General features: G+C 35.4%; 7 protein-coding genes across 16 annotated transcripts in view; 5 read left to right on the forward strand and 2 right to left on the reverse strand.

Annotated features, from left to right (window-relative positions):
* Positions 1–27,237: 27,237 nt before the first annotated feature.
* LOC132123230 (lymphocyte antigen 6D-like) lies at positions 27,238–28,697 on the forward strand. The gene is made up of 3 exons (XM_059533803.1): positions 27,238–27,354; positions 27,746–27,841; positions 28,375–28,697. Exons 1-3 carry the CDS (start codon positions 27,282–27,284, stop codon positions 28,455–28,457), a joined length of 252 nt encoding a protein of 83 aa, XP_059389786.1. The 5' UTR covers positions 27,238–27,281; the 3' UTR covers positions 28,458–28,697.
* A 2,637-nt stretch (positions 28,698–31,334) lies between these two features.
* LOC132123568 (SAM domain-containing protein SAMSN-1-like) lies at positions 31,335–43,000 on the forward strand. 4 transcript variants are annotated; one of them, XM_059534277.1, is made up of 15 exons: positions 31,335–31,373; positions 33,975–34,118; positions 34,470–34,516; positions 34,681–34,718; positions 35,049–35,132; positions 36,864–36,955; positions 37,051–37,153; positions 37,324–37,646; positions 39,614–39,694; positions 39,921–40,049; positions 40,610–40,715; positions 40,797–40,954; positions 41,085–41,303; positions 41,941–42,091; positions 42,608–43,000. In XM_059534277.1, the coding sequence occupies exons 1-15, from the start codon at positions 31,350–31,352 to the stop codon at positions 42,709–42,711; spliced, it is 1,803 nt and encodes a 600-aa protein (XP_059390260.1). In that variant the 5' UTR covers positions 31,335–31,349; the 3' UTR covers positions 42,712–43,000. The 4 variants fall into 4 exon arrangements, with proteins under 4 accessions (XP_059390260.1, XP_059390261.1, XP_059390262.1 ...); XM_059534278.1 differs by having other exon boundaries at positions 40,803–40,954; XM_059534279.1 differs by lacking the exons at positions 31,335–31,373; positions 34,681–34,718.
* A 1,026-nt stretch (positions 43,001–44,026) lies between these two features.
* On the forward strand, positions 44,027–49,109 carry LOC132123577 (heat shock 70 kDa protein 13-like). Its single transcript, XM_059534309.1, has 5 exons — positions 44,027–44,156; positions 44,659–44,999; positions 45,080–45,293; positions 45,733–45,900; positions 47,392–49,109. The coding sequence occupies exons 1-5, from the start codon at positions 44,132–44,134 to the stop codon at positions 47,958–47,960; spliced, it is 1,317 nt and encodes a 438-aa protein (XP_059390292.1). The 5' UTR covers positions 44,027–44,131; the 3' UTR covers positions 47,961–49,109.
* Positions 49,110–49,759: 650 nt separating this feature from the next.
* LOC132123569 (glycerophosphodiester phosphodiesterase domain-containing protein 5-like) lies at positions 49,760–94,198 on the reverse strand. Of its 6 annotated transcripts, XR_009426538.1 has the most exons (18): positions 93,881–94,198; positions 79,127–79,301; positions 65,918–66,021; positions 63,633–63,726; positions 63,365–63,424; positions 62,990–63,088; positions 62,182–62,275; positions 60,942–61,087; positions 59,433–59,515; positions 57,944–58,094; positions 56,997–57,218; positions 55,878–56,035; positions 55,524–55,671; positions 55,041–55,123; positions 53,112–53,126; positions 51,677–51,789; positions 50,558–50,787; positions 49,760–50,337 (listed from the first exon to the last, which is right to left on the reverse strand). XR_009426538.1 is itself a non-coding variant. In XM_059534281.1 (17 exons), exons 2-17 carry the CDS (start codon positions 79,241–79,243, stop codon positions 50,270–50,272), a joined length of 1,755 nt encoding a protein of 584 aa, XP_059390264.1. In that variant the 5' UTR covers positions 79,244–79,301; positions 93,881–94,197; the 3' UTR covers positions 49,760–50,269. The 6 variants fall into 6 exon arrangements, 4 of the variants coding, with proteins under 4 accessions (XP_059390264.1, XP_059390266.1, XP_059390265.1 ...); XR_009426539.1 differs by lacking the exon at positions 53,112–53,126; XM_059534281.1 differs by lacking the exon at positions 50,558–50,787 and having other exon boundaries at positions 93,881–94,197.
* Positions 94,199–97,105: 2,907 nt separating this feature from the next.
* On the forward strand, positions 97,106–101,206 carry LOC132123570 (serpin H1-like). 2 transcript variants are annotated; one of them, XM_059534286.1, is made up of 6 exons: positions 97,106–97,194; positions 97,934–97,981; positions 98,448–99,061; positions 99,805–99,903; positions 99,993–100,225; positions 100,319–101,206. In XM_059534286.1, the coding sequence occupies exons 3-6, from the start codon at positions 98,479–98,481 to the stop codon at positions 100,619–100,621; spliced, it is 1,218 nt and encodes a 405-aa protein (XP_059390269.1). In that variant the 5' UTR covers positions 97,106–97,194; positions 97,934–97,981; positions 98,448–98,478; the 3' UTR covers positions 100,622–101,206. The 2 variants fall into 2 exon arrangements, with proteins under 2 accessions (XP_059390269.1, XP_059390270.1); XM_059534287.1 differs by lacking the exon at positions 97,934–97,981.
* A 1,074-nt stretch (positions 101,207–102,280) lies between these two features.
* On the reverse strand, positions 102,281–112,355 carry LOC132123571 (retinal guanylyl cyclase 2-like). Its single transcript, XM_059534288.1, has 19 exons — positions 111,826–112,355; positions 110,434–111,227; positions 109,442–109,743; positions 109,000–109,354; positions 108,176–108,260; positions 107,987–108,083; positions 107,760–107,888; positions 107,578–107,658; positions 107,310–107,486; positions 107,021–107,177; positions 106,757–106,906; positions 106,456–106,604; positions 105,498–105,661; positions 105,189–105,381; positions 104,935–105,109; positions 104,685–104,783; positions 104,493–104,587; positions 104,137–104,222; positions 102,281–103,580 (listed from the first exon to the last, which is right to left on the reverse strand). Exons 2-19 carry the CDS (start codon positions 111,176–111,178, stop codon positions 103,496–103,498), a joined length of 3,324 nt encoding a protein of 1,107 aa, XP_059390271.1. The 5' UTR covers positions 111,179–111,227; positions 111,826–112,355; the 3' UTR covers positions 102,281–103,495.
* A 2,679-nt stretch (positions 112,356–115,034) lies between these two features.
* The window catches only part of LOC132123580 (tsukushi), an 11,196-nt gene continuing 6,015 nt past the window's right edge, over positions 115,035–120,215 (forward strand). The window contains exon 1 of the mRNA XM_059534314.1: positions 115,035–115,292. Within this exon, the coding sequence (XP_059390297.1) occupies positions 115,290–115,292 (3 nt within the window). The 5' untranslated portion in view covers positions 115,035–115,289. The remainder of the gene's footprint in view (positions 115,293–120,215) is intronic.

The following is a 120,215-nucleotide window of genomic DNA, read 5'->3' on the forward strand; positions in this document are numbered from 1 at the left end:
CGGACTTCCAAATGCTAACAGACGCCACCCTTAAAGCCACAGCCATCTATCTATCTATCTATCTATCTATCTATCTATCTATCTATCTATCTATCTATCTATCTATCTATCTATCTATCTATCTATCTATCTATCTATCTATCTATCTATCTATCTATCTATCTATCTATCTATCTATCTATCGCAAATATCAGAAAATGCTTCTGATAATTAGATAATGCTTTTTATGATAATTAGATTAGATTAGATTAGATTAGATTTCATTGTCATTATGCAGAGTACAAGTACAGAGCTAATGAAATGCAGTTAGCATCTAACCAGAAGTGCAATAATATAGTGTTTTATATACATAAAAGTGCAGAGTATTTGAAGCTATGATATACAGAATGTACAGTGGAGTTGCTATACTATACAGTATTGAGCAGAGTATATAAATATAAATAGGAATGCAATTCAGGGATTGTATGTACATTATGAACAGAGCAATGTGAGAACAGTGATAATAAATACAGATGGTTAAGTGTGCAAAAGTATTGTTAAACAATGTATTCTATTCAAAATAACAGTAGTGCAATGATATTTTATAGAAATAGTTTACTGTGCTTTGTACAGTAAAAACTTTAGACAGTTTACAGTAATAGCTAGAGCAGTGTGCAGTCTGTGCAAAATATGAGTAGTGCAAATACATGTATGTAAAAGTACTGTACTGTGACCAGTGCAGGTTAGATAATGATTTTTACAGTAATTAATTTCTACATAGATATTATAAAATCATTATTAATTATAATAAATATAATCTAAAATCTGATTTTGTGTGCCATTGCAAAAAAATAATGTGACAAACATTAGCCTAAACTTTAAAAAACAGTGTTTTATGTCACAGCCTGCTTAGTTCAGCCTTTCTATGACTTGAGAAGACACAGCTTTTTCACCAAGTTCACACTTCTTGGGACCCCATATGACCAGTCAACAGTTCTGGCTGGAGTAAACATGCCCTGCTGGGATTACAGATGGGCTGTATCCTGATGGCACATAATATAAGCCATCAAGTTTTTCACGGTTTTTCTCTTGCATACAAAGAGATGTTAACTTCCCAGCTGCCCCTCCTTACTACAATAGATTCCCTCTCCCTCCCAAGACAGTCACATGTTTCACTGCTGTGTGACAAGCCGTGAGAAAAAAACCTTTTGCTCATGTGTGATATTTACACAGTTTAATTTTTTTTTGACTAGATGGTTAAAGATATGTTTAATGTGAAATGTTCAAGGACTATCCAAACAAAGTCAAATTCATACAGTGTTTTTTACAATGCACATTGTTTCAAAGTACCTTTATAGAAAATCTTGATGTTAATGCTTAGCAGATTAGAGTTGGGTGATAATATAGTTTATATTTTGTGACACTACGAGCAATCAAGCAGTTGAGATTTACTATATAGTATATATCGCCAATTATATGTATACTTATATATCCAAGTTTATATAAATAGCTCGACGGTAAAATAGTTTAGATTTTGCAATGATACAAGCAATCAAGCACTTGAGTTTTGCTATGCAATATACGCATATATTTTGTAATGAAAAATGTACATAGTACATTATTGTAGATAATGTACTAATGTACCCAGAATTTGCAGCAATGTCATGTTATTTAAAGAAAAAGAATTGGTTGTACTTCTGATGTGTATATTTATAGAATACTCTACCCACACTCAGATGCCAAAAACCCCTTTAATCACAGCAAAGTCAAGCAAGTATGCTTCCTTAAAAGTATAAATGTGAGTTTAAATAACACATCCATTTCCTCTGTGTGATTCTAGAAACAGCTAGCGGCTCAAACTTTGGTCCCAGACCAGAGAGCAGAGGCAAAAACAAAGAGACTTTGGCCTCAGTGTGTGACTGCCACAAAGGGAAACATTCGGTCTACCAGGAGACAATGACCTTTGATTACACTGATTTCCCTTGAACCTTCAATGACCAGGAAGAGCAAATGCTCCCTGGGCAGGCAGGTGCAAACAAGGATATGGAGCGAGAAGTGCAAACTGCCATCTCCCCTTTGGACTCAAATACAAAGGTTGCTGGTCTTGCCAAAGAGGCCACCATTGAGAGGAAAATTACTGTTTAACGCAATATTGACACAGTCACTGAAAATAGGCATTGTGAAGTTAGAACGAGATAAACACTGACTACATATGCAGCTGCATAAAAATATAAATATGATTGTAGTAGCTGACAAAAATAACCATTTAACATTAACAACTTGTGTTACTTGATGCTCAGCACAATACCACGCTGTAAGTCTACAGTAGGATTGTGCTGAACTGCTGATGATGAGGTCTTGTCACTTTATCTTCATATGATAATGTAAATTTCCTCAAGCAATATGTTTAAACTTCTTGACACATAACTGTTAAAACAATTTATTTGAAGCTGTCAAAAAGTAATTCAGCAGCCTGTTAGTGTCTGTCACAGATGTTTTGCCATACTAAGCTTTTTAATTAAAGGGGTCATATGATGCTGCTAAAAAGAAGATTATTTGGTGTAATGAAATGTGTTTATGCGGTTTAAGGTTCAAAAACACATTATTTTCCACATACTGTACATCATTGTTTCTCCTCTATGCCCCGCCTTCTGAAACGCGTAGATTTTTACAAGGCTAATCGGTCTACAGCAGCTACATATGATGACCCCGGCTGGACTTCATGGTGAAAGCATATCCGGCGGTCCACAGTGCAAAGCTGATGGCAAAGTTGATGTATTTCCTCAGTGACCAGCACAGATCAGCTCCAGGCATGACAAAGCGGATATCGTCCTCTTTTGGAAGCAAAAAGACAGCAACAACAACAACAACCAAACACACAGCGTCTATACGACATGGCAGCGGCGGCAACAACAATACTACAATGAAAATAAAAGGTACGCCTTCTTTCTTTGCATTAACACCTGGGCAGCGTTATGCAAATCTTCCCACATAGTGATGTAGAGATGTTGGGGGCGTGTTAAAACGAGCCATTTTGAGGGGTGTAGACGAGTCGAGAATATCTCTTTAGATATGAGACTTTAGTCTTTGCAACTTTACAGAACTCCAAAGAGAATTTTAAAAAAATTAAATCACATCATATGACCCTTTTAACTATAACTGGGTCAAATGAAGGCTAAAGTTTTGATGGTGCATAGAGGAAACCCAGGCTAATTGTCACAATGTCAGCAACTATAAATATTTAAGTAAAAAGTACAATTACACAAATGTTTGTTTTCTCTAGCAGTGGTTTTTAATATTGGTCTCGGACACTTAAATTTGCCTTCCTGTAGCTCAAAAGCACAGCACTAGCAACACTAACATCATGGGTTTGGTTCCCCAGGAAATGCAAGAACTGATAAAATTAATGCTATGGATGCTTCTGCCAAATATGTCAATGTCTTAATAAATTTTTGTGAATTCAGTCCTTCAAACAAAAATTCCAATTTGATCATATTTTAGCATTAGCTCTTAGGAAAAAATGAAGACAATACAACCATTTATACAATTATAGCTAGAATAATGATTTCATATTTGTACTTGTTACATTTTATGTTTTTGCTGTTTCAATAATAATTTTGTGCTTCATAATTATTTTACCGTTTACATGATTGCTGAAAAGTCTTTGATTAAGGGCAGTTTCCATTTTGATAACTTACCCCATGTATTGGTACAACATGCCCTGCTATTGAACAAGATGTTTTTATGTTCAATAACTTTATTGTACTCAAGACTTTAAGGTTTGTGCCTATATTATATTTATTTTTAAAATGAAACCTACCTTGGGAAATATTCAGTGTAGTAAAAAGTGTGATAACTCTCCACCATATCTTCTTGTTCACTTTTAAAGTGATAGTGTGTTGCATTTCAACTAATTTGGCAGAGCATTCAGATTGCTCAGAGGGGTTAATTACTTGTTTTGGCCTGTGGTCGGCGTCCATATATACTGGAACATTTCCTGTCTATTAAAGTGTCAATTATTTGTTTTATTTACAGAAGGTCAATATCCTTACTAGATGGATAATGGGTCATAATACTTAGACAGAGCCTTTTAGCTGGTTTTGCCATCTTTTGATGTGTTGGCCAGGGGAAATGTTGTGGCTTTTGGGCGCATGCTTGTTTGAGGTGAGACTCTGTGTGGATTTAGGCCTTGTATCATAATGTAACCGTCGTTATTTCCCTGAACAATGCAGATCAATAACTGCTGTTTATGCATGCGGCCCACATATACTCCACTATATTTTAGAGAAAGTAAGGTTGCTATTATGGATGCTTAAGATCTGGCATGGTTTCAGCGTCCAACGAAGAAGCAGTGAAAATAAAAGGCAAACGTCCTAGCAAAAGGTCTCAGTGGATAGGGAACCACTATTATGTTGTTTGTTCCTTGCACAAAAGAGAACTTATCAAATAAAATCTCAAATAAAACATTTAAAATTCATAACAGAGAACTATAATCAGATGTTTAAAAGACATCACAGATGCTAGCTAGATGCGGCAGAGATTAGCGGCATTCATGGCTGGCGATGTGGTCAGTCAAAGATCTAAGGTATGTCAAGAGAGAAAGTGAGAGGGAAGTGGAGGAGAAAGAGATTGAGAAAAAAGGAAATAACCCCATGAGTGTATTATGTGCAGGGTTGTGATACACTGTGGCTTTCTGCGGTTGTGTGGCAGAATGGAGAGCGGGGGCAGAAGACTTGGCATTTTACTGAGGAAAGGCCTCACTGTGTGCACATTGTGCAGCCATGTGTGGCATCACCACAGTTCACATTTTACCCATGTACAGTCTCACAATTTTTCCCAAAGGGACTTCCAATTCTCATTGGCCTTGTTCCCTTTTTATCCGAATGCTTAAGCATGGAAAATCACTGACCTAGCTTTGGGGATTCTAAAGGGTTACGGATGTAAGAGCTGTGCATTACCTGCTACATAGTTTATCCAATGCACTGAATAGTCAAACTACAGTATGAAATCCGAAATGCATTTTTTAAAATGTTGATGTTGAATATATTAATCGGTGTTGCATTCCACATTTAAAAGATGCTTTGTCTCCTCCTAGCAATAAAAGGCCATTTGAGTAAAAATCTCCCTTGAATCTTGGTGACACAATTGGTTAATATTTCTCCTTTATCCCGAGGGAGGCATGTGATAATCCTACATTTGAATGGGGTAACCCTATCAAAAGCTGGACTTTTCCAAGACAAATTGCTTAAGTTAATCTCTACATGAGCATACCTCTTATCAATGAGCTGAGATCCCACATTTATTTTGCCTTAGGCAACTGTCTCCTCCATGTGAAGGATCTCACATTATAATTTTCAGGTCACGTTGAATGGGGCAAGTATCTCATGTCTCATTGTGCGCTCCTTCCATTTAGGATACATGCTAAAGGAAAGCCGGGTTGAATAGGACTGCAGGGTAAGGAGCTCAGAGCCAGGGCTGCTAAGCCATCAGATGCAGGGTCATCTTAGCCCTTTGTGTGATTTAACGTTGGGTAAATGTCACCGGTGAACATCACTACCAGCCTTTCTAGAGTCAGTTCTCATAACTGTGTTAAAGGGTTTTTGTGGCATTGGATGTTTTCAGCTTAAATGTCTGATGAGTATTACACTCTAAGCATTTAATTATCGGTTAATACATAATATATTGGTAAATATGATCAGATTACTTAAATGATGCACTCACAACATTATTATTGTGGCAGAAAAAGAAAACATTTAATATTTTGTTTATTTTATTTCCACAGTTGACAGCAATTGATTTTGGTAGTATGGTTTCTTTGAGTCCTCCTGGGAAGTTCATATTTTTCAGATTTGGGAAGTTACAATATCAGATGCATTCAAGTCACTTTGGTCGAAGCAAGATGGCGATGTACCTTTACCCTACAACTACAAAATGATGAATGAAGGATTGTGAATCAGGTGTGTTTTTGCTTTATGCTTTTATTCAAATAGGTGCTGTAAATCGAATTGTCATATGTGCATGATAATAATTAGCATAATTGTTTCATTCTATCATATTTTGTATATTCACCTTAGCTAGTTTTATTGTAAATTAAGAAACAACATTTTTACTCACTGACAAGCCTTCAAATCGGACACTCAGATCAAAGAAATAATGCATTCAATTCATGTAGGAAAGATCATATTTTACACGTTGAACGCACATGGATGCTAACTCATAGTAATAATTACAAGTGGGAAATTTTTCCCTAAGTTTCCTATTTGCGGACATGTCAGTGATAAAACATGTTGTATGCAGTGGATGCAGAGTCTGTACTGATGGTAAATTTGTTGAAATTAATGATTTAAAAAAAAATTCACAATGAAACTATCTCAGCTGCATGTACAAAATATGATAGTATTGTACAATTAAGATAGAATATGTAATAACTCAATGAACAGCACCTTCATAAATTGAATAAAAACAGAATAAGAAAAATCACAGATACAGATTTTTTTGTATATTTTTTTGCAGATTTTGTTTATATAGGCCTCTTAATTGTATTCATTAAATTTACAAATTAAGTTGACAGGTCTGCAGTTAATATTTGATATGCCCCAAAACCTGAAAATCAGTGAAAATCTGTAATCTTACTAGTCAACAATATGAAATGCAAATGACTTAGGCTTTATGTCCAAGAGATTACTACCACAGTTGGGTAATTTTTTTTGTTATTATTTTTTAATGAGTTTCTTTTTCTGGCATGTCCTATATTCTTTCAAAAACACGTCAGAATTGTCCGTCTACGAGATGCTCGCGCAGATGGGGAGCTGAGAAGCAGGTCAGGCGCTGATCCACATGTGTCGTGGTGGATGTGTGCTGATGGGAAGTGGAGCCCCGCCAAAGTGCTGCGGCGATGTGTCAGACCTGCTCGCTCTTTTGTGGCGTGCCATTCATTCTCCTCGCATGCTTTGTTTTCCCATCTTGTTGACCTACTTTGCGCTCTTGGAATAATCCTCCTGGCTCGTTCCACGGGTGGTTGGGGTGGAGCATTTGCTATGCCTGTCCCCCATTAGAATATCAGATAGCAGGAGAAGGTCTCCCAAAAAAAAAGAGAGAAAAAAAACAGGAAAATCCTCAAGGACTGTCTGGAATTGGAGCACAAGGCTGTTACGTGCATTGTCTCAAGGGCCTGGGCTTGAACTCATTTACCAGAGCCTTGGCCTGTAATCGCAAAGACTATTATGAGTAAATGCATTTTTCTTTTGAGTAAGGCTATCTATTCTTAGAAGAAAGACTTCAAGTTGGTCCCCAGTGTCAGAGGGTTCAATGAAATATAACCCTTTTTGAAGCTGGGTTGGTTTTATTTGCCTGTCAGACTCACTTAGAGCTCTTTTGTAGATTGTGAAGTCATTGTAATCTTATGCTAGTTTGACTAATGCCTACTCAAGTAACGTAATGTTCATTATGTTTAAGATGCAAAGCATTTTTTTTTACTGAAATGCAAGCTTAGTGTGTTTCTTATGTAAAACTTCCTGACAGATCAGAGCGACTTCTTGATGTACATTAGAAGTTTCATCGTTTTGATTTTTATGATCCCTCTCAGATTGCCAGAGTCCCTGGTTAATAAACTGAATATTGCCCAGGCCCTTCCCACTCCAAAGCAACCAGCACAATTACAGAAAGGATCTTTAATTAGGGCAAAGAGAAGAATTATCCAACCGTGGCCAATGCAGTCGTCTCCTACATCATTTTCTCTTTCAGTGAGCCAAAAATCAAAGGAGGGAGAGGACCAACAGAGAGGATGGGGAGGGCACCTTGGTGGAATTTACCCAGCAATGTTTTTTTGCTTCCTCACACAGTTCTCTAGGACTTTACCCTCTGTCCTTTACCACAGATATATATATATATATATATATATATATATATATTTTTTTTTTTAGATATATGTAAATATATTACACAAGAAAAACAATACCTGAAACTAATGGGTTGCACTTGAATGGTATATTTGAACAAAACTGCCTTCATTCTTACATCTCACATCTCGCTGGGTTTTCAGTGCTTTGCATAATGTTTTTAAGACAAATATACACAGAAGGCCAGAGTGGGCCACGTTTTGGGGGATGGGAGTGGGTGGTCAAGCTGCTTATCAGCTCTTGCTACCAGGGAGAAAATGCAAGCAGGGTCAGTGCAGTTCACAGCAAGCTATTGACATGCTGTTGCCCTGATTACTCATTACCAAACAGCGGGAGGTAGTCTGGGGCACAGAGTTCTCCCGTGCCCTGGCATACGGGACAGGCCCCACCATTCATAACTAAAATCCCATTACTCTCTATTACAGGTCCAAAGGTTAACAGCCAGTGACCCCTTTCCCACTGCTTGCTTGCACGACTCTGCAGTGATACTGACACCGCTTACAAAGAATCATGGTGCTAAATATTTGTCTGTCTGTAATTCTCAGTGTTAAGAGCAACACTACTGATTACTCAGAGTAAGAGGAATATGTTTTGTAGAGAATAGGGTGTTTGTGACTTGTGTGCTCATGGACAACCTAGGAAATTTTGCCAGTGCATAGGTGTGAACGAAAATGGTCTTGAGTGAAATGGACCAGCTTCATAAAGTTGCTTTATGAGCTGGAAATAATGGAAGTAGATATCTTGACTCCAGCTGATTCCAATTATGAAACTATAAGATTGGATTAGAAATCCTGAAAACAACAATGTTGAAATTGGGTGTTTCTTCAGGTATTGGCCTGTGGCTGTTTAGAAAAGAAATTCGCTTGCAGCACATTTTTCACACTCTCACTAGAGAGTTCATTTATTTTGACTTCTACAATATAAAATTGATAATTCTGTGATTTTTTTCCCCAAAATTCTTCTAGACCAACACATTTTCACACCACTTCTCTAATGCTTTTTTGTGTTTGATAACATTTTGTGATGGAAATTACATTTTAATAATTTGTAATAAAATGTCTGGCTCTTTAATCTTTAAATCCAGACAATTTTCCAGACAATCCAGTTTTTTTTTGTTTTTTGTTTTTTTAAGTTAAATGATTTTTAAATAATTAAAAATATATTTATTAATTATACAAAAAATAAGTTTAATTCCCAATGTAGAAAATCACAAAATCAAGTCACTTATAAAAATACTATAGATGATCAAACATCCATTAACAAATTACATTTCTATACTTATGTACAATAAATGAAAGTCAACTATGTTTTATAATTTAGCTATGATTTTTGTTGCACCCGGTTATTTGCCCACATCCCCACTGCTTTGCCTTTCACAGATAAATTAAATGATGCCATTTGGGTCGGATGTTCAGTTATGTCTATTTAAGGGTATCTCTGAATTTGTTTGTGATACTAAATAAAACACAGATGATCAAACCACGATGGTAAACTAAGGAGGCTGACCTTGTCCTGCCTCTGTAACACAACCCGTAGAATGATCTGCAGGTCAGCAACCTTCCCTTGCCCTCCTTTATCAGACCACTCTCTCTCCCTCTCACACCCTTTTCTCCGGCTTCACTTCCACACTTCTCTCTCTCGCTCTCTTTGTCTTACTCGCCGCACATGGGGGTTTCTTTCTTCTTATCTGTGTCAATGCAAAATGTAGACGGGTCAGCTATTATACTCATGCAGCGGCTATTTTAAAGCTGTCATCACTTTCCTCACTATTACCAAATAATGCAACATTATATTGTCAGTAGAGGTCATGTAGTATTATGTTCCGTCTCTGCTCCCGCATTGATCAATACACAGCAGAAGCATGTACAAACTTCTAACTGCTAACTGCTATATAACTGAGTAAAACTGCTAGTATGCCTTGGTGTGTGGTGAATGACACGCATTTCCAGGTGACGGAATGATTGTGACGCAGAGCGATGTGGAAAGCGCTCAGTTATTGCTGAAAAACAAGACAGTGTCAGCAGCTTCTTGATGTCTTCCATTCAATGAGTAATTACTGCAAATCTCAAAGTCGTGTGCCAGAGACCCTGAAGACGCCTCATCCATTTTGACGCTCATCTTTGCAATTTAAACTACCGGTGATCTCTCAAAAGGGCCTCCACAATTGCAGCACATTTGCACGTCATGATTTTCACTTGTCCTTGTCCGCCGAGCTCCTTATCTACAACGCCCTTCGTTATTATTCTCTGAAAATAACTTTGTGTTCAAAGTGAAAGAAGCCTAGTGAAAACGGGCTCACTTTTATAATTATCTTCACAAGTCAGCAGCATTTTCAGAGTATTTAGAGATTCACACACCTGCTGTACATGTAAGCTAGTACGAAATGAATTCAAGGCTCCATGATATCAACATTGAGGCTTGTGGCTTTTACGTTTATGCATTAAGAGCCGCAACCTTGGCCATGCTTTACTAGCTAAACTCAGAAACAGGCCTTTCATGTTAGTGAGCTAGCATTGAGGTCATTTTTATGCTTAAGTGCTAAATGCTCTGTTGACAAAATTTTGGGAAAAATACAAATTGAAAATGCAGTTTTATCTTCAGATCAACAGTATTGTCCAATAAAACACTCTCTTGATCTAGGTTTATTATAATGAATTAAAACTAAAACCTAAAAAAAATTATTTCATGCTACAACGTTGCTTATTTACTAAAATAACAAAGTAAAACTGAAATAAAAATGAACACAGTAATAAAAACGATATACGCATACTAATAAATCTAACATACTAAAAAAACTAATAAAAATGCTAAAAATTAACAGCAGAATTACTAAAATGTTAACAAAATTTTAAATTAATGCAAAATGAAAAAATACAAATATTAATAAAAAAAAAATTTAAATATATTTTTTTAATACATTTGATTAACTTTGTTCAAGTAAATTTTAATTTTAACATTTAAAAACAGCACCAAACCATTAGATATTTCGACCCAAACCTGTTTGCTCTCATCAAGCAATTTAACAGGGTCTAATGTCAAATCACTGAATCCCTCTGAACTGTGAGTGCCAAAAAAAACCTGTGACCTGAACTGTGATGTTTGTTTTAAAGTTTTTATGAAGCATTAAAGTTCAAAGGTCAGATGAAATGTCCATTCCATCCTCTAGGGGTTTCAAACATTAGTCGAACATTAGTAGTGTTTGAAATAGAATTTATGTGAAATCCTCAGTAAACATCATCCTTCAGTGAATCAAACCATAATCCATGTTGCTTTAGCATTTACTGGACACCATTTGCCCAGGCATGCACTCTTGGCTCGTATCTCTCTGTCAATCACAGATGGCATTTACTGGCTTAAACAGGGACTGAAGCAATTTTGTGCCACCACCGACATTCATCTGCCAAAGACAAATTGGTGCATTGAAAGTCATTTAATAGATAGGCTTATGTGAAATAAACAGAAAAGAGGGAGCACTTCTGGTGTTTGACAGCACTCAGAAATTAACATTTGCTTGGTTTATGACGTGTTGTCTCATTAAATATTCCTTATTAACATAGAGCAGTAAATATCTAGCCTTATTGCTGTACTGCAAAATAATAAGACACCCTAAGCCTAATAATGCAATGAAAAAACACATACACAATAGGTCTAAATGGTGATGTAGTGAAGAACCGTACCAGAGTCAGGTCACTGGAGACTTGAGGACTGACCAAACGATAGATAAAAACAAAGGTTTCAGTGGTCAAGCTCGTTATCCGTGGCCACTCTGTTAGAGCCCTTATTTCCAACAAGACAGAAGATTGGAAAACCAAATACAACAGTATTGATTTTGCAATTGATAGTTGCATGCCTGCTATTGATCATGATGAAGCATCTGCCATTTGCAGAGGTGTGCATTTTCCATTGGCAGCGGGTTTGCAATTAAGACCCGATTAGCATTCCAAGCCCATGTGTGATTTGTTGTAATGGGTGTTCATTAACTTGCTACTTTGCTTTTGGAGGTCAGAAGACAGATCCCAGAATCCCAAGGGCTGTAGCCTTTTGCACCTATTTTGTGACAATTTGGTTGCACAGAATAGTTAACTGTTATTTTGGGTAGTATGCAATCACAAAACACATCCATAAGCATCAGCAAGTCTGTTTTTAGTTGCAAATAAGAGAGAAATATGAAGTATGAAAAGCATAAAAGAATTATGAGAAATATTATTATATTTAAAAAGTTAGTATTATGGTTTAATATAGTAGCTATCAACATTTTCTGACCCAGAGACCCCCTTCAAGACTCCACCAACCCAGAGACCCCCTATTACAAAAATACCAAATTTTCTTGGAAACACTGTATATTAGCTTTAATAACATTAACAAACATTATTATATTATGTTAAACTAGTGTTGACCTAGTTTCTTCATAAACAACCTTTAATTTGGCATATCCTGGGTTTATTGCACAGCAGAAAGAAATCTGCATGTATTTAATGTTGGTATACTCTGTATAGAAGCAATCAAATCAACCAAAGACCCCCTTCAAGACTCCACCAACCCAGAGACCTCCTATTACGAAAATACCACATTTTCTTGGAAACATTGTATATTAGCTTTAATAACATTAACAAACATTATTATGCTAAACTATTGTTGACCTAGTTTCTTCATTAACAACCTTTAATTTGGCATATCCTGGGTTTATTGCACAGCAGAAAGAAATATGCATGTATTTAATGTTGGTATACTCTGTATAGAAGCAATCAAATCAACCAAAGATTATATAAAAGGTTGTTCAATATCTATTTTATAATACATATTTTCCATATCACTGTGTATATATGTACACTGTAAGATAATTGACTAGTAATTTATAAGTAAAAAAAACACACTATAAAAGTTGTCCAATTTATCACAGCTGATCCTGATCCTGAACCTGCTGGGCTCCTTTATTAAGTTCTTAATTAGAGTATTTGTGTAGCGTTTTCTGTACTGTAAACATGTCTGTGTCTGAATTACAGGACTTACAAACTCAAGGCCAGCTTTATCTCTACCCCCACTTCCATCTCTTGCTGCAAAATCAATGGAGTGATGTAGGAATCTGAAGGGAGGACATGGGGACAGGCTTAAGCAGTCTGCTTGTCTGAGTTCCATTTCATGCATCAGTGGCCACAAGCTCAAACACCATGATCAGCCTTTGCTGTTCAACACCGCACTCCCTCACACTAGTATGAACAGTATGCATATGCGCACACACATAGCCATGCAGACACAAGACACATTCAGAGGGCAACACAACATGTTATTGGATGCCACATTGATCTACTGAATATGAAGTCTCACTGCACCAGCGCTTCTGTGGAAACATTGCAGCATTCTTCTCTGAAAGAATAATTCAGCTTCTGAGAGTTTATACTCCGATAGCTATTTGACAGAACAGGACACAGATATGCACTTATACACTTATATAGTTGACAACTGGTGAGCTGAGACTCAAAAAGAGGTGTGGGTCTGACAGCAGGGGGAAAATAATGATAAATACAATTAGTAAAATGCAACTAATCATATTAATCTAGCAATGTGTTAATGTTTTCACATTAGACTCAAACTTACTGACTTCTCAGTTCTCACACAGGGTACAACAGCTTCCTCAATTTTTTTTTTAATTTTTTTTTTTTTACAATTTTTTTTTTTTGGGGTGGGATTTTTTTTCTAACTTTTTACACTTGTGGTGTTCCTGTTGAAAAATTATCAGCCTACAAAAAATTTGCTTATTAATGTCTTGTTATGCAACAATGAGTCAGTTTCAAAATTAAATAGAAATTCTGTACTAATTTGAAAAAATTATTAAAAGGCCAGTCAATGTAAAATCTAGGTTCTGAAGCAAAACTAGTCGAGAGCCTCTAATGGCTGAAGGTTATAGGATTGGATCAAAGTAACTCATCTTTATTGTACCCTTGAGTGAAGTGTTTAACATGTTTCACTGTCTAAATGTACTGCTAATTTAATAGATGGATAAAATAGCCATAAACACAATGGCAGCCAATTTAATCATCTAAATCAGTGAACAAAAAAAAAAATATTGTATGATATATCTGATTCTTTTTCTGATGGTGCACATCCAAATATAAGCTACCGTGTCCTCTAGGTTCCAGCTTAATTGTGTTTTGAAAGGACATGCATCCGAAGACTTTTCTCTTTACTGTGGCCATAACAAATCAAGGAACTCTGGCTGCTGACCTGTAGGTGTATTATAAAAAAGCCAGCTGCCTATAGCTGAAGCTAATTCATCATGGCATGGTCAATGAGAACCACACTGCTATGGCCTGCAGGGAAACTTCCATTAGTTTGCTGTCCACTGCACAACGTGTCTTATTCAGGATGTAGGACCGACTGACGAGAATCATTGGTAAGTTGCTTTGGATAAAAGCATCTGCTAAATGACTAAATGTAAATATAAATGTAGATAAAGGTAAATAAATCTACTCATCACTGACTTTATCAAAGCAAAATCTACCTAAGCTGAAAGTCAACTTTTGGTGGTGGCTAAACAAACTGTGGCAGAAAACATGTATCTTCTAAGAGCTCCAAAAACTGATGTCCTGCACAGTGACCTATAAATCTAATATTTATTGTGTAATAACTAATCTGTAATGTTTTTGAAATTCATATTAAACCACAAAATAGCATTTAGCTGATTATATGTACAGTGGGGAGTACAGTAATGTATATTTTAAGAATATGCCGGTACTGATGATAAAGTTTTAATTGAATTGCAAAATAAATAAATAAATAAATTCAAATTGATTTAAGTGTGTGTGTATGTCCCTGTCAAGTGTTTATCTGGTGAGTACATCAAGATGAGAGAACCTGGGACCCTTGAGTAAATGTCAGGTCCAAATTGTAAAATCAGACAAATGTGTACAAAGAGGACCAAGCTGCCTCAGAACAAATATCTTGAAGGGACACACCCACTGATAAGGCCTTGGAGGCCATCATGTTTCTATTCGCGAGTAAGCAGATCGTCTTAAGCATGATGAGCTTGTCAGAGATATCTACAATGTTTTCAATAGGAGCATTGCACAAAGCCTCCAGAACCACCACCAGGTCCTATGAAGGCACCTTGGTGTGCTGTACGATGACAGCCGCCGCTGTGCCTCAGCCTTGGCCAGAGCTGAATCGCAAACCTGGTCGCTTTCATCAAAACCAGCAAGGCAGGAGGAAAGCACACAAAGCGGGAGAAGCTCACAATCATGACAGTCAGCCCCCTCTGCTCCCAAACAGATGACGCACAATTAATTTGTATCCCCACCCGAGATATAGCGTGGGCAGGGAGGAACACACAACTTGAAATGTCCACTTGCCACTGATTTAGCCGTTGATATTGGCATTTTTACTTAATTTTCTTTTTCGACTGAGTGCTTGTAACACACACACACACACACACACACACACACACATATACATTCTCTATTGGACTGATTTCATGCATGCTTCAGTATGTGGTCTCACCGGGGAATTCCCGAAAAAGTTTCAATGCAGCTTGAGTTCCTGAAGGGGGAATGTAATATTGTGAAATACAGGTGCATCTAAAAAAAATATGAATATCATGGAAAAGTTCTTTATCTTTTGTAAATTAAATTAAAAAAGCAAACCTTCTTATATTCTAGATTAATTGCACACAAACTGAAATATTTCAAGAGTTTTTTGTTTTAATTGTGATGGTTATGACTTACAGCTTAGGAAAATTAAAAATGCAGTATCTAAAAAAAAATATATTTTCTCAAAGATCAATCAAAAAAAATCTTTACAAAACAGAAATGTTCAAGATCTCCAAAGCAGGTTTAATTATGCACTCAATTCTTGGTGCACTCAATACTTCTTTAGCACAAATTACTGCTTCAATGCCGCGTGGCATGGAGGCGATCAGCCTGTGGCACTGCTGAGGTGTTATTGAACCCCAGGTTGCTTTGATAGTGGCCTTCAGCTCATCTGTATTGTTTGTCAGATGTTACTTATCTTCCTCTTCACAATACCCCATCGATTCTCAGTGAGGTTTAGGTCAGGTGAGTTGGCTGGCCAGTCAATCACAGTAATATCATGGTCATCAAACCACTTGGACCACAGGTGATAAAGTCCTGCTGCAAAATGAAATCAGCATCTCCATAAAGCTGGTCAGCAGATGGAAGCATAATGTGCTCGAAAATCTCCTAGTAGATGGCTGCATTGACTTTGGACTTGATAAAACACAATGGACCAACACCAGCAGACGTAATGGCTCCCCAAATCATCACTGATTTCACACTGGACTTTGGATTCTGTGCCTCTCCAGTCTTCCTCCAGATTCAATACCTTGATTTCCAAATGAAATGCTAAATTTACTTTCATCTGAAAAGAGGACTTTGGACCACTGAGCAACAGTCCAGTTCTTTTTCTCCTTACGCCAGGTGAAATGCTTCTGACATTTTTTTTCTGTTTCAGAAGTGGCTTGGTAGCTCTTTTCCTGAGGATGTCTGAGCGTGGTGACTCTTGATGCGCTGACCCCGGCTTCAGTCCAATCCTTGTGAAGCTCTCCCAAGTTCTTGAATCAGCTTTTCCTGACTGTCCTCCCAAGGCTTTGGTCATCAATGTTGCTTGCACACCTTTTCCTACCACATGTTTTCCTTCAAGTCAACTTTCTATTAATGTATTTTGATACAGCACTCTGTGAACAGCCAGCCCTTCCAGCAATGACCTTCTGTGGCTTACCCTCCTTGTGGAGGGTGTCAATGATCGTCTTCTGAACCATTGCCAAGTCAGTAGCCTTTTCCATATTTGTGGTTGCATGTTCTTAATTAGCCCAAGCCTCAAAATTAATCAAACTAATCAAGTTCAAAATTGAAAATTCTATTTACTGAATATTTCTAGATACTGAAGTCGTAACCATCAGAATTAAAACAAAACAAAAAAAACCTTGAAATATTTAATTTGTGTGCAGCAGTGAATCTAAAATATAAGAAAGTTTGCTTTTTTTTATTAAATTACAAAAAATAAAGACCTTTTCCATGATATTCAATTTTTTGAGATGCATCTGTTTCATTAAAATGTAAAATAACTGTTTTCTATATTAATAAATTTTAAGATGTAATTTAATCCTGTGATGACAAAGCTCAAAATATAATATTTCACATAATATACCATTATATAAGTATATGAAAAATAAACGGGCAGTATTTTTACCAAAACTTTGCATTTGTTTTTCAATGGAAGAAAAGTCAACCTAGGGGTTAGTAAATTATAACAGAATTAAAATTTTGGGGTGTATTGTCCCTTTACCTCCAAGAGCTCCTCAATTTGCAAGAAATAATTATCCCTTTAACACAAGGAATGATATGGTAGAGAAGTATTTGGGGAAATCAAATTCCTTTTCAACAGGCCCCTGTTAGCCGTTAGCCAGCAATAGTACCCTTTATCTAATATATGCCAAGAATTATTAGGTTATTGCAGCACTGCCTGTTGTTGCTCAGTAATTAGGCTAGTCTCTTATGGATTCACTCCAGGTCACAATGACCTTGAGGAAGAGGGGAAAAAATTGCCCATTATTGACATCTAAACTGAGGATAGCAGGTCAATTTCCACAGCCGACAGGTGCACCCTGATCACGTAGCATGCGTTCCAGCAGCAGCGATGCAGAAACCGTTGGAAGCTGAGGACACAGAGATGAAAAAGAATGTATGATGAAGTGTACCAAGGTCCTCAAGGAGACAATGAAGGCTCTGTCCCTCCTATGCCTCCTCCTGCATCTCTAGTCCGTGCTCTTGGCCTTACTTTTGAGGTAACTTAAAAAAACATAAGTAAACCGAAGTTGCAGATGCACTTTTTGTTTTGGTCATGGATTAAAAAGCTTTTCTTTCCTGTTCATTTTTCACAAGGTGAATAAAGGAATAGCAAAATTAAGCTGAATTTCAACTGATTAAACTAGTGTTTTGCCAACCTCATGCCTTTGCTCCACAGAATATGCTTAGCTATTTGCTTTTTCTATAAAAATATTTGTATATAATATAAATTATATTATAATATGATTTGTAATGTCTTTATAACATTGATTATATTTTAAAGAAAAATCCCAGTACACACCATTTTTATATACACTGCAAACTCACATTTACAACTCAGGTAAAATATGATATATTTTGTACTTTGTCATTGCAACTTTTCATTTTAAGCAGTGCTTTCCCTGGAAAACATTATAAATGATACTTTAAAGGGTCACCTTGTAAATTGTGTCTGTATAATTTTCTACCAAGACAGCCCTGTCTGCCAAGTGATCCACACTTTTAAACTAATTTTTGTAGTGATAAATATGAGAATCCTGTATTTTAATATGCTGATAACAGATTTTGTTCATCCGTACTGTTATGCAATGTACAAGCCGTTAAAGATCTTCTGTCATTCACATTCTGCCAACATGGCTAGTTACAGTGTGGTAATTGGTCATATTGGATCCTTAATCAAAAAGCTCATTGTTTCTGCTGCCTGAAAAGGAACGATTACAGTTCTATGTGCTGAGATGAAATGAAACAATTAAATGTAATGGAAGCCAAAAAAATCTTTAAAGAAAAAATTCTAGTTGTATGCAACACCCATAATGGCACTAATATGTGTCACATACAAATAATCCACACATTTATCTTATTCTTATTTATAATTGCTTAGTATTTGTTATATGTAAAAGGAAATCTATTTGTAATTAAAATGTACATGCATTACACAAACATTATCATACTCCGTCATGATGACACATTTATGAGTTGCTTGAGACAGGTTTATCAGTGTGCATGTATTTTTCGGCAGTTTAGTCTCATTTAGGAAAGAATCCCAATATATGTATATATAATTTCCCTGACAAAAAGTCATTTAGTCAAAAAGTCAAAACGTTCCAGTTAACATAAATTTTATTTTTATGTATGGCTTTTGATGAGATGCACTGAGGCATAAAATGGATAGGTGTTAAAAGCAGATAAAAATCAATAAGAGGTCACCCACAAGGGTCATCCAGTCATCAGTAGGAAACAGGAGAGGTCATGAAAGGTCAGACTGATAAACACCTTCATTGACGGGTGTGAGCAACCAGCAGGGCAGGAAATAAAGAGCTCCACCCCTCAGGGGTCAGCAGAAGTTAAAGGTCCCAGTGTGGACACTGTTGTATGACGCAGGAGAGTGCAGGCTGCTCAGAGATAGCACAGATGAGTAGGCAGTATTGATGCAATAAAAGTTGTGAATCACCTCCTTCAAGGCAGGACAGGCTGAGCTGTTAGTATAATGTGGAGTCAAATGTCTATGGAAGGACTACGCCATTTCACAGCTTCAAAAATCTGCATCATTAATACATGAATGAATATATAAATATGCATACATGAATGAAATTAATAATTAATTCACTTGAATAAATTCAGCGCCTTTCATTTTTCTAATATTGATGCTGCAGGTGCCAAAATCTAGAATGAATTAATCAATAGTGCAAGTAATTTACATGAGGATGGAGGGGATTTTAGTGTTTTTTCATCTAGCAGGGGATCAACATTGATGGCCTGTGGACGCCCCATAGCAGCTGAAATTGCATGAGGAATCTAATTAGAAGTGTGACTGACCAATCTAAATGAAAAATGACAAGCCTGACTATGTCTATGCTTTTGACAAGCCCAATCCAGGACAAAAGTGATCAGGCTGGGCATGAGAGAGTGATTTTCATTAATTTATAGCAATAATAGCAATTCAAACATGTGTGCAATTGTGTATAAATGAGAAAGTTTGGATTAAATTCTATTATTAGATATTGTACATTTACATATTTAGCAGGCACTTTTATCCAAAGCAACTAACAGTGCATTCAGGTTATAATTTTTTTTTACCAGTATATGTGTTCCCTGGGAATTGAACCCATAACCTTTTGCGCTGTAAACACAATGGTCTACCACTGAACCACAGGAACACATAGTAGCTGGATTAAGATTGGGCTAGTTTAGTTTAGGCTCGTCTACAGCAGCCAGTCAGTCTCTGCTGGTGGATACTACACAATTTATTTAGAAAAAGCATCTTTCTCCATTGATGGCCATTTAATGTTATATATAAAATAAGAAATGTTTCTTGGGCACCAAATCAGCATATTAGAATGATTTCTGATACTGACACTGAAGACTTGAGTAATGGCTCCTGAAAAGTCAGCTCTGCAATCACTGGAATAAATAAAATTTTGAAACATATTAAAAAAGAAAACATTGTGTAATAATATTGGGCAATTTTACTGTTTTTGCTGTATTTTTTGATCAAATAAATGCAACCATGGTAAGCATAAGAGACTTCTTTCAAAAACATCAAGACATTTTTTGACCCCAAACTTCATAATGGCAGTAAAAAATAAATTATTATTATCATATTCAGCCTTACATTGTTGCCTTTCATGTCACATCTCAGTATCCTCACTAGTTGGGTTTGTTGGGACGGTGCGCTCTTTTTCTTGCTCCATTCTAAGAATCTGCCATTGAGATTAATGAGAATGCTAATGGATAGCTTTCTCCAGGTGTTATAGACCTCCTTGGTCTGAAACATAATGAGAAAGCCATGACTACACTCCCTTTCATGCAAACACTCATAAAAAAAAAAATCAGTGTCGTATTTACTCAGTGTTCTTAGTCTAACTGACCCTGAGATGTATTTAGGGACCATGACTTGCTCTCCCGAGAACAAACACACAGTCTATATATTAGACATTCACAGGGAGGTCTCTGTTCCAAGAAGACCTTAAATAAACTGGCACATAGTGACCAAGAGGATGCAGCTGGACCATCTATCTGACTCCAGGCACTTGAGCTGAATAGACAGAGAAGGGAAAAGGGGGAGAATAAGAGTGAATTAGTGAAAGAGAAAGAAAGAAAGATGGATGAAGGCAGAAAGGAGTGTTAGACTCAAGAGCACAATCTGTGCACCTGGATAAAGCTCCCCCACATTACTCAGCTCTTATCCGGCCCGGTCCGGATACGCTCATCAAAGACCCCTCCTGTCTGAACACCCCTCCCATCTTGTGCAACTTTCCTTTCAGTTAATAACTCCTCTTCCTGCTCTTTGAATTATTTTTTACAGCATCACGTTCAAGCTTTAAATACTTCCTGGGACTCCGAGAGGTCTTGGAACGGTTTTAAGAGCCTTTTACAGAGGACATTGTATCATGCTTAAAGTAACTTTAGTAACACAGTAACACAGCCATCATTTTAAAGTTAGAAAAGATTTTTAAGAAAGCCTGAGATATCTGAGACCCTGATTACACTGATATTAACAGTTTTGTAAATTGTTTTGTGTATATCTCCACCTTGCATACATTTTTTCTGTCACAATTGTTGATTTAACTATTCTGAAGAAGAAAAAACAAGCGCCTATTTGTCTCTGTTTGTCTCCCAGCATGCTGCTGGGGCAGGCTGCTCTATAAAAGGCAGCTTTAACACAGAGACAGAGAGGCCAATGGCCTCGCATAGCTCTGAGGGACTGGAGTACAGAAGGTCATCTACAGCATGGCTGATGAGGCACTGTCTGTAACCCAACTCACTGAGGGAACAAAAGGCCACAGAGGTCACGACCCCTCACAGTCTCTCAGCCGAGTGCAAAGATAAGAGTTCAGAGAGACAAAGAAAGGGATGTGGATATAGTGAGTCATTAGCAGCTATCCAGAACGGCAAGTGTCATATACCTAAAAAAAAAAAATTCAGTGAATATCAGAAAAAGAAAACTATTATAAAATATTCAAAAGTCAAGGCCACTAGTGAAAATGCTTTTTTGCATTGGCAAGTTTCTATTGGCCACATTTTGCATTAGCAAGTATTTGGTTTGTCCCATTTTTGCATCAGATTTAAGAACTTTCAAAGATCATTTTGTGCTTTTGTGCCAAGAACCTCTGACTGAATAATAATAATAATAATAATAATAGCATTTACAAAACACTTTTTCTATTTAAAATATAGAAACAAAAATGAAAGATTTATTTTTAAAGATGTATATAACAATATAAACAATAGAATATAATTTAATAGTTTTTATGTAATATAATATAAATTATTAATATACATTACATTATTAAATTTGACAAAGATGGATTACAATATTAGAATTATTTATTATATTTATTCAATAACTTATATAATAATGCATGTATACTTATATTTATTTTTATATTATTTCTTGCTATAAATCATTATGTCTAGATTTTACGTTTATGTTTAGATTTACATTATGTAAATGTTACAGTTATTATTGGTGTTATTGCTATTACTATCATTGTAAATTATATAATAACACATACTTTATATTTAATGTATTAAATTATATTTGTTATTTATATTATAAATATTTAATTATACATTTAAAAGTAACATTTAAAAAAATATTTAAAAATAATAATACATATTATTCTTACTTTTTACATAATATGTTAATTATTTATTTTACATCATCATTTTTTTGATCTTTTTAGTCAACATTATTTCAAAATCCAGCTGATATAATAATTTCAGTAGTGAAATTTAATGTAAATTAAAGTTATAATCATTGTTGTTGTTTTTTAACTATACCACAAGGCAATATTTCAACAGATGAGCACCTGATGGGTCTTAAAGAGCTAATCTGCACTTATTTCCCCATTCTTTATGTATTGTACCTCCCACAATCACAGTAATACCTCTCTCCTAATCGCTGTATAGCACAAGGCCCTCTAGAAGACTTAGACTCCATCACTTAATCCTGTGTCCTGTTTGATTCTGCAAAACACTCATTGCAAGGCTACTGTACATGAACAGAGTGGAATATGGTTTCACACCCGGCTGGTTATTTTATTAGGTATACTGAAGGTTTATGTGATAAAGCGCCGGCCAGGTCTCACTGTAGTAAGCTCTGTTCCAATTCAGAGACAAGGACAAGAGGAACACATGTACTGTATGGGACAAGCTGAGAGTTTAGAGTAGTTCCACTCACCGTCCTGAGAGGCTAAAGCACAGCTCCCACGGCCTTAAGTTTATAGGAAGTTCTTGTTCTTCTGAAACAGAGCCACTTATAACAAACAAAAAAGGATTTTGAAATAAACTCTGTGTTCTTTTTCAGAGAGGTTCTGTTTTAGCTTGAGGAAATACAGGAATCTTAACCATCTTCCTTCCTCAAACTTGTCTGGTGCTATATTATTGATTTCTGTAAATGCTATGCAACTTTCTACTGCATTTATCTAAGTCGTCCCTCACATATAGCATTATTGACATACATACTGCCATTTTCTGGCTCTAAATAAATGTTTGTGGGTTTAGCTTTGGTTGGTAATCTATTAACCACATCCATTCCTGCATTTGGCCCAAGCTTGTCTGCAGTGTGACATGAGGTGCTGTGGGCAGGCCGATTAGAAAACTGCTTCATTACCCTTTGTCACATCAGCTCAGATTTATGGCGCCTAATGGAGGACACTCTGTTTTGGCAATTTACTGAGGGAGATGGGAAATATGCAGCATTTTGCTATCCAGTCAATTTGAAGGAAGAGAGAATTACTTTTTTTTTAAAAACCTGCAAGAAAAAACGGCTTGCCCTGTCAGACTGTTTTAGTTTGCAAATAGTGTCATTTATTTCAGAGATGTACTGGCAAAGCAATGTGTTGAGTTGTTCAAATAAGAAATGCAGATTATTTTGGCCAACTGCATTCTGAAGAGATTTTAGTCATTCAGCTGTGAAACTCAAACAAAACAAGTGAAGCACTCACACAACCGATTGGCTCAAGGGCAGCACCTGCTGGCTGTCAACGGAACTGCAGTCAGTAGTGAGGTTTGCTAATTTACGCTGTTTGTTTCTATGTGCTTTTAAGTAGGCTATGGATGTTTTTAACAGACTATGACGACAAGTTGCCACAGTTATTAACATCGTTAATCTAGAAAAGGTTTTTTTTTTAGTTTTTTTTTTTTTATTTTAATGTACATTTATAACACTGTGCTTTGTGTTTTCTTACCTTGGCATGCATGGGAATGTGAAAAGAGTCCATAATAGTATCGTTTTTTAAATATTTATTCATTATTATTAAGTAGCCTATTATTACTATTCTCAAGTATTCTAATAAACTGCAATCTGTTATTTTGTAAAAAAAAAAAATGTAGATTAAAATTAGTCAGATAAAAATGTCACTTGTTTGTATCATGACTGACTGTTCTGTTCCAGATGTCTTCCTTTGGACGTCATTGGGAGTTACAAGGAATTATGAATTATGAAACGTCACTGCAAAGTAGCAGGTTCACCTTCAGAAGGTCACATAATCAACACTTAGTTCAAAACCATAAAATACTCAACTTTATTTGTTTCAACTCAGCTGTCAGAACATACAGCCTGTGCTTGAAGCTGATGTGCTACAAAGAAGTTTTTAAAATGTGATATTCTAAAGTTCAGAGAGTTCCAAAGCTCATATGAACTGGCAACCCTAAATCACAATTCATGAGCACTGTCACCTATATCCTTAAAGGCTATGTGAATCCCAAAATATTTGACTGAAATGATTAATTACACAGGAATCAATTGCTTACTAAATGGAACTTTTAGCAATTCATTTAATGCATCGGAAAATTACATTAGAAGCCCAAGATTTCATTTTGTTGAGTGGTATCCTAAAGAACTGTGAGCTTTCCAATAAATTGCTTTTATTATTATAAAAAATGAAATAATGTATTGATAGATGTATGCTAAGGTTAAGTGATTTATGAATAAATAGATGGATGAATGGATGACTAAAGAGAGAGAGACCGATGGGTGGATGTTTAGGTTAAGGAATGTTTGGGTTTGTATATCATTGCTCTTTTGTTGATTTCGATTGCTTCCATTGTCCTCATTTGTAAGTCGCTTTGGATAAAAGCGTATGCCTAAATGACTAAATGTAATGTAATGTAAGGAATGCTAATGTTCTTCTTCCAACACCTTAATTATCTTAAGTATTATTAATCAATTTAAATTAAAGGTGTCATATGATGCTGCTAAAAAAAAAAACATTATTCGGTGTTATGAAATGTTTATGCGGTTTAAGGTAAAAAAAAAAAACACATTATTTTCCACATACTGTACATTATTGTTTCTCGTCTATGCCCCCCCTTCGCATCGATTTTTACAAGACATGTCAGTCTGAAAAGCGAGGTGTGTTCTCATTGGCCAGCTATCCAGGGTGTCTTGATTGGCCAAATATCTCAAGCGTGTGACGGAAATGTTACTCCCCTTACCAAATTGTGATGCCCTGTCTGGCCGGAGCAACGAGACATAAACATAAAACCCTAATAACGCAATACAAACATGATTTCTAGTCATGTCCTCCTTTGGAAGACGAAACAAAGTCACTCACTGCGGCCTTGAGTGAGCGGAGGCCAGCTTGAGAACAGCGCGGCTGGCGGATTCTACGAAGGCAACCACATGTGACAACCCCGGTACTGGACTCTGCTTCATCCATGGTGAAAGCCGATCCGGTGATCCACAGTGCAAAGTTGATGTTTTTCCTCAGTGACCAGCACCGATCAGCTCGAGGCATGAAGAAGCAGATAGCATCCTCATTGGAAGGCCAAACAAAGTAGTTTCTTTTTCAAAACCAAACACACAGCATCTATACGACATGGCAGCTGCGGCAACAACAATAAAAGGTACGCCTTCTTTCTTTGCATGAACATCTGGGCAGCGTTATGCAAATCTTCCCAGATAGTGATGTAGAGATGTGGGGGCGTGTTAAAACGAGCTGTTTTAGGGGGGTGTGGATGAGTCTTAACTTTTATAAAGAATATCTCTTTGGATTTGAGACTTTAGTCTTTGCAACTTTACATATCTTAAGAGCTTGTAACACTCCAAAGAGAAAGGACAAATTGAAATCGCATCATATGACCCCTTTAATTCATTATATTAATTATGAAATGCTAGGTTTGTATATTAAACTGAAATATTTTCAAACAACATTCATGATTTATTAAAAATCTGTTTTGTCTTAAGTATACTGCATGAAATCTGTATCTTATTCTACATGCATTGCTGTCCAAATTAAAGTATTAACTGTATATGAAATTAAACATTTAATTAATCTGTAGACAACATACATTTTAATTAAATATCAATATAAGTATATTAATAATATATTATACAGTTACTAATAATATATGTTCCAGTGTTGTTATTATTTATCTTTTTCTTTATGAAGTATTTTTGCTGACAGTATTTTTGCTGTATTTTTACTTCAGATCTTTGTTGCCCCCTGCAGTCTGTGCTTGTTAAACCGTTTGTGTTTAGATCTACATGCTACAGCGTTTGTCAAAAACAACAAAACTAACAAAGAAAAACAAAACAAACAACAACAACAAAAAAACCCTATTCCTCTCCGTATATCTTCTGACTTCTGATTTTTCTAACAAAGCTGTTAATTTGTCATCCACATTAATGACAATTTCATGTAAAGCTGTGATAAACTTTACTTGTCTGATATTGTATTCTCAAGAGGAAAATATCCATCATATTTTGACAATTTAACCTTAGCCTTGAGAGCTGAACATTGGCAATTGCCTCCAGTCCCCAAATATCTCTCCTCAAAGCAGTAAAGTCCCAAACTTCTATAGAAATGCCAGAGTCTAAAAACAATCAAATACTAATCTTTATATAGATTACCCATGAGGCCTGTCCATGCCCCATGAGATGCAAGCTATTAAAGATCATTTTGCCAGCTGGCCTGTGATTTAAACTTTGAGATGAGATTTGCATTTTTAATAAGAGGTAAGAGGCCATGAGAGGTTATGAAATAACTGAGTGATTTAGTATAGAATGAGAAGTGGTCCAAGTACAGGTCCCAGTGGAACACCAGAGGATTGTTGTTGTGCAGATTAATTGGATGTTTTCTATCGTACCTGACAGGCTTAGTAATGCAGGAGGAATATGAATTTAAGAGCTCTGCACTTTAGATGCTTATCTCACAGAATAGTGTGGTTTATAGTTTCAATTATTAAAGAACTACGTTATAGAATAGAAGTACAAACCTTGTGATATTTGGGAAATGTGTACTTTAATGGTTTCTTATAAAGAATGTAATGCATTGTGGTAGAATCTGCTACTGCTGGAAAATAGATAATCATCTCAATCTTAAAAAAAAAAAAAAAAAACAGTGAATTTATCAGAATTAGAGAAATCTGAAACTATGGGTAAATAAGTTAAAAGATTAAGAAAAGACATTGCTAAGCTAAGGACAGACAATAAGATAACCAGAGAATTACTGAAAAAATAAAATTACTTCCTTGTCCAGGGGCTAAGCTGACATATCTGGTTACATGAAACCTGTCATACAGCATTACTGTTATGCTTTAGGAAGAATGTATTTGTTGTAAAAGGTGTTACCGAGGTATATAAAGAAACGTGTTCCTCTGCATGGCCAGACCAGCTTCCATCATGAAGACGCTAGTGTGTGCTCTTATTGTGGTGCTTCTCTGCAGTGCCTCAGGTAAGATAAAAAAAAAAAATTCTCTCTCTCTCTCTAGCTTTTATCTTGTTATTGAAAATATCTATTTAAATAAACAGTGATCTAAGGGATAGAGCTAACTGAATCATACAAATTCACAAATTAATCACTGTAATGCAATTTGTGAAATGATTCAACTGATTCATTTTAAAGAATAGACTCAAACAAATGGTTTGTTCATGAATTACACATTGCTATCATGATTTCATCACTTTAAAACAATGAGGAATTAATATTTTTTTATGAAATGTAGTGGAGTAAATTGTCAATAATATGCTTTGGAATGTAGTTAAAAGTTTTCCAAACTGCTCTGATAGAGTGCAGATACTTTTGCCATTGCTATATTTCTGTCTAATATTTCTTTTCCCATTAGTGCACTCGCTGACCTGCTACACCTGTGTGGACGGGGACTGCAAGACCCCAACCGAATGTCCAGCCTCAAGCAATTTCTGCAAAACTGTTTCAACAGGTAAGCAATCAATATTAAAATAATTAATTTACTCAATTTTCAAGTCATTAACATTCAATGTGATTTTACCATCTTTGATATACTACCTTTTTTTAATATTTTGAAATAGATTTTTATTTTTATTTTTAATTTGTTACATTTTTTTGTAATTGTTTGTGTTTTTGTCATTTTTATTATTATATTTGATTATGTTTAGTTTTTAGTAAGTTTTAGTTTTTATTATATTTAGTTGTAGTTATTTTAATGCTTAATACTTAACGAAAAAAAATAAAAAATGTTGCCTTGTCAACTAGCTTAAATAAGTTTTTTTTTTATATTTTATTTCTTTTTAGTTGAAGTTTATTTTATTTCAAGTAATAAAAAATTGTATGGTTTCATTTTTAGTTTTTGTTAATGATAATAACCTTAGTTACATCTTCATATTTATCACCCCTCTGAAGGTGAAGGAAAATGTTGTTTCTTCATTAGAGATCTGTTTTCTACAAGTTTAGGTAGGATATTGAGCTGTTTTCTTGTTATGCTCTAAACCGTAGCCACTGTGTTCAGCCGGACATGTGAGGAGTTCTGTGTTCCAGGAGTGAACATCTACTGCTGCACTTCTGATCTGTGTGACTGATCTCTCGACGTCACCAGTCCTGCTGATCGACTGTCCTTGAGTCAGTCACTCATGTTCATTGTAATAGTGTAATAGGAGAAATATCACTCGGTTACTCTAGGTATATAATTTTTCTAATGCCTTTTTTCGATCTGATTCAACATGGTTTGCTTTGCATAGCACTACTTAAAGGAATGTCTAATAATCGTGGTTTCTGTCTCAGCTCTGCATGATTTATGAACTGAATAAAATCTGCTCTGTGTATGTGTGTGTTCAGTATCAAAGGAATGTAGGTCATTCGAGGGATGTTATGATGCCATACGTGTATGGATTAACTGCTGCTTTTAACAGATGAGAAGCCAAACATGCAGTCCAGGCATTAATATCTTTCATGAAATGCAAAAAAAAAAAAAAAAAACTAAATAAATAAAAAATGCATTTCAATTGTTGATTAAAGGTGATTTAAAACATAATTACTTGCTTTTTTAACTCCTTTAGAGTTGAAGCTCTGTACACTTTATCAACAATTCACAAGTCTTAGTCAATAAGTTTATCGTTCAGTCTAGAAATTATGAAAAAAGTAACTTTACATTTTGCACAGCTAACTGTTGGCTCATTATAATAAGCATAATAATACTAATTATTATTATAATTTTTGAACTGAACATTGCAATCTTCCATATAAATGCATATATACACAATATTTAAAAAATACCTTACGTGTACACAAACAGTTTGGACTCCTTCTAGTAATCTGAATTTTAATAACAAGGAAATATGGGTCAGGCATGAATTAATCATCCTGTCTTTATATCGGTTTCCATGACTGCAGGGTTTGTTATTAAAGAGATTGAGGATTTTCTTCCTTAAAAATAACCAGATGGGAACCCGCGCACCTTCTTTCACACAGCAACTGGGACAGCAATTTATCTTGTCATGTTCTCTAATGAACAGCAAATGATTAAGAGCTAGAGGCCTCAGCGTGTGAAACTGACATGGCATTTTTGTCAATTTACAAGTTCCAAGAAATAAGCAAGTGAATAAGCCGTCATTTCTGAGAATCCGAGCTCTTTCGCTGATTAAGGAAGTGTGAGATTTCAAAGATTTGTAAAGAAAGAGAAAGAAAAGATAGGAACAGGACACATACTGTAACAGTGATGGATTGAACTTTAACTGAACTTAAGCTGTAGAAAAAGGCTTTGTCAACTTGGAATGGCCAGGATCAAAGTGATTTCCAGTTTACAACCCATTTTAGTTTTTAAATTGTTAAAATGATACCTAAATACCTATTTTGCAATAAATGTTATCAAAACAGGAAAGTTAATTTCTCGGAATAACACCCCCAATGGATTGCACTTGAATTTTGTGCATTAAGAAATTCAATAGGGTTCATTGTGATTTTTTGGTTGACTTTAAAATGGAATCTTCTACTTGAATTACCTTAAAATATGCATTTGTAAATATGCTAATTTACGAGAGCACGTTGATAATTTGAGTGCATTAGTCATGCTACTGCCAGACCAGCCATCACCTCAAACTGCTCTTTTTACTGCAAAATAAAGGAAACAAAAAGATTGCATAATTGGGTAAACCCAAATCAAATGTCTGATGACCTCCACATTCATCTGCTTGCACAGTCAGAGAGAAACCATGAACACTTTGATTTCATATTGACCCATTTTCTGCACCAGTTTAGATGTTCTTTAACCAGATTCTCCTGTCCTGAGGTCTGAAATGCTATATTTTGCACCACAATCTCCTTGACCTATTTTATTCCAGATGTAAGTGACTTAAGGACTGTTGACAAGACATCACATGCACTTTGGCTAAGAAACACTCACTGTGCTAGAAGGTAGTGTCATATGCCAAGGCAGCACATCCTCAGCTGGGCAGATTTCCTCTAGCTGAGAATGGAAGCAAAAAACTTTACACAAGTGAATAAAGTTCTTATTAGAAAATGTCAATCCACATTCCTCAAAGTTATAGAATGTAAAAAGTGAACTGCACTTAAGGGGAAATTTCTGTGTGACCTGAGCTTCACAATTCTAATGATGGTGTAACCTTTTGTATAGAGGATGATTCGGTCATATTAAATATAATTTTTGAGCTAAAGTTAGTTCGGTTGGTTCCACATGAAATGTACATTTTTAGGTTACCCAATGTGTTTTACAGTGCAGTCAAGCTTTTTGAAGGTACTTAAATGATGAATTCTCCTAAGGGCTGTGCTTTAATGCCACCTTCATTTCCTTTTCCCTGTGGATGGGGTCAGAACATGGTGCTTGGTTAATAATATATTACTCACTACCATATTTATGTATATTTCTATGTCACCAGCATGAAATGAGTTACTTGTATAGAGGCTGCAGGTGTTCACTTCCTATATAACTTGTTTGTTTTCAGAATGAAAGTTATTTTTTAGAGAAAATATGGCTAAATAAAATACTTTTCAAAAATATTATATACTAAAACTATTATAAAAGAAAAAAGACACACACACACACACACACACACACTCAAAAGTGTATTTTTACTTTAGCTTAAGTTGTCTGGAGTATGTAAGTGCAGCATCCAAAAAATAATGTTATTAATTTTTTTTTTTTTTTTTTGTGAACTTTTACATGCCTATGTACCATATTTTTATTTTACACCGATGACTGGCGTTTACAGTAAATTACACAAATAGCTGTTGTACAACTTTGTCATAGTGCAAACGAGCTCAGCAGTAGATTGAGGGGCTGTCTGGAGTGGTAATGGTCCTCCACATCTATTGGATTAGAGGAAGGATGCCATTCAGTATTAATCTGTGGAGCATAGGCAGCCTGGAACACTAAGCACTCTGATCTCTGTCCGCCTCTGACTCGTCCTATTGTTCATCCTGTGCTGTGGGCACTGGAAAGAAACCATTCTTTCCAAATGAATCTCTTCTGCTTCTCTCTGGTAAGATGTGATTCACATTTTCTGCTCTGTGGTTTATAGTTTGTAGAACGTGACCTGCTGGAGGATGTGAAAGCAACATGTGATAGTGCATGAAGATCAGGAACCATGCTTTAGCTGCTCAAGGAGGGTCTTTTGCTTTCTGTTAGTTAAGAAGCCATGTCAATATGTTTATTATGGCTTACTTTTGTAGCCCTTGCATTAAAGATATATATTCTTTTATCTTAGCGTCACAATATTTAAACAGGTCATGAACTAAGAAATCTATATTTCCTTAATCTTTTGACATAAAAGAGGTCATTGTACTATAAAAACGCAACACTATAAGTTTTAGAACTCAAAACTGTCTTGTTTGTCTGAAAATATCTTATATTGAAGACAGTCTGCCGAAAAGACAGATTGTGGAATGTGCCACTTTATGACATAATAGTGTGGCTAAGCACTGCCACCGCAGAAGAAGATCAATGCCTGCTACTACATCACTGCCTGTTTAGCCCCGCCTACTGATTCACGCATGTAGTAACAAAGACCAGAGAATACCCTTAAAGGGATTTTTTTGTAGTAGGTAAATAACGAGAGAGAGGAACTCATGTCTACACAGAAATCAAATGATAAAGTTCCAGACCACATCAGTAAGAACTTGGTCCTTTGTTCACTTCATTTTACCATGGATTTGTTTACAAATAAGGCACAGTTTGATGCAGGATTTTCAGAAAGATTTAAACTAAACACGATGCAGTGCTACTGTATATTGGATCCCAAAGTGTGAGTAAATACAATGTTCTGGCATGAAACTCTAGATGGCGCAGTCCGATAGGTCTAACGCCATCTGACCTAATGACATAATTTTCACATTGCACAAATGATTGGTTCTCTCCTGTATCGGTAGCCAATGAGCTCGCTACTCAGCATTCAAATATATGACTAGGGCTTACCGTAGCAGTTGCAGCTGGCATCAGAAACCCTCCACCTTCCCCAGCTCCACCTGTATAGATCTGCTATGAGGTGATTCATGTATGCTATATGGGGGTTATTTCATGTATGTTATATTTGCAGTACAAATTTTTCTTACATTCTCACAGCAGCATGTTGTGGATGTATTGGCAGTAGCAAGTCTCGGTACTTGCTCTGCCACAGCAGCAGCGTAGCAGATCTAGTCTGCCAAGACTAAACACATTAACATTGTCATGTACATTACCGTGCCAATCCCTCCAAGAGTTGTCATGACAGAACTTAACCTAAATCACAGCAACGTCCATCTACTGTATATAGGATGTACAGCAGGCTTTCAAACATACACAATTGTAAGCCAATCATAGCAGTGGGCATTTACTTCAGAGTCTACAATACGCTTATTCAAACAGAGCGTTCCGATGAGGGGGGTCAAAACAGGACAGAAAATAGCCTATTATTTCTAAATTATGATGTTTTTTAATGTACAAATGTTGATAACATTCTAAGTGGACCTTAGAAAATGGTATAAAATAATAAAAAAGGTAAATCATTATCCCTTTAAATGATGTTTTGCTGTTTTGTGCAAATTTTTAATTAATGGTGGTCTCGCTTCACTGAATTGACTCTGGTCTGATCTTCTGTAAGCAAACTATTGCTTCTGGTTATTTGCACTCAAATGCACTATAAACACTGTAATAAATCAGGGTCTTAAACGGGTATCCACTAGAGGATCGGTGGTTGTACTGCATTAATCTCAAAATAATTTCTGTTAAAAAAAATAATTTGCTTTAGATAAATATACAATATAAACTAAGTTTCAACCAAAGCTAAAGCTTAAATTCAGCTAAATGTTTTACTGTAACATCCATGATAAATATGATAGTAAAATTAAAATGCACTTGCGTATGACTGTATATAAACAATGATAATTTTAATGTGAACAAAATGAACATTATTTACTTATAATACTTACATTAGTTTAATACTATATGTTGTGTATAATATAGGCCAGGTTTAAAATGCAACAATTTTATCCAAGGCATTTTATAACCAGGGTTATTTTTGATTTGAGATGCCATTTCAGTTTGTATTCATATTTTGAATGTTTTCATTTTTATATTTTCTGTTTTAATTTTAATGTTAAAGTTTTAATCATTTTGTTGCTTTTTTTTTAAAAAAAATTATAATTATTAATTATAAAAAAATTATAAATTATTAATAATTTTAATTTTAATTTTAATTTTAATTTTAATTTTTTTTTAAATTTAAGTTAAGTACATTAAGATAAACTAAATAATAATGAGAAATGTCGCCTTGACAGCTATCTGAAACTAAATAAGTTTAAGTGATCTTATATTTTCTGCTTTCATTTTCATTTTAAAGTTGTAGAATTTTTTGTTTGTTTGTTTGTTTTTTATTAGTTTTTATAAGATTAAGTGCTTTTAGTTTTTTTATTTACAGTTTATTTTATTTCTAACATAAATCCTTTTATGTATTTAGTTTTAGTTAACTATAATTACCCTGTTTATAACAATTTCTGACTCTCTATCCACCAAGGGATTGAAGACCCTTATAATAAAATATGATTTTTAGTGTGTTATACTCTTTATGAGCAGCACAGGTTGTGACCGACAAGATGTTGTTTTGTAGGAGGGCTCTATGGACAGCCTGTATGAGGCCGTGCAGGAATCCTGTGAGGCTCAGGTGTACACCATCCCGAACAGGTCCTGCAGCCCAGCTGTTCTCTCAGATCACGCCACCAAATGGAGAAGCACGGGGCGTTCCATCTCCATGGTAACTATAGGAATTACTGCTTGAATGTTGAATGCATATACTGCACTGTCATGGGAAAAGTATCGGCCATCTGGACACACATTATAACACTGCTGTGGACATGATGAGCTTCTATTAAATGAATGGTGCTGCTAATAGATTGTGCTGCAACCATATGGAAATATATTAAGGTCTATTTGAGGCCTGTCTATGACACAGAAACCTGAAATGAAAGGCTTGCGAAATCTTGAGAACATGCCAGGCATGCATATAATTTCACATTCATATTTCAAATAATTATATAGGATAATGTATGACTTTGCATGTTAATATTTCTAGATAAAAACTGCCTCATACTGTATTTATATACAGGAAATTTCACAAACCAACTCAGACAACACTAGAAAAAAGAAACAAAGGTGAGTTCAGTCTTTGTTTTTAGAGAGCAAAGAGAAAAAAGTTGAACTTCCAGTCTAAGCAAAAGTGAAAGAGCTCTTTAGGCTTTCATACTGATGGATAATACAACATGACTCTCTGTGAATATGTGTACTTTCTTTAAATGTCTTCTTGCATCTTCTTTCAGTTCACTACCAAAATCTGTTTCTGAAAATGAAGCTTTAGGTATGTGATATTTTGAGAGATATTTTAAACATTTTCCTAAACTTCTTCCTTCTGCATCACATGACTAAGCTACAAGGGTACACCTTTGTTATGCTTTAATGCACATAAAGCAACTTGCTTGACTGACAGTCAACCATCAAATGGATAATGAAAAAGAAAGGTTCATAAAGTGTTTATCAGATCAGTATGAACATGAATGAAAGGACAAACCAGATTTTCTACATTTTCTTGCCTTCAAACGGGATTTCACAGAGTGAAAAAGTAAAATCATGGAACATTAGTGGACCTTAAATGAACAAAGAGCTAATGGTTTTGATTTCCCTCCTGCAGATAATACTGTCTGCACTAATTCTCTCTGGCCCATTGCCAAAATGGAGGAAGATTTAGTCCTTCTGGGGAACAATCAGAATGAAGGTAAAACACTTGCTAGTCCTGTGTGGTATTAATTAAGAAACAGCAGGGTTTTAATAGTAAATAGGGCACTAGACTTCAGCCTCTTAGAACTGTGGAGGACTTTCACTGACAATGTAATGGGGTAGCTGACGTGGACTTTTTAAATCAACTTTTGAGATTTAAGATTAAAATGTATAGGGGAGAAGTGAATATTTTAGGTCTTATAATTGGCCACTATTTTTTTTCACGCCAATTTTAAACATCCGTTTACCTTTTAAATGGCCCTGTGGTGTGATACCGATATCAAGTTTTAAAAGCACAGATATTCCATGTAATCTCTCAGTTCTTATTATTTTAGCTTTGTAAATGTTGCATAATATTTATAAAAGAATTGGTTTTGGATAGCGTATAGCATGTCACACCACAGGACCTAGACATAACTACTCATTTGTTATTTACATTCTAACAAAGTCATCTGGTTTTATTTGTAATGTAAGAATCTAATTAATGTTAAATGTAGTTTATTTTGGTGCTTTTTGTAAAGAATATTCAAATGATATTCAAATATTTACATTTAGCTGACGCTTTTATCCAAAGCGACTTACAATTGCTTTATAATATAATATGTACATTTACATTACATTTATTCATTTAGCAGACGCTTTTATCCAAAGCGACTTACAAATGAGGACAGTGGAAGCAATCAAAAACAACAAAAAGAGCAATGATATATAAGTGCTATAACAAGTCTCAGTTAGGTTAACACAGTACACGTAGCATGGGATTTTAAATAATATAATAAATAAAAAGAAAACAGATAGAATAAAAAAAGAATAGAGCAAGCTGTTAAGAGATCTTTACACATACACACACACATACAATTGCATAATAAATGAAAAGAAAATAGAATACAAAAAGATTAGAAAGGTAGTTAGATTTTTTTTTTAAGAATAGAATTAGAATAGTGAGTGCTAAAGTTAGAGGTTCAATGAGTTGGGCAGGTCATTCCACCAGGAGGGAACATTTAATTTAAAAGTCCGTAAAAGTGACTTTGTGCTTCTTTGGGATGGCACAATCAAGCGACGTTCACTTGCAGAACGCAAGCTTCTAGAGGGCACATAAGTCTGAAGTAACAAATTTAGGTAAATGGGTGCAGAGCCAGTGGTGGTTTTTTAGGCAAACATTAATGCCTTGAATTTTATGCGAGCAAAAAAAAAAATATGTCAAAGTTCACACACCTCTGGAGCAACTAGGGGTTAAGTTTCTTGCTCAGGGACACATTGGTGTCTCACAGTGGAATATTTTAATCACTGTTATTTTTAATAGATAATGGAAAGATTAAACGCTTACTCTAATCTGAATTTCAAATGGTGGTGCACATTCATTACCATTCAGGTAATAATGTTGCTGAACCTGTCTGTATAGATGTACCACATTTCCTTGACTAAGGAGAGTAAAATCATCTGCCACACGGTCTTTCCCCTCATCAAAAAACGTGAAGCAGCAAAACAGGAAATGAGGTGCAAAACCACATAAGTTTTCTCATACGGAATGTTCTATTCTGAGCTCCGCTTTGGTTTACGCTTTTTGTTTTTCTTACCAGAGATTCTGAAATGTCTTGTTTTATGTGCTGAAGTCTTGTGTTAATACAATAAAAAACTTAAATAAAAAAGCAAATGTTTTATATAGTGAAAATGTAGCTTTTTTGTGCTAAGGTTGCTAATAATTTGATTAAATGTGCTTAAATTTCAGATATGGTGAGAGATATAAGAAGGGCTGAAAGCCAGACAATGGCAGACAGAAAGATCATTTCAAGAGACATACAGCAAGAGATTCCTGTCCAGGTCGTAAAATATGCCATTTGTGTCTAGCAATAGAGTTATGTTGGTTTATTTAAAAGTAAAATTTAATGACATTTAATTATTTTGTCTGTTTACAGCCTGAAACAGTAATTGCAGAAATGACACATCTAAGAGGGACAAGGATGAAAAAAGTAGGGAGGAAAAGCAGTAAAAGAGGAACTCCAACACAAGAGACAACAGGTATATAAACCTATTAAACTTGATGCAAAAAGTCACTTTTTTATTATTATTATTATTATTATTAAAAGTTGTGTGTGAACATCATTGACAGATGATTCTAATATGAATTTTTTTGTTTTGTTTTGTTTTGTTTTGTTTTGTGTTGTTTTGTTTTTCTGCATCTTTCAAAGCCCACATCAGTGGTGCCAAAGGAATGATGTGTGACACTGGGCCACAGTCAGATAATCGAGAGAATGCTATGGGGTCAAGGGTCACAGAGACAGCACAAGCCAGACATCGCTGGAGTAACCCCAATGAAACAGCCTTAAACTGGATACCAGCCTACAACAACTGTCTACCTCTCTGCAATGAATATCAAGAGCACATCTGTGACTGCGCTACATCCAGAATCCAAGGTCAAGGAGATAAAATCAATGTTCAACACACAAAGAAAGATTCCTTGCCTAAAGGAGTGTTGTGTTCCAGCACCAGTGTAGATTTCTGTGCCTCCAATGTAAGTCATTTTTTATATATACTATCACTCAAAATTTGGGGTCAGCGTTTTCGGTCGTTACTCAGTCTTCAGTGTCACATGAGTCTTCAGAAATCATTCTATGCTGATTTGGTGCTCAGGAAACCCTAATTATTTCACATTATTGTGTGCAAAGTGCTTGTAAAAATGAAATTTCTATATATAGTAAATACACAAACTATCCAAGCTTCGTAATTCATGCGCTATAAACTCAAGATGTTAACCTCCTATCAAGCACTGAATGCATGTTATTATATAAGACTCTTGAAGATCATCCTGTCATGCCAACCAGTGATATTTTCTCACGCTTCAGGATGATGACCTCTAGTGTTTTCTGAAGGTATATAAAGACAATGTAAATTGATCATCTTTTCCTGTTTCCTGGTTTCTCGTATGTATCATCTTCTAGCACTGAGTATGGGTGAACAACTACACCGTATCACTCTCAGATAAAGTGAAGCTCTTATAAAAAGGTTAGGAAGTGCTGTTTGTTTTCAATGGCTTGTAGTGCTTGAAGAAATAGATTATAATGCTGTAATCCTGGATTTGGATTTTGTTATGGCCGACTGCTCACAGCTGGATTAGGCTGCAACTGTCTGTAAGGTTTCCCCGAACACTATTGGTCAGTTCATGCCTCTTACAGCAATCCCGCATTTTTAAGTAAGTCTTTCTTCAATGAAATCAGAAGTGTTTAATTTTTGTGCCTCTAGCGATGCAAAACATAATTGCAAAAATTATGATCATTTCCCTTTAAAGTTAAGATTTTAATTCTTTACATATAAAGAGCCAATGACCAATAAGCTTTCATATGCAAATACATAAGATAGATTTCAAATAAAACTCGTTGTTGTGCAGTTTTGCAAAAAATTCCTAACTGAGTGTTGTGAAAGTAAACAGGAAGTGTTTCAAAAGCATGGGTCCACTTCCTTGCGTGCAGTGGAGTTACTTCCCCTATACAAAGACCAGATTTTGCAATTTGGGCAGAAGCCAAAGGAATTTTGATTCATTTATATTTATAGTTTTTCCTATAATGTGAAATTATGAACATGACAGTCATTGAAGTTATATGAATTCTTGCATTTATTCCACAAGCTGAGGGCCTTCATGAAACCAAACCAATATGATGCAAGGAGGCTTCGATTATGTAAAAAGCACCTCTATGGAAATTCTGTGCCACAAAGTCCCACTTACTGAATGTGTGTTACTCGAAATGACTGTGAAGTGGTGAACCACAAAATGCAAACTCAAGCATTTGAAGTTTTTCCCCTATAGAACTGATGTCTTGATAATAGACAGAATGCGCATTGGCTCACATCCTGTGTGATTCAAGGAAGTTCTTGTAATCGGTTGTTCTGCTGAAGCATTGCATTTTTTCACTTGTGGAGCTGAGAGGTAAAACCGCTAGTTTCAGATTAGACTTTTGTACGCACACGTTAAGGCGATGCTTCAAAGGGCTGCTTCAAATGCATCAGACAAACCAAAAAGTCTTAAACCCAAGGTAGGATTTATTAATGTATCTTAATATTTCAGGTAATAATTTAAAGGTGTTATTGAAAACACACCAAGAAAAATTGACATTTCTAAAAACAGTGTAATAAAGAAAACAGCTTGGCACCACACAGCATTACTGAATAAGTACAGCTTTGTCAAGGTCAAATGTATGAGAATGGCTCTAATGATACCACAGTTTGCTATTTGATTGAGATTACGTGGATTTAGATAATTATTTGCATTTTCCTGTGAAAGCGCTGACAGGTTTTCAGCAGATTATGAATCATTCAGTGTTTTTTTATCAAATTGAAAACACTAAAACGATTACACATCAAGTGAAGTGCTTTCTAACTTGACAATTTTTGTTTAATGCAACGTAATATACATGTACATGTAGCATGTGCTTTAATGTTATTATATCAATTATGAATGTGTTTGGTTTTATTCCCCTGAAACAGAGATCCACCAGTTTTGGAAGATTTGACACATTCAGAAATCAACACTCCCCTTCCAAACTTGAGGAAAATGAAGCACCTGAGGTAAGAAGAATTTGCATGAATAAGAGAGTTTATGTGCCAATATGATACAAAGTTTCCTCAACTTTTCACTGTGCCATTCCTTCCTTTTCACTGTGTATTTAAATGAAAGACAAGCAGCCTATTTAAATTATAAATTGTCTAACTGACCACTGGATGGAGTTTTTTTTTTTTTTTTTTGTAAAAGGAATAACAAATAATTTCATGTGTTTTCGGCTGTATAAAACAGGCGGAGGGTGAGTCAACAGCAGAAAATGGTGAGAAAGCGGGAAGTCTGGGAAAAAAGATGAAAGCCATCTCGATGACTATGCGTAAAAGGATGGCCAAGAAGCATGTCAAATCCTTCTCTGAGGACATGGTGAGTCACTTTGCAAGTTCCTCATCTGATTACTGACACTGATTAGGCAACTCAGTTCTTTATTACCCAAAATAACAGCAGTTCATCAGACAGTACAAAGAGATTGGGGCTTGGTTGGCACATTTAAAGAAATATTAAATTGGCCTATGCATGTAAATATTAGGGGGCTGTATTACTCCCTTTGTCAGTTGTCACTATCCTGAAATGTTTTATTATTATTATTATTATTATATAAAACAAAAATTATATATATTCAGATCCAATATGAATTAATTATTATATTAATTTATATTAATTACTGTATGATATCATCAATGTTTAAAAGTCTGTATCAATATATAGCTGGTTTTCATCTCAGTTAACTAAAATTTATATATGTTAAAATGTAATCTCTTACAAAAAAAAGTGTAAAGCTGTACAAAAGGTAAATGGTACATACAAGTACCTGAAATGTGTATTCTTAAAAAAAAAAGAGTACTGCTACAGTGACAGTTCTCCCGATCCCTTAATCTGTAGAATAGTTTATATGAATATCCAGACTGATATTTTGATTGGTGCAGGGTGATGACATTGAGGGAGAAACGGAGAAAGGGTCTCCAGCAGAGAAGAGCTCAGACCACACCAGCAACTCATTAGAAAGCCTCTACAGTGGACAGAGCTCATCCAGTAAGTATCTACACACATGCGGCTGAAGTGGGAAGTGTTGTTTTGAGATTGTTAATATACACTTTTTGTTTCTATTTATTGGCTCAGGTGGTGTGGCTAGCAATTCAGATGTATCCAGTAACAGAAACAGCCTGAAACTGGAGGAGGAAGTGCCCTACACGGGGCAGTTCTGCGGGCGAGCCAAAGTACATACAGACTTTCTCCCCAGTCCATATGATACAGACTCCCTCAAACTGAAGGTGAAATAAAATTTTGTGTTGTTTTTATTCAAGCTTGCATTCAGTTTACTTAATCATCGCACTTTTAAAGTGGAAACATTAACTGGCAACAGTGAGTTAATGATGTTGGTGATTTTATTTTATTTTTTAGTTGGGAGACATCATCAACATCATAAGTAAACCACCTATGGGCATATGGACAGGAATGCTTAATAATAAAGTGGGAAATTTCAAGTTTATTTATGTGGATGTTCTGCCTGAGAAAGAAAAGGAAGAAGAAGAGGAGGCTCCAAAAATAAGACCGGTGAAAGTATGCAAGAAGCCACGACCAAATACACTCCTGGAGTTATTAGAGAGACTTCATTTAGAGGTATAACCAGACAGCACACACATGTGTGCACACATAGAAACATCACTTATCCTTCACGCCCACCTGAGTAATGCTGCAAAATATGTCAGAAAACTATCGCCAAGTTTTAAAGTCAATACCTTAACCTCACACTGACTGGTTCCAACCAGAGTTTTAAATGTTAACTAAAATAAAACCATTAAAAAAAATCTGTAACTGAAAGAAAAAGCTGAAATAAAATTAAATATAAATACTAGATGAAAAATGTTGCCTTGCAAACTAACTGAAATATAGAATTTTAAGTTAAAGTATTAAAATGATATAAATATAACAATATAAATGTTAGTTTTTTTATTAAAATGACAAACACGTACTTATAACAAATCTAAAATGAATAGAAAAAATTACTGTAAATTAAAAAAAAGAATGCTATAATAGTATATAAATAGTAAATAAATAAATAAACACTAGAAAATGAATTAAAAACGCCCACTCACATCCACACTAGTGGACATATACGGTATGATTCATATGTGACATATAAGTGCAATATAATTTTCCTAAGATTTCCATTAAAAAATGTCCATAAATTTGTCTTTCACTAGATAGTTTATAGCTGTATTGCACATTTTAATGTTTGAAATCTGTTTTGTCACAGGAATATGCATCTTCATTACTCATCAATGGCTACCAGACAGTAGATGATCTCAAACATCTGAAAGAGAGCCATTTGATTGAGCTGAATGTGACCAATCCAGAGCACAGACGCAGGTTGCTTGCTGCATCAGACTGCCTCTATGTCACAAGCAGTGAGTATCAATACAAGCAGTTAGATGGACAGCTGTGGGCAAAACTATATTTTGGTTTTCTCTGTGTCCATCTCAGGAAACATTATGTCAGCAAGCCTCAGGAAGGACATAGATACTGCTATATTTGCATCGTCTATTTTTGTGTTCGGATGAAATTCTGCCTTTTTGAAATACTAGAGTTAGACTGCGAGCCCAGTATTACTGAAAGTCACAACCTTATCTGTTTTAATAGAATCTATAATGCTCTGTGCAGTCAGGAACAGCCTTTTCCTGTAAATGCAGGTCAGGATTAATTGGTGTTTGGATGTGGGCTCTCTGTGTGAGCAGGTGGCTCATGGCTGGGTGGCTTGGCTGATATGAGTGTGGGATTATAACCAGAAAGACATATTGTCATTTAATTAACATTCATTTCATTAGGGTTTTTGCACAAACGCAAACCTGATTTGTTCGGCAGAGATGAAATTAACAAGCAGGAATTTGCATGAGAGATTTAACCTTTCTTTGCTTTACTTACAGAAGACGAGGAGGGAGAGATGAAGGTTGATGAGGAGGAAGACGAAGATAATGACTGCCCCAGAGACTCGGGTTGTTTTATTCCTGCAGAGTGTCCAGACAGCTGAGACTTATCTAATCTCTCTCCCGATATAATTTTATGTTAAAGCTACAAACAGACATAGTTACAACACTGTAAATGTTTTCTTTTGTCACAATGTGTGTTCGTCTTTCATTTAAATGTACTTGTGTTTTGTATTTACACATTCTTTGTTCAGCTTTGTGTTGAAGTGACCTGTTTGTGTTATTGTAGATGTTATGTGGACTCTCATGGTAACATACTTGTGTTTGAGTGACAAATGTCTATCATTACTGAATTGTATATAATGTTATTAAACATAAATTATTTATTCTGCAGCTTTCTTTTTTTCTCTCATTTTGCTGTTTGAACACATTGCTACTGCTGCTAAAATTCATACTTGTAACTTTCCATTTGTTTCTTAAAATAAGTATTTGGTTTGGGTGGTTGTTCGGTGGGATGACGTTCCAGATGACTAGTCACGTGTGATGAGTGATGAGGAGGTTTCGTTTCAAAGAACTTTTCCATACACGACTCCCCTCTCTGAATAATATGCTAATATATATTGGTAATGACTAATATTTACTGATATAATCTTGATTCCACCTAAATATGTTTATTTTTGGAAAATAAAAAATAGGCACCTCAGTTTGTCAGTTAAAAAAAAAAGAGAAAAAAAATATTTCATGTATATATATATATATATATATACATACATGCATACACATGTTTGTGACCACATTTATTTATTTGACTTTGCTTGAGAAAAAAAAAACTCAGAACAGATGCATATGATGAAAGACTGGGAAGAAATATTTTTAACTTGACTAATATTAATTAATACTACTACATAATTGATAAATGCAGGTTTGTTGCAAAAAAAGGAAAAAAAATTACAACTTACCTTTGATATTGCATTTCAAATATATTATTATTATTATTCATTATTAATTATTATTATTATTATTAAGTATTAAACAATGCATACTGTCTTGCGCACTTACAATGCTGAATTTCTCCGGTTTCAAAACTAAAAAATACCTAAATACACACACACACACACACACACACACACACACACACACACACAGTGTATGTATGTATGTATGTATGTAAGTATGTGTGTGTGTGTGTGTGTGTGTGTGTATATATATTTTTTTTTTAGTTGTGTGTGTGTGTGTGTGTTTGTGTGTGTTTGTGTGTGTGTTTGTGTGTGTGTGTGTGTGTGTGTGTGTGTGTGTGTGTGTGTGTGTGTGTGTGTGTGTGTGTAACAGGAAGTTGTGCATCTGGGAAATGTAGTTAACAGAAGTAGTTCCACTTACATTTTTAACCATGCAACTGATGAAAAGAACTACAACCCCCATCAGCCCAATAGAGCGTATTAGGTCGACGTGTATGTTCGCTCAGTCGGCGCAGATATTGAATGAACAGCTCATATACTGTTATCCACAACATTTTGGGTTGGAACCATGGCCGGAGAAATGTCCATAATGGGTGAGTGTTAAATTAAACTAATGTACTCGGGAAGTTGTTTGTCAAATTTACCAGAATAGCCATTCATGTAGCCGTTAGCTATAGTAGAACTGACGCATCTGGCATGAAAGTCCCAAATAACTGACTGTACATAAATAACTATATCAGACAGATATATAGTAATAATGTCCAGCGTTAGACAAAACAGTCAGCCTCGAACATCAGCTGATTTTATACGCCACATATAGACACAGCTGGCGTCCGTTCTTTATACTACAGATGTTACAGCGGCTGTCTCAAAACCTAGTTACGTTAGCTACTTAACAGCATGTTTGTGCATCAGTGCTCCAGGAATATGGTCTAAATGTGCCTTGTTGTATTTTTCTATATACTACATTTTTGGACAATATACCATTGTATCCTTTGAAATACACAAACAACATATATGGTAACCATTAAGTTCAATATGTTATATAACGACGGAAACATTTCCTGATTACACCATATTTTTGCTTCCATACAGGTTCTGTCATCCTGGCTTTGTTCCTGGCAGGGTATCTGGGACAGCAGTACTTGCCCCCTCCGAAGCCCAGGGTCATTGGGTTGGATCTTGGGACCACTTTCTGCTCCGTGGGAGTGTTTCAGCCTGGCACAGGCGAGATTGAGATTATTGAAGATGACAAAGGTCGCAAAAGCATTCCGAGTGTGGTGTCCTTCACCCCCACCGGTGTGTTTTCTGGACATGAGGGTCAGGAACTGTCTGACATAAATCCTCAAAACACAATCTACGACACTAAGAGATTTATAGGGAAGATTTTTGACCAAGAGACTTTAGAGAAAGAGAGCGCACGATACCCGTTTAAGGTACACATTTCATATTTTACATTCTTTAATTGCTTGTGCATTGCTTGCTGTGTCTCTATAACATCTCTTTACTGTTTTAGGTGATATTCAACAATGGGAGTGCAGAATTTTTAGTCTCTACAAATAGCACTTTCACAGTTACTCCTGAATTCATCGGATCCCGTCTCCTCCTGAAAATGAAAAAGATGGCAGAGAAGCAACTGGGAATACCTATTGATAAAGCCGTCATATCAGTGCCTGCAGAGTTTGATGAGAGGCAAAGAAACTACACAATAAGAGCTGCTAACCTAGCTGGTCAGTTCACTAAGGTGTACATTAATCGCAAAAGCCAGTCATTTCATTAGGAATCCAGTTAGGAAACTTAACACACACATTCACTGCATTGACCAACAGAAAGCTGCTTGGTTTGAAAGTACCTTCTGTGCGATCTCTGTACTATTGACTTTTTTTATTGCACACAAAGCTTGGTTATGTCTTGCTATTGGAATTTATGGAAGGCACTCAAACAAAAAATAAAAAAGGTAATAAACGAGATATAAACTCAGAATTGTAAGAAATAAGTCAGAATTCTGAGTTTGTATATTGCTATTCTGACCTGTTTTTATTTTTGATTTCGTTGTGGAAATGGGCTTTCATAGAAATCAATACAAATATCCTTGTAAAAGCTGATAATGTTCTGGTTAAAATCTGTAATAGTTAACTGATCAATCACTGTGCATGTCTTCTTCATCAGGCCTGGACGTCCTGCGGGTGATCAACGAGCCCACGGCGGCGGCAATGGCTTATGGACTGCATAAAGCAGAAGTGTTTAATGTGCTGGTGGTGGATCTTGGAGGAGGAACACTAGATGTGTCACTTCTAAATAAGCAGGGTGGCATGTTCCTCACCAGAGCAATGGCAGGTGAGCTGGGTGATATGGCATTATGAATGTGTCAACTAGCAGAGATTTTACTATGGTAGCTATATTTGTGTGGATATTAATGGGCAGGGCTGCTTTGTTATTTACATATTTGAGACACATCCTGATCTTTATTTTTCCTTAATATTGCAAGTTTGTTTATTAAAGCAAAGAGGAAGAAGAAATAATGGGTGTAAGATGAAACAATGTAGAATTGTATATGGTTAGCAAGCGGTTTATTTTAAATGACACATTCATATAGAATTCAGCTGAAATCCATTTACGAAATGTTAAGATTTTATAATATCGCTTTAATTATTTTTAGCCTTTTGTTTTAATTCCAGTGTGACAGTCTTAATAATTTTTGCACGATACTACACTTGTACATTCCTTATGAATACTCATACGTGCAAACTCATATAGGCCATTCACTTAATTTGTGCAGTCTTTTCCTGTCTTTAGAAAGGTTTCGATGGCATTTTCTTTTTGTCATACTTCTGTATAATGCCGAATACATTGGTGTTTATAAGTGCTATTTCTGCTTTGCCACAAGCGCCACCTCCTGTCATACACTGAATTAGCATTTTCTTTCAAGAATTTACATACTTATATAAAGCGTTTTGCTTTTAATCACAATAATGAATTCCCTCCTGTCAAACAAAAAAGAGAGTCTTCAAATCGTTCTATCTGTGTGCTGTACCGAAGTTCACTCTCATTTGTTTATTTTTTTATTTTTCTCTGTCTTTCTGTCTTGTCATTTTCTTCTTCTTCAGTAGTACACGTACCAATTCTCCCGTGGTCTTTGCTGGTAAAGCACATGTTCAGTTGTCTAATTTTGGGTGTTAATGCTTTGGGTGAAACAGTGTGGGTCACGTCATTTCATCATGGTGAAATACATTGAAGGAAGCATCCTACATCATACATAATAATACAAATAAAATTTCCCTATGTAGGTGTACATCATTAAAATGTCTCTCCACACTGAATGCACCTTTAATATATAAAACGGTTAATTTATATATTATTTTGTATTAAATTAATAGTATTACTATAATAATTATATATTACATTGTCCATTAAATATCATACCGATTTAAGTTATCATAATAAATTAATATTTAAATACAAATATCATGGTAATTTCATTATAGTTTAAGTTTTTCTAGTTTTTTGATTGGAATTTTTTTTTTTTTTACAAATCTTTGTCCAGTCATCACAAAAACATTAAAAAATCATTGAAATTCATTTTTTAGAAAATGTAGGGACCCTGGTTATGACCTTTTTGTATTTTAATACACATACAATTCTTTCCCCAGGCTCTGTGGTGTGACCTCAAAGGGTATTTAGGTTTAAGGTTTGGGGTATTGCAATCTCACCGAAACCTCTTGACATTTAGCGAACACACTAAAAAAATGGAAATGGTGTCACATCAGGTGCACAACCCTCATCCTGTTTCAGCACGAGATTAACACATGGTCTTCTTCATCTCCACAGGTAATAATAAGCTAGGAGGGCAGGACTTCACCCAGCGTTTGCTGCAGTACACCATCGAGCGAGTGCGGCAGCAGTACGGCGTGCCTCCCACTCTTAAAGAAGACATCCACCTTCTCCGACAGGCCGTGGAAGCCGCCAAGCTCAACCTCACCCAGGAGCCTCATGTTCATCTCAGAGTTCCTATTCATCTGCAGACAACGGGAGCGAATGGAGCACAGGAGGAAAAAGTCCTGTTTCAGGAGAAGCTGACACGGGAACTCTTTGAGGAGCTGAATGCAGATCTCTTCCAGAAGATTCTGGCACCCATTGAAACTGTCCTCATAGAGGGCCATCTAGAGAAAGAGGAAGTGGATGAAATTGTCCTGGTCGGAGGGTCTACAAGAATCCCCCGCATAAGACAGCTCATCAGTCAGTACTTTGGGAAGAAACCGAATACCTCCGTGGACCCTGACCTGGCCGTGGTGACCGGGGTGGCCATTCAGGCAGGCATCATGGGAGGCTCTTGGCCTCTCCAGGTCAGCGCAATTGAGATTCCAAACAGACATCTTCGCAAAACCAACTTCAGCTGATTGCTTGAGAGACTTGGTTGAAGAACTGTTACTTGGACATTTGTCACGTGACTGCAATGTACCAAAAAAAAAAAAAAACGGTTAAACAATGTGTGTTTTATGTTTTTGCTACCTTATATGCATTAGCTTTGAAGTGAATTCTTGATATTGGGCCAAACACAGTGGTTACTTGAGCATTTGTACCAATGTCTGGTCTGGTTGGTCCAAATTACAATTTATACATTGATCTTCAGAATAGATGCAGACTATTTTAGTTCTTTGTTATAAAAATTGCCATCTTTGTGCCTAACTGGTACTAACTGTGCAATAAGTCTTTGACAACTTGTTTTGCCAGGTTCAATGTTGTATTCAGGGAAGCAGCTGTTTGTATATAACTGAATGATCATTCCAGTCTCAGCTATTTATTTATTTAGCTATTAAGTCTAGTTGATTTCAGCTAGCTGTTTTCTGTCTACTCAAGTTTTGCTTGTGACTTGTAAATCATTTCAACAGTTAAATGTATACCGCAGACTAAGCATAGTATGATTTTGACTTTATTTTTTAAAGACTTGTCTTTGAGTGTTTTTTTCCTAATAGAATTAAGTATTATTAAATTATAATACCACCTGCAGACTGTTAAATATAAATCATTTAAAATGTACTGTACAGTACCAGCATGACCAGTGTGGTATTAAGTTAAATAAAATCTTTAAACTGAAGCACTTATAAAAATGTGAATATATATAAAAGATAATTTATATGTATATATATTTCGTGTTTAATTTAGCATTTTCTGCATATAAAAAAGTAAACTTAAACACACAGACCAAAAAAAGATATTAAACTTGCTTTTTGTGTTGGCCTGTTTTGTTTACAATATTAGAAGTGAAAATACATTATGCAGAGTGTGAACATTTTAACAGTTTAATGCACTTTACATACAGAAGAGGAGTTCAGAACATTGCACAAAGTCAAAAAGGAAAACAGTTTATCAGTGCGAATCATATTCAAAACTTTCCTGTAACTGAAAAATATTGAATTCATATAAATCTATTTTTGTACAGACCTGTACCTTTGCATTTGTTAATCATGCACAGAACCTGGTTTGTGTCATTACAGTCCTTTTAACTTTTGCTACTGTGCGAAGAAAATCAAACCTTGTTAAAACTGTGTGTTTTTAATGACTGACCACTGAAACACAAATACAAAATAAAAACATCAAACAGCATAATTGTTCATCCTTGTCTTCTGTGTGACAGCACAAGCCACTGTAAACAATGTCACATCTCACATCTACAATATTAGGTAAAGGGTCAGGACATCTCTGGAAAAGGAAGTCCTGAACAAAATATTTAATACATTAAAAGCTGTTTATCCAAAGGGGTGTGACTAAAATGACAAAATAACAGTTGAAAAAATGAAATTAAAATCACTGAACGATAGTCAAACACATTTTTTTTTTTTATTATAAGACAAGTTACATTTCACGGCATCAAAACTCTAAGCCAACTTCATTTATAAACAGTGTTCAACAACACAATCCAGTCTAAATTTTGAACAGACCCTCGTTCAAGGATCTTTACGTTTTGGTTTCTGTAATGCATCATTTCAACCTAATGGGGATTTTTTTGTTGTTGTTGTTGTTCTTAAACCACAGATATTTATGCCGAACATGAGCCTACATTTTCAATTTAATCTGGCATCATACGGACCAAGAAAATAAGGCTGGGTGATTTCCTCCCAAAATAACAACTGAACCACATGCTAAATAGGTGGTATATTAAATACAATAAATATAGCTTGAAGGCTAAAGGCAGGCACTCTGTAAACACCTGTTTATTTTTAAAAATATTCTTCACAACCATTTGAACAGAAGGCATCATTAGACTGTGAATATCACACCAAATCAAGATCTAGAAATGTAAAAAAAAAAAAAAAAATCTGGCATATTAGGTTATACTCCACATTGGCTGGCTATGGAAGATTATAAAAAATAAAATCCCCAAAAACCAACAGATGAAATCCACTATTTTATCACAGGCATGCTTTCAATACGAAGCAAGTAACAGGCATTCCAGGATCCTCAAGCGTTACGTAGGGGGAGAGGCCACAGATTTGGTAATAGTCAAGATGAACCGCACTTCCTACTTCTCTTTAATGTCCAGAATTTAAAACAAGCAATTTAATAGCGGAAGAAAAAATTAAATTTTCTACACACGGGTCCATCATAAACAGTAGGCTAAGAGTTGAGTCAGTAGTTGAGGGGAGACACCACAATCTTGATCAGGATGTGATGTGATTTTTCGTTCCATGAGTCAATGAGCAATGTCTTAATTGGTGTAGTAGTTAAATCCATTTTCCGTATAAGTATCATCGCTGGAGACTCCGTTGCTCACCTCTGTGGAATAAGATGAAAAGAGGCAATGCAAATTATGCTTAACACCCAAAAAGTTTACAAGACCTCCACTATGACAACTGCAAACCAAGGATCTTCAATCATACTTGAGATACAGCTGCTCTGTTCCAAACCCTAGTGAGCTGCCAGCCTCAACAGTGTTTTATTGGGCATCATAGGTATGATTCTGATGTGAAATAGTTATCATCCCCCTCGTACTCACCATATGCAGGCTACAGTTTCCCTGGCCATTGATGCTACAGCCTTGCATGAGCTACCATTCAAGCTGTGGGATGTCAGCAGAGTATGGATTGATGGATGAATGGATGCAGGAAGAGACAGGATGGTGGCAGACAGTGAGATACAGGAGGGAGAGGGAATGAGATGGAATGGGATGAAGGGATGCAGTGACACAGACTCAAACCCAGGAGGTGGACAGCTACTGTGGCTGACCTTAGAGACAGGGCAAACACACACACAGAGGCATGCAAACACTGTTGGGACACATGCACACACAATATTAATCCAAAAACACATTGCATGCAACCCTTGTAGAGTCACCTGGACGTTAATCACAAAATAACCCCTGACAGAGGGATCTTCTGTTGCTCTGAAGAAACATTATTATTTTGTGATAATGATTGATGGCTGTACATTATTCAACTTATTAGACAGCTACTTATCAAATAAACACACCACCTGTTCACCAGTGGATCCTCTGCAGTGAATGGGTGCCGTCAGAATGAGAGTTCAAACAGCTGATAAAAACACCACAATAATCCACACAACTTCAGTCCATCAATTAAAATCTTTTGAAGTGAAAAGCTGCATGTCCTCTATCCATGATATCGCTTCTTTCAGTTCACAATTGATGGACTAGAATTGGGTTTCTGACGGCACCCATTTACTGCAAAGGATCCACTGGAGAGCAAGTGATGTACTGTAATGCTACATTTCTCCAAATCTGTTCTGATAAAAAAAAAAATAACTCATCTAACATCTTCACTGGCCTGAGGGGTGAGTACATTTTCAGCACATTTTAATTTCTGGGTTAACTATTTCTTTTTAAATAGATACTGAAGTCCTTTAGTTTTGAGTCAAAATATGGCACTAATGAGCTTTTCTAACTTCTTGGTATGAAAAGAGAGACATGGTGGAGTAATATATGAGACATGAAGATTATTTTGCCATGGACAAGGGTTAAATATGTAATTTAGTGATTATTATACAAATATTTGATTGACCAATCAATTATTTCGTAGCACAGCGTAATAAGCTTACACATCGTGTTTCATCATGCCTTATAACAAACACCAGCAGGATGTGGTTTGGTGGCTCTTACCAGAGAAGATGAGCTTCTCCTTCATGATGTTGACATCTCTGCTGGATCTCCTGACGGCTGCACTCAGCATGATCTGCTCTGGGTTGTAGCTCCGCATCCCGCTCATTCTCCACCTGTGATCACATGCACACACAAACACAGACCAACCTTAGTGACCACATTCAAAAAGAGTTTATGCATTTCTAACTAATGAATCTCACAGTAGTTCATTAATGTTATTTGGTAGTCTATGATATATACAGTGTAGTTACACTACATTTCAAATGTTTGGGTTCAGTGACTTTTTTTAAATTAGTACTTTAAAGATACATTAAATGGATCAAAAGGGATGGTAAAGACGACTATTATATTACAAAAAAAATTATATTTCAAATGAATCTGTTCTTTTGAACCTTTTATTTATCTATTTATAATCCTGAAAAGATATATTACAGTTTCAACAAAAATATTAAGTTACTGTTTTCTACACTGATAATAATAAACGTTTCTTGAGCAGCAAATCAGCATATTAGAATGATTTCTGAAGAATCATGTGACATTGAGGACTGGAGTTATGGCTGCTGAAAATCAAACTTAAATAAATTACTACATTATATTTTGATATTAAGCATATTTATATTATTTCACAATAGTATTATTTTTTTTACTGTATTTTTGATCAAATAAAGCGACATATTTCAAAAATAATAATAATAAAAATTAAATACCATCCCCAAATTTTTGAAAGGTATTGAATTAATAATATTAAAGTCTTTAGATTTCAGATTTATGAATGAACTAAAAACAAAGCTGATAATATAAAGCTATTGTGACCATCTGTTCAAATTACCCAAAATACAATGTATGTGCTTTACTATTTATTTATTTATTTATCTGGTAATATCTTTTAATCAGACACCATCTGTCATCCGCCTGGGTTTTTTTTTTTTTTTTGGGTCGAAAACAAAAGCATTTGAATTAAACTGGACAGCTGGTAGGAATATTGATAACCTTAACCTTAAAAGCAAGTTACCATATAAGTGTAAATTGTTTTTGTGGCAAAAAAAAAAAAACACTCTTCTGCAACAGTAGAAAATTATTCTCTGACTGAAACAAAAGCGTCTGAATAATCTGTAACCGTCAGTCTTGTGATCGTCACCCCCTAGTGGATAAGTATGGAATGATTTAGCAAAACTCTCAAGTATACTTCCTTAATCCAAGTCATTTCACATAATGCACCTCAATTAAATATTAATTATATGTTAAATGATAAGCAGTGATACTAAAGTGTATTCATGTGGGCTGTGGTTTAGTAAGAATTAGTAATAGCATTGACAAGTACAGGTAGAATGAAAGATACAGGGAGATAGATTGAAACAGGGTTATACAGAGAAAGAAGGGCCAGAAAGGGGAGATAAAGACTGGCAGCATGAGCCAACAGCGCTGACCCAATTACCTGATCATGTGATAGCTGAGAGATGCCAGAATGCAGCAGAGAAGAGGAGCATGCACATCAGGCAGAGAGCAAGAAGAAGAGGAGGAGAGGTGGAAGAAAGGGTACAAGAGCAAAAGAAAGGGAGAGAATTAAGAGGTCAGTTCAGAAAAGCAGATGCAAATGTCACTATGGCAAGCTCAGCAAACATAGAGGATCCAAATCCCCACATAACATTGAGTTTTCAATTCACATATTTACCAGTCATGTTGATCTCTGACATTAAACATTATAATGCAAAACACTCTTATCCTTCCTTCCTTTCTTCCTTCCTTCTCGCTCTCTCTCTCTGGAGGCAATCGTGTTTTAGAATGCATTCATATTTATTTTGTAAAGGTCAAACAATGTGAATTTCACAATAGAAAGCTGTATTTGATCACATTAGATGAAACCCACTACTGGCTTGTGTGAAACACTCCAGGCCAAATTTTTACATTTTTGTATACTAGAATGTTTTAGTAGTGACTTTAAACAATATTTAGCTTTCATTACTACAACATTCAGAGTCATATTATCATTGAGACCAAAACAGTACTGTACTGAAAGTTTTTTATGTTCACAGAGAACATACAATTATTAAAATAATAAAATTAAAACTTTTATTTAGTAGCAAAAACAAAATATTTCCATATAGGATTATTTTTCTGTAAACAGGTCATTAATGCAGATGAGATTGAAATAATATTTTGTTTTTGAAATGAGATTAAAGTTTCATTAAAGTAATTTAGTATAAGAATTGGGAAGTTGGAAAGAATGACTTTGAAACTTTTAAAAACTAAATCTAAAACTTCTGCAAAACATTTTTTTTCGTTAATTGGAATAAAATAAATAAATAAATATAAAAAAATATCAGAGTAACAAAGCATAAACCAAAATTAGAAATGCTGTCTTGGCAAATAACTTTATTAAATAATGAATTAAGTTAAATAAGTTGAAGTACTAATATTACTTTAACTGGATTATAACTGAATTTATTAAAAAATAATAAATAAAGCTAAATAATATATATTATAAAAATTACATAAACAAGTCAAGTCCCTTGCGGGAAATTAGGGTGCTGCAAAAAATACATACAACAGACACATACTATATTTATAATTAAAAAAAAAACCATGAATACATACACTATATAATCAAATTAATTTCCCTAAATTCATCTTTGGTAGTCTATAGCGAGAACCTGAAGGGATCATAGAAAACTTTGGATACAAGAAATGGTTACAGTCCAGAGCACAAGATGGAGCCCGACTTTTTCAACATTTCTGTTGAACAAAACGTACAAACTTCTTTGTTCTTTAACTATAATCTTCCCTATGATTTAATGCATTTTTATGTTTCACACTGAGATTTCCAAACCAACAGCTAATGAAAAAAATTTACAGGACCGGCTCAGTGTAGGACTTATAGAACAATTCCATCAATGTCCTATCCTGTCCTATTTTGAATGATCTTAAATTTTAAAAAGAAATATGTCCCCTTTTACATTATACCTCTGTATCCACATCGAAACACAATCTATTATCAATAGTTGTTCCACACATTCCATATAATGTCATCTGACCCTGGGCTTTTTGTCTATTACACCACTTAAAAACCTTAATTATAACCTTAACCCTAATTAACTTAATTAACTTTTATAAAATGCTCTACATCCTTCATTAATAAATGCTTTCAGAGATTTTGTGAACTATGGCTTATTGTTTAGAAATATTTTATCCTGCTATTTCCAAGCAGGAGTCATAAAAAAAATAAATAATATAAAATTATTTTTTTTTTAATGAAAAATAAATAAATAATCCAAAAATAACACTGAACTTGATCTCAGGTCTTACTTTGAATAAAACATTGTCCCTATAATCTACGGCATGCCATGTCAAACAAGAGGACACTTACTTCTGGAATATAAATATTCCCAGAACTACAGCAAAGGAGATGAGATCAGTAGAGATCCATATCAAGCAGTACTCATCTGGACTCTAGAAAAAGACACAAACGCTAATGAGGCACACACACACCACTAGATGGCTCAAGAGAAATAGATATTACAGCCATCACTAGATCATTTTATTTCACTATTAATTATCTAATCTAAAACATGCTTAATAATACTATATTAAATAGGGTAATAATCTCAATATATATTTAATACAAATGTCATATTGATCATCTCAATCAATGTATTTAATATATACCCCTTAATATATTTATCATATTTTTGTTATATTCTAGAAGATCTTTTTTTAATAAAGGCAGTATGCTTTTCATTTTGAATAAAGGCCAGAGCAGCAGATGTTGATCAATTACATATCTTGGAAAAGTGTGACAGCTTTGTGCCATTGCTTAATAAATAACCTATACGCAGATGAGAGTTCGTACCATGAGCCAGAGCGGATAGTGCAGCTTCCTCAGCACCTGCGGAGCCTCGGAGGAGACGGACGGCACCCCACTGCACCACAGCAGGGAATACAGCCACGGCTCGTTCACCCAGTACAGAGTCAGACTGATGTTGTTCTCATTATACAGCCTATTAAAATAAACACACAGAGATAAATGAATAGCTTTTACACACTTTACAGTGCTTCTTTGGCTAAAGAATTACAGGTTTTTGCATTTCCATTTTATTACACTAGTGCCACAGATACTGCAGCTTTTGTTCCAAAAATGTCCTTTATGGTGTAATGTAGATGTTTTAAGTGAGCCAAGGTGTCTGTAAATAGGGAAGTGTCCTACTGGATGTCCTGCGCAGAGGCCTGGTTGTAGCGCAGCAGGACCCTGCTGATGTCTTTATGATGGAGTGTGTCGAGTGGCAGCTTCTGCACAGATGTCTGCTGTAAACCTGGAGCTGCTTTCCTCACCATCTCCCTGTTACTGTCCACAGTCCACATCACCTACACATAACACGTATAAAGCTGAATTTAAATGTGTTTAAATTATATATATATATATATATATATATATATATATATATATATATATATATATATATATATATATATATATACATATATACAGTACATACACACACACACACACACACACACACACACACACACACACACACGCACATATATATAATAAAGAAAAAAAATATTTTAATTATTTTATTTTATTATATTAAATTCTATTAGCTTGCAATGTAAATCAATCATATATTTATAACAGTATAGCAGACTAATGTATATAAATATATCAGTTGTCACGTTGTATCTCCCAATAATATGTATTAATAAGACATTATGCAAACATGATATGATACATTTTTCCTGTGTGACAGTAAGGTTAAATGCTTGGTTTTATGATGAAAGCTTTGTAGTTTCTATTGTTGATGGCAAAACATATAATGCGAAGCAATACAATGATAACTGAGAGATCATAATCAAATACGTCAAAAACATAATCCCAAACGTTCCTCGAAAGCCTGATGTATCATATTTGATACTCAAATAACATGATTTTTCTAAAAAATGATGTATGGATAATCAAGTAAAACCATGTTGCTTAAATCCAGCAAGTGTTCATGTTTAAATACTATTAGTTATTTTATAAAAATCTAATTCTTACATTTACTTGATCAAATCTTTGCAGAAAAAAAACAGTTGTTCTCTGCTGTTTTTATTGTGCTCATTATTTAGAGGCCTCAGAAAGGTGTATAATTTATAGGGTTAACATTATAATCATCATGTAATTGATATTAGTCAGAGCTAGGGGGAGCAACTATACAATCACATAAAACAGCAACAGATTCGTATCCTGAATCATATCCTGAACACATCTTTTTCAACCCCTGACCAAGGACAATGAGATTTCCAGTAGCACATCAATCGTTAGCATCACTTCCTCAAGACTAACCTGCCGCTGTGGTATTCCTGACCTCAGAACAGAGTCCAGGGTGATGTTGACCCAGTCGTGGTGGTGGGGGTGATTGGGTGGCGGTCTGCGCAGAGTGAATAGGACCGAGCTCTTGGACCTAGCCGCTAGTTTCAGCATCTGCTCCAAGCTGCACACTGTCTGGTTCCCCACTGACCATCGCTCATACGTTGACATGTACTGCACTGTCCAGAAGGGATCATCCTGCATTCAGTAAAAAGAGTTATATGCTGATATACACACTCATACAGTCCTAATGTAAAAGCCACTTTTAAATTCAGAAGAAAACAAGGGAATTTAGTTAAAATTTTGAATTGATGACTTGTTAGAGCTAAAAGGGGGAATATCACATTGGCACTAAACTCCATTTATAACTGGAGCAAAAGGTTCCTTGCACCAAAAACAGATAATTTAGTTTAAGTAACATTTACATTAAATACACTGTTTTTCTTACTGTACCTTTAAGATCTCTATATGTTAATGTGCTGAGACCATAACTGTGACTTGTTCTAAGTGACCTGTTTTGCATAAATGGTCAAGAGAGGAAGCTGTACATGAATATTAAAGCACATCTACACACAGTAGGGAAAAATGGCATAGAAATAATATTCATTCAGAATTTGCTAGTAATGGCTAGTAATTACAAAGAAACAGCAAGTACCACATTGATTTAAACATTACATTTCGAAGTAGAAAGACTGAAATAGTATAAACATACTCTAATAATCTATATTTAAAACTGAAAATTAATTTTAGTGTAGTTAATTGAACTCTTATTTCAAATAAGATAATTAGTTTTTTCCTGTACATCCTTTAACTATAAAAACACTGTTCAGTGTTACCATAAATAAATACATATTACAGTACTTACACCATTACATCCTATTTCAGCTGTACTGTGGACATTGTTTAGAGTTAATGGTCCATACCTTTAGAAACCACTGGCCTGCGTTCAGTGAGCTCAAATCAGTCCAGTTGAAGAGTGAAGCATCATCATACTGTCTCTCTGGGAACACTCTCCTCACGTTTGTGGTTCTCCTCAACGTCCGGTCTCTTATGAGGAACGGCACACCATCTAGACTACAGCCAAAGCCAGTGTTATACAGCAGTATATGTGATTAGACAGCACTTAGATTGCGACTTAGAAAATGCTTCCATTAGAGCTGGGTAATATTCAATGATAAGAAACAGAGAATAAAAATAAGGAGCTGACTTACGCTGTGATTGACAGAAATACATCTTAAAACACTTACTGAATAGTAGGATTGTTGGGCAATAGAAGTAGGTTTATTGCAACTCCGTAAATTATTATTTACTGTATTTAGCAGATGCTTTTAACAACCTACAGCCTTAAGCTAAATGCCTTGCAAGAGCTCAATGGTAGTACATTGTGAACCACCCGATCTAGAGATTGAACATTCAGGGTACAAGCCAAGGTACTTAACCTCTAAGCCACATTAACCGATTTCATTTTAAACCAGATATTCCCCAATCATAGCCTGAAAAAATATACAATACAGTGATGGCCCACAAGACTTCATTAAAAATGTCAATTCTTGGTATAGTGTTTCTCACAATATTATATATTATTTTTTCTTGGGGGGGGGGGGGGGGGGGGGGCAACACAATGGTCAAGGTGGATGACCCAAACTGAAACCATTTGATTGTTTTTATGATTTGCAATTATACCGTCCTATAATATATTTAAAATTTGTCAATAATTATAATGATTTCATATTTATTTAAAATGTAAATGATTATTATTATTATTATTTTTGTAGATGACATTCTTTTTCTTTGGTACTCAAAATTATGCCAGAGATGCTCTCCATATTGTGTTGCTTGTATTTTTATACACAAAATAAATAAAGAAACAGTGAAAAAACTGTCTAAAAGGACAAGAGATGATATCTCAATCTAAAAAGCCTGAGTGCTGACTGTCTTTAACCAAGATAAATTACAATCCAAAAGATGGACAATTTCTGCACCTTTATCTAAAGACGTGTGTTAAGTAGGCAGAGTAGATTATAGCTTAAGGGGGCTTCTTTATAAAGTCTTCCTGTCTATTCTAGTGTTCAATTAGTATGTGCTCACTGGGCTAAGAGACGTCACACCAACCTCTCATTATAGCAATCTCACACGGACACAAAAAAGGATTCACACTTTGAAATACACACTGTGTCCTTGTGCCTTTCAATACACTCACTTGCACATGGCTTTGTATAAACTATTTTTCCCTTTCAGTCAGTCACTCTCGACGTCACGTCGGATTACCAACGAATTGGAATCCCAATTCATCAGTCATCCGAAGTGATGTCTCCGTTCCCTCCTTCAGGGAACAAGGGTTACAATTACGTAACCAAGACAATTGAACTATACCAAGAGGAGAAAAACCAGACAGAATTAATGTATGAATACCTGATGGTCACATCCACCTCCAACCCACTAACATTTCTCTGCAGAGCTCTGTTGAACGATAGGAGAGTGTTCTCTGGAGCGAGCTGTACAAGAGAAAAAGAAAAAGCAGGTTGTATATCAAATATTGTAAATATAATAAAAGTATATTTATTATATTTTTGTTTACATAAAATATAACAAATAACACACACACATATATATATATATATATATATATATATATATATATATATATATATATATATATATATATATATATATATTTATTTATTTATTTGTTTATTTATTTATGTATTTTAGGTGTGTAACTGGACTCTTTATCTTCTCCCAGCATGATGTAACCAAAAAAAAAAAAGACAAACGATTGGAAACGGAAGAGTAAAAAGGCAAAAAGAGTAAAAAATTGCATATTTGAACCCTGTGGAGTTCAGAATGGAAAGATCTTTTTTAAACCAAAATGTGAGACTCTTCTCAAACTGGAGCTAAGCAGGTTGAGCAAAACCTCTTTGATGTTCTTTGGATATAAATCAATAACTCATCTCATGGAGGTTCACTGAGTGCTTGAGTGCCAGGTTCATGCTTATGCAAAGGCATGCAAGCAGCAACTTGAGATCATCTGCACACTGCGGGTCTAGATGTACTAGTGCATGTGACATCAATGCAAAATGAAGGATGCTTCTTTTGAAGCAAAAGAGAATGAGGAGAGGAATATATTAAGATCAGTATGCATGTGCCTTTGGAGAGCACTTATGGTTATGACACTCATTTTTTCATAAAGGCTTGTGCTTTTAACCCAAGTTTGGGTGTTTACAGCTGTAAATAAATTATTTTACTACATACAACATCTGAAAAAGGTAAATCCATTTTTGACTAAATAAATCAATAATTATATTAATAAAGTATATATATATATATATATATATATATATATATATATATATATATATATATATATATATATATATATATATATATATATATATATATAAAACATAAATGTTTCATATTTATTATTTATTATATACACACACACACACACACACACATATATATAATATTATAATATTGATTTCGACCACAACTGTACAAAAACATTAGCATTTTTTTCTGTGCCTTTATAAAATAGAAATGACATGCACATGTTAAAAGCATATTTCAGAGCACAATACACCAATACTACACACACAGGTGTATTGAAAAGCCTTCATAACCACCAAACCTTGAACAACGCCTACACAGAGATTCTCAGCAGCTCTTTCCTGAGTTATATTTAGCTATGACAAGCCATGGAAAAGAAATATGAGAAAGATAAATGGATGGAGAGGAAGAAAAAGAGAGAAAGATAGTGAGGGATGGAAGGACAGAGGAAAGAGAGAGAGGCACAGAGAGAGAGAGAGAGAGAGAAAGGACCAAACTGCCTCCAGCAATCCTTGATATAGCCTGAGCTTGATGAAGCATCTAGGGGAGACAGGAAGTGCACAGCACAATGTTGATAATTTGGCATCTCACCATTGGAGCTCCTTGATGGCCGATGATGGTGGGTGCTGCTTTGAGACTCCCACGCTCCATAATACAGGGTGAGGAGATTGACAGCGGAATGAAGTAAAGCGTGAGGAGAACACTCAGGTAGATGAGGAGAACCATCAACTGAATCCCTAGAGAACCAACAACATCGTTATCTGAAGTGACAAATCAGACACAGCTTTAAAAAAATGGATTTTTAAGGCATTAACTAAAATGGCTATAAAATTGCTTTTTTAATCAGTTTGAATGGTGATCACATTTGTTATGTCATCTTGGTTGCAGAAGCTAAGTGTCTAAGTACATTTTTTTTTCAAGAGAAAATGCCTAAATTGACATTTTAGATAAGAAAAAAGTATACAATGCAGATGTGAATGCTGAGCCAATAGATTGAATCTGTGCGGTCTCATTGTACATATCTAATGTGTTTGCTATTGTTAGTGTTGCTGTAGGTAATTGGATGTGCATAGAAATGTAGGCCAAAGAATGCAATAACTTTCCTTTTGACGGCTTAAAATATAAAGATCTTTAGTAGTATTCTGACACATTTCTGAATGCATGATGTGTGGAATTAAGCTTGCACTGCTATTTAGTTCACATGCTTGCATACAGTATGTTTCGAGGGACAAATGTAGGTTGCTTTGTGAAATTTACTAATTATTAAGACAAAATACACCAACATTGAAAAGTTTGGATTCTTAATATATGATACTTTTTATGCAGCAAGAATTGTTTTTTTATATTACAAAAGATTCAAATTTAAGTAATTGTTGTTCTTTTAAACTTTTAAACATTTTTAATAAGAAAGTATTACTGCAAACAAAATTAGCATCTCAGGTCATGCGACACTTAAGACTGAAGTAACAGCTGCTAAAAATTCAACTTTGTCATTAAAGGAATACATTACATTTTAAAATACATAATATGTCCCTGAGGAACCGAGAGAAAGTCGTCTGATTAACTAAATAAGATGAGCCAGTTAAATTTGTGCTTGGATGAATCATATGAGCTTGGGTAAACTGAAATGAAGAATCAATAGCAGTATATTAATTTTACCTGTAATGCTGTAACATGAAACACCAGCGCATTGAGCTAGTGGTGATAGTAATGTGTCTCTGTGTGACGATAGGAATGTATCGAGATTTCTCTGTGTAATGATTAACATCTAGTTAATAATGATGTATAACTGAGAGATTGCTCTTTAAGCGAGGAGCTGGATTCATCTTACTAGTTTTCTCTGCTCGTGCCACCTGTCCAGCCACCAGCCAGGCCAAAGCGGTAACTGCAGCCAAAGCACCGATGTGCAGGAAAGGACCAGTAGCCTGAATAAAAACAGAGTCATTCATTTGTTCTAAATATACAATAAGAACAATATCTAGACAGTGGAGGAACCTCAAGTGTCTGTAGAAAAAAAAAGAATTACAGAAAAAGATCTCATTCACAAGAAAAACTTATAGCCTAAGACATAATTTAAAAAGCAATATTTAAAGGTTTGGAGAAAGTAAGATTTTAAAAGGTTTCTGAAATCTCTTTGCTCACCAAGGCTGCATTTGTTTGCTCAAAAGAACAGTAAAAATGTAATATTATGACATTATTACAATTTTAAATGTTCTATTTTAACATAATTTAAAGATCACATGATATTTTAGAAATAATTTTTATATGCTTCTTTTGGTACTCAAGAAATGTTACAATGCTTCAAAACAGAAGTACTGCTTAACATTCCTGTGAAATAAAAAGTACAAAAGAACAGCATTTACTTGAAATAGAAATCTTTTGTAACAATGTAAAAGTCTTTGCTGTCACTTTTGATCAGTGTAATGTGTCCTTGCTGAATGGAACTCTAAATTTCTTTGGAAAAATAAAAATCATACTGATCCCAAATTTTTTTTTCAACGGTAGTGTAACTATAAACATTAACACAGAAATTCACTGACATTTCAATATTCCCAATGTCTGACTTTTGAAATCCCATATATATTCAGGGTTTCCGAGACTGTGGGAACCCATGAAATCAGACATCTAAAAGAACGTACCTGAAGAGAAATCCAAACTACATCCCATTCCTCTTCCCACATCTGAGTGACCGATATCACACTAATTATCGTAGTGAGCAAAGCGGCTGTGACACCAACCTAGAGAGAAAAACACCACTTCCTTCAGTTTCACTTCATTTTATGCAATTCTACTTCATTTATTCAGCAAACTACACTGAAAATCCACAATGCTCCATTTCTGTTCATAAACAAACAGGAAATACTACTTTAACTCCGCCAATGTGGCCAGAAAGCCTCAGGGCATAACAAAGTGTTTGTGACACTGTGTCAAGGTTAATTTGGTTTGTCTCGCATAAACAGACAAGGTTCTCTTTTTCTATTCTTGGAAATAACATTTCAGAGGTTGACGTTTACCTTGTGGAGCCAGTGGAGGTTTAACTGCTGCCCGACAGCCACATGGCACAGGGCTAAAATCTGGACCAAAAAAGGACAAATATTACATTCAGCGAAAAACTTGATGACAGCAACTGTTCAGATGAAGTGATAACTGGGGTATGTAGCTAAAACAGCATAATAATGCCAAATGGTGACATGTACACACATGTCTGAAAGAGACAGTTAAAAGCACTGCTGGTTTTGGAGAGTTTTTAGTATGCAAATCCACAGAGCAGTTACAACTCACCGTTAAAAATGCAATATAGGTGAAACCAGCTGCTGTAGCAGCCAAAATGGGAACGGTTCCATCACTCCACTCCCCTGAACGGTTATATAAAAACCTGTGGGAGCACAACACCGGAAAAAAAGTGTTAGCAGTTGATTCTTCAGCGTTAGATTTCTTGCTTATCTTATGTTATGATCAGACTGCATTAAGGCCTAATCAAATAACCAAGCCCTTGAAAAAAAAAGGCTAAAAATCTTTCGATAGGCTACACATTTCTCTTTTACAAAAAGCATAATCTGCCTAGTTTGTATCTTTAAAACAAAGGGAGTTAAAGCTCATGAGACTACAGGGCACAGCAAGGTCAGTACTAGCATTATTTAACATCTAAACTCATGAGAGTGCGATCAGAATTGAACACTGGCTTGCGGATTCATGAATCCTGTGCAGTAAATCCTGTATACTCCTTAATATTTTATTAAAATGGTGAGTGTAAAAGGTCATATTATCCCTTGATATGTTAGTAGTATGCTATGTTTGTCACATTACATATTATTATTATTAATTAATTGTTATTTTTTAGTTTTTTCCTTCTGTACTCAATGTCATATATGTATGTACAGATTCCTGGCTCATTCTGATTCTAAATAAGATAAAACTAATTAAGTAGCATTCAATAATTCTGTAAAAAAAAATATATATATATATATAAAAATAATCTTTTCCAAATAATTCCCAATTTTATAAACAGAAATGGCTGAATAATAAGATTAGAAAAACTGAAAAGAAAATTTGGGGTCAATAAGATTATTTTTAGAATATTTTTATTTAATTCTTACTCCTATTTTTTTCTATATTTTTTTAATTCAGCAAAGATGTAATCAATGTATTAAACGTGGCAGTAAAGACATTTATAATGTTACAAAAACATTTTAAACTTTGTTTTTGTTTCTAGTGAATAGAAACAAAAATATGAATTGCCAATACAGTAATAAAATATATTTTAAAATAAATAACAGAAAAACATTATTTTAAACTGTACCAATGTTTCACAGTATTATTAGCTTTCTATATTTTTTTATCAAATAAATGCATCCTTGGTGAGCACAAGAGAGTTCTTTCAAAAACATTTCAAAATTTCTACTGACATCAGACTTTTGTATTGTTGAGCACATAGAACACATGTACATCTATACTGCAGCAATAGTGTTGGAATGTTATTCTCAGCCTAGGATCAGAATGGAAAAATGGGGCAGGCAGATTATAAACCACCGTAATCACTTTAGAATTGATTGCCTAAATGTGTCTCAGTGGATGGAGTCATATCAAGGGTTTGCCTGTCTGATCACAGATTCTACATGCACAGTCCTTCAGGGCAATAACTGGAGGTCGTTGTGAATCAACCCTCTTGTCCTCTACAGTAACAATCAAGGACTGTACCTCCCCTGAGACTGTGTGGGAGGAGAAAAGTGACATTGAAAAGGAAAAGAAAGCAGGAGATGAAATAATTAGAAAGATCAGGAGAAAACAACCTTGAGCAACAAAACAAACAATGGCTTTCGCTGTCACATTGTTTTTAATGTCCTCAATCAGTTTTACAGAGCATGTGGCTCCTGGAAAATGGAAGATTATGTATCAACAGTTACTGTAAAAATGTCTGAGAGTGACTTAATAGCTAAACCATAACTGAATGTAAATGTGGGAGTTTGTTAATATTTTACAGAATTATGCAGATTATGTTATATTTTAAAATGATATATAAATGAATAAATACTATCTTATAATAATATTATACATCAGATTTTATTTAATATTAAAGTAATATATATATGTCATTTATGCATACTACATACATACATAGTACACAAAAGTGACTATTCCATTTAATGTTTAACAAATAAACTGGAAATAATAACAGCCTCAATTTCAACCTCTTTTTCTTCACTCATTGTTTAATTGGACTTACAAAAGCAAACACATTTTTACACAAACTTGCATTCAAAAGACAAAATAACTGCTTTTAAGATAACAACATACTACTCGTATTAATTTATTGCATAATGCATACTGTTTTGCATGCTAAAAGTAGTATGAAGTATAGAGTATATACTGCAAAGTATGCAGTAAGGTATTCTGAATACAAGCCAAGAACAGCCCAGCATTTCTATAAAATTACATGCAATCTGTTCTTTCAGAGACCTTTCCATGAACTCTGGATTACCAAGGGTAGGATTATAACAAATTTGATTTTGGAAAGCTCATGACGGAGACTGTGGGATCACTGATGAAAGTTTATAAGGCCCACTCACCAGTTAAACTCGCTGTAGTCATTATGGGCCTCCCACCAGAAGTAAAACCACACCAGTAACAGGGAGAAAGTGCAGAAGAGAATGAAGGACCACAAACACTCCCACTGGAACAAAGAAACACAACAAACAAATAAAAATCGTTTAAATAGGAGTTCAAATAATTCTGTTACATAATTTGTGATTATCAGCATCAGTATTATTAAATGGGTTGGTGCCAGCATGAATTAATACTGTGCCAAAAGATAATCGAGAACAAATATTTCAAAATACTGTCAAAGCTGTTTAAAAATTGAGTGAAATTTAATAGAGTTCTTATAGTGCCTCAGGACATGACTGCATACTCACATTAAACTCAGTTAATATGAATATAGCTACTTCAATAGTGAGGCCTGCCTTCATCACAGATTCATTAGTGAAAAATTAGTCCAATTATTATTATTATTTTTTTTTAACACAATGGAATTGGGTTTGTGGATTAATGGCTAATGTGCAATTACATATTGGAATGGACTAATGTTACTATAATTTCCAAATCATACAGAACACTTAGAAAGCATGTATTAATTCCTAAGCCCAATCTTCCAAAAATGCCTAAATATAGATGGATACAGAGGATTATGGGTAATTCTGAGCAGAAAAATAATACACACAAATAAATGCTGCTAAACCTGAGATCTCCCACCAGCATCACAGACTGAGTGCACCAAATCAATATCACACCATAAAACAGGTCAAATGTCAAATTCAGTATTGTTTTTCCAAATTAGTTTTCCAACGAGTTTAAAAATGGCACCAGACTGAGAACAACAGAAATGTTTAGCACTGACAAGTCATTGTGTTGGTGGCTGCAGTAAAGAAGAGTGGTTGCAGAGTGTTGCTATGCAGTTATTACAGTACTCTGATTAGCTTTTAAAGGGACAATAAGTAACTTTTTAGGTATTTTATTATCTAAAATCAATATTTTTATTCATAAATATGCCCTCAATGGTGTACAAATACCTATGCCAATGTTTAAACTAATCCTCGTAAATGAAGAATTTATTATCTTTATATACATGGGACGGGTAGGTCGACGGAGGCTTCCATGTAGTTCCGCCATCTTGCAAAACTATAATAGCAGAGAGGGACAAAAAGTACTAAGCCAATGGGTTTCCACAACGCGTTTTCGGTCAGAGCCAGAAACGCAGGTGAGTGCAGTGAGAGGCGCTTGAAACTGCACCGGCAAGTTTAAAAGTCTGGATTGCATTCTTATTATGGACCATACATATGCCGCGCCACAGGAGAAGAAAACATCGTCGCCAAAACGAAGTGCTATTAGAAGACATCCTGTCAAAGCTTTTTGGTACATATCGCCTAACGTAGATGCAACGCGCATTTGAAAAAGCGAGGCGCTGGAGAGCAAAATTAGTTTGAATGCAAAATACAATTTCACCACTAGATGGGAGTAATTCCTACTTACAGTCCCTTTAACGTGTTGCTAGGCTGTTGCTAGGTAGTTCTGAGTGGTTGCTAGGTATTATAGACCCAGGTTTTGAGACATGGCTCAGGTCCCTCATACAATGTAAGTCTATGGGATTTTTTTTAGAGATTACAGATTACTTTTACAAATAGTGGGAATTAGCATAACAATATAGACCAATACAGATTTCTAAGCATAGGGTTTATCATAATTTATGAAGAAAATCTAAATAATAAATCAGATAACTTAAAAAAATAAATAAAACACTTCTCTTCAACATCATTCATCATGTGACAAATTTTAAGTTTATCACTCAAGTAATCCATGGCCTGACTTATTCATAACCTAGAACACACAACCTTAATGAGACGACAATAGTTCAGTGTATGAATTGATAAACACGGCTGTGTTTTTGGCACTCATGTGGTTGTCGCAGCTGAACAGATTGCCATGACATCATCAGGGCCACTGAGCAACAAGCAGCATACATCTTAACAGAAGGGGTTCAGAATACCGCTGGGCAGCAAATTGTGTTTCCTCTAAATGAGAATATTATCTCATCATTAAGCTTCAAAAAGCTTATTTTGGAAAGCCTTGTTTCATTCCATCCTGCTGATCTAAGATGGCAGCACCACTCAACCACTTAGTAGCCTACCAAAGTAAGCACTTTTTACACTATTTCCCAAGGGGAGAGTTGAATTTGTATTGTGTGTCTATGACAGTGTCTACAACTGTTACATCTGGCACAGAAACACTTCTATGAAGAAAATCAAAGTAACAATTCCCTTTAAAACTATCAGAGTAAAGCTTTGCAAGGCACATTTGTTTTAACGCTGTAAAGACTCTTGCTAATTGGTTTAGGTGGGTTGAAATTGCATGGTTACAGTGGCAGCCTTTAATCATCTTCATTAAGTTAAACAGGCTTATCTGATGCTGAAATACGGGCATAATAATATCTCAAGCTGAGATCTGCAAAGGACTGGCTGCAATTATGAAAATTAGCCAACAGATTTTTTAGCGTTTCCTAAGGAAACAACCAAGCCAAGCTATACCAATGCCCAAAAACAATACAAACAGAAACCTAGAAACAGCAAAACGCAGCTTTTTCTTGGAGTGCCTTGACTTTGCCGCCCCGGAATTATAGAATTTATTCATACAGTAAGTATTAGCTGCACACAACTGCTCCCTTGAGGCACCAGCTGTAGTTCAAAATCCCACTGACTGCTAAATATTTATTCTACAGAGGCAAAGGGCACAGAACACAGGGAGGCCAGCTACCCGATGTGAGAGAGTGAAGGAGAGGCGGTGGGTGGAAGCGAGTGGATTGAAAAATGAAGTGGATAATGTAGAGGAAGCAGCTGAGCAACGTCCTTTCATAACAGTCCCTCAGCAGTAAAGTCCATCCGTAAGCAAGGTGCAAAATCAGGCTCTTTTTACACAGTTGACTGACCTGTTCTGGAATAGATGACATGTAATCCATTAACAGTACTGTTTAAAGAAAAGATTGATTATTATACTGGTGTACAGCAGTACCTTTCGATATGCGACTCAAAAACTAGACTACACAACTGAAAAGAAAATGTCATTGGAGGTAAAGTTTATATTAGGTGGAATTAAATTTTAAAAATGACCTTTAGTAATCCACATGGATTCAATTTAAGACTCCTAGTGCTTAAAGCTTCATGGATTACTGAATGGACCATTTGTAGTAGTGAAAGAGGTGTGACGTACAGTACATTTTCTCTACAGTGTTGGCATTTCCATATGGTTATTTTTGGTCCTGAAAATTGTTCACTACAGCTTGACAGTGTCTGCTTGAGGGTTACAGCCAGAAATGCTGGATTTCTAAATGAAAAGGTTGTGAACATGACTAATTTCCACTTGAAATTACATGTTTATTTCTATTCAAAATGTTCCATTGATGTTAATTCTTATGTAAAAATCATCGTGGGTCAATAATGTGTCGGCAGCAACAAAGAGTACTTTTATAAGCTGCCTTTGCAAATATTAAAAAAATTACAAAATGGAATGTGTACTTTAAACATGGAACAACATGAATGACCAAGAACTAAATGTCAGATGCACATCAATCTCTATTCAACAGCACTCAATAGACAAGGTCTCTGTAAATTAATACTTAAAGGGATAGTTCACACAAAAATAAAAAATTCTGCCATTTACTCACCTTGTCATTCCAAAACTCTATTACATTTTTTTTTCTGAAGAACATAAAAATGAATGTAAATGTCATTTGGAAAAATGTCTCAGTGTACATACAATAAAAGTCAGTAGGGTCCGAAACAACAGAATTTACAATTTTAATGAACAACGCCTTTAACATCTTTCTTTTTCTCCAATCTGAAATGAGCTTAACCTAATAATCTCCATGCTGACAGACAGGGAAAGATTAAATCTGACAAGAACTTGAATTGTAGGTCACCTTGTAGGAAATGCTTGCACTAGATAACTTACTCATGGATAAATTCATCAAAGCCATTTAAGAATGCTGCTCTGATCTGTAAACACGAGCCCTGAATGACTGCAACATGAAGAACATTGCAGAGAACAGATTACTATGTGCAAGACAGCGTCTAGGGAACAGAATGTAATCACAGACATAATCTGTATTCCTGAGGGATGGAAAGTGTTTAAGAGCCCCAGTTTGTTGCTGATGCCGTCTAAAGATGCATTTAACTGTCTGTGTCTATGAGTTTTTTCCAGTCGAATGGAAATCAAAGTCTTCAGCCTGAGGGAAAACACTGACTGGTTGGTTGGCCTCTGGCTAAGTCTGTAATGGTTTTGTACATGCTGCAAGTGGGTACATGGGTAGAGTCACCATCTCTCATTCTGCATCATGTCTCTGGTGACACCCTGCCCTCAGTACCGACTGGAAGAGGAGACATTTTAACATACAAAACTGTTCACCGGACAAAGAGCTATTTGAACTTTGTTTAACAAGTGTTTACCTAGTGAGGTGTTAAAAGGGATATTTTGCACAAAAATTAAACCTCTGTCATCATTTACTCAAATTGTTCCTAAAATTATTTGACTTTCTTTAGCTTATGGAATGCAAAAGAAGATCATTTGAAGAATGTTCCTAACCAAATAGGTTTGGTGTCCATTGAGAGAAAAAAGTGAGACGTTTCTCAATTTCTTCTTTAATTTCCATTGAAGAAAATACTTCAGGTTGGAATAACATGAGAGTGAGTAATTGAAGACAATTAAAATTTTGGGGTGAACAACCGCTTTAAAAATTTTATTTTTAGGGATACACCTAAAGCTTGGATGCTATTATCAAAAAAAAAATATGAACAGAAACTGTAAATTCAACTGACTGGATAACAGTGAAGAAAAAGCAGCACAATTGTGAAATTATCCTGGTTTAATCACATTTAACGTAATCAATGGATGGTTTACATCATCACTGTCATATGTAAAAATACACTTTTACTTCAGTGCCTGTATATTTAAACAATATTTTCAATATTTTTTGACCCAACAATGTAAATTCACATCAAGGAAACTAGTCACCATCACTTAATAATTTTACATTAATATAAATTATATATATATAATTTATATTAATTGGTATATATACACACACTTTTTTTTTAAATAGGGTTTTTATTTCAGGGCAACATCAAGGAATTTTTTCTTTCCAATATTTTACTTTGTTTTGATATGTTCACACAGCAGCAGGACATGACTGTCAGTCCAGTTTGGAGGCTTACTATGATTATGTTTATAGAGAAATTGGATATGAAAGAGATTGACAACCACATTCTATAAACAGTGACTCACAGCCATATTTTGAGGGATTTCAGTTAATGTGAGCTGATAACGAATAGCTGAACACAGCCAATCAAAAACATTTAAAACATCTTACTGAGCCCAAACTTTTGAACAGTACTGTCTGTAATTAAACAGTTCTTCCACTATATGCCGGCCGCTGCTGGTATTGTGTATTGTGTTTTGTGAGCTATATTGGCTTGCACAAACCATGCAGGGGCCCATGGGAGAAAAGGACACTCCCATTCACATGCTCTTTGTGTTGGGATACCTAAATGGAAAAACTCTCAATTATTACTAAAGAGGGATCTCTTTTCAGTGGAGCACAGCTACAGCTTAAACAGGAGATGACCACACATTTCCCTCTCACACACACACACTCTTACCAGACACGAAGACAGGCTTCATATAGAATAAGTCGACAGAACTAGTCATATTAGACCACTGTACACCATGCTCTTTTGGGTTAATGCACCAAGCCCTTGTATTGCATTTGAAATGGCAGATGGAATCTCTCTGCTCCAATGAAATATGTATACGCTTTGCATCCTCCCTGGTCTCACAGCTGAGATTTTAGTGTGTCATATGAGGGCAAGACCTGGACAATGTGGTGGGGTGGGACAAATATAAAAAAAGTTATGTATTAGACACATGGTCTGAACTGGCGGTTTCTGTGGACAGGGTCAGGCCTACCGTTACAGACAGTCAAGACTGAGCTGAAATCGCTGACAGCACAGTACAAGCAGCTGAGAGCCAGAGAACAACAGGAAACCAGGCAATGGCTTAGTCTTCTTCTGTGGAATTAAAATGGAAATCTTATATATCTGTTATGCCTCATTTTATTATAGTAGGCATTGATCCAACTGCACACTGATTGATGCATATCTCCATCTGGTTTACTTACACTACAGTATGTTCGGAATCTGAAAAGGGTTCAAACGCAAGCTCATACCCCTACCATGAGCATGGGACCATGGAAGGCCAATGGTTCTGAATGGAAATACTATGGAACTTTGATATACAACAGAAACGGATGATTATCCCATACAATTATCGGGATTCACTTAAAAGGAATTCGCTTTAAGGTACTTGAATACCATGGAAGGACAAACATACAGTGGGTAAAGAAAATAATCACCCCCCTTTAAAATAATAACTTTGCGGCCTGAAATGAATACATTGCTGCCACCACCATGCTTTACTGTAGGGATGGTACTGGCCAGGTGATCGCAGTGCCTGGTTTCCTCCAGACGTTGCCATTCAGGCCAAAGAGATCAATCTTTTTTTTTCATCAGACCAGAGAAGTTTGTTTGTGACCATTGGGTTCTTGTCACCTCTCTGACTGAGGCCCTTCTCCCCCGATCGCTCAGTTCAGCCCACTCTAGGAAGAGTCGTGGTGGTTCCAAACTTTTTCTATTTTCAGGTGATGGAGGCCACTGTGCTCATTGGTACGGAGCCCCTAAAGGGACCTTTGCAAAAAAATAAAAACACAGACTTTTGCATTCGCACGAGAAACTATGGCGTGCTCACGAGAAACTATTGCGTGCGCACGAGAAACTTTCGCGTGCGCGCAAGAAACTATGGCGTGCTCATGAGAAACTATGACGTGCGCACGAGAAACATTCGTGTGCTCACGAGACACTTTTGCGTGAGCACGAGAAACCTATGGCTTTCACTAGCCGTCACAATTTCCGTTTTATGCATTTTGATTTAGCATCATTTTTAATGTGAGGGTGAGAGTGTTTAGTACATAATTTTTCAAAAGATCTCAACATAGAAGATTTTGTTGATTTTTTTGAGGTCACGAGATATTTCTCAAGATTCAATTGAGAAAATAAAAAAGGATAAGGTAAATTGTTACAGTTAGGCTATAATTAATATGCATGCTTTCGTTGCCAATGTATTTATAGCTGACATTTCTTTTTACATCAACATAAGTGTTATTGCAACTATGACCGAAGACGAACTTGGAAAATATATTATTAGATACGTGGATCATCTTGCAGTTAGAGCTTTTTGCCGTCAAAGACTCGCAGCATGTGAACCACCAAGTCCACTGCACTGCAGAGATTAAGAGACAAGATCCTAAAAAGAGGCAGTACATCAGCAAATGACGGCGGTTTATTAAGCAAACTTTCAGGTATCGGCAACAAACATGCATCAAAAGAGACCAGACGACTGGAAATTGGGTGGCTTCATTTTTATAAAGGAGAAAACATGTTTGAGTATCCATGTTTGTAAACATTGTTAGATGTCAGCAATACATTGTCTGTATTTAAGTATAATAATCAATAAAATGACCCCAACTGTGTTAACATCTTTATGTATTCAGTGCATTTGATGCTTATTAAATTATATCAAGGGACGAAAAAGTCCCTAATCGTCTAAAGTAAAGTCTAAAGTAAAAGTCTAAAGTAATCGTTCACAAGAGCAGCCTGAGAAAACATTGACAACAATTGTATGAAAAATGTTGACAGAGGTTGCTGGTAACTTCTCAATGCACATTCTGCTAAACATTTGTGCTCCACAGAAGAAAAAGTCTGAATTTGGAAAAACACAATGGTAAATAAATAACAATTTTAATTATTTAATAAGACTAATAGAAAGGACCCTGCCTAAACAAATACAATTCTCTCATTAATAACTCACCCTCATGTCGTTCCAAACCGGTGAGACCTCTGTTTATCTTTGGAACACAGTTTAAGATATTTTAGATTTAGTCCGAGAGCTCTCAGACCTTGCATTGAAGCTGTGTGTACGGTATACGGTCCATGTCCAGAAAGGTAAGAAAAACATCATCAAAGTAGTCCATGTGACATCAGAGGGTCAGTTAAAAAATAACAAAAATGATGACTTGATTCAGCATTGTCTTCTCTTCCGGGTCTGCTGTGAGTGCGACTGCTGTGACTGTTGATGTATGACGCTGCTGATGTGTTTTCCCGTGTGCCCAATAACAAAGAAAACACGTCAGCAGCGTCAGATGAATGGAGGTCTCACGGTTTTGGAATGACATGAGGGTGAGTCATTAATGACAGAATTTTAACATTTTAGATGCAAAGTACAGTATAAGTCTATTGCTTGATAGGAGCAATTTGGAAGCTCAAAGTTTGCCTCAGTCATAACAGAATTACAAATGTCATAGACATCACTGTCACAAGGTATAGATGAACGAAATGTGCATTCTGTCTTGCACAGCTGTAGGTCTCCTGAGTCCGCTGGTGACGTGTAGTTCTCTGTTCTGTAGAGCTCTGGGAATAAGTACATGACATTGGGTCTACCGCTCGGCACTCTGTCGTTTTTTGATGGTCTTATTACATGCACATCCCACACACACGTGCAGTTTCCTCCAATTCATCCTGCAATTAAATAAATAAATATAAACAAAGGTTTGCATTAAAGTTATTCAACCTGCAATTGGGAGTGTAATTTTTTTAGTCTCTAGATCATCAATATCCATAAACACCAAGTTTCATTTAGGACTTCATTAAAGTGACTTTTTAATATAAATGTAATATTTTGTAAGCAAATGGTTTTGAGAAAAAAGTACTCCCAAAACAGCATACATTTATAATTATAACCCCACAATTCCATGAGTGACTTAGAATTTAAGGGATAGATCATCCAAAACATGTTGTTCCAAACCTGAATGAGTTCCTTTCTTCTGTTGAACACAAGATAAGATATTGTGAAGAATGTTGGTAACCAAGTAGTTTTTCTTACTATGAAAGTCGGTGTCTACCATCAGCTGTTTCGTTGTCAGCATGAAGGTAAGGAGCTCATCCAGGTTTGGAACAACATAAGGGTGAGTAAAGGATGAGAGAATTTTCAGTTTTGGAATTAAAGGGATAGTTCATGCAAGTCATACTCATGCACTTGGGGAGGTTAGTTTGACCCCACACAGTAAATGATCACCTGTATAAAACAATATACACTTTTGATGATGCAGATTATGAAATTTTCACAAATAGGCATTAGGCTTTTTTTTTATAATGTGAATTTTTATTACACAGTTATTTACTTAAAAGGTTTGTTTTTACTTCAATAAACTAAGAATTGTTACATTAATTCAATAAAAACTGTAAAATAAAACGAATAAATTGCAAGTTATGGATGATAACATGGATTCATGATACTTTTTGTAAATGAGTCCCAAAGCAATGCTTTATAGGTAAATTATGCTGTGCAGTGTGCACTAGGCCTTCATCGTTAACTTTTAAGACAAAACTCACCTGGATAATTCCCAATAAACAGAAACGGATGAGATTTTTATCCAAAAATCCCCCATCGAACAATCCTCTGTCCTTCAGGTCAGTGAACAAAGAGATGAAAAATTCCATGCATTCTTTCCTGAGGAATCCCCACCAACTCTCTATTCGCTGATTGGCTGTGCTTGCACCTTCCATGTAGCTGTCAATGTTGGAGTCTGGCAGAATGTTGCGTCTGAGCAAACGCTGGAAGTCTCTCACGTGCCCGTTCTCTGGTCCACAGTCGCCTCTCATGATCCGAGGACAGCCACCTGAACTCTCCACTGTTTCCACGTAGTATCCTCCGACGACCTTCGGGTCACTGCTGGTTGTGAACGCATTTAGCCAAATGATCTTCCTTGAAAAGCCGTCAATACAGCCGTTAATACAAATACCATATGGCTTTAGTTTATCTTAAGAATCAAAATGAAAGATGTAATTCGGTCCTTTTGCGAAATAGTTACACCGATGGAGACATCGGGCTTTCCTAAATTCTACTCCAGCAGGATCTAACAAGCTCAAAATGAAGCGAACATGTTCTTTTCTAACATACAGTCCGTTTTCGTTACACTTTGCATGCATCCACCTGAATCCGTGGAGCTGGCCTGACTTTTGGAGTTGATGCTGAATAAATGCGATAGCGTCTTCAACACTTGAGTAGTCTTTTTGTCAAAACAGGCGTCTAGACCTCAAAATGCGTTTTAGATGTCGCTCAGTGATTACATATCTGTATCGAAATGCAAGAACAGAAACAATTTCTCTATACTGAAGGCCAAGTTTAAAATAAATCTCAAGAAATTCATGCACATCCATGCTTTTGCTTCCAGAGAGTGATGGCAGAGAGTGAACCGGAAACTGTAACGTGTAAACATGCAGAAAGTTTCTTGTGCGCATGTCATAGTTTCTTGTGTGCACGCAATAGTTTCTCATGAGCTCGCAATAGTTTCTCGTGCGCACGTCATAGTTTCTTGTGTGCACGCAATAGTTTCTTGAGAGCACGCCATAGTTTCTCGTGCGAACGCAAAATTCTGTGTTTTTATTTTTTTGCAAAGGTCCCTTTAGGGGCTCCGTACATTGGGACCTTCAATGCTGCAGAATTTTTTTGTAACCATCCCCAGATCTGTGCCTCAACACAATTCTGTCTCGGATGTCTACTGTTTATACAGTATATATTTACATTTATATATTTTATATCATATATATCATACTGTATATATATTTATATATGTTTTAAAAAAGCTTTACAGTTATGTTACTTACAATAAAAAAACAAGCAATTTAAAATACATTAAAATATTTTTTCTTAAGTAAAAGTAAAATGTAATTTATGTTTAAAAAGGTCAAATGTAAAGAAGAGGCAAGAGAAGGTTGCCAGGCTATTGATATGCAGTTGCTAAGATGTTTTGAGGGGGGATTTAGCATGTCGCTACTGTATGCTTAGCATGTTTTACCATGTTTTAACTAGTTGCAACATGTTACGTTGTTCTGGGTCCCTATTTTAGTCCAGAAAAAGTTAAGTCTATGGGATTCTTTCACTCATTTTATTGACTGCCTAGCAAAAAAATAAAAATAATAATAATAATAATAAACAACTCGGATCCATTGGAATAGTCCCTGCATGATTTGATGTCTGTAGTACGAGTAAGCACCAATAACAAAGGATATACTTAAAAATGTTCAAAAGCAAAAAAGATTGCAAACAATTATCAAACTTCCTCCCACAGATTCTTTAGAAACTGATGTAGTTTCCCAGGTGTTATGTGACAGTCCTCCTTTCATAATCGACATGCATCTGTACTGATAAGCCTCTAACTTTATCTTTGTTTCTCTGACAACCATCTCTTCAGCTCTTCTCAGCAACATGATCACGGTCAAAATCTGTGTCCCTTATTCTCAACACAAAGTCTTCTCCTTTCGCTTGCGTTCTCATCTTACAGCCTGATACTCTGACAAGCAATTGTGTCCCAACTCTCTTTTACGGAGTACACATCTGAAAACAGCAATGCTCAAAGGCAAAACTCTCTCTGAAAAAAGCAAAAAATTAACAAATCCACCTTCAAGGACTTTTAAGGGATTTCTGATTACCATAATTAAAAAACATTGAATGAAAAGACACTTCTGTGTTTCTGTGTACACAGAGATCCCCATGACACAGAGAAATATACAGCTGCTGTGCTAGCTACACATTCCACTAACGTAAAATTTAAACAGACCTGCAATGTTTTGATAAAAGCCTTCTTTTACTGAAGCAGAACACCCCCCACATGGGCTCTTGGCCTCGCTCACTGCATTAGGCATAGGCAATGAGGATAATACCATTTGTTGGAAGTCTGGAGACGGCTCTTTCAACATCCATAAATAATGTCACGATTCCTCTGATGTTCAGCGCATGTCCTTTAATTAAATGCAGGGAAGCAGTATTCTAAACAAAAAGTACTTTTATGCATAAAAGACTGATCGTTACTTACTTATACTTGACTCTATTAAAGCAGATGAGAGCAAACCCAAATCAAAAGACCTTTAAACAAAAGGACAGTGAATAATATGATTCCTAATTAAATGTTTTTAACACCTATGACTAATATCTGTTTGCTGAGGTCAATTAATGTCTAGAACATAATTCACTATGGTAAAATCAGTAATTTAATGCTTTCTTAGTTTTATCTTTTATTACTGAATAAGGTCTGGATATTTTATATGTACAGTATACAGTGCAAATGTTAATTCAAAATACACTGAGAACATTTTTAAATGGCTGACCATGTGATCAGATCTTCAGCTGACCTCTTAATGACCTGGAATTTCTTAAGCTTGTGTTCTCGTATTGACACTAAATCATGTCTATACACAAAACAAAGATAATGACAGAGGTGTTTGCACAGAGTTTGTGATCAGCTAATTTTTACCCCATATGGCACTTTGACCCTTAATTGACTAATTTAACTGATGATCTTTTCAAAAAAGTTTCCTTGGAAACTATGACTCAACATGTGACCTGATTATTTTCTTATCCTTGATAACCTACACTTTTCAAAATAAAGGTTTCAAGAAGGGGTTTTAGTAGCAATGCAACAGAAGAACCATTCTGGTTTTCCAAAATAACCTTTCTATGAACAGTTCTTAAAGAACCTTTTTTTTATGTGAATAATATTTTAATAATTTGAAGAACCTTCCATTATAATTGGAATGGAACCTTTAATGCCATTAAAGAACCTTAATTTTTAAAAGTGTGTTATATTTTTAAAACAATCTGCATATGTATAGGTTGTTACTTAAAAGTAAAGAACCTACAGAGTTTTCTAAAGGACTCCACACAACAACTAACATGGTGGATCAGCATAGTCTGATTCACAAAGGAATCATTTATGTGACTCTTTTGAGTCAGTTCTTTTAAACAAATCATTTAAAATGACTCTTTATTGGGTTTGAATTAGTCTTCAAACACTAAAATCAGTATGAAATGACAAAGAATCAGAAAAGTCAACAATTGCTTGTTTGAGTCACAGCAGTTTTTTTGGGCAGTGTGAACCTGCCTTAAAAACTGTTCATGGAAATCTGTCCGAAACACTTTACCACATCAAAACTGTTCATATAAACACTATAAACATAACATGTGTGATAAACTTCAAATGAGACATCTAAAATATTAGCTGTGTGAACTGAGCTGTAATAAAGTCTTCACATCATATCAAGACGGCTTGGCGACGGATAACTCACCTTGGTGGTGTCATCATGTGACCGCTGATAGCGTTTCCAGCGGCATCCGTAGATCCCAGTTAGACATGACAAACACAGCTGTCTCTCATAGACCTGTAATGGTTGGTGCTTCACCATGCTCCTTCAATCCAGACTCCAACCTGCCTCACTATCATCCCACTCACCGCCAAGGACCCTGTAAAAAGACACACACAGAGCATTGCATAAAACAAAAAGCGTGTTAGCATTAGCACTATGTAACACTTAAAATAGATGACACATCCATAAATCTTATGAGGGAAGGAAGCGGAGAACTAAGAGTCTATGTCCAACATTGTCACTGCTCATTGCCAGATCCTCTAAATAGTTTTTTAAAAAGTTTTTACTACATGTTTGATTAAAAAAAATATATAAATACAGCCTACTTTCTGTCTGATCCCATTAACACCTAAAAACTGCCAGTGTATCAGTAGTGGACCCTCAACCGTCCTCGCGTTCATGTGTGTCAGTCATCAGATCGGCACATTGTCTGTATTAATCATCGCTGAATTGCCCAAGAGAATAAATTCACATTCTTGCAGCCTCAGCTCAGAAATTTTCCCCTACTTATCAGTCTCTGTGAGTGCGGGACTAAGCCTCTGAAACCCTTATCAGGGAAAACAGGACGGCCCTGGAATCAGCCAAAACACTGTCATCTAATGAGACAGCTTTTCATTTGCACAAATCTAAGCACTGTGGAAAAGCTGACAGAGAATTACTTTCAGTGTTGTCTATTGTTGGATTTCTGCTACAAAATCAGTTTTAAAAAAGTTTTATGTTTAAGAAATGTTGTTTATTTTACTGTTCAAAAGTTTGGGGTCAGTATTTTATTTATGCATTTATTAATTTATTATTCTGAAGGAAAGAAAGAAATACTTTTATTCGGCAAGGATGCATAAACTGATCAAAAGTGACAGTAAAGACTTTTCTATTTATCAAATTATCCTGTTTTCAGCATTGATAATAAGAAATGTTGCTTAAGCCGCAAATCAGCATATCAGAATAAAAATATTTCACATGATTTCTGGTTTCACTGTATTCCTAATCAAATAAATACAGCCTTGGTGAGCATAAGACTTGAAAAATCCTACCAACCCCGATCTTTTGAGTGGTAATGTATATTTTCAGAAACTTTTTAGGGCTGTAAAAATATGACATATAGGCTGATCTAGACAGAAATAAAGTTCATGAAAACAAGTCGTGTTAAAAAAATACACAAGAACATTTTCCAAATTAATCTCCTCGCTGCATCTGATGAGGGCTCTCGTATTTTATTAGCATGCCTCATCATATCTATGAATGCTTATCTGCTAAATAGATCATTGCCAAGTGCACCCAAACATTAATCAGGGACATCAGGGAGAGAACAGAGACCACCTGCAGTCTTTCATGTGCACTGCACTGGTGGGAGGCGTATCCGGCATTTAGAAGACCCAACAAAGCAGTGGGAGTTAGTTTACATCATCAAGGTCTCATGTGAATGTCCACTTCAAAAGTAACCCAAAGGCTTATGGAAAATAATAGCAGAGACTCTTCTATTGATTAGCTGAACATAACTGGCAACATCAGACATCACATCACCTCATTTCAACAATGATGAATCTGCAAAGGGCTACGGTGAAGGTTAGGACCCGTGATGTTGAACTAGCATCAGCTACTCTACTAAAAAACAATGTCCTTGGAGTTAAATATGAAATTCTGTATTAAAATGCTCAGCTTTTACAAGCCAGACTGAAACACACTCTTTTAACGGTGTTTATATGACGTAAATGACTTCTTACATAACCAGAATGAGCTTCAATGACCTTGTGTTTCTATAAATTAGCTGTCAGTGTTTGTTAATTGTAATGAAAGCAATTATTTTTGCTCTCCCATGAAGAGAATCTATTTTGGAGAACTGCCAAACAATGAAGCATATTTACTGCTGTGTGTGTTGCAGTTCTTGGAGAGGAAAGGTAGGATAATTATAGGGTATCTGGTCATGCCAGACATGGCTGAAAGACTTCTTACACCAAGTTTTTACATTTTTAATGCATGCCAGGAAAATCTAGAATTATATTTTTTTTGTATATAAATAAAAATAAATCATCATGTATTCACTCATTTATATCATCCAAACATTAAATGGCACAATAAATGAACACAGGAGGTTAAAATAATTAAGTCACTGTTGTTATGAACTAGTGATGAAATGCAGCCGTCAGCTGTTCCTTGTCTCAACAGAACTCTCCGGAAAGAAAAACATGCTATTACACAAGACAACGATGAAGTCACATTCCAATACAAAACTCTACAAGTCTCCTTAAATAAATCCGCTTTTTGCTGGGTCACCAGTTCAGGAGAAGGTAAACACGGTTAAGCATTTGGGAAGAAAAAAAGGTTCACTTTTAGACACTGTCAGTGGAATTGTGAATATAGAATTTTCCCTATGATTTCTACCGGACTTCTCAGAAAATAAAAACACATACTGTACATAAAGTCACACAGATTCTGTTGACTTAATCAATGTAAAAGAAAGAGTTTCATGTCTAGTTGACTCTTGTACCATATTTTTAAGACTCTGAAATGGGTGAGAGTTTAGGAACAATATTCTCTTTTTCTGCTACTTCATTTCCTATTGCCCCGCAACAGTGACAAACAGCCTCCATTAAGGGAAACGGTTCAGCAGTTTGCATCTCAGATTAGAGTAGTAGGGAAAGGTTGAGTTTAAAGAATATATATATATATATATATATATATATATATATATATATATATATATATATATATATATATACATACATACAGTACAGACCAAAAGTTTGGACACACCTTCTCATTCAGAGAGTTTTCTTTATTTTCATGACTATGAAAATTGTAGAGTCACACTGAAGGCATCAAGGGCTATTTGACCAAGAAGGAGAGTGATGGGGTGCTGCGCCAGATGACCTGGCCTCCACAGTCACCGGACCTGAACCCAATCAAGATGGTTTAGGGGTGAGCTGGACCGCAGACAGAAGGCAAAAGGGCCAACAAGTGCTAAGCATCTCATTTCAGGTGACTACCTCTTGAAGCTCATCAAGAGAATGCCAAGAGTGTGCAAAGCAGTAATCAAAGCAAAAGGTGGCTACTTTGAAGAACCTAGAATATGACATATTTTCAGTTGTTTCACACTTTTTTGTTATGTATATAATTCCATATATAATTCCATATGTGTTAATTCATAGTTTTGATGCCTTCAGTGTGAATCTACAATTTTCATAGTCATGAAAATAAAGAAAACTCTTTGAATGAGAAGGTGTGTCCAAACTTTTGGTCTGTACTGTATATATATATATATATATATATATATATATATATATATATATATATATCAATGACAGTTTCAAGAGCCTTAAGGTGTGGTCACATTTGTGAATTTTAGACTTAATTTTGTGACCAAGAAAGGTCCATTGTGTTTTGTCAATATCATAGCAATGCATGTCCCTCACATAGAAGTCAATATCAAAACCAAGCAGTTTTTTGTTGGTCAGTGTGGCAAATCCATGTGTCCAACTTTAACCTGTTGCGAAATCTGCTTGGAATTATTTGCCCTCATGTGAAATTCTCATTTAGGTGGATTCTTTTTAAAATGACTGGATTTCGCCAGCCAAAACTTGCTGAACAATGCTAAATTTGAAAGAAAAGGCCTCTGTGAGTCAATCTACTATTAGCATCTTAAACATGTTTACTACATACTCAGGTCAAACTAACGGTCACACTGAGCAAAATACAAGGAAGTTAGAAAGCTTGCAGCGACAAACTAAACAAGCCCCTGAGTCATTATTTAAGATGTCATTGTGATACTATGAGATATTCAAAGTAACCTCAGGCAATCAAGGAATAATAATAAGAAGAAAATAATAATAAAAGCCTGTTAGCCTTAGGTAAAGGTAGAGGACATTTTGTTTTTATTCAGTGGTAAGAGGTCAAAGCTTATCAATTTACAGGACAAAGGTGTGGCATTTTTCCACAGGAGGAGACAAATTGCTTTCTTAAACTTTACTTCGCTTGTTTCAGGTAAAATATTCCCTTAAAGCATCTATTATTCCATCCATCAGAACTGGAACAAATTGCTCCTTAAAGAATATTTTGTATAATATCCATGAAATATTTTGTATAATATGCACAACACATTTTGTACTGTTAATTATGAGAAAATAATATTGATTAGCATGAGAAATCAGCAAGAAGACAATAACAAAAACTATTTTACAGCCAAGCTGGCATTTAACTAGTCCAAACCATGTACTGTATCTAAACAGTATAAAACACATTGTTTTTATTTTAATACTAAACCATAGCAAGTAAGCGACTATATGATGCACCACGGACAATGTACTAAACAGTGTTTGGGGATGATAAATATGATACAGGCCCTGCCATGACCTGACCCATATTAGCAGGTTGTTTATGTCTGACTCCTCCTAAATGGAAGCGTTTCAATGCTGTGTCAGCGGCACCCCTTCTCATTCTCTCTATACTAAAAGGTATTATGATGACCCATCTGTTAGCTTAAAACTGCCAAACACTTTGTACAATTGCTGAGTTGAAATACTCCCTCACAACGAAGAAGAGAATGTGACCTCACAGATTAGACGCTCACAGACACTTTTTAAAACACTTCAGGCTGGAATTTACAAAGACCACAAACAGTTCGGACTTGACCTCCTCCACAGCACACCTAAATAAACACAGACAGAGTCTGAGTGGTGGAAGTTGTTTCTTGGAATATTGTTGGAGAAACTATTTGCCTATTAAGCAAACTGAAAATTATGCATTAGCTCTTTTTCTAAAATGAAAACTTTTGTGGTTGTGCAACGCACGCTTCTTCTGCCTATTAAAAGGTTTTATTCTGCTTCAAGTTTTTTAACAGCCATACTTCTAAATGATTATTTTATAAAACTTCCTGGAAGAGCTTGGAATTTATCCAGTATTGTTTAGCCCTCAAACACATACTAAGACCAAAAATTTAGCAACTTCGGGAAAAAAGAGAGAGAGGGCATATGCAGGACATTTAACCTGTGTAACCAGTTAAACCATTTTAAACCACAAAACCATTTAACAACCAGCATATCTGGCGCCAAACGTGGGGCAATAGTACATATAGCAAAAAACTGATATATTGACCAGGATTTACTGATCTTTTCATCAGCACATTTTCCATTTTTACCCTATGTTGGTATCAGCTTCGGACATTAAAAATATTTGTTAATCAGTAATCAAAACACTGAGAAGTAACTACCTACCGGTCGATCTGACAAAGTTATGTACACTGAACACAAAAGCTTTTTTTTTTTTAAATATGCTTGGGACACTATATTATTTATGGGGGGAAAAAACGGATCAAGTCCAATTAGGCTTATTGTTGGTGACAGAACACTGACAAAAGCTCTATGTTTGATTGATTTCAGACATTGATCTATTTCACCCAAAAGTGAAAGTGAAAAAGTGAAAGTGAAAGTGACGTGACATTCAGCCAAGTATGGTGACCCATACTCAGAATTTGTGCTCTGCATTTAACCCATCCGAAATGCACACACACAGAGCAGTGAACACACACACACACTGTGAACACACACACAGAGCAGTGGGCAGCCATTTATGCTGCGGCGCCCGGGGAGCAGTTGGGGGTTCGATGCCTTGCTCAAGGGCACCTAAGTCGTGGTATTGAAGGTGGAGAGAGAACTGTACATGCACTCCCCCCACCCACAATTCCTGCCGGCCCGAGACTCGAACTCACAACCCTTCGATTGGGAGTCTGACTCTCTAACCATTAGGCCACGACTTCCCCGTAAAGATGCTGGCATTAAAAAAAGATGTGCCGGCTTCACAGACCACAGCCCACTAAGAATGCAAATGAGAATGACAAAATGCTGATGTGGAAATCTGTTATTTCAGAGGGTCCACAATGCAGAAATAGCAACATTATGACATAGCGGCTAATGACACAAACATTGTAATGGAAAATGTTTATGTAACAGCAAAATATATTGTTTGTGAAGCTCTGAGCCAATAAGTGACACAAAAAATGACAAATAAATGCCCAAGTTTTTTTTTTTTTTTTGTTAAAGTGATTACCTCACCTCAGATTTTAAATGAGCCTGAAGAAAACACATGGGGATTGCAGTCTACACTTGCACAGATTAAAAATGTCACTATCAAATTGGAGAGGCTACAATTCTTCATACTGTCAAGAAAACAATGGACCTCTCTTACCGTAATTCATTATGTTAAATGGCCAGGTCCAACATCATTTATAAGGACCGTTAAATAGAGTTATGAATCAAACAACAACATTCCAAACCAAATGCTTTATTACTCACTAATTTATTATGCAAAATGTTAGTGCAAGTAAAAATTAACTGCATTATTATTATTTAATAATCAGCTTTTCACAATAACAGGATTTTTGTAAAAAAAAATAATGCTCTTTGAAATAGGTTATTACAAAAAATATGGCACAGAGCATCAAATAATTTTTATAATTACCATTAAACTTTAAATTTCACTGCTCTCCGTTGACAACATACCAATGCTACATTCACATATCAATCTGCAATTTCTAGTTTTTCTTTTTTCTTTTTAGTAGATAAGCTGGTGGATTGTCGTAATGAAATACAAATAAGTTAAATAATAAATTATTTCCTGATCACCTTGTCAGGGTTTATTTTGCGATAATGATCATCTGACCATTCATTACATGCCATTCCCACCTGTTCCTTACATAAGAACTTAAACAGGAATTGTTTTAAAAGTGGAAAAAAGGCTAATTAAATTAGGTGTGTTTTTTAATCAGTCTCTGACATGTAAATTAATTAAAAGGCTGGTTCAGGGACACATGGCAATCAAAAACAAATAAGCAAGTCCTTCATCTCCTACTACTAAATGACTTATAGACTGCCATTACATGACAGCTTTCATAATCATGATAAACCGCTCATGATCGCTGAGCGTATGAAGTGGGTCAAATGTCCAATGAAATTCCTTATTCAGTTCTCACTCACTGAGGGCTCTGTCCTCTTGGGTGGAGAGGTCAAACAAATAAGTTTTCACAGGCCAAGGAAAGGATCTTCAATGGACAAAAAAAAACAGTCAGCAAACACTGAGACACGAGCATCTAAAGGAAGACCTTGTACCGACTGATCGAAGACACTGTAATATAATTGAGTTAAATATAGCTCCTTTCCTCTATTATACAAGCTACCTTGAACACAGCCGTTAGATGCTGTCATTTTTCTACTTGATGTCTTTTTAGAAGACACACTCACTGTCAGGACAATATGACTTAATAAAAACCTGAGAGAAAATGATACACTGGCTCTAATTAAAATGGCATAATAAAAAACGAACAGGCAATTACTAGCTAATTGTGAATAAGACTAATTTATCAGAAAGCTAGTCTCAGAAAGCTAAATTTAGCACCGTAAACTGGAACCAATTAAAAGTTGGCATAATTTAGCAGTTGTGAGAAGTGACACAAAGCACTTCTCTCAGAACAACTACCTATGTTTTACAGTGCTAAATGCCAGTCAGAGTAATTATAAGGCTAGCAATATAGTATTACACACGTCTCCTTCCTCCCTGATTGGAGACAGTCTATGATTTAAAATGCCAAAGATGAGAGCTGGGCGGCGTCTGTGGACTCCGGATATTTTAGTTACTCTCTGGCACTAATTAAAAGCAGCAGGTGGTGCCATTTGGGAAAAAAAGTGAGACAGTAGAGGAACAAAAGCCAAAATCATGACTGACCTGCAACACTACACAACACAAGTCTGAGCAACAGTAACCACCAAGAAATTTGCTCAATAAGATTTGTTTTTAAAATTACAGTATTACAGTTTTCTATCACCATACCAAATTAATTTTAACATATTAGAAGTTCTCCCATTTTGGCAATTTATTTCCAAGTTAATTATGATCCAGATTAGCTCTGTTATAAAACCTAGACAGCTGCCAAGATGCATACTGCCTACATACAGTAGATAGCAGATGCCATCCTGATCATGTGACCTCATCAGCAACCTCTATATGTGCCATACAAATAGTGCATTACTCAGTTAGTAAATGATTTGAACAGTTATGTTACCATTTTACTAAGCTAATGGAGTGATACTCGAATAAGCATAAAATTTACAAATAATAGGTCAAAATAAAAAATGTACACCACTGTTTAGAAGTTTAGTTTTTTTTTATTAATACTTATATTCAGGGACGGTTCAATGAATTGAAAATAAGTGACAGTAAAGGCATTTATAATGTTTCCTTAAGATTTCCATTTCAAAGAAATGCTGATTTTTTTAAATTTTCTAGTCACCAAAGAATCATGAATATACATACTTCACAGTTTCAATAAAAAGCAAGTAGCATATTGTTTTCAACATTGCTAGTAATAAGAAATGTTTCTTGAGCACCAAATTAGCATATTAAAATTATTTATGAAGGATCATGTGACAGAAGACTGAGTAATGGCTGCTGAATATTCTGCTTTGACATCACAGAAATAAACTGCACTTTAAAATAATACAAATATAAATCAATTTTAAATAATATTTAATAACATTACAGTTTTTAGTCTTGGTGAGCAATAGACATTTCTTTCAGAAACATTTTTCAAACTTTTAAACAGTAGTGAAATATTACAAAGAACCATTCTTAAATATTTTTATCAGTATTTTTTTTATCAATATTTTTGGTGTGAAAGGGCTTTTACATTTGCTATAAATAGAACTTCTTATATTAAAAACAATCAAGCCCTGCTCATATTTAAAAAGTAACGTGAAAGTAACGCAAAAGTAATGTAACACATTACTTTCCATAAAAAGTAACTAAGTAACGTATTTAGTTACTTTTTTAGGGAGTAACGCAATATTGTAAGGCATTACTTTTAAAAGTAACTTTCCCCAACACTGCCCATCATTTATTCAGGAGAGCTAAATGGAGCTAAAGACACAACACCGCTCAGTGGTGTTCTTTAAGTAATCATTCCTCCTTAGCCATCTAATTGACTGCCTTCTTTTAACCGTCTTTGGTTAGAATGTACTCCTATGCTAAGCTTTTCTGGTTGTGTTTTGAGAGCCCTTTAAGGCTCTTTTAAGACAGGCAGCAAAAATCTGGCATGTTTTTTGGCATACTGGCCAAAACAGTACATCCAAAAATGAATCCAATCCATAATTCAGTTATTTGAAAATGAGTTCCACTAAGGTCAGAATGAATTTCACTTATTAGATTTATAATACAATCCAAATTATGTGGAATATGAACAAAGTCTTAGTGCAGAATATCAAAACATGGAATTCAAACAGGATCTGTGTATCAGGATGTGCATTGTTTTATTTCTAAAGCAATACTAAATGCACACTAAATCCTAATTAAATTCAAAATTAGTGGACAAAAATCTTAAAAGAGTGAGACAAAGTGAATCAACACCTCCTACACACGAGGGACAGAGCAAAACGAACAACAAACCAGGATAAACATACTGTGCTCAGATGCCTTCACTCACTCCAAACAGAGGGATGCTGAGCTTGGCACGTTCTCCATCCAGCTGAACCCGCTGCCCCTGAATGCTAATGCCGAAAGCACAAGAATGGCCAATTGGAGTAGTTTGCAACGATCCCTGGTGATTAAGTCCAGTGGACTGGTGAGAAGAAAGTACTGTAATTCTGGATCAGACTTTAATCATATACTAGGTGCTGAAACATTTCACTGGAAAACCAGCACCTGACAAAGGCATTCGAGGCATGCAGACACAGAGGGAACATTGTTCTGACCAAAACTAAGGCCATCAAAGCCTTAACCCTTCCTTTGCCACCTAAAATCTGAGCGGTAGTAAGCACAGGTGCCAACTGAGCAACGTATGCAATACGTGGCCGTAGTTTTCAAATCATGTGACGTGCAGAGACCTTGGCAGCAAAACATCCATAGAACTGCAGCACAGGCCTATCAGTTTACCAATTTTCAAGCCACAAATATTTAAATCACCCCTTAAAAGAAAAAACAAAAACAAAGTTTTGGTCACTTTTATATACAGCTTACCGTGAAAAACCTTAGAATGAAACGAAAGTAGCGACAGATCTTTTTTTTTTTTTTTTTTTACACTGTGATGTACATCTGAGTGTAACAGATATTGTTCTATGCATTAGTTGTTAATTGGATGCTGAGATGTGCACTTCACATTTGAAGGGGCGGAGTTTAAGTTTAAGTGGACAAAATGATTTGAGGAGTCCTGCATACATCACAAGACGGAAGTCTGTCATTTTTACCAGAAGTAAAGTTTAGTTATGACATTTCATTCTGATAAAAAATATTTGTAATTTGATCTGTAAAAAAAATCATATGCACAATGAAATGTTCACAATAAGATCTGCATTTAGGAAATAAATAGCTTTAATATTTAATTCATTGCTGACTTTAGCATTCCTTAATGTATTAAGACTTAGATATTAAAAGAACAAATTTAGTGTACACCTGATTGATGATGCACTATATACTATGTGCAATCAAGCAGATACACCCAAAACATGAAACAGTGCATGTCCGATTTTTCTGTGGCACTAGTCCCCGAAGTATTTTTTCCATTAAGTTTTCCAAAGAAATTATTCTGTATTCACTAAAGCATTATAAGCCACGGACCAAACCAACCAGCTGCGAGGTGAATCGCAACATTACAAAATTGTATTTGAAACAGAAGTACTTCATGAGTGCAGGTGTGCCCTGCCGAGCTCTCTGATTGGTGGAATTTTCTCCATAGAATCATGGATCGTGTAGTTTTTCAACATGAATAACGCTTTTAAACATGATTCTTCAAAAACAATGTGTCTGTCTCTAAAGGTTTACAAGTTAACATTAAAAATATATTTCCCTATTGAGGATTTTTATTTTTACTTCCAGAACTGTTGCACTCTATATTGTATGATCATTCTAACTTACACGATAAGCATTTTTTTATAATGGCTTTCTATGGGGAAATGTTTAACATGTGTTTATATTTTGTGCACATCTGCTTACCTGTATGCATCATTAATAAGGTGCATGTGGAATTGGCCCTTAATATCACAGTCTTAGTACAGTAGTACTTAGTACCAATCTGGTAAAAAAAAATAACTGGCAAGCAGCTAAGGAAAGCTTTGTTTTGCCCTCCAGGTGAGCGTTCATAAGGGTGTAACATCACGTGAAAACTATGAATAGATGTGCAGCAGTAAGCCTCAATTTGTTTACTGCCAGATGATATAATACAGGCCAGTACTTCACCATCAAACACTATACCTCTGCTTTTCTTCAGACTGTGCTATAAAATTTGCTAAATTTCTCAGGCAAAAGTCATAACTACATCATCACTATAATACAAAAAAATGTATTCCATGTGACACTGATGCAACTTTTCAGTGCACTGAAGACAAAACATACAGTGAAACATGTCATAGCTACAGTAGTAAGGCCTCAGAATTAACTAAATTTAACTGCTCCTATTTAACAAAGAAATCCTTACTGATCAAATAACCACAGATTTCTACTCTAAGTACAACAGTAAGCTAAAAATCACCTAACGTCAAACACAATGAAGATTAAAGAACCCAAGTATTAAAGTGCACCTCATGAAATGCGGGGTCCTTAAGAGAGTAGACGTCATCCACTAATGATGCAACGCTGTGCTTTGAGTCTCAAAGTCTTGTCCATTATTCCTTGACATGTGGGAGGGGGGTGTGAACTAATCAAAGACAGCACATGGCTCAGCTCCCACAGGAGTGACAATAATAATAGGTCATCTCACAGCATCACCCTGCTCACTTACAAATAAGGAAGGATAATTCAACACCCACCATGCTAGATAAATGAAGACTGTTTCCTTAGAGATGGGCAACAGTGATTCTTTTTACTCAGCTAACAGATCTTTATTCTTAAGTCCAGACAAAAGCTTACATAAAAGCCAGTATGAGTGTTTTTTGCAACATGCAAAAGCAACAGGATTTTTTACTTTTGGTTTAGGTTTTGTCTCTTATGTCATTTTAGACGTGTCAAACAAATGGGCAAATATTTGAAAATAAAAAAGTCTTAGTGCTTTTAGTATTCCATAATAGTGTCCTTTCAGGAGAAAAAAAAGAAAAGAAAAATTTAAAAAAGAAAATGTCTTTAAAGAAAATTGTGGCTCAATTAGAAAAATGAAAAATGTTGGTAACCAAACAGCTGACAATAGCCATTGACTTACACTGTATTTTTTCCATATTGTGGCAGTCAGTGGCTTTCCTTCAAAATACCTTCTTTTGTGTTCAACAGAAAGAAAAAAAAACTCATACAGGTTTGGAAAAACTTAAGGTTGAGTAAATGATGTCATAATTATGTTATTAATAACTCACCCTCATGTCGTTCCAAACCAGTAAGACCTCCATTTATCTTCGGAACACAGTTTAAGATATTTTAGATTTAGTCCGAGAGCTCTCAGTCCCTCCATTGAAGCTGTGTGTACGGTATACTGTCCATGTCCAGAAAGGTAAGAAAAACATCATCAAAGTAGTCCATGTGACATTAGAGTGTCAGTTAGAATATTTTTAAGCATCGAATATACATTTTGGTCCAAAAATAGCAAAAACTACGACTTTATTCAGCATTGTCTTCTCTTCCGTGTCTGTTGTGAGAGAGTTCAAAACAAAGCAGTTTGTCAGATCCGGTTCGTGAACGAATCATTCGATGTAACCGGATCTTTTTGAACTAGTTCACCAAATCGAACTGAATCGTTTTAAACGGTTCGTGTCTCCAATACGCATTAGCACAGTACACTGACTGAACTGCTGTGAAGAGAGAACTGAAGATGAACACCGAGCAGAGCCAGATAATGACTCGTTCATGAGTCAAGAACCATTTCTGTCAGACGTGTCCGATTCGAGAAACGAGGAGCTGATGAAACTGCGCATGTGTGATTCAGCATGAAGCAGACCGACACACAGAGCGTCTGAACCGAACTGATTCTTTTGGTGATTGATTCTGAACTGATTCTGTGCTGTTATGAGCCCAGGTAAACCGAAGGCTTGCAATCATCGCCAATGACGTCATTACGTCGAGCGCAAAAAAACCGGTGAACCATTTTCTTCAACCGATTTATTGAATCGAACTGTCCGAAAGAACTACTGGGGATCCGAAAACCGATGCAACCGGTTCTTGACTCGTGAACGAGTCATTATCTGGCTCGGCTCTGTGTTCATCTTCAGTTCTCTCTTCACATCAGTTCAGTCAGTGTACTGTTTGAGTACATGAATTACTCCGGGATATTGGTTTGTTTTAACTCAGAGGGAGTGCCGGCCACATTCAAAAAGTTAACAGCTTAAGTCATTTGTGGATTAATGCGTATTGGAGACACGAACCGTTTAAAACGATTCAGTTCGGTTTGGTGAACTGGTTCAAAAAGATCCGGTTACATCGAATGATTCGTTCGCAAACCGGATATGACAAACTGCTTTGTTTTGAACTCTCTCACAACAGACACGGAAGAGAAGACAATGCTGAATAAAGTCGTAGTTTTTGCTATTTTTGGACCAAAATGTATTTTCAATGCTTCAAAAAATTCAAATTGACCCTCTGATGTTACATGGACTACTTTGATGATGTTTTTCTTAACTTTCTGGACATGGACAGTAGACCGTACACACAGCTTCAATGGAGGGACTGAGAGCTCTCGGACTAAATCTAAAATATCTTAAATTGTGTTCCAAAGATAAATGGAGGTCTTACTGGTTTGGAACGACATGAGGGTGAGTTATTAATGACATAATTATGATTTTTGGGTGAACTATCCCTTTAAGTGGTAAAGCAGCATTGATATTGAACAAGTCAAAGGACAACAGTTAAGTGGTACAGTAGATTACAAGATTAAACAAAGCAAGAATATCTGGCCGAACAACCAGTGAGATTCAGTGATGTAGGTTATGATTGCACTGATTATATCCTCTAAGGTGTTTAACGTTATTTACACTATTAAAAGATTTTCCTGGATCAACATCCTTTGTTAAACCAGCCATTATTATTAATTGATTATTTACTGAGTTTCAGTGTTAGTCAGAGTGTCACATAAAATAATGAACCTAATTACCGAAACCAGAGTAAGCAAATAGCTATTCTGGTTTCTTGAAATCGTTTTTTTTTTTTCTTAATTACTTAATTTATCAGTAATAAGGTGCTTACCTGTACATAGAAATATTTTTCTCTATAAGAGCTTAGAATTTGTTGCTCCAGGACTAGAGATGTTGAGGGTGAAAACACCCTTATAAACAAAAGCAGAAAGGACGTATCCGCTTGGCAGGCGAGGATTTATCACATTTAAGTCTACACACATCATAAAGCATAACATTTTGACCACAAGATCTATTAATGTTCGAGCGAGGCAAAATGTCTTTTGGCGCTCCTTGCACACTTAGCTAAACGTAAAAGCATTCAAAACAAATCATTCAAGTTTTTCTGACATATTTGTAATATGTACATCTTTATCAAAAGGACGAAGTCGTACCCTGTAAACATTAGACAACCCTCTGCGTCCTAGCAATAGGCTATGCACTGAGATTGCCTTTTAATATGACAGAAATGATCACATTAAACTAATGGCTTTACATTCATTTAATACCATACATAAACAGTTCACCATCTAATAGTGGTCAACGATTTAATCAATCATTTAAAAGAGCAGATGATGAAATTAAAGGAAGAAAAACATGTTAAAAGTTTTCTTACCTTATCGAGACGCGTTTGCCCTGTAGCTGTTCAGATAGTGAACTTTGGAGGAACGTTGGGTGCGTGCGTTCCTTCCTTCCTTCCACACCTAACGGGACAGGTAGCTAAAAACTGACACGCAACTCAACCAAAGGAGGTTTAAAAGAATATGAGACCAAATTAAAAGGCACTCGCACCGGCGGACACGACAAGCATGTTTAGAAACAATAAAAAGTGTCTGGATTAAAAGCACAAGCTGTTTGTTTGCTCTGCTCCAGGCGTTCTTTGTGTTGTCAGATGAGTACTGTACCTGCGCTCGTGCTTACAGAAGCGAGACAGCAGCACAGCTTATGGGCGGGGCATGTGCTATGTGGGCGGGGCCAAATGCTGCTCTGTCTTATTGTGCTCCCTACTGTCCGGTCTGATGATTCAAATGATTGTGCAAAGCTTGAAACACAACATTATATTTTAGTGTATTTATTATTTATTTGTTATTTACATTAATAATTGTATTATTATTGTGTTATTGTTAATTTTATTATTAATAATTGTAAGTTGTCAAAGAAGAAATCACAGTTTGTGATTTTGTGAAAGTTTAAAAGAGCATTTGACCAATAGAAAGCTAGGAACTCTAACGCAGTAGTGGATTTTGAATGATGATGAATCCTTATGCAGTCTCAAACAAAGACTTGTAATGTAGTACTCCTATGTATAGTTCTTGTGTAGAATTATTTCTAACTTTTTTCTTTGTTTCTTTTTTTTGTATTCTTTCTTGTTCACAAATTGTAGTTTTTAATAAAAAAGCCAATTTTCTTCCAACTGTAAAAATAAAAAATATCTTATATTAAGGTGTGCTTTCAAATGAATAGTAGAACATAATGCTTTAAATAGTGTAAGTGAAGAACCATACAACTAAAAACTAAAATCCAGCTGAATTGTGCTTTATTTGTGGGCCATTTGGCCTTGAGGAAGAATGTTAGAGCTTTATAGGTAAATAATAATATTTTGTAACTGATACGGAACTTAATAGGTAGCCAGTGCAGAAACTGTAAAAGGATGATAAACAATATTTTGGAGCACTGAGCCCCAAATCCCAATTGCATGTTGTTTAATGAGAGAAAAATGGAAAGAAACAGACAACCCATGAATTTGGGAAAGCAATCACGCAAGATACAACTGCTTCCTTTGATCGCCATCTAGTGGCTGAAAATTAAGTTTTGAGTTAAGCAACTTTTTGTTCCTTATTCAAGGGAAAGGTTATCTGAATAATTACCTCAAAACCTACAACATAGCAAAGACACCTTAAGAGCTAATCTTTGTGCCTTCAATTAGTAAAAGTGACTAAGGTCACAGTCAATTAGTCCTTATCCACGACAGCTAAGAGTCTGTTCATTAATGCAACACACAAAGGCCCTGAGATGCTGAAGGGCATTGCTCCTCATAAGTTTTTGCAAAGATTGTTCTCCCTGTAGTCATGACAGAGCCAATATCCCAAATAATGTGTGATAATTCTAAGCTAATGTACAAATGAATTGTCTTAGTAGTTAAGGAGCAGTCGCGTGATGCACATGGGGTGTTGAGTGGGCCGGGGGAAGTTGAGGCCCTGCTCCTTTAATCTCCAACACTGAAGTGCCCATTCAGTCCACGATTTCTCCCATGCTACTTTTGAGGAGGTTTGCCTACTTTGCATTTATTTTATCTTACAGTTCTATAAAAACTGATTACTGCACCCACCCTATAAAGTTGGTCATTTTGTCTTGCAAAAAAAAGAAGAACTTAAAGCAAAACAAAAATTCTTGGTGTTGTAGATCAAACTTAATACACAATGTAAACTGGTTTTCTGATTGCCATGGTGATAAGACAACACAATTCCAGCGTAAATTGTTTTTCTCACTAAATTCACCTTTTCGCACGTCTTAGATAAGAAATCAAAGACACATGCAATGCTGTACTAAGTTACATCAGCGTTTAAGAAGTAACTTTGCTCACATCTTACATCATACGTTTTTGGCACAGCCCCCCAGCTCAGCCCATAACTCAATGACTGCTTTGTGCAGATTTTCTGAAGTTCCATGAACATATCTGAATATATCCTTGAAACATTTTAAAACATAACCAAAGTTTGAGTGTTGTGGCACTGTAGCAGGTAAGGCATCTGACACATGCAAGACTGAAGTCTTGGGGGAACTGAGATGTTTAAAGAGACTCTCTGGTAAACAACAGATTGCCATTTGCAGCAGCGCCACATGTTTGGACAACACATTCCACTCACAGGTGGTCAATGCACAAAACACATGCTTTTGTGCTTATAAGACATTTAGAAATTTACCAAATAAAAAATCTGAACTTTTTAGAACAATTTGAGAGCTTTTATATCTTCAGTGTATTTTTATAGAGCTCATTTGATGCATGGATGACTTTGATTAATTTACACAAAGAAAGAAAGAAAGAAAGAGAAAGTGAGAGAGAGAAGTTAACTTAGTTAACTAAACAAAACAACAACAAAAAAATGTGCAAAAGAATGATCATATTATACATTACCAAAAAATACTATATTAAGTTCAGTAAAATTATAAAAGTTACTTTGAAATATATATATATATATATATATATATATATATATATATATATATATATATATATGTGTGTTGCTGCATCACACCCATGGCCTGAAAAAGAATTCAAGCTTTGACGTGGCAGTGTTGGGGGAGGATGTGAGCTTTGGGAGCATGTATCTGCATCCCCCGACAGAAGAATCTAGAAGGAATTTTGCCAGACGGAAAACTATGAAATTATAATCGATACTTCATATATCCTGGGGTTGTTTTGTAATTTATTGACAGACGGTCATTTCATATTCTTTATAATCTTACATAAAATGCACATTCTGCTGTGCAAAACAATGCCAACTCAGCAGAGCAAATCTGCATTAGGTGATAAAATCTAATACAGGACAAAACATTATCATCTTCCATTATACACTTCATGCCAATATATAAAATTTTATATTTATGACTCATAGTTTAAATGAAGATGACACTAGTTTAATGGCAGAGATTAGCTGATTGTTTGCAGATTTCAGAAGGCTTTAGGACCTTGCAGAGGTTGAATCTTGTGGTCATTGGATCCAGAGGGAGGGCTCTCCCAGTTTTCCTAGGAAATCCAAACATCCTCATTTGAATAGCCCAGCTCCAGCTTCTAGAAGTTTCTTTCCTGGAGTATATAATCTTTCCCCTGCTTCAAACATTCAAACACTCTGCAGCAAAGAAGCAATTGGGAAAAGAAGAGGAGAACATCTGGAAAAGAAGAGGAGCACTTTCATAAAGCTGTCCAAGGTAAGTATTGGGGAAAATGCTTTTATTTTACAAATATTTATGTGGATTTTTTTTCTTTGCTTGCTAAAAAGGCTACTGCACACAGGGTCAGAGAATACTCTTTTTTACTCTTCTTTTTGCTTTTTCAGTCCATTTAGCATTTTTAAAAGTGAATTTAAAGCAGGTAATGAAATCCCAAATCAACTGTAAAGTTGTTAATAAGTCAGCTTTTTCCCCCAAAGAAGTAAGGAAAAAAGTTATTTCTTTACTTTTTAAACTTATGCAAAACTAGACAAAAATAATAATTAAAAAAAAAAGTTAAAACACCAACAAGTTTACATGCATTGGACAGTCATTTGCTGTTCAGTGGTAATAGTTTTTATAAATTTAGATCATTTTCAATGATGCATAATATTCAAGATTTGTGTAATTGTGTAAAAATGTAGAGAGTGATGAGATCTTTCCATTTGGGAGTGTTTTTTTATGCTATCACTCAATCTGTGCTACCTCTGGAATTCAGATGCAGGTCCACTGTGGAAGTTCTGATTGGTCGAAAGTTTCCACCTTAGATCTTAATCTAGCCAATAAGAAGAGTCTGCATGTCTTTCTTTCTCTGTGTGCACAAAGTAGCAGCAGACTTCTGCTTCAAATTAAACCGTTTGCCTAATTAAGAGAAGCAAGGAGTGTTTTTTTTTTCACATTAACCAATGTGTATAAAGATTTTTGTGTAGATTACCCAAATGCACCTCTTGTCTTTCAGAGTGAAAATCGCAATCGTTGACAACTATGAATATGAAAACGTATCAAGGTATCCAAGATGATGGAAAAGACAAACATAATATGTGAATGAACAACCATGCTGATTTACATAAGATGCTATCTTAAGGTTGTTAGTGGAAAGGGACACATAACATTATTTTATTTTAAAAAATACTTATTTTAAAGTGATTTGGCACATTTCAGAACTGTATAAAAGAGCAGACTCGCGTTAAGCTGCACATTCCTGTCTGATTAGTCATTGCCGTTGCTTTTTGTTTTACTGGTTTGACCTAGAAAACATGGCCTACAGGCTTTATTTCTGTAGGTTTAACTATTTGGGGTGCATACATTCCAAAAACGTAAAAATCAAAAAACTAAATGATTTAAAACTAATATAATGATCAAACAATTCACTATGCAGCCTTTTGTTCCTATAATAGACACAAAGAAATATAAGAATTGTATTAGTGAAAAATTTGCACTCAGTATCACTTGCTGCCTCTTTTCTCTTCTAGGCTTTCATTACTACCCACAAATAAAGCAAGCATGTTTGTATCCAACCTCATTGCTCTGTGCCTTTTGGCTGTGGCCGTGTCCGGTCAGGACAAAAAGATGAGTCCCCATGCAACCTCCATGGCAGACACCAGTGCAAACCTGGCCTTCAGTCTCTACCACAATATGGCCAAAGAAAAGGATCTTGACAACATCCTCATCTCTCCTGTGGTGGTGGCCTCCTCTCTGGGCATGGTCGCCATGGGGGGGAAATCCTCCACTGCTACCCAGGTGAAGAGTCTCCTGAAGGCTGACACCCTGAAGGATGACCATCTGCACACAGGCCTGTCCGAGCTTCTGAATGAGGTGAGCGACCCCCAGGCCCGCAATATCACGTGGAAGATCAGCAACAGGCTGTACGGCCCAAGCTCTGTCAGCTTTTCCGACGACTTTGTCAAGAACAGCAAGAAGCACTACAACTACGAACACTCGAAGATCAACTTCCGTGATAAGAGAAGCGCCATTAACTCCATCAATGAGTGGGCTGCCAAGTCAACTGACGGAAAGCTGCCAGAAATTACCAAGGATGTGAAAAACACAGATGGGGCTATGATTGTCAACGCTATGTTCTTTAAACGTAAGAATTTCTGTAGTTTTTTTTTTAATTTAAGATGCCATATAAAATTATGTTAAATTATTAAATTATATTTATCAATTAATCTGGGGTGAACCCCCAATTAATATTTATTTGAATACTTCCAAGAATGTCAGTTCAGTTCAGGTATTTATACGGACCTGTTATGTCCTGGCTTTTTTTTTTTTTTTTTTTTAGATAGGATGGATATTTATTGTACTTTAATAGTTCCAGGAATGTCTATATAAATCATGTTTATTTATTTATTAAATTAAATATACTTAACTGTTAATGTTGAACTAGCCACCAATTGTTGTCCTGTTATTTTTTTTATTTTTATTTTTTTTGGAATATGGATATTTACCTTAATAGTTGAATGACTTAATCATATTTAATTATTATTTATTAAATTATATTTAATTATTGACCTTGACAGGCCCCATTTGTTATGTCATTACGTTTTTATAATTTTTTTGTTAGGATGTATATTTACTTTGATATACTTAATTACTAATTATGAAATCATATCTAATCATTGATTCGTAACTAGCCCCAATTGTTATTGTCTGGTTTTTCCCATTTTTTTTAAGTTAGTGATGATATTTACTTTAATAATAAATTATAGCTAAAAAATTTTAATTAAATACTTACATTTAGCTTTATTATTTATCCCGAACAAACACAATGATGACTAGAAAAATTAATCTAATTATGAATCATATTAATAGTTTATTCCTGTTCCACAGCCCACTGGGATGAGAAGTTCCACCACAAGATGGTTGACAACCGTGGTTTCCTGGTTTCCCGCTCTCACACGATCTCTGTTCCAATGATGCATCGCACAGGTAAAACCAACAGCTTGTTTTGAAAACTCTTACTAAAAATCTACTATAACTACAAGCAAACTTAACAGTTTTAACTTTGCCCTTTACAGGTATCTACGGCTTCTATGAAGACACACAGAACAGGCTGTTTGTGGTCAGCATGCCTTTGGCACATAAGAAGTCCAGCATGATTTTCATCATGCCCTACCACGTGGAGCCCCTGGACAGGCTGGAGAAACTGCTCACTCGCCAGCAACTGGACACCTGGGTCAGCAAGCTCGAGGAGAGAGCAGTCGCCATCTCTCTGCCTAAAGTTAGCATGGAAGTCAGCCACGACCTTCAGGTAAATATGGCTGATTTTTGCTATATGGTTGCTATATTACAACAACCAATATTTTCTGTATGATATATGAGGCTCTTTTGTCTTGCTTTGCAGAAACACCTTGCAGAACTTGGTCTCACTGAAGCTGTGGACAAGTCTAAGGCAGACCTGTCCAACATTTCTGGCAAGAAAGATCTTTACCTCGCCAATGTCTTCCATGCTTCTGCCTTGGAGTGGGACACAGAGGGAAACCCATTTGACACCAGCATTTATGGTAGCGAGAAGATGAGGAACCCGAAGCTCTTCTACGCTGACCATCCCTTCATCTTCCTTGTGAAAGACAACAAGACCAACTCCATTCTTTTTATGGGCAGGCTAGTTCGGCCTAAGGGTGATAAAATGAGAGATGAATTGTAACTTTCAGGCTATTTGAGTTTTATGTTTTAAAATGGTATTATTGTTATTAATGGTGTGACTGTTACCTCAAGTGGCCATTCCAATGGATTATCAGTGTATAGACAATCACAATGAACCTGTCAGTGCAAAAACATATTTTTAAGGAGACTACAGTAGTTGTAAACATCAGGAGCAATGCAATACCATAAGTGAAGAACTAGAGCCCTACAAATGTAGCCAGAGGTTTGACATCAATTAGTTATTGTATTCAATCAGAGACTATGCTTATATTAAGCATAGTGCCGTTGATGTTAAGCATTTATGATTGTGCTTGTAGAGCCTTTATGAGTATGTGGCATCTACGTAGGGTTTGCCTTATCTTTAATGTTTAAAGGGAAAAGGTAGTCCTATTCGAGTATTTCTCAAGCACAGTTGGTAGGTTCTATGATTTCACTTCCATCCAACAACAAAAAAAAAACTCTCCTGCACTGATGCCTGTCTCCAGTTTGTCAGATGTTATTTTTCAGTATGTCTTTAGATCTTTTGAGAAAGTGTGCTGATTGTTTTCCTTCATTTCATTCAGCTGGTTTTTTTCTTTTTCAATAAACTGAAAATTAAAATATTGTCCTAGTATTTTTTTTTTATGTTTAAAGAATGTTTATAAATCCAAGTTCAAATCTAAAATAATACATAAAATTAGTAGATAAATAAAATCTAAAATTAAATTAAAGTCACACCATCCTGAATGACTGACAATAACTAATAATGACAGATAAAAGCACTGCACATTGTCCAGTGCTCTGTCAGTCCTAACAGTTTAATCCCAGTCATTCCGCCTGGTTTGTTGTGTCAACCCTCCGTGGACTGGAATGTGGAGCTTTAGTTGTGTGTTCATTCCACTGAGGGCTTAAAGTGTTGTCTCACCTACTCATCTACTCTCCCTGGGAAACCTAAACCACAAAGACGAGTTTTGACATGAGAAAATTTCCTATGACACTAGCAGATCCATCCTGTAGGCTGAATGAGCCAATGGTTGGATGTATACAATAGAGGGATTAGATGCTGGAGTCAAGGGCTCACATGGTGAAATGGGCAATGAAGAGAGGCTAAGAAAATAGCCTAAAAGGGAGTCTGTCAAGATAAATAACCAACGTGTAAACCTTGGCATGATAACCCAGACGACTTTATGTAATGAGTGTAATATGTAGTATGATTAAAGAGAATACTGAATCTTTGGTATCCTTGCTTTAGGTTGGTCCACAGATCAAAACCTTTATAAGAGGGCCATCTTGTGGTAAGCAACAAAACTGCAGCAAAAACTTACGGTTCTCAAACATTTTACCTTTGAGAAACAAGAAATGATTGAGAATAATGAACAAAAAATCTCAATTCTAAAAACCCGTAGGATATTTTTTAGGGAAATTGAATGTCCCAACTAAGTGTTCATCATAAATCAAGAACGATAATTTGGTACTTGCCTTGATATGCTGATATGAGTGACAAAAAATGTAATTGTAGCAGCTGCTTTTCTTGTCACACAGTTAAGAAACCATGAATCAGCTAGGTGACTCATCTGTTTTGAAATATGGACATTATTGCTTACTGAGGCTGTAACTTAGCTTTCATTATAGCTTATAATGCAAGAAGAAGAAGAAGAAAAAAAAACATGGCAAAAGAATGACTTTTTCAGCTAAGTATGTTATTGTCTGTACAGAACATCAGAACAACATTGTCTTTGCTAGCATGAAATTGAATGTTTAAAGTCTCCTACTAATGCTATCTTTATCCATACAATTAGCTACTCATAATTGTTACATTTCATAATATTGTACAGTATTCATATACATGTTTAACAGACAATTAAAAAATGACAGGAGTGCAAAAACTGAACTATTACAAAGAGGCCTTTTGAGATCTGACTGGCCTTGACACTGACTCCCAGAAAATGAGATCAGTCTGAAAAATTATAATTAAAAATGCCGCTCAGGCTGTGCCTGGTAGGTTTGATTTAGCTGAATTCTGATTTAACAGAAAATGCAATTTATCATAAACCACTTATATAAGGCAGTCAATCCCTCTCAAACAAACCCAGCCTACATGTGTAATACAACTTAAACTGCACAGCATCTTAAACATTTCATTATATCCACAAGCACATGTGCTTTGTCAGAGAGAGACTGGATGGACCCTTTATTAAACTGATTAGTCTGATTTTAGATGTAATTGAATGTTTTTAAATAAATAATTTTCTAAATGTATTGCAAGGTACAACTAATAAAACATTCTGCACAGTATAAATAAATATTTTTGCATAAACGAACAGAATTCACAGTTATTGCATTCCTTTTTGTAATTTCTCTTAAGCAACTCCTTACTCAGCATTAAAACAGTCATATTTCATGATTTATTGAGTCCAGAGACAACGTACAGCAGCCTTACATTTGTAATGGTTTGCTATCACCATCCTCAATCAATTTGGCTTTTATAAAGGATGCTAGAATATCCCATTTGGTCATTGCAGCAGATGTCCACTAAGCCTCGCCAAATCTGATTATGTCACTACATTGCTTTTTTGGTCAGAGAAGATCAAAGAAAATCTATTAAAGCTCCACCATGAGTACTCTGTGGGCAAAACAGAGTAAGTGTGACAGTGTTAGACTGGGAAAGAAATACACTTTCACTGACTACTTGTTCCTTAGCTGCCATTTCATTAGCGCTGTTGTTTCTGCTGAGCTGGGCAGAGTCGGATTAGACAGACGACAACCAATCCTATTAAAGTAGTCTTTGTAAGCTGCAGTGAAATACACATGCTTGTGTTGTCCTCTGTTTCTCTCCCGTGCAACTTGTCATGTATATTTTCTTCTTTGTCCATTTTAGCATCCTTCCTTGTGCTTCTCAGATTTTGGGCTTGTCCACTTGTCTATTGGCCTTGCGAAATAGTGACTTGATCTCCTCCGTCACCATGTCTTGCCAGTTAACTCTAAAAGATGAGAAGTGATTTAGAAAGATATGTAGAACAGAAATGTAGAAATGTAGACATTTTCGGTAAGAGATGCATTTCATAAAAACTGCAGAAATACGCAACATGCACAAATAAGTGGATAAGCAAGAAGTCCAACACCACAATGAACAGCATCACGGCACAAACCCACCAGAAATCACCCTAACCACATGACAACTACAGCACAGCATGCAAGGTACTACCTCCTTGCAAATGGCTATGGGTTCATGCCTTTTTCTCAGCTTTCCCTCTCCTGTAAGCCTCAATGTCCTCAGGTCTCAAACCATGGTTGTCTTCCCTGATGCATAAATCCAATTATCCAATAGTATCCCATTCAAAAGTACAAAGATGATTAATCTAAACCACAGAATGAATCTAAAAGTGCAATTTATTTGGAAAGTGGTGGAGTAAAATACATTTTATACCCAGTACAATAATGTGGAATAAAATGAAAAGGCCACATCGATTTCTATAACATTCTACAGTAAGTGTATTTAAAATACTGTAAAAATAAATATAATTATTAAAATCTTACCCTGGTTTGATCTCTGGTGGTTTTGGCAAAGGCTTAGTAAAATTAGATTTCCCAACAAGCCAGTATGTTTCCTCAATGCCTTTCCCCTAAAAAATACATGTAAAAAATAAAAATGAAAAATAAAAACAGTAAAAACAATAAAATTAAAAAGTTAAGTCAGTGCATAAACTATACTGTTCAAAAGTTTGGGGTTGTAAGGTTTTTTTTTAAATGTTCTTGAAAATAAGTCTCTTATGCTCTCCAAGGCTGCATTCATTTAATAACAAAACACAATAAAAACAGTAATATTGTGAAATATTGTTACATTTTAAATAACTGTTTTCTATTTCAATACAACAAAGCATTTGTGTTAGTACCTTTAGCTCAGTCTTTCCTCGAACTTCTATTTGGTAGCCATCGTTCAATGAGCGGAGAATATTCACTGTACTAATGTTCACATGAATTCTGTAAGCTGAAGGAAATTACGTTTATTGATGTATCTTCTCATTACAGTACATCATGTGTTAGTATATCACATCTGTAATGAAAAATATTTGAATGGACCATACGCAACCCTGTAGATTCCATACGAGAGGCGGTGTTGACTGTGTCTCCAAAAAGGCAGTATCTAGGCATAGTTAGACCCACAACTCCAGCAACACACGACCCTGGATAGAGAAGAAACATGATTGGACGAAGGATGAGAAGTATAAATTTGGACAATAAAATCTAATGTCAAAAGATCACACGAGCATCAAAATAAGCTTTCCATATCAGTACCACTAATCAGATGAAAACAGCTGGAGACTGAGTGCTCACCTGAGTGAATGCCTATCCGTATCCTTACTGGAACATCTGGCATGTGCCGCATCTTGAAGGTGCCCACGGAGCTGAGAATGTTCAAGGACATGTTGGCGATTTCGGCTGCATGCTTGTTGCCGTTCCTCTTCGGCAGCCCAGAGGCCACCATGTAGGCATCTCCGATGGTTTCAACCTGTGAAAAAGAAGAGTTAATTGGCTTTTCATAAAAATTGAGTGCTGTTCGGCATGTTGACTCATACATCCAAGCTTACCTTGTAGACATCATGGCTGCCCAAGACGGCATCAAATAGGGTGTAAAGGTCATTGAGCAAGTCCACAACCTCAATTGGATCACTAAGGGATGAGATGGTGGTGAAGCCTACAATGTCACTGAAGTAGATGGTGACTTGATCAAAGTACTCTGGCTCAACGGAGGCACCAGTTTTCAGAGCTTCTGCCACAGAACTGTGAATGAAAATTGAAAGGACTCTTAATTTGACATAGATGTTGATCCAGGTCTTACTGGAGAAAATAAAATGAAGTACGTAAAAGTGTGTTGGTGCATGAAAACATATACTCACGGAGGAAGCATTTCAGCCAGAAGCTTCTCCGTCCTCTGCTTCTCTACCTCCAGCTCCTCCGTTCTTTCCCTGATAAGGTCCTCCAGGTTAGAGGAGTACTGCTCCAGCATACGCAACATGGAGTCAATAATATTGGTCTTTTTGCCCTTGTTAATGAGCTTGAACTGAGAACAGAAAATAAGAAGCCATTATCACTGAATATATATGAAAAAAAAAATAGTTTTAATATAGTTGTCTTTTAGACCTTTGCCAAGAAACTTTATTTAAAGTGCCATTAACATGAAATTTGGATGCAAAGCTATCCAGTGAGATGCATGATGACATATTAGAATTAAAATACACTATATTGTTCAAATTTTTGGGGTTGGCAAGATTTTTTTAAATGTTCTTTTTATTTTTGTTGTATTTATTTGATTATTTTGATTAAAGATTACAGTAAATCAGTAATGTTGTAAAATGTCATAACTCCAGTCTTCAGTGTCACATGATCCTTCAGAAATAATTTTAATATGCTGATTTGGTGTTCAACAAACATTCCTTATTATTACCAATATTACTATGGAAACAATGATAATTTTTTTTCAGTAATTTTTGACAATTTATTTGAAATATTTGAAATCTTTTGTAACATTTTAAATGTTTTTATCTTCACTTTTTAAATCAATTTCATGCATCCTTGCTGAATAATAGTATTAATTAAAAAAAAAATCTTAAAATATATAAACAAATAATAATAGTAATAATAATAATAATAAATCAAATAACACAAAATAAAACAATTATGATGATAAACACATTAATGGAATACAATAAATAACAAAAAATAAATAAATAATATAAAGCGGCACAATATACTTTACATTTATTACACAAAGCAAGCAACCACTCTAAAAATAAAGTTTCTTAGATGCTAGCCAATGCACTCAATAAACTCCAAAAACGACTACACAAAACTCACCTGATCAAAGATCTGATCAAAAGGAGGCCTTCTATCAGGTAGCTCACTCCAGCACTGCTTCATTAACTGGATGCATTCCAGTGGAGCTTGATCTGGAGCTACAGTGGGCCTGCACATAGGCGGAGGTTTCTTCACCTTCCTTATTATCTCTGTTGATACAATAATCATGTCTTTGTTTATGAAAAGATGCCAAATTTCACTGATAAAATGTGTCCAGTTACTGTTGTAACAGCCTGTTTACTATAAAGCTGGTTCATCAAAATGAGAGCAGTAGATCTTGTATACTGTCTTTATAACTAACCTTCAGGAGACAAGCAGAGCATGCAGTACGGCGCTCCTCTGACAACTACTTCTTGAAGTATAATTGCAAAACTGTACACATCTCCTTTATAAGTTCCTTTCCGTGGATTTTCATGGTCTCTGAGAAATTCAGGAGCTGTCCAGAATAGATCTGAGTGACAAAGAATTGCCTTATCATGTTTTTGTTTAATATCAGAGAATTGGAATAAAACTGAAGATTTGCATTATAAATAAACCAGTTTTTTTTGTAAATAAACACCCATACCCTCTGGAGGTGGAGTCTCCTTTGGAGCTTTCTGGGTCTCAAGAATCTCATTGTAACCGTAATCAGTGATCTTTAAGACAAAACGTCCATCTACTACACAATTACGAGACTTCAGGTGCCCATGAGGAAATTCCCTGTGGTGAAGATATTTCATGCCCTATTGGATGGTACCAGAAACCATCAGATTATAATGTCAACAAAGATATATATACTGTATATATAAGGACATTATGAATGCATTTGAAGTTCGCATTTTTACATTAATATTCATCAAAATGTTCAAAAGTACCTTGATGAGATCCAGCAATAAGGAGGATTTAAACATCCAGTCCAGTTTGACATCTTCATTACGAAGGAGATCATGAAGACTCCCCCTAGAACAGTGTTCGGTCACAATGGCAAACGTCTCACAATCACTGAAGAACCCCAAAAATGGATTGACATTTTCATTCCGTAGGTCCTTCATCTGGGAATTATGGGGATGATAAGAAGTGTCACTCAAAGAACAAGCTCATACCAAACTGTTCGTTTTAAATGAGTGTTTTAATAAGCCAAACCTTGGTGAAGATCTTAGTGGTGCTTTGTTTAACCTCCTTGAAATCTCCCTCCTTAAACTTTTTTAGCCACACCCAGTCGCCCTGCAAAGATCAAAATGATTTAAATTGTGTCAAGTTGAAATGGCATGGTGTGTTCAATAAATAATATGAAATTAATAAAATGAAATGACACATAAAGTCACCTCATAGACAGCCACATTTGAAGTTTCATGTGTTGCTGTTGCCATGCTATTCACAGATTGGGAACGTTCACCTGTGCTCTTCTCCTCAATGTAACTTTTTGAATCACAAAGATCTTCAAGAGTGATTTTCTGTGAGCAAAGAGATTACACATGGAAAATATAACATAAAAAAGAGAGAGAGAGAGACCTTAATGTTCAAAGAAAGCAGCTGGTAAGGTGAGGCATACTCTGTTACTCAGCTGAGGGTTGATGAAGGTCAGGTCCTCAAGTGTAAGCAGGATTCTGTTGGGCCCTTTGATCAGCTGGATTTGTTGGATTCGCCTCCTACAAAGATCACAAACAACTTTTTGTACCTTAAACAATATACATATTCATGAAAAAAAAACAGGATTTGATCAAACCCACAGCAATGTTACCTTATGAATAGACTTAGACCAATAGAGCCAAGAACCATAATGAGGACAATCACAAATGCTATGATGACATATAGAATTTCCACACCTATTACACAAAATAACAAATTAATCAACAAATGCATAAGTTACTAATTATACATAAAATGATATGCATCAGTTAACAGTAATCATATATATAAAAAACTAATGTCATCCTAAAATGTAAATTTATTTATAATAATAATAAAATTATGTAGTGATGATGTGACAGTGACAATGATCATATGATAACAGCAATGTCATGTTTGTCAGCATGATTCAAAATTTCATTTATTCATTTTAATTATTGACTGTAATTTTAATTAATTATTTTATTAAGCTATTTGGCTTTGAATAATAATAAAAATAACAATGTTTAATATTGATAATTTACAACACAATATTGAGCATAAAGATATTCATTTTATTTTTATAGTGCTTATATGTAAATATATATATATATATATTAAGAGAGAGAGAGAGAGCGATGCTAATGTAAGAGATTAAACTAGACTATAATTTAATTGTAATTATTAATTTTAATTGATTATTTCTTTAAACAATTAATTTATTATTTATTTAAAAAATTTACAGATTTTTCTTTAAAAAATGTCTTCCAATAATGTTTAATATTGATTATAAAACAATAAATAATATTTCTTAAAATTATTTGAATGTTACTATTTCTAATAGTATGGCATGGTGACATTTAAGCTGAGAAATTGACACCATTAAAAGTCAAATATCTGTTTCTCATTGACCAACACTGTGTAAAATGAGTATGAGTTTGTGTGGGTTTGTTGTACCTCCTGTGCAGATGGCATTGGGGTCAAACCAGCAGCTGGAGTCTGAAGGTGGAGGTGAACCTGCAGGGAAATGAATGTACGTGCCAGCGAATAGCACCTTGTCTAACGTCAGGTTCACATAAAAGCAGCGATACAGTTCAGATCCCCAGCCATCAGTGTCTAAGATCACATAGTCAGTTTGCCCATTCCCTTGGGAATCGGTGCGGATATTTTGGTTGAACCCGGAAAATGTAATGTTCCTCGTGAAGGAAGCCAGGTTGGACCCGGAGAACCACTTACCCGCTCTTCTGGCATTGTGCATGGACTTAGCAAGGAGGTACAAACTGTTGTAAATTGTACCAAAGAGCGGAGAGACCTGAAATGTAGCAGAACATTTTAATGCAAAATGTAATGCATGTGTACAAATAAGACTCAAAGATGTTTCAAAGTTTACCATGCACACCTGCTCTGGCTCTTGTGACACCATCAGTTCTCCAAGTTGTCTGGCCATATTGTATGCTTCGTTGAATGACATCAGATCTGATTCTATAGTGATGGTGAGTACAGCGTCATAGGCTTTGCGCAGTTTGGTGTTGTTTTGCAGTGGGAAGTAGGTGGTGTTGGTGTAGGGCAGGCTGTACAGAAGAGTGTCGTATGGTATAAACACATACTGACCCTTCGTCAAGCCCATGTCATAGGCCTTCATCAGGAATGAACTTTGTTGCTCTCCTCCAATGAGTGCTGAGTGCATGCACATAATGATGACTGAAACACACATGAAAAATGTATTAATTCACGTTGAATCATAATTAAAAATGTTTTACTAAATTTTCAAAAAAGGCCATTACCAGAAATTTGTGTGAACAAACCTTTAAACAAGCAAATGAACAAACAGGAACATTTTACAGATGTTTGTTTCACATAAATATCTTTAATTGAGTAATAAATGTTGTGAATGCATTTACACACCAGTTTAAATAAATGCTTTTTTGTTTGTTTGTTTGTTTGTTTGTTTGTTTAAGATAGTCCTCCTGTTGACCAATGTAGCAAAAGAAAGTGAAATGATGAGGCAAAGCAAACTTTCAGCTGTCATCTGTTTAATCTTAATATATATGATGTATTTGAGTAACTATGGGATTTTGATAGCGTTTTTTTTTTTGTTTTTTTTTGGATAGCAGTGGTTTTGTAAGTTGTTGGTTTTAAATACCTAGTTCTCTCTCTTTAAATATTATTAATATATTAGTATGATAATAATTCTAAATCTAGTATAAAATATTAAGTATATACACAGTACAGACACATATAACTCAACGTTGACCAGGGAGAGTTGTCATGTTTCTTTATTATGATTATTTATTAATCATAATAGTTATTGGTTAAAACAGTGGTTTATGAAATCTGTTGATGGCTGCAAAATCTTCAAATCTGCAAATCTGTGTGTCCAAAACAATTTACCTTTTATCTCCCCTGCGTTTCGTATGTTCAGCAACGTGTTCTCCAGCATGGTATCATTATTCCCCATGGACACAACGATGCCAACGGGAAGTCCCTGGTTTCTGAGAGCACTAGCCAATTTGGCAGCTGTGTCGATCCATATATCCTCATTAGAAGACACGATGGCTATGTTAGCCAAACTGAAAAACTTTAGTACACTGAAAAGCACCCGTGTCGGGGATGGTAAAGTTCGAGCAAATGTTGGGTATCCCTGGACTCGGTCTAACTCATAGTTAATACACGCCCATGAAAATATAGACTTGTCCCAATTCTTGCCCATGAGAGCCGCAGCATTGCAGTATCCTGGATTTGTAGGGCCTATGAATGCATCAATCATGTTCTCATATTGTACAAATGAGATCAAGGCTTTGGATGTCTCACAAGCCTCTTGAAGGATGAAAAAGTCCATTGTGCAGCCCAGTTCTAAACTAAAATCCTTGTTTATGCGGTCAACAGCCAGTTTGGACGCAATGGCAGGAAGTGATTTTGCGTAATAAGGGTCACAGCTCCAAGGTCCCAAGACACCTACTTTGAAAATCAGGCATTGGACACAACATGGAAATGTCATCACACCAAGAATAATCCATAGTGTAATGCTGTAAAATGGGAGTGTAGAGAGACTGTGTCTGTTCCTGAGAATGGGACAGCAGGGGTAACTGGATAACTCCAATAAAACACCTCCGAAAGGGAGGTGAATATGTTGCATTGTGCTCCGTCAGAAGACGTTATCAGAGATGGATATTACAAAGAGACACCTAGAAAACAGTGGATTAGACATGAATTGAAGTCATGGCACACTTTTATCAGTTTTCAAGGCCAAATATTCACTAATTTATAAGCTTATCTGTTACATACAGCTAGGTTGTATATTTTCAGAACAATTCATTTCAACTCACCAAAATTGAAAACTTAAAGTTTAACATTTTTGAGTAAAAATCAAAGCAGTTCCAAATCGACAATCTGCAGTTAATTTTAAATGTTCATTGAACTCTGAATGATTAGAACATGGTTCTAAAAATTACATGAAATTATTGTGACATGGGAAAAATATTTATTTGTGCTTTGCTAATCTACACTGTAAAAAGATGATTTTAGGAAGTTGTCAATGAAACATTGAGTATTGGAGTATATTTTACAAAAAAATTATAATATTTCAGTCTTTCCAAATTTCACGTTTCATGTGTTAATTGCCTTTTTTGTAATTATTTTACTAGCAATTCTTGAGTGAAATTTTTTATGATGCACGACAAATACAAATAAATAGACAACTACAGATTTATCTGCACTTATATGAACAAGTGAACAAATTGAAACACATTGCTACATAAAATGCAATTTAGAAATTGAGCTTACCATTATTTATATGGGCCTCTTGGTGCAGGAAAACATTTTCAAAAAGTTGTACCTCTTTCCTCCAGTGTTTTCTTTTATAATGTAGATTTATATCCAGCATAAGTCGCGAAGTGGGCATAAACAAATGTTGAGTAGATCTCAGCTCACAAACAAGAGTTTGATGAGGCTCGTCAGTGGCGTTGAGACTCAACTTCAGCACCCTGGAGAGCTACTTAAGCCTATAGTCATCAATCCAGGTGCACTTTTGCATCTTCACAATTCACACCTAACGTTCAGTAACATTTTCCAGCGTCACCCTTATGAATATTGCAGGAAAAAAACTTGCCGTCAATATGGGTTCCGTTTTTAACTTATTTTTGTTACATCGCAGTTTCTGAAATCCTTGACGAGCTTAAATAATTAAATACATTTTATAATCAAATCAAATAAAAAGCGATTTGCGTTTTAAATGAATCCACTCGACATTATCAAGAGGCCTAGATGTTTCTCTATTCAATTAAAGTCCTTTGAAAGTGACCCGCGGATGAATCTAATCCATACTTGGTCAGGAACAAAATAAGAGGATTGCAGACATACGTTAGCGCTTCAGACCCACCTTTAGTGACTGAGCTGGACGTGAAAGCAATTAGTTACTTTTTAGTAACGAAGGAAACATAAAATTGTTGCATTAAAGTGTACAGTCATCATAAGCGTGAATTGTACATTAGGAGGATATTTTGATAATTCAATAAGAATAATTAAATGCAATGAATCAATCGCATAGCTAGCTACGACTACTTATTCATTCTCAGCATTAAATTAATCATTTTATTCTAGGCTATATTCATTTATATTTATATTTTATTTTGTGTCCGGGGTGATAAAATAGTAGAAAAGTTGAAAATGTTTAAAAAAAAAAAACCTCAGTCAAATAAATTAAAGTTTTTTTTTAAACCATAATTTTGTTTACTGAAAAATGATATTGTAATATCATTATAGGCATTATGCACACACACACACACACACATTATAATATTATATATTATATAATATTATGTACAAATGACTATGAACACATATGAATAGGGTTAAATCATTTATTTACATAAAAATGAAAATAAAATATCATATATAAATGCACAGTACATACAAACCAAACTACTTATGCCAAAATTTTGTATTTCAAGAATTACAAAAATATCAAAATGACTTTTGGGTCAGAAATGACAGAACAACATTTATGAGTATACAAAACAACATTTTATTATTTTTATGCTTTATGTTTTTCGAGCTCTCATCTTAAGGTTACTTATGGTCGAGCAAGGTCTCAGCAGCCTCTTTCCACCTCGTCATGGAGACCTGAGGTGCATGAGTGTTTACACAGTGTAATTAAGCATTTGTTTGCTGTAGCTGTGATAGGCCCACTTCAATTGAATTTGTACATGGTGCATTGGGTATAATTAAAGTTAACGAAGGGTGTTCCCTTGGAGGATCCCTAGAGTTCTCCCACATTTGCATGCGTCAGTTAAACCTTGTGTTTTGAGAATTCATCTGAGGTCTCTCTGAGCTCATTTGGACTATTAGCACAATGTTTACAGAGAAAGTGGAAGCCCAGGTAATAAGAAACATTTACAGAACAAAACCATCTTGTGCTCAAGCAGCTTTACTGTTTGATTCACATTTTCATTGTTTCTCATTTGCTGGCTATTAAAACTTTAAACGGTTACATAAGTCTTGACTTTCTGATAGATCACGTGGCTTTTCTGATGTGCTTGAGGAGCTTAATGCAGCTTTTGCTTAATGCAGCGTTTGCCTTCAGGTTACTGTTGAGATTTTCTGGTGATATGTGCAGTGAGAGTGAGAGAGAGAGGGCGACAGAGATGTGGTGACCCATATCCAATAAGCCTCTGAGCTTCTTAAATGTTAGACCTTGAAACCTCTGCCCTACAACCAGAAACAGAGGATGCAAACTCAGCAAACAGCACCCAAAGCTTACAGGTAATATTTCTAGCACTCAATAACTGTCTTTAAAGGAAACAAAATCAAAATGACTTGGTCTTTGAATATTGACATATCTGTAATTTTATAAGGGGTGATTGGTGAGTTAACCGTCGCTGAAGATGCACTTCATGTACTTTCTAATATTTGTCTTACAATTAATATTTGTGAATATAACTAAAAAGTTTTACTCTCTTCATTGAAATGTGGGCACCTTTGAAGACAACTATTTTTGTTTTATTGTACTGCCATCTAGTGGATGAAAAAATCTACACTCTTTTAAACGTGCAACCAGATCAGAGGTAGTTTTATTTTAAAACATACAAACTATGCAGTTTCTGCATGATCATCACTGCCCTCTTTTCTACTCTCCTTCTCTTTATTCTTTAGTGTCACTCCTACGAGTTATAAAAATCTGCAGAGAGCAGAAAAACAAAAGAATCTTTAATAACTCATATTTCACAATCAAAGGTTTTCTTTGTGACCTAAATCCACCTGAAAACAAATTGTGATAATATAAATACAAATAACATTACATGCATCTTTGGGTCTTTTCTATTCCTTAAATTTAGTAAACGCTTCACATTACAGATGTAATTTAAGCTGAAGTTGGTTAGGTATGGTAACCTTCAACATAAAATTTTAAAATTAATAAGATTATTATGAGTTTTATTATGTTAACTTTAATATATTAATAATAAATTATTTGTGATTTATTTGACAACTTACATTTTGTTTGCAGCCCAACAGTGTAAAAAGCTTTAACTTGCTCACTCATTAGGGTTTGAAGGGCACTATTCTCTGAAACACTGCTTTAGAACAATATCTAATGTGAAAAACACTGAACCTACTGATCTGAACCTACTGACACACGTCAGATTTCTTTTATTATTGCTATTTTTATTATTTAAACTGTTGTAAATTGAGACATAAATGCTACAAGAACATGGTACATAAATGAAAAAAGACCATCTTCTTTATGAATGTGCATCTGTAAAGCCTCTACAGGGCTGTTCATACTGTTAAAACAAGAATGTTATGGTTACACACAGTTATTTCTTATTTAATAATTTGCTTTGGCTTCAGTACAGAGCTATTATAAAAGCTATTATTTATTTGTATAATAAAAAAAAAAACATGAATATATTCGAAAAGATTTAACCCCCCGTTTACGTTTAAATGGTATGTTGTGTTATATACACGGCTCGCCACTAGAGGGCGCTGTTGACGTTCGCCGGCGCGGATTATCATCAGTGAGTGAAACTCCAGACGAGACCGTGCTTGCGGTGGCGTTTTACCCCTTCATCTTCTGCGTCGAGTCTGTAACCGATAGATTGACAAAGTCCCAACCGAGACAACACCTCAGACGTGCTCATTCACCCCACGACACACAGCACAGGATATGACAACCCCTAAAACTGGAGTCTTTTCCGAAGCTGGCCTGGAAGAATAACGTTAAAAGCTCTCTGACAGACGTGTCGCGCCACATGGTAAGTTTTACCAAAAAGAGAGTTTTCAAGTTTCCAAGTTTTCTCCTGTATCTCACAAACGTGACTTACTGTTGGCATCGGTTTGTACTGCCTTTTTTATGTGACAAACTCAAAACGTCTGCTGATTGTTTCATCTCCAGTAAGTTCACGTAATGAAAAATAAACATACAATGGAAGTAACGTTAACGTACACATTTTTAAATTCTGGTGCCGTGAAACGCAACGTTTGTTGAGCATTGTCAAGTTGTTACAAAGTTTATTTTCGATTGTATTTTTAACTGAATACAGATGTGGATCAGCCCATGAAGGCAGAGCTTTGGGCTGTGTCTCAAAACCTAACGTTAGTCAGCTGCCCACATAGACAGCACCGATGATGTCCAAATTTCCAAGTAGTTATCAAATAAATTAATTCTACTGTGTTTACAGTTTTACCAATATTGTTTTGCACAGACTTTTTAAAAGAAATCCAGTGGTGTGAAAAAAATGTTGGCCCCCCCTTCCTGATTTCTTATGTTTATTTTTTATTCATTATGTTTGTCAGACTTTGATGTTTCAGATTAAGATCATCAAACAAATTTAAATATTAGTCAAAGATAACACAAGTAAACACAATATGCAGTTTTTAAACGAAGGTAATTAAGGTTATTAAGGGAAAACTAAATCCAAAACTACACAGCCCTGTGTGAAAAAGTGTTGTTGCCCCTCCTGTAAAAACTGTGGTTTATCACACCTGAGTTCATTTTCTCTAACCACACCCAGACCTGATTACTGCCAAACCTGTTCAGAAATCAAGAAATCTCTTAAATAGGACCTGCTTGACGAAGTGAAGTAGATCAAAAGATCCTCAAAACCTAGACATCATGCCAAGAAGATCCAATGAAATTCAGAAACAAATAAATGAGAAAGAAAGTAATTGAGATCTATCAGTCTAGAAAAGGATATGAAGCCATTTCTAACGCTTTGGGACTCCAGTGAATCACAAAGAGAGCTATTATTCACTAATGGCAAAAGCATGGTACAGTGGAGAACCTTCCAAAGAGTGGCCGGCTGACCAAAATTACCCCAAGAGCACAGCGATGACTCATCCAAGAGGTCACAAAAGACCCCACAACAACATCCAGAGAACTGCAGTGTGGCTGAATTACAACAATTCTGCATGGATGAGTGGACCAAAATTCCTCAGCGCTGTAACAGACTCATTCCAAGTTATAGCAAATGCTTGATTGCAGTTGTTGCTGTGTGGCCCAAGCAGTTATTAGATTTAGGGGGCAAACACTTTTTCACACAGGGCCATGTAGTTTTGGATTTAGTTTTCCCTTAATAATAAAAACCTTAATTTTAAAACTGCATGTTGTGTTTACTTGTTATATTTTATTAATATTTAAAATTGTTTGATGATCTGAAACATTAAAGTGTGACAAACATGCAAAAAAATAAGAAATCAGGAAGGGGGTCAACACTTTTTCACACCACTGTAATTATTTTATTTCTGATTTGTACATAAGTAATACACAATGTTATTTATGAATAACATGCTGTTGAAAATGCTGTTCATGTGTTTTCTAGGATATGGGTGGCAACCTGCATTATGATATACTGTTGACAACACCCATTAAAAATTTAGTAGAACGCTTTGATGCATGCCTCTAGCATGTAATTTAAAAGTTACGTCCTGTTGTCAAGTTGACATCACAAAAAGTATGGCATTCAAAAATTGGCTGTTTGAGATGTTAAAGCTCCCATTAAATCTGACCCTCCTTAAAGTACTACATTCTTTCTGCTTTATTGGATTAGGATGTCTGCAGTCTGCTAATTTAATTAGTTAAGAACCTCCTTTAGTTCTCCTGTACAGTAGTTCTCTTTTTGCTAGGTTAACAGCAGAAAGATGAAGTAAGTTGAAAATGAATTTTCATGCAGACTCATAGGTGGGTCTCTCCGACTCACTGAAAGGAAAGGTCTGAGGGTAATTTCCCATTTCGGAGAAAGATAAATGGTTTAAACCCTCTGGGCTTCTTCGGGTCAAAAAAGACCGAAACCATGTACGTTTTAAATTTTTAAATTTTTTTGCTTCATCGGAGGGGGATGAAACTTGGTGACTTTTGTTGTATTACCTATGTGAACACACAAAAAAATCAAGGAGATGATTCTGATATGTTAAAGGGTCGTAAAAAAAAATTGCACACTTAGCTTCCTACGGGTCAAAAACGACCCACATAGGAAATGAATGGGAAATACAAGAAAATCCGAAAACTCAGAGAAACTTTGGTGGTACAAACTACAGATCAGCCACTGTGCAGAAAAAAAGTGTACAGCAATGAAGGGGTGACACTCTAAAACATCAAGAGTGCAAATAAGACACCCTCCCCCCCACACACACACACCCACACACACAAACACACACACACACAGAGAAATTAACTGGTAAGACTGAAACAGCAAATTTTGCTATATTTTACTATATAATCATAATAACTCCAAAACTATAGCAAGGAGAGTCAAAAGGTAGGTATCGTTTGAAAGAACTCTTTTTAAATTTTTCAAAAATATAAATTAGATTACATTTAGACATTGTCCTGCAGAGAAATTGCGGATAAAAGACAAAATATATATATAATTTGTATTATGATTTTGCATATCTTTCTTATTTGTCATGGAATAACTCAGGAAGGAAATAAGGTAGGAGGAAAATTCTTTTTTAGTGAAGTCCCCCTACATGTTAGCTGCATCTGGATAAAAAATAATAATAATTTGGATAAAGGAATCAAAAGTTACAGCATTTGGAACAGAGATAGCCTTTTTGTACAGTCTTTGACGCCCCCTCATGGGCAATTGTTTCTCCATGAAGAATATCTAGTCATAAAAGCAATAGATTATGTTAATTTTAGGCTCATTGTAATTGTAATAATATGCTGTAAAAAATGAAGTGCCATTTTCAATGATCTGTGAATGTTTCATGAGCTGTATGATGTTTTTGACACATTGCAGTACATTATTTTATAGATTATGAAAAAAAAAGAAATTGTATTTATCACCAAATAACTCAGCAATACTTAAGATTTTTTCAAAGTGGATACATTCACTGTAAAGGTCATACCCTAAGCTTTCAAATGACATCAACTTTGTGTTAATCAAGGCAATATTTTTGAAAAATATGGTAATGAATATTTTCGCAGCTAGGTGGCGCCTGCTGGCGGTACACTCGGTTTTAGAGGGATTACTCAGCACTCGTTAAGAGTTAATAAATGTGATTAGATGCATTAAAAAGCTGAGATCCTAAGCTTTAAAATGATATATAGATTGTGTTGTTCCATTCAGTGGTTGCTTAGTAATTCGATTTTTTTTCTTTCCAAATGGGAATAAAAAAAAAAAAAAAAAAAAAGCTATGGCAGCCTATAGGCGGTTACAGGACATTACACACATTTATTATATTTTAAAGCCACTGGATGGCGCTCTTCTCACTTGAATTTTTTTTTATTTTAGGCCTGCACTCTATTTTGATGTGCAATGGTGCATTTATTGAAAAAAAATTAAAATTAAAATAAAATAAAAATATATATATTAATTCTAATGGAAAAAATTGCTCATAAAAAATATATAATTAATGCAAAGTATCATAAAAATCTTTAAAAATTCTAAATAATATACAAAAAATATTATTGAACAAAAATATATTTGATTGGTTTTCCTGGGAAAAAAAAAGTTACATTTTTAAGGCTTCGGTCTTTTTTGACCCGGAGGAAGCTAAGTGTAACCCATTTACGAAGAAGCCCAGAGGGTTAAACATGTAGCTGTTAACCACTGACAGCAATTACTCTTGAAATACTGTCAACTTTAGGCATTTTAAAGAGGTTGTTGTACATATGGATACTTAGAAACATGCCATCACAAACTTGACAGAAAATTCCATAGCTCCAAATTTAATTCATTTTGAATGTTGTAAAATTACATACGAGTAATCAATTTGGCAATACCAAATTAATTCAATATAAAAATAAAAATTGACAGAAATGTGTTTAGTGCTTTTGCAAGGCACTGATAGAACAAACCGTGTGAGACATTTCTCTTAAAGGAATAGTTCACCCAGAAATGAACATTTGCTGAACATTCCAAGAGGGTCTGGCTGCAGACTCGCACTCTCAGACTCGCACTCTCAGACTCGCACTCTCAGACTTGCACTCTCAGACACTTGCACTTCCGCTAGTGACATCACTTGCCGTCTTTATTTTTTATCTTGTTTAATTTTTTGATAACTTTTTGTTTGAATTTCCCAACATTTTATAACAGTAGCCAGGTGGCGAAAACAAGAAAAAAGAAACTAAATTACAATGTCACTTGCAATCGCTACTTGCACTCTCCGGTACCTGTGACGTCAATTGCAATCAACACAAATCGTGCGTGTTGCCAATGGAGACAAGACGCTGTGGTGGTGATTAAACGATTAAACCTAATTTAGTACTATAACGTACAGGGTCCTGCAAGAAAAAGACAAGACTGGCAAATCCGTGGCCAGAACAGCATGATATGAATGCTAGCGCAAAGTCTCTCGCTAAGCGGTTTCCTCCCGTAGAAAAACATAAACACTTAACATGGCTTAATGTATTAAGATGATATTAAAATATCAAATTAAATTTACAGTTCATTATTTTAATGAATATGTATATAGTATTTTCCTCACATACCGCAAAATGTGGCATAATGGACTAAAATGATAACTCAAACTCAATATGCTTCTCTATATTATTAAAATACATAACTAATATGTACTGGTACACAGGTGAGCCCAGAATAAACGCAGCATGCAAAGTTTCACGTTAAGCATTTTTCCATATAGAAGAAACGGTCTACAACTCGTTTATATCACTGTCTTTGTCCATTAAGCTACATTATTTGTTTTATTTATAATGATTTTCTATAGGAGGAATA

The sequence above is a fragment of the Carassius carassius genome, chromosome 41 (genome assembly GCF_963082965.1).
Source record: "Carassius carassius chromosome 41, fCarCar2.1, whole genome shotgun sequence".
NCBI classification, from domain to species: domain Eukaryota; kingdom Metazoa; phylum Chordata; class Actinopteri; order Cypriniformes; family Cyprinidae; genus Carassius; species Carassius carassius.

Excerpts from the sequence above, each read along its gene's own strand:
- LOC132123569 (XM_059534281.1), bottom strand. The coding sequence starts at position 79,243 with ATGGTGAAGCACCAACCATTACAGGTCTATGAGAGACAGCTGTGTTTG. Across the intron at positions 66,022-79,126 it reads CACATGATGACACCACCAAG|TGGGAGTGTTTGTGGTCCTT; the intron begins GTGAGTTATCCG and ends TCTTTGTTCCAG. Across the intron at positions 63,425-63,632 it reads CCTATATTGCATTTTTAACG|ATTTTAGCCCTGTGCCATGT; the intron begins GTGAGTTGTAAC and ends TTTTTGGTCCAG.
- LOC132123577 (XM_059534309.1), top strand. The coding sequence starts at position 44,132 with ATGGCCGGAGAAATGTCCATAATGG. Across the intron at positions 45,000-45,079 it reads GCGCACGATACCCGTTTAAG|GTGATATTCAACAATGGGAG; the intron begins GTACACATTTCA and ends TTACTGTTTTAG. Across the intron at positions 45,901-47,391 it reads CCTCACCAGAGCAATGGCAG|GTAATAATAAGCTAGGAGGG; the intron begins GTGAGCTGGGTG and ends TCATCTCCACAG.
- LOC132123570 (XM_059534286.1), top strand. The coding sequence starts at position 98,479 with ATGTTTGTATCCAACCTCATTGCTCTGTGCCTTTTGGCTGTGGCCGTG. Across the intron at positions 99,062-99,804 it reads CAACGCTATGTTCTTTAAAC|CCCACTGGGATGAGAAGTTC; the intron begins GTAAGAATTTCT and ends CCTGTTCCACAG. Across the intron at positions 99,904-99,992 it reads TCCAATGATGCATCGCACAG|GTATCTACGGCTTCTATGAA; the intron begins GTAAAACCAACA and ends TGCCCTTTACAG.
- LOC132123568 (XM_059534277.1), top strand. The coding sequence starts at position 31,350 with ATGAATCTCTTCTGCTTCTCTCTG. Across the intron at positions 36,956-37,050 it reads AGCAAGAGATTCCTGTCCAG|CCTGAAACAGTAATTGCAGA; the intron begins GTCGTAAAATAT and ends GTCTGTTTACAG. Across the intron at positions 42,092-42,607 it reads CTGCCTCTATGTCACAAGCA|AAGACGAGGAGGGAGAGATG; the intron begins GTGAGTATCAAT and ends CTTTACTTACAG.
- LOC132123571 (XM_059534288.1), bottom strand. The coding sequence starts at position 111,178 with ATGCAACATATTCACCTCCCTTTCGGAGGTGTTTTATTGGAGTTATCC. Across the intron at positions 104,784-104,934 it reads ACGGATAGGCATTCACTCAG|GGTCGTGTGTTGCTGGAGTT; the intron begins GTGAGCACTCAG and ends TTCTCTATCCAG. Across the intron at positions 104,588-104,684 it reads TATGGAATCTACAGGGTTGC|CTTACAGAATTCATGTGAAC; the intron begins GTATGGTCCATT and ends AATTTCCTTCAG.
- LOC132123230 (XM_059533803.1), top strand. The coding sequence starts at position 27,282 with ATGGCCAGACCAGCTTCCATCATGAAGACGCTAGTGTGTGCTCTTATT. Across the intron at positions 27,355-27,745 it reads GCTTCTCTGCAGTGCCTCAG|TGCACTCGCTGACCTGCTAC; the intron begins GTAAGATAAAAA and ends TTTTCCCATTAG. Across the intron at positions 27,842-28,374 it reads CTGCAAAACTGTTTCAACAG|CCACTGTGTTCAGCCGGACA; the intron begins GTAAGCAATCAA and ends TCTAAACCGTAG.